Source organism: Carcharodon carcharias, chromosome 3 (genome assembly GCF_017639515.1).
Source record: "Carcharodon carcharias isolate sCarCar2 chromosome 3, sCarCar2.pri, whole genome shotgun sequence".
NCBI lineage: Eukaryota > Metazoa > Chordata > Chondrichthyes > Lamniformes > Lamnidae > Carcharodon > Carcharodon carcharias.
In genome coordinates this window covers 133,158,494-133,302,672 of record NC_054469.1, presented here as the reverse complement: position 1 = coordinate 133,302,672, position 144,179 = coordinate 133,158,494, and the positions used below count along the sequence as shown (strand labels likewise).

At 43.9% G+C, this 144,179-nt stretch overlaps 1 protein-coding gene across 1 annotated transcript; it reads right to left on the bottom strand.

The window, feature by feature from the left end:
- Positions 1-38,680: 38,680 nt before the first annotated feature.
- Positions 38,681-141,573, bottom strand: LOC121276042 (ATP-dependent translocase ABCB1-like). Its single transcript, XM_041183988.1, is given in 26 exon segments — positions 38,681-38,880; positions 45,546-45,671; positions 46,909-46,957; positions 48,396-48,602; positions 49,903-50,100; positions 51,925-52,057; positions 56,606-56,706; positions 60,414-60,576; positions 62,343-62,419; positions 63,099-63,302; positions 67,435-67,518; positions 70,434-70,511; positions 70,690-70,795; positions 71,351-71,496; positions 76,780-76,843; positions 82,452-82,528; positions 84,295-84,466; positions 89,274-89,441; positions 92,500-92,561; positions 92,709-92,882; positions 94,643-94,804; positions 120,902-121,105; positions 131,815-131,952; positions 139,216-139,393; positions 140,864-140,949; positions 141,421-141,573. Coding segments are annotated over 26 exon segments (3,510 nt in total).
- Positions 141,574-144,179: the final 2,606 nt, after the last annotated feature.

Below are 144,179 nucleotides of genomic sequence, written 5' to 3'. Positions count from 1 at the left end.
ACAATTCCTCACACCTCGCTTCCTGTAAGGACTCCATCCCATTCTCTCAGTTCCTTCACCTCCGTCGCATCTGTTCTGATGATGCCACTTTCAAAAACAGTTTCTCTAACATGTCTTCCTTCTTCCTTAACTGAGATTTTCCACCCACGGTGATTGACAGAGCACTCAACCGTGTCCGGCACATCTCTCGCGCATCCGGCCTCACACCTTCCTCTCCCTCCCAAAACCATGGTAGGGTCCCCCTTGTCCTCACTTATCACTCCACCAGCCTCCGCATTCAAAGGATCAGCCTCTGCCATTTCTGCCAACTCCAGCATGATTCCACCACCAAACACACCTTCCCTTCACCCCCCGGCGGCATTTCGCAGGGATCATTCCCTCCGGGACTCCCTGGGCCACTCCTCCATCACCCCCTACACCTCTATCCCCTCCCATGGCACCTTCCCATGCAACCGCAGAAGGTGCAACACCCTCCCCTTTACTTCCCCTGTCCTCACTGTCCAAGGGCCCAAACACTCCTTTCAAGTGAAGAAGCATTTCACTTGCACTTCCCTCAATTTAGCCTACTGCATTCGTTGCTCCCAACGCGGTTTCCTCTACATTAGAGAGACCAAACGCAGACTGGGTGACCGCTTTGCAGAACACCTTCGGTCTGTCCGCAAGCATGACCCAGACCTCCCTGTTGCTTGCCATTTCAACAATCCACCCTGCTCTCATGCCCACATGTCCGTCTTTGGCCTGCTGCATTGTGAAGCTCAACGAAAACTGGAAGAACAGCACCTTATCTTCTGACTAGGGCACTTTACAGCCTTCCGGACTGAATATTGAATTCAACAACTTTAGATCATGAACTCTCTCATCCATCCCCACCCCCTTTCTGATCCCCTTTTTTTTTCCAATAATTTATATAGATTTTTCTTTTCCCATCTATTTCCATTATTTTTAAATGTATTTCCATCCATTGTTTTATCTCTACCTTTTAGCCTATTTTGATGCCTTCCCTTCAGCCCACCCCACACCCACTAGGGCTATCTGTACTTTGCTTGTCCTGCTTTCTACCCTTAATTTTCACATTCCTTAGACAATGTCACCACCTTCAACACCTCTTTGTCCTTTTGTCTATGACATCTTTTGGCTATCTCCACCTATCACTGGCCCTCTATCCAGCTCTACCTGTCCCACCACCCCACCCCCCCTCCCCCCCTTAAACCAGCTTATATTTCATCTCTTTTCTATTTTTACCTAGTTCTGTTGAAGAGTCAGCCACCCAGCGCAGAAAAAGGATTAATGATCTCACTCATGCTGCCAGGGTAAGGCAACCACCTCATCACTCTAAACTCAAACACATACAAAGCCATTACATGTTCACTGGCATCTCACTCACTGTCAGCTCAAGGGACATCACCACTAACTCTGTCACACACATCTCCATCTGCATCTGGCCTCATCTCCTCTGGAGACTGCCCCCGCAGCCCTCGCCATCTTCAGGCTACTTGCACAGATCAACTTGTGCCCCCACGCACACCCTGGGATACCCCGCTTCCCCAGTACAGCCCTCACCCTGCAGCCTCTTCCCTTGCCTGAAGCCACCTCTCCCCCCTCCCCAAGCAAGCCAAAGCAAAGCTACCTCTGCCTTACAGCTGGTTTGGAGGGTAGATACCTGCCATTGGGCCCCTGTAAAAGTGATTTGGTGCTGCTGGCGAAGCCTGGTGCTGATGATCATGAATGTTTCCCAAAGCAAGGTAGGCAAACAAGCCTCGAAGTCCTGAGCGCAGCACAGCTCATAGGTGCATGTCGCTTATGTTCTGTTGTGAAACATTTTGGTGCGCAATCACGTCGACGTGCCTGGATGATCCAATGTGGGGGGATGGTTCCGGCGAGCACGGCTTATATTGAGATGCTAAACATTAGGGATGAAATTTTCTGTTTGGCGGGTGGGCGGAGCAGGAGCAAACCCGGGTGGGCACAGACCTGATCACCACCCGCGATTGGAGCCGTGCTGCCATTTTGCTCAGGTGGCCAATTAAGGCCTGCCCAGCTCATTTCCGACTCCCGTGGAGAGCGGGAGTGTGAAGACGCCCACCGGGTCCAATGGTGACCCGGCAATCTGCTTAAAAGAAGGCCTGGCAGCCTCCTGTAGGCTGCTCGCTATGGCCAGCTGCAATGGGGTCTGCTCAGCAGGTCAATCTGGAGGGAAGGGCAGAGGAGCGGGGCAGGCTGCAGGGTCTGTCCCAGGAGTAGAGCAGGCTGCAGGGTAGGCCAACAGGGGGGTGGGGGGCAATGTGCCCCTCACTTTTCTGATGACTGCCTTGCTGCCCTTCTTGAGGAGGTGGCAGCATGGCGAGAGGTGCTGGTTCCCCAGGATGGGAGGAGGAGGCCCCCCCCCACATGACCAAACGTGCCTGGGAGGAGGTGGCGGAGGTGGTGAGCTCCCGTGACGTGGTGCAACACACCTGGATCCAGTGCCGTAAGTGCTTTAATGATTTGTTGTGCTCTTTAAGGGTAAGTACCATGCTGGTGTTGGGCATTTAACCCAGCAGGTAGCCTTAGCCTTTGAGGATCCCCCCCCGCCCAACCAAGTCTTACTGTTGTGACTGCACCGAATCATATTGGGCATTTCTCATACCCTGGGTGGGCAAGCAGATAGTGCCCATGCTTACATCACCCTGAGTGGTTCATGAGGAGATGAGTTCTACTCTGCACCATGTGTTTCTCTTAGTCGCACATGACTAGTCTGGGGACAACCTGCAGGAGATGCAGCTAGGTGTATACTCAGAACTCCAACACATGTCCTATTCATGGTGGTGAGATTGTGGAAGGGGAGCCCCAAGGTCTCATGGCCAAGAGCCATCTGCTGCCCTCAACACTGCATGTAGCACCTCCTTGCTATGGGAGCTAAGACCATGTGTTTCTTAAAGTGATGGATGCAGAATGTGTCCAAGGTGGCCGTTGGGGGGTGGGGTTGGGAGCAGTCGTAGTATATTTTTGTGACTGATCAGCAGTAGTAGGGAAAGGAAGCACTGGAGGCCTGGGATGGGCCACTGTGGTTGGGGTGCGGCGTGCACATGCAGAGTACATGAGCGATTAGCCACAACGAATGGTCTTCTGTTTTTCAGGAGAAAAGTGCTCACAAAGCCGCTTCGAGGAGGAGGCCCTGGAGCTTGAGAGGCGCCATGCGCCCAGGTCCACAGATGTCAGTGAGGCTGTGGTGGAACGGCCAGGTATTTGAGATCAACAGTGACATCCGCTCTGTCCTCCCACCATCCATAGAACTAATGATTGTTTGATTCGTTATTGTTGCAACATTGCTCATTCACAGCCTGATAGAATCAGAGGTGTGGGTCATAGACAAAGGTCCCTCGGCCCTTTGAAGATGCAAGTGTCAAGCACCCTCCAAAGTCGCCTTATCGCATTTCTGACCACTATCCCCATGGCCATGTATGCCATGGCATCGCAACTGCACATCCAGGTACTTATTACGTGTTATGAGGGTTTCTGCATCCACCACACGTTCAGGCAGTGTGTCCCACATTACTGTGTGCAAAAGTTCCTCATCACCTCACCTGTCAACCTCATAACCCTTACCTTAAATCAATGCCTCCAGGTTACTCATCTCTCCGCCAAGCGGAAAAGTTCCTTTTTGTCAACCCTATCTATGCCCCTCATAATGTTATGAAGCTCAATAATGTCACCCCTCAATCTCCTCTGCTCCAGGGCAAATATCCCCAGTCTATGCTATGTCTCCTCATAACTCTGACTCTCCGGCCCAGAATGCATCCTGCTCACTGACCTCTGCACTCTCTCCACCCAATCACGTCCCTCCCAAGAAGCACATTTCACTACTGAACGCAGCACTATAGCTGTGGCCTCGGCAGCATTTTCTGCACTTGCAACATGACTTCCCTGTTCCTACGTTCTATTCCTCAGCTAATAAAGGCAAATATGGCATTTACCTTCTTAAACGCCTTATGTACGTGTCCCACTACCTTAACGAGCCTGTCGACATGCCCAGCAAGGTCCCTCTGATCATCGTTACTTTCCACGGTCCAACCAGTTCTCATGTATTCCTGTACCTTGTTTCTCCTGCCCAAGTGCATCACCTCACACTTATCCACATAACATTCAATTTGGCATTCCTTAGGCCATCTGACCAGCCCGTCTGTATCTGCCTGTAATGTTTGGGTTTCCCCCTGACTATTTGCCACCCCACCAATATTCGTCTCCATAGGTTCTGGAAGGCTGGGCGTATAATGAGCCAGGGGGAAAGGGATGAAGTGTGTCACTGTGTGGACGCTAACTGATCCAGGGTCCTTGTTGTTATTTTCAGCATCAGTGGAGGCTGACAACAGGGATCGATTGCAGATGCCCCTTCTCACACCTGAGGGCCCTGAACTGTCACCTGCTCCACACCATCTCTGCGAGGCAGACACCAGCGCAGATACTAACACATTGGTGGTAATTGCAACATCCCAGGGCACAGTGGAGAGGGCACTTCACAATCGCTGGAGGAGCTGGCAAAGACAGAGAGTGCTGATGGCGTCAGCAGCCGGAGGACTGCAGGGGACCTGGCACATGCTGAGTTGGGCCGTGATGATGTGCCCCTGGAGTTGTCCATGATGCAGCAGCTGCAGGAAATGCAGGCAGGTGTGCGGGAGCATCTGGGAGTGTTGAATGAGACTATGCTTCACTTGGTGTCTGTGGTGAAGGAGTCCATATGGAGCATCAGTGATGCAATGGGCCTCATGTCAGAACATCATGCTTCCTCCATGGAGACAGTGGCGACTCTCATGGAGAGGGGCTTCCAGGAGAACAAGCAGGTTCTCCTGGAGTTACGCTCGGACCTGCAAGCCCTCAAATTGCCAGTGCCCACAGCTGGTCACTGCCAATGTGGGAGATGGTGTGGGCTTCAAGCTTCCCAGCTTGTTGCCCATCCATCGACGGCAAGCAGGGAGGTCCAGGGCGACCTCACATCAGCGGAGCAGCTGCCTATCGTATCTGCGGGCTCCTCTCAGGGTGCTCCGGATGAGGGCAACAGTTGCTCCGCCCCTCTCCCAGTGACTGCTTCATCGGGTGAGACTGCGAAGACTGGGGAGGTGCCAGCTGTGGACCTGGCAGATCCCTCCCAGGCGGGGCCAGCACAGGCTCCATGGGCCAGAGGGCGGCCTCCAAGGTCATCAAGGCCAACAGGACAGCAGAGTCAGCAGGCTGTCTCACAAGCCACTCCAAGTGATGGGGCGGCATCAAGACGTAGCACCCGCAAACGTAAGCATAAGGCACCTTAGGCACACTGTGGGTGTTGGCGCTTTTGTGTTGGCTCTGGATTAGGGAATTGTTATTTCTGGCTGTTGTAAAAACGTTTTGCTTTCATTTTGTTGGACCATATGACGGATAAAATTAAATCCAATTTTGTTACCATGGCTGAGGGTGTCTCGTTTGGGCTGCATTTGTATGTTTTACATACATGTCATGAGTGTTTGAGTGGACTTTGAGGTTTATGTCCAAACCCCTTAGTTGCAGCTGATGAAGTGCAGATTTGGCACTTAAGTGTCGTGTATGGAAACACCAGGCAAGGCTGGTCCTCCTGATTCATTTGTGTGGAGCTAGCTGAAGGCTCATTGAATTAAACTCTTCCAGGTGTCCCTGCCTCCTTGGTGTACTGCCGGATCAGCGTCCAGCCGATCATCATTTCTCTGTGCTTCCTCATCCTCCAAACCATTGCTGGACTCATCATGTGCAGCCACTGTGTCAATGTCTTCATCGTCCACTGTGTCCCCCCTTTCCAGTGCAAGATTGTGGAGAGTGCAGCATGCTATCACTATCACCAAGACACAATCTGGTGGGGTACTGGAGTGCGGTCCCTGAGCATCCAGGCATCGGAAACGCACTTGAGAAGACCGATGGCTCTCCCCACCACAGCCCTTGTGGAGGTGTGGCTCCTATTGTAGCACTCCTCAGCTTCCGTTCTTGGATGGCACCTTCTGAGGAGATAGCCCTTGTCACCCAGCAGTCATCCATCAAGCCGAGCCAGAGCACTGAAGAGCCCCGGCACCTGGAAGTGTCTGAGGATGTAGGCATCATGGGAGCTGCCTGGGTACCTTGCACAGACTTGTAGAATCAGCATCCTGTGATCACACACTATCTGCACTTTCATGGAGTGGAAGCCCTTCCTGTTGACGAAGGCACCGGGCTCACCTGTTGGCACCTTGATGGCCACATGTGTACAGTCTATTGCACCCTGGATGCAGGGGAAGCCACCAATCACCACAAAGCCTCTGGCTCGTTGTGTCTGGCTTGCCTGGTCCCAGCGGTAGTGAATAAAGGTCAATACACACCTTAACAGAGCATCTGTAACTTGGTTGACACAAGTGGAACACCGCAAAGATCACCAACTGAGCCTTGGAAGGAGCCAGAGGCATAGAGGTTGAGGGCAGCTGTGACCTTCAGAGCCGCTGGCATGAGGTGTCTGCCCACACAGTTAGGAGAGATCTCAGGGCCAATCATCTGACAGATATAGTTTACTGTCTCCCTTGACAGTCAGAGCCTTCTTCAGCACTGCACCTCAGTCATATTGAGGTAGCTGCTTCTCTGCCTGTATACCCTGGCAGCAGGATAGTGGCATCTTCTGTGGCCCCTTCCACCTTGGACTACCTCTTGATTCAGCGCTCCTTGTGCTTGTGCCTGGCCTCCCAAAGGTGGCTCCCCTGGAGGCTGATTGTGCACTCCTAGCCTCCTCCTTATTCTCCTCCCTTCCTCCTCAGAGGAGCTGCCTCCAGTGGGGATGTCAGATCCCATACCCAGGGTAAAGAGAGGTTTCCGGAAAGCTGCAGGCCCGATAAAGATTACTGACTGAAGAGTACTGAGCTGAAGCTTCAAAGTACACAGGAAGCTGCTGGAATTTGTTCTGAACTTCTACAGATCACGCAGGCAAGTTGCTTACCCGCCTACCCATTGCGCCCATGCGCCGAGCCTTAGATCGCACGGGCGTCTGAAAATCGGCGTTGATTGCCGATTTAAGGGCCTTAACTAGTCCGTTAATTAATGGCGGGCACGCATCGCACTTCATCAATCGTCCACCCAATGAAATATTGCAATGGCACGCGGTGACTCTGGGACACTCGCCCGACGTCATTGCGCGTCACTTTACACACTGACATGTGGGGCCCACTCCCCGCACATCACCCAGAAAATTCTGCCCTAGTTTTCCGATGGGTGGAGCAGGCAATCGCAAGCTGGATTCATGATGGTGTGAAACCAATTTTTGCCCGTCTCACCATATTGCACTCCCCCACCCCCACCATGACGCCTGACACCAATGTGGCCAGAAAATTTCAGCCATAGACGTTGTAACTCTTGCTGCTGACTGAAAAAGCATCAGAAACGGCTGCACATGTGCACTCATTCCACATTGCAATGCATAACAGATCCTGATGTTTTTCCAGTGTTACACAAATCCCGATCAATGTAGAGTATGACTTGTTCATTTCATAGTTAATTGGAGCACTTTACCTTAGAGGTATTGTGTCAATCCCCAAATCAGGCGATGGTTTCTTTAATATTTTTTATCTATTTTATTTTAAAATTTTTCATTCAAAACACTGAAAAATGTGGTGAATAAAGGCCCTGGTTGAAGGTGTAAGAATTATAAAGAGTGAACAGAGGCTTCCTGAGAGAGCCCATCTACCAAATCACAGAATCACAGTGCAGAAGAGGCCCTTCGGCCCATCGAGTCTGCACTGACATGTGAGAAACACCTGACCTACCCATATTCATTTTTAGAAAAGTCTTTTTGATAGCACCTGCAAAAAGACCTATTAAAAAACAACATCCCAATGCATTTCTGATGAGAATTTTAATAATGACTTGCAAAATGTTCACTTTGGGGAACAGTTAATTCTAACATGATTCTGTTTTAATCTACTCCCTGATATCGGCTGGAAAAGACAGTGAAAACTGGGAAATAAGAGTACTGGTCTGAACTGGTTTTGTATGCCTTAAAATGGATGCCAGTTTGGATCAGTACTCTTATTTCCCAGTTTTCACTGTTTTTTGTTCAGCCATACTTAAAAGCATCTCTCTGTTTCTACAACTGACACTGCCCCTGCACGTGTGCAGGAAGTACTACCCTTTGTGTTGTGGTACAGATAAATGCATCCTAACAAATAAATTGCATCCACCAGCTCCTTTCTACCTACACTGCTAGCCACATTCTCAAAACATTCTATTAGATTTGGCAAACACAATTTCCCTTTGATAAAACCAGGCTGATTGTGCACAATCATATTATGGTATTGTGAGTGTTTTGTTACCGCTTCTATAATAATGGATTTGAGCATTTTCCTGATGACTAACTGGCCTGTACTTCCCTATTTTCTCACTCCTATTCATGAATAGTGGTTGTTACCTTCCAGTCCAATAGGACCATTCCAGAAACGAGGGAATTTTGGAAAATCACAACTAGTGCATCCATTATCTCTTTTAGAACTTGAGGATCTAAGCCATTAAGTCTGAGGGATGTGTCGGCTTTCAATTCATTTAATTTTTGTGCATGTAATAAGGTAATACTATAATCATGAGGGATTTCAATCTACATATAGACTGGGTAACCTTATTAGTGCTAATGTTACGGTGTACAAATTCTTGGCAGGTATGCAGGATGGTTTTCTAGAGCAGTAAATTGAGGAACCACCTAGGGAATAGGCTATTTAAGATCTAGCATTATGCAAAGAAAAAGAGCTAATTAATAATCTTGTTGTAAAGGAGTCTTTAGGAAAGATCAGTAACCATAATAAGACGTAATTTTACATTCAGTTTGAAAGTGACGTAGTTCCATCAGAAACTCGGGTCTTAAAATTTAAGAAAGGAAATTGTGAAGGTATTAGAGGCAAATTGGCTATGATGGATTGGGAAACTACATTAAAAGGTATGACAGTAGGCAGCTAACATTTAAAGAACTAATACATAGTTTACAACAAAAATACATTCCTTTAATGCGCAAAAACCCAGCAAGGAAAGTGTTCCAACCGTAGCTAAGGAAAAAGTTCAAGGATTGTATTAGATCAAAGGAAGATGCATGTAAGGTTGCCAAAAAAATGATAAGCCTGAGGATTGGGGGCATTTTAGAATTCTGCAAAGGAGGACCAAGAGAAAGATTAAGAAATGACAAATAGATTATAGAGTAAACTAGTGAGAAAGATAAAAATGGACTGTAAAAGCTTCTATAAGTATATAAGAGGGAAAAGATTAGCAAAAACAAATGTCGGTCCATTACATGTGGAATCAGGAGAATCTATAATAGGGAATATGGAAATGGCAGAGAAACCGAACAAATACTTCATGTCTGTCTTCACGGAGGAAAATACTAAAATCCTCCCAGAGATAATGGAGAATCAGGGGATTAGTGCAAAAGAATAACAAGAGCAGGCCATTTAGGACTGAGATGAGGATGAATTTCTTTAATCGGATGGCGGTGAATCTTTGGAATCCTCACAGCTGTGAACCACTGATGGCTGTGGCTCTGGTGTGGGGGTAAGTGTAGGAGGCCTGACAGGCTCTCCCAGCCAGCCACCAGAAGGCTGCCTCTGGGGATCTGTGAGGCATGGCCCTCAGTAGGGGCCCCTCCATCGCTGGGAAGAACCCAATCAGCCCATAAATTGGCAGTTAGCTGTGCAGATTGGTTACTTATCACTGCTGGGCAGGGAGCCTCTGCGGATGATGATGTACCTCCGGGAAGATCTCCCCAAGGGGGCAATGCACTAACCCACTGACCCAATGCCAAGTTTTGTGAACTTCTTAAGTTCTACCCTCACAGGACCAGGAAGATTTTACCCAAAATATTTGGTTAACATTGCTGCCACTTCCTTAGTTCCATTATAATTTCTCCTGTCTCAGTCTTGAAGGGACCCATGTTCATTTTACACTACTCTTATGCTGTATCTGTGGTTTCAGAAAAAGGGCTTGGTGTTGTATATGCAAATATGTAGTTTATTGAATAGGTTTTACAGAGAAGTTGAAATTGCATTATCTAGAACATGGTATGAAAACCTACAGTATATTACTTATTCTGGATTAGATACAAAACTGACTAGTATTGGTCTTTGTTTATCTCTGCTCTTAAATATCAGCTGAATAAGCTATTTGAACTTAATCTTCAGCATACAATTAAGTTGGCTTAGAACAGTGGTCTGTGGTATTTGATCATCTTCAGATTGATTATATCACCTCTACAACTTAATGTACTTAATGTAGTACTTAAATGTACTACATTGTAGAACAGTTTATTTGCCCATTTTTCTCCCATCCTGACCATATTAATTCCTTGTTGTGCTTGCTCCACAGGTATCCATTGTCCTCTAAAATAATGTTCAAGTGGTCCCAAAGCAGTGTAAGACTGGTTATTTGACAGAGGGAATATCATGGCTGAGCCCAGTTCTATCCTGAGTCAACATCTACCCAGTCCAAAATTAAGTTGAAGAACTCTGGCTGTTTTCCCTCCCAAAACAAGGAGCACAAAGGCCAGTTGTAGTTTCTACTGCAACACTGGCAACTTGGCACAGATCAAGTGGGGAGGCTGCTATGCCTTTGTGGCTCAATATTTATTGGTAACCTTGCAGAATCATTGCGTTTCAAATGTTTCCCAATTTTACATATAGTCATTTGATTGTACAGAATTTGAGTATCACTGAAAAAAGACATTTTGTCAAAGCTTTTCATCTTCCACTCATCAGGACAATCACAAGAATACCAATGTCAGGGGAAGCAATACCTTTTTACTGCATGAGAAGAGACCACTGATTGGTTGACAAGTGGACTCTGGTTGGTAGAGGCATTGCCATGGAGAATGCACCAGTTAATGGTGACTGACAGTTCACTGTCAAGCGTTGGTTGAAATTTAAACCAGGCAGCTTGACTCTGATTGATCAAGGCACTGCCCTGAGGACCCTACCTGAAACTTTTAACATCATTTTTGCTTTTGAGTGTGCTCAATGCTCTCAACTACAATTTGATATCAAAAGCTCAAATTTGGAATGACTTTGACATAGAATTTGATAGCGCACTCAAAGCTATACAGTATGCTCAAAGCAATCAAATGCACTCAGAAATCTGCATTGAAAAATACAAAATTACTTAAATATCTGAATTTATTTCATTTTTTGTTTTGTCCTAAAAAAGTCATTCCGTTCTACAGTGCATACTTGAGATCACTACCTGATTCCCAGCAGTTCTTCATTCATTATAATCTCAGGATCTAATCTCTCCTGCCACCCCCCCCACCACACCCCCCAACCCCCTCCCCCCTCCCATCCACTCCACCTCCAATATCAGGGTCCAAACTCTCCCATCTCTCTTCCCTTCTTTCCAGTATAGAATCTCGCCCTCTAGCCTCTGAACTCTCCCCCTCCCTCCAACCTCCAACCTCATCCCTCCCTCCAACCTCCAAACTCTTCCCCACTCTCCAGCCTCCAAACCCACCCCCTCCCTTCAGTGGAAGGGAGGAAGAGGGAAGGGGGGAAGAAGGGGAGAAGGAAAGAGGTGAGGAGGAAAGAGAGGGATGGAAGAAGGGTAAGGTGGAAGAGGGGAAGAGGGGAGGGGGAAAGAGGGGAGGGGAAGGGGAGAGGTGAGGGGAAGGAGGGAATGGGAGTTGAAAAGTGGAGGAGGAAGGATGGGAGGGGACGGAGAAAGAGGAGAGAGGAGAGCAGGGGTAGAGAGGGGAGGGGGAAGGAGGAGTGGGAGGGGGAAGAAGGGAGGGAGAATGAAGGAGGAGGAGGAAAGAAGGGAGGGGAGAAGGGGAGGGGAATAAGGGGGGATTGATGAGGGGATTAAGGGGAGTGGTGGGAGGAAGTGGGGGAGAGGAGGGAGAGAGAGGTTGGGTGGAAGTGTGGGGTTGGGGGGTACTGTGACCCTATAATCTGCATACATAATCAGCTGAGACTTAGGAAAATCTTGGTTGTATATAGAGGGCAGAATATTCCCCATCGGGAGGGGAGGAAATGTTCATGAGCAGGCGCGTGCAGGCGTGCCTCCGATTGGCGCCCCAGATTAGGGCACACCACCATTTTATGTGGGAGGGCCAATTAAGGCCCGCCCAGCGTGATGTCCGTTAGGAAGCGCTATGCACTCCCTGTGCAGGCGGTGGGGGGGGGGGGGGGCGGGGAGGGGGTTGCGGATTCCCTAAGCCGGGCGTGTGCTCTTTCGCGCATGAACACAAAGGAGTGCACAGATCTCCCTGAGACTAAGTGCTGCCTCAGGGAGATCGGCGCCAAATTCAAAAATGTTAAAAATAGAAAAATAAAATTTCCCTGACGTGTCCCCTCATGTGACACTGTCACATGAGTGGAGACATGGCCATCATTTTTAATTAAACTTTTATTAAAGTTTTAAAAGCCTACGTGAAACCTAATCCTGCCCATGGATGATGTTTCATGCTTTCTCTTAAGCCTGCCAGGGTTCCTGGTCTGCCCACCAACCTTAAGGTTGGACGGGCAGGTCCTTTAACAACTGCCATTGACAGGTCGGCGGGCGCACAGCTGATTCGACCGCGCCCCCGCCAACCTGAAAATTGAAATGATGCGGAGTGACGTCAGGAGTTCCGCCCGACATCATCCCGCATTACTTTATGCGTCAGTGTGCGGGTCCCGCCTCCGCACGCCGACCGGGAAATCCTGCTCGTAGTCGCGCTTTGTTGTGATCACTGCAGGACAGCAATTGATGACAATGCTGTCAGTTGATAGTTATTATTTGACGTTACAAGTATGGTTCTGAGTGAAAATGATAGCTAAACTGTCAGTTCTGAGCGATACTGAAATAGAATGATAGCCAGATGATTGCTTGAGTGCACCTTAAAACAAATGATGACAAAATGATTGCATTTGCGAACAATTGATGTCAAATGATGGCAAACGATTGCAATTGAGTGCAGTTGATGTTAAATTATTACTGTTGAAAGCAAGTGATGTCAAACGATATGAAAAATTTCAGGTAGGGGAATGATCCAGCGAATGGCTATCACCTATTTTGTTTAGCTGAAAGAGGTGCAATGTGTGTACATGTTCTTTCTGTCTGCTAACAACAGGGCCCTGGGTATTAATACATTTAGCTTCCAGTGCACATAAATGCACCAAGTTGCAAGCCCCACTGACAATCTTATATTGGCTGTTTGTATAATTTTTAGCACACCTAACTCCCGACATCATTCTGCATCATTTCAATTTTCAGGTCGGTGGGGGCGTGGCCGAATCAGCTGTGCGCCCGCCGACCTGTCAATGGCAGGGAAATTTTTATTTAGCAAATGTTGACCAAACATGGAATCACATCTAATTTTGGGCACTGTGTTTTGAGTTTTGCAAGCATGGGCTGATTGGGTACGGTCTGTACCTTGCTAGTTACGAGCAGCAGAAGGGACATGCTGTTTTTTTTATTATTCATTCATGGAATGTGGGCTTCGCTGGCTGGGCCAGCATTTATTGCCCATCTCTAGCTGCCCTTGAGAAGATGGTGATGAGCTGCCTTCTTGAACCGCTGCAGTCTATGTGGTGTAAGTACACCCACAGTGCTGTTAGGAAAGGAGTTTCAGGATTTTGACCCAGCGATAATGAAGGAACAGTGATACATACCAAGTCAGGATGGTGAGTCACTTGGAGGGGAACTTCCAGGTGGTGGTGTTCCCATGTATCTGCTGCCCTTGTCCTTCTAGATGGTAGTGGCCATGGGTTTGGAAGGTGCTGTCGAAGGAGCCTTGGTGAGTTCCTGCAGTCTATCTTGTAGATGGTAGACACTGCTGCTACTGTGCGTCAGTGGTGGAGGGAGTTTGTGGATGTGGCACCAATCAAGTGGGCTGTTTTGTCCTAGACGGTGTCAAGCTCCTTGAGTTGTGGGATCTGCACTCATCCAGGCAAGTGGGGAGTATTCCATTACACTCCTAGCTTGTGCCTTCTAGATGGTGGACAGGCTTTGGGGAGTCAGGAGGTGAGTTATTTGTCACACAATTCCTAGCCTCTGACCTGCTCTTTTAGCCTCAGTATTTATAAGGATATTCCAGTTCAGTTTCTGATCAATGGTAACCCCCAGGATGTTGATAGTGGAGGATTCAGTGATGGTAATGCCATTGAAAATCAAGGGGCAATGATTGGATTCTCTCTTGTTGAAGATGGTCATTGCCTGGCACTTGTGTGACACGAATGTTACTTGCCACTTGGCAGCCCAAGCTTGGATATTGTCCAGGTCTTGCTGCATTTGGACATGGACTGCTTCAGTATCTGAGGAGTTGCAAATGCTGCTGAAATTGTGCAATCATCGGCGAACATCCACACTTCTGAAATTATGATGGAAGGAAGGTGATTGATGAAGCAGCTGGAGATGGTTGGGCCCAGAACATTACCCTGAGGAACTCCTGCAGTGATGTCCTGGAGCTCAAATGACTGACCACCAACAGCCACAACCATTTTCCTTTGTGCTATTTAGCACCTTATGTTTCAATTTTCCTTTCTTCCTCTAACTTTTCACTGGTTCGATTCTGTTTAATGTCACAACAATCATTTAACTTTCTTGTTGTCTTGACAATCATTTATAATCCCATTAATTAGGTCCTTATATTTCTTAAATGTTTTCTTTGTACTTAATTTTATAAAATCTTCTATAAATTTTTCTCTCTTATGACTTTTAAAATTTATACTTCATTTTGCACTATTTCAAAAGAAAAATAAAACAATACACCAAAAAAAACTGCAGTGCAGTGAATGAAACCTTTATCTTCTAACGCATAAGAACCCACATCCTGCCAGAGGGTGCTAATCTGTAATGTTAGAGGCTGCAATCTTTGGCTGTAAACCAGAAATGAGTGCCCTGGAAGCTGGAGTCAAACACGTACAAGTTGAAGGTTAATTAAGGGTTATATGAATTTATTTAGATAACTCCTGATGATGGTTTGCTGCAGATCGCATTTGACAATAATTGAACTCAACTTTCCAGATCTCCACTTGCTGCACCACCTTCTAAACTTGTATAACAATCTTGGCATTTTTATATCCTCTTCAACTGTACTAAGCCATTGCATAACTTTTACACACCCTGTACTAGTTTAGCTCTATCAACAAGTTCCAGATTCTCTAAACATATCTGAAGTCTATGGTCTCAGAGGCTAGCAGAAACTGCTGGTGTTTGGGGTTTAGTGAGTGATAGAATGCATTCCTAGCAATGCTACAAATGAATTGGTCTCTAAATATCTTATCAGTTGTGAGAAACTGTGGAAATAAATATAATCAATGCCTTGTTTCACCCCAAGATCAGTCTGTTTGTGGCCTCTGTGAAGATTGCACTGACAAGAAAGTTTACAGGTTTTTAACTTATGGGTTTAACACAAAATGGATTTCTTACTTACAAAACAGATTCTTTACTAGCTATTGATTGATCCCCTAACAGTTTCCTCCCAACATTAAATCTACAATATTACTGCTTCAGACATTTCTACAAAGGTTGATTCACTGATTAGATACCTTGAGTGAGAGGCAAGGGTTTCAAGTCAGGATATTGGAGTCCACGCCATCAGATTTCCTGTTCATTTAAGTTAAAAGATAGAAAATCACAGGAGTCGATTTTAACCACTGGGCTGATGGGCAGTTATAAATGGAGAGGATCTCTTCTCTGTTCATATCTTGACACTTTCTTGGGCTAAAGAACATAAGAACATAAGAAAGAGGAACAAGAGTAGACCATTCGGCCCCTTGAGCCTGCTTCAGCATTCAATGGCTATCTTCTTGTATTTCGATTTCCACATTCCCATCTAACCCCGATAACCTTTGATTACCTTGCCTAACAAGAATCTATGTACCTGTGCCTGTAAAATATTCAGTGACTTCACCTTCACCGCCTTCTCAGGCAGAGAGTTCCAAAGTCACACAACACTGTGAGAGAAAAAAATTCTCCTCATCCCTGTCCTAAAAGGGAGACCCGCAGTTTTAAAACATTGCCCTCAAGTTCTGGACTCGCCCACAAAAGGAAATATCTTTTTTGACATCCACCTTGTTTAGCCCGTTCAGGGTCTTGTAAGCTTCAATCAAATCGCCTCTCACTCTTCTAAACTCCAATGAAAAAAGCCCAGTCTGTCCAATCTTTCCTCATAAGACAATCCACTCATTCCAGGTATCAGTCTAGTAAACCCCTTCTGAACCGCCTCCAATGGCATTTACATCCTTCCTTAAATGAGTAGACCAAAACTGCACACGGTGTTCAACATGCAGTCTTACCAATGCCCTGTATAACTGAAGCTTAACATCCTTACAATTCAATCACTCTCATAATAAACAATAGCATCCCATGAGCCTTCTTAATTGCTTGCTGTACCTGCATACTAACTTTTTGTGACTTATGGGGTAGAATCTTCCAGTCGGCGAGCAGTGGGCGGTAAAGTGGCAAATGGATTTTAACATAGAGAAGTGTGAGGTCATACATGTAGGGAGGTCAAACAGTTATAGGGATTGCACATTAAATGGAAATATACTAAAAGGGGTAGATGAAGTGTGAGATCTTGGCGTACAAGTACACAGGTCCTGAAGGCAGCAGTTCAAGTAGACAAGGTTGTAAAGAAGGCATATGGAATGCTGTCCTTCAATGGCAGAGGTATAGAATATAAAAGTAAAGATATAATGTTGAAATTGTATAAAACACTGGTGAGACCACAACTGGAGTATTGTGTACAGTTCTGGTCAGCACATTACAGGAAGGACGTAATTGCTCTGGAGAGAGTGCAGAGGAGGTTTACAAGAATGTGGCCAGGATTAGAAGAGTGTAGCTACGAGGAGAGAATAGATAGGTTGCGATTATTTTCCTTAGAACAAAGAAGGCTGAGAGGTGACCTGATTGAGGTGTACAAAATTATGAGGGGAATAGATAGAGTGGACAGGATAAAATGATGCGGGATGACGTTGAATGGAACTCCCGACGTCACCCTGCATCATTTTCATTTTGAGGTTGGCGGGGGTGCAGCCAAATCAGCTGACCTGTCAACGCCTATTGAGGCCATTGAAAAAGTAATTAACATCATTAATGAACCTGCCCATCCAACCTTAAGATTGGCACAGGCCAGGAGCCCTGGCGGGCTTCAGAAAAAGCATGAAACCTAATGCACAGGCAGGATGAGGTTTCATGAGGGTATTTAAAGTTTTAATAAAGGTTTCAGTAAAAGTTATGGACATGTCCCAACTCATGTGACAGTGTCACATAACAGGACATAGAACCATAGAAAAGTTACAGCATAGAAGGAGGCCATTTGGCCCATGCCAGCCCGAGAACACCCAGGTGCCCTTTCTAATCCCACCTTCCTGCACCTGGCCCATAGCCCTGCAGCTTACAGCACTTAAGGTGCAGATCCAGGTACTTTTTAAAAGAGTTTAGAGTTTCTGTCTCTACCACCAACTTGGACAGCGAATTCCAGACACCCACTACCCTCTGCATACAAACGTTCTTCCTCATGTCCCCCCTATACCTTCTGCCACTTATCTTGAATCTATGTCCGCTGGTTCTAGAATTCTCCACCAAGGGAAACAATTTTATCCTCTCCACTCTATCTATTCCCCTCATAATTTTGTACACCTCAATCAAGTCACCCCTCAGCCTTCTTTGTTCTAAGGAAAATAATCCCAACCTATCTATTCTCTCCTCGTAGCTACACTTTTCCAACCCTGGCCACATTCTTGTAAATCTCCTCTGCACTCTCTCCAGAGCAATTACATCCTTCCTGGTAACATGGTGACCAGAACTGCACACAATACTCCAGTTGTGGCCTCACCAGTGTTTTATACAATTTCAACATTATATCTTCACTTTTATATTCTATACCTCTGCCAATGAAGGAGAGCATTCCATATGCCTTCTTGACAACCTTGCCTACTTGAACTGCTGCCTTCAGGATCTGTGTACTTGTACGCCAAGATCTCTCACTTCATCTACTCCTCTTAGTATATTTCCATTTAATGTGCAATCCCTGTGACTGTTTGACCTCCCTAAATGTATGACCTCACATTTCTCTATGTTAAAATCCATCTGCCACTTTACCGCCCACTCCACCAACACATCTATATCGTTTTGGAAATTATGACTATCCTCTACACTATCCACTACTCGGCCAATCTTTGTGTCATCTGCAAGTTTCCCAATCGTGCATCCAAATTGTTATTATATAATACTAACAGCAAGGGTCCTAACACCGAGCCCTGTGGAACACCACTTGAGACAACTTTCCATTTGCAAGGGCATCCATCGACCATTACCCTTTGTTTCCTGTTACAAAGCCAACATTTTATCCAGTTTGCCACATTACCCTGAATCCCATGGGCTTTTACTTTCCTGACCAATCTGCCATGTGGGATGTTGTCAAATGCCTTGCTAAAATCCATGTACACAACATCCATTGCACTACCTTCATCAACCCTTCTTGTCACTTCCTCAAAGAATTCAATCAAATTTGTGAGGCAAGGCCTTCCTTTAACAAATCCATGCTGACCATCTCTGACTAGTCCATGCCTTTCCACATGACAGTTAATCCTATCTCTCAGGATTGATTCTACTAATTTGCTCACCACTGATGTAAGACTAACTGGCCTATAATTGTTTGGCATTTCCTTTGATCCCTTTTTAAACAATGGAACTACGTTTGCATTTCCTCCAGTACCTCCTCTGTAAGTGGTGAAGATTGGAAAATCATCCTCAGGGCATCTGCTATCTCCTCCCTGACTTCCTTCAGCAGCCTCAGAAACAATCCATCTGGCCCTAGTGACTTATCAACTTTTAAGAATTTCAACCCTTCAAGTACTTCCCTTCTCTTCATGAATATCCTGTCCAATATCTCGCAGTGTTCCTCCTGGACTAATATATCTATATCCTCCCTTTCCTTTGTAAACATGGAGACAAAATATTCATTCAAAACCCTTCCCACAGCCTTTGCATCTACACACAAGATTCCATCTTCATCTCTGATAGGTCCCACTTTTTCCTTAACTAACCTTTTAGCATTAATGTATTGGTAAAACATCTTTGGGTTATCTTTAACTTTACTTGACATGTCAGAGAAATCTTTCTATCATTTGTTTAGCAATTTTTAATTTGGAGCCGATCTCCCTGCAACAGCAATTAGTCTCAGGGAGACTAAAGGAATCCCACCACCACCCCACCCCCACCCCCCCGCGCCCCCCCCCAACCCCACCCCACCCCACCTGCACAGGGAGCGCATAGCACTTCCTGGTGGATGTCACGCTGGGCAGGCCTTGACTGGCCCATCCACGGAAAGTGGCCGGGACCCCCCCACACCCACTCCCGCACTTACCCCCAACAGGGGGAAAATTTTTCCCATGTACTAGAACATCTAGATCCCTCTGCACCTCTGAATTATGCAGCTGTTCTCGTTTAAGTAATGCTCTGCTTCTTTGTTCTTCCTGCCAAAGTGAACAACTTCACATTTTCCCACATTAAACTCCATTTGCCAGATCTTTGCCCAGTCACTCAACCAATCTACATCCATCTGCAATCTCCTCATGTCCTCTTCACAACACACTTTCTTACCTATCTTTGTGTCATCTGCAAATTTAGCTGCCATGTCTTCACTTCCCTCACCTATGTGATTGATGTAAATCATAAAAAGCTGAAGCTCCAGCACAGGCCCCTATAGGATTCCACTTGTCACCTCCTACTAATCCGAAAAAGACCTATTTATGCATACCATCTGCTTTCTGCCAGCCAGCCAATCTTGCATCCATGCTAATACATTACCCCCTACACCATGCACTTTTATTTTCTGCAATAACCTTTGATGTGGCACCTTATCAAATGCCTACTGAAAATCCAACTACAGTATGTCTAAAATCAACTGTGTTTCTGCAATTTTTTAACCAGAACTGTCTGTTAATGTTATCCAGTCATGGAATCAGCCCTATCATCCCATTGAAGGTAGATGCTGTTGTATCAATTTTTAATCATGTCAGTATAACAGCAGCAGGAGGATTGCTCATACATGCGTTCATCTATTTCATAATGTTGGCTGGAATGATGGTCTTTCATTTTTCACTGCCCTTTCTATGTCAGCTGGTTGGAAGCACTTTTCCAGCTAGCAGTAGGTTCCTAGATTTTGCTGATCTCTAGACTTCACTGATATAGGTCTGAATACCAACCACAGTTTCAGTTTGAAACTATGATCACAGACAAACTGTTGTGTTCATTCTTCCAGATTCATTTTCATTAAATAATGCCTATTTGTAAAATGACATGGATATAGAACTAATGTTAAACACAAATTATTTACTGAATTTTCTAAGACATTTTTACTGTTTTGTTAATAGTTCTGAATGACCCCCACTACTCTGCAGTGTAATGTGCATATGCTTGTGTCCTGGCATCTAACAGGAGAATCTAGGTGCGGGTCTGCTGGTGGATGAGCTGCTGGGAAATAGCATCCATGTCATTTTTACAGTTCAGGGATTGTGCATCAGCTGGTGTTAATATTGAACTGAATGAGAAAGTGTTGGGCTTTCTGGAAAAACTGAATTTGGGCGCGCACGATTAATTTATATTTAATCACATCTCTGAAACATTGTTAAAATCTAATCATATTTCAGGCTTCTGCTAACGTTGATTGAAAGTAAATTCCAATACTTGATAAAAACTGTTGCATTACGATGCAGATTACCTTTGACCAATCAGATTATTTATTAGGCAATATTCTAACGTAATAATTACTTCTAAGGTATCTGTTGTGTTTTACATATATTCATGCAATTAATAACTTTCACTTGCATCGATTGGATTTGACCGAATACAAAAATTGATGTTAGAATTGATGTTGTGCTAACAAGGATTACGTTTACAGTTTGAAAAGCTTTTTAAACAGTTTTTTTATTTTCATACGCGCTCTTTATAAGAAGCCTTGTTGTGAAAAAAGTTTAATTTAAAAAAATCTCCTTTGTGTTTTCTTAAAGGATCTCCTTCCATTGATGCCAGGTGCAGTTGCAAGGCAGCTAAATACAGAACTATCCAAACTCTCTGAACTAGTGTAAGGTGCCTACAAGGTATAGTGCTTTTTATTGTCCCTTTACGATGTTTCTATATTCATAGTTCAGTAATCCAATGAACGATTAAACATGTCATCTGTCACATTCAGAGGCAGGGGTTGATGCAGCTAAAGAAACAGTTATTCTTTGTTGTTGTCTGATTCAAAAAGAGAATAATTTTAACCATTTCTAACAAAATTTTCAATCAGTGAAGATGACATTATCTTCAGCAAAAAATTACTTGCAAACTATTTCTTGATTTTGTTAATGGCTATTTACACCCACGTAAAATTTATAAAATGTGTTAAAATTTCATTTTGTTATAAAAATTACACTTCAACATCTCTAAGTAGTTGTGAATACTCAATAGTCTAGTCCTTACTCCAACTCCAGCATGATGCCACTACCAAACACATCTTCCCTTCACCCCCACTGTCGGCATTCCATAGGGATCGTTCCCTCAGGGACACCCTGGTCCACTCCTCCATCACCCCCTACTCCCCAACCCCCACCTATGGCACCACCCCATGCCCACGCAAAAGATGTAACACCTGCCCCTTCACTTCCTCTCTCCTCACCGTCCAAGGGCCCAAACACTCCTTTCAAGTGAAGCAACATTTCACTTGCATTTCCCCCAACTTAGTCTACTGCATTCGTTGCTCCCAATGCGGTCTCCTCTACATTGGAGAGACCAAACGTAAACTGGGCGACCGCTTTGCAGAACACCTGCGGTCTGTCCGCAAGAATGACCCAAACCTCCCTGTCGCTTGCCATTTTAACACTCCACCCTGCTCTCTTGCCCACATGTCTGTCTTTGGCTTGCTGCATTGTTCCAGTGAAGCCCAACGCAAACTGGAGGAACAACACCTCATCTTCCGACTAGGCACTTTACAGCCTTCCGGACTGAATATTGAATTCAACAACTTTAGGTCTTGACCTCCCTCCTCCATCCCCACCACCCACACACCCCCACCCCCCCCAACCCCCCACCCCTCTGTTTCTTCCCCTTTCCTTTTGTTTTTTTCCAATAAATTACATAGATTTTTCTTTTTCCCTCCTATTTCCATTATTTTTAAATATTTTTAAATCTTTTATGCTCCCCCCACCCCCACTAGAGCTATACCTTGAGTGCCCTACCATCCATTCTTAATTAGCACATTCGTTTAGATAATATCACCAACTTCGACACCTATGTGTTCTTTTGTTCTGCTGTCTGTGACATCTTTTGATGATCTTCTTCTATCACTGCTTTTGCCTACAACCACACCACCCCCCTCCACTTCTCTCCCCCCCGCACCACCCACCCCCCCACCAACCACCACCCCCCCCAACCTTAAACCAGCTTATATTTCAACCCTTCCTGGGATTCACCTAGTTCTGTCGAAGGGTCATGAGGACTCGAAACGTCAACTCTTTTCTTCACCGCCGATGCTGCCAGACCTGCTGAGTTTTTCCAGGTAATTCTGTTTTAGTCTAGTCCTTACACCTATGCTATTTTTGTGATGTTGATGATCACTGTGACAAAGTATTACAGTAATAGCAAAGAACATTGATAAAGTTGTCATGGATCAAAGTTCAGGTACATGTGGTGTTTGCTAACTCAGATTGAAATAAGCACTGTATCAAAACCGAGACTTGCTTTTACGCTGATGTCAAAAACTGGATGAAGCATGATTGGGTTGATCTGACTGTATTTGAAGAGTAACAGCATATTCAAATAAAAAGGCACTGATTATAATAAAATCCAATTACTCTGTATTCAGAATTATCAAAGTATTTTACTCCTTTTCCCATGTACATAAAATTTTAATTTATCTTCTGTAGTCTTTATCACTGAGCATGTTCATTTTTTGGAATGTGTGTCAAGTTGACAAAATTAGTTACTGTACAAAGGAGTTAACCTCTGTCTCAGTTGCTTCATTAATTCATTGAATTTAGTGACTATTTTTGACAACTTTCAGGGTAGAGAGTTGTTGGATAAGCTAATGCTTTTTTTTCCCTTCTAACCACAATATTTTAATAAGGTGTGCTGCTCCTCTTGGATGAATAGATTTTTAAAGTATTTTGATCTGTCACCTGAACTGCTGGAGTTGGAAAATTTGTGAATTGAGTTTGGCTAATTTATTTTGAGATTTTTACAAGATACACACTAAGGACAAAATGTAATTTTATGATTGTTAGCAGTACAAAGTGAATATTTGTACACATCCTGATTATTTGACCATGTAGTTGGAAAATCGGGATCTGGCAGCTCAGGTTTCTGGCCCTGATATTTACAGGGAGGGAGCAGGGGCACGTGTTTATGGGTGAGAGAAAAACCAGAAATGCTGGGATCATGGACCCCATTATCATGTATTTACTCCTTTTCTTCACCCAGCAGCTGGCCAGATTGACTGGCTATGGGAGGGAAGGCTGGTGGTAGAAGGTCGTAACCAGGAATCACTGGAGATCAGAGGTAGTCCCAGAACCATTGTGTATTGGTGGGAGGGTGGAAGTTGGATGGGCAATCAGAGATTGCAGGAGGGGACCAGGCTGATCGCAGCAGAAGACTTGCTTGAGGGAGAACAGGAAAGCGCGCCTGCTCCTCGTGGCCAACAAGTTGTGCTTTAAATAGCATTTAAATTTTGCATCCATCTGCTCTGATATCCTGAGCCCTGGAAACCCCAGCTGGCCAATGTTAAACTCAAATGACTACTAACATCTGAGATATGGACCATCACTAACATATTATAATGACAGACCTGCCTCTCTGGAGTGGGTTATTCAGATGCCACAATATCAGCGGTATTTAAACCAGATGTATGTGTGTTTACAGCATATTAGGGTCAGGTTTCAGTTCAACACGCAGCCCATAGGCTGGGGGCAGAGGTTATGGGTGTCATATTTCCCCCAATAAGAAAACCAGGCACAATATAAATTGGCGGAGAAGAAAAGAGTTGACGTTTCGAGTCCTCATGACCCTTCGACAGAACTTGCGTTCGAGTCCAAGAAAGAGTTGAAATATAAGCTGGTTTAAGGTTTAAAGTTAAGGTTTACAGCCTTCCGGACTGAATATTGAATTCAACAACTTTAGGTCGTAAGCTCCCTCCCCCATCCCCACCCCCTTTCTGTTTCCCCCTTCCCCCTTTTTTTTCCAATAAATTATAAAGATTTTCCTTTTCCCACCTATTTCCATTATATAAAAAAAAACCCCACTAGAGCTATACCTTGAGTGCCCTACCATCCATTCTTAATTAGCACATTCGTTTAGATAATATCACCAACTTTAACTTTAACACCTATGTGTTCTATTGTACTATTGTCATTGACATCTTTTGATGATCTGCTTCTATCACTGCTTGTTTGTCCCTACAACCACACCACTCCCCCTCCACCTCTCTGTCTCTCTATCTCTCCGCCCCCCACACACACCTTAAACCAGCTTATATTTCAACTCTTTCTTGGACTCGAACGCAAGTTCTGTCGAAGGGTCATGAGGACTCGAAACGTCAACTCTTTTCTTCTCCGCCGATGCTGCCAGACCTGCTGAGTTTTTCCAGGTAATTCTGTTTTTGTTTTGGATTTCCAGCATCCGCAGTTTTTTGTTTTTATTTTTGTTTTTAACAATATAAATTGGGCTGCTGATTTGTTACTGCCTATTTCTGTGTTGTGACACAGACCAATTTCTCTCGCTTTGTCACCTAAAGACACTGATTCTTGTTGGGTACAGCAGATCTACAGGATCTTTCTTGTCCTCCCCTGTACCTTGCACAAGAGGCCATTCTTCATTTTAGATCCAGACTTGTTTTGAATTTGGCTACTTTGTACAAGGATTTTTTTGCCATAATTATGTCATTATAATTATCACCGGGCAGGATTTCTGACTGCCCAGTATTATTCTCTGGTGTATAGTCAGGTCATGGTGACCTATAAATGCTGGCAGTTAAATAATCACCTTTTTATTTGGAAAGAGAAGAGGAAGCATTTAGTTGTCCCAGTAAACCATTCCAGTACAATATAACCCTGAGGACGGTTCCCTGACCACAGGAAAGACTTGGTTGTAGTTCCAGTGGTGAGTGTAATCCCAAAGTCTCTGGATTCCATGGGACTGGGTCATTCACATATTTAATATATGCTCACTGTATATTTTCCACACCTGAAGGACATTTGATTTTGTTGGGCCTTCCACCAGTTCTCATTTGGTAATGATCTGAAATTTGTGCCCAATCATTATCTACATAGTGGTATCATTTTCAACATGTGCATCAGATCTCCTTTTAACTTTCCCTTTTGTAATTACAAGAGGTTAGTTCATGCTGTACCTCTATGCTTTCAACTGTCTTGAATGATAGGTGGAATGGGACAATCATTGAAAATTCTAACCCTACGTCTCTATATAAAATCAGTGAATCTGCGAATACATTTGAAGGATCATTATCTAATTTTCTATTTTTGAACATTTTTGTGTGCAATTCATTGTCCTATTTATCAAGACAACTATGACTTCCCTTGAAAAGTAATTCATTGGTTACAAAGTACTTAATGATGTTTTGGGAAGGTAATAAGGCACAATATAAATGCAGGATCTTTTTTTCCATCTGATTGGGCAACTGAGAAAATATATCCTTCCTGCGTAATTTACAATGTAGAATTGTTTAACAAATATGATCATACAAATTTCAGCTAGAATCATGAAGTAGAATGAACTTCTCTAAGAAATGGGAAGAATAATTGCTGCTGGTATTTTTTAAAAGCTCAATCCGCTGATACCAAATTCCTCTCTGCATTATTTTAACACAGCTTTTGATCCATTTGTTTTAAACAACTGCATTTTAACAGTGCCAAGATTAATTTGTGTAAATGCATTAAAGAATAATGCAAGAACAATGCCCTTCCTAATGTTTATTTTGAGATCAGGAGAAGTATCACTTTCTGAATGGGAAGACATGGGAGTCGAAATCCAATCGTTGAGTGTAAGACGGGGACAATGATGACAAACTTACCAGTGAGACAGGCTGTACCAGATTTGTTCAATTCAGCAAGGATTTTTTTTGTCAGGTCATCCTGGTGCCCATCTGATATGAGGATCCTACTCCCATTACTCCTCCCATTCTGGAAATCGTTGGAAAGTAGTCAAAGTTTGCATTTCCATAGGCTCCAACTACTTTTTCCAGCTTTACAGACACCTAACCATTTCCGACCTTGGAAACAGCCTGCGGGTAAGTTATTTTTAGCAAGTACAGTTGTAGCTGGAAGCTGTGCTTACCCAACCACATCCCTGCAAATTGCCTCCCATCCCTGGATATGGCTGTGTAGCTCAGCCAGATCCAGGCAGGCTAAATTATGATTGAACCCACAACTTATCATAGTCATATGGTGCTGAGGCCTGAGGACAAATTTAGGATGGCCCTTGGTCCTCTCCGTTCTTGTATGGTTCAAATGCAGGTGGAACAGGTCACGCCCGGTTTGGGTCCCATTGATTTTTTTATTTTCGCCACACCTGAGATTATTATATCCCATCAATTATTCACCTATTTTTAACAGAATATTTTATTAAAATTTGACAGCAAATAATGCTGCTTCCTCTATATTTTTTGTGTATACACACAAATTCTTTATTTACATTACGTGCCGATACCATTGTGACAATGGGTACTGGGAATATAATGCGTAAAATTCTGACAAACTTTGATGTGCATGAATCTGATATTTAGCTAAACTGGAGAATTATTGGTTTTGTCAAAATGCCAAATGAGACTCCACACCCCTTGTTATAATATGGGTTATTCAGATGTCTCAATGATGAGATTTTGATACTTGTATATCTAAACATGAACCCTTTATTGTTAACTTTCAACTATTTACAGATCCCAGGCTACTGTCATGCATGGTGCTGTTACCTCCATGCAGGCTGGTTCCAGTGTGTTCCCTCTAGACTGTTCTCTCAGTCTATTACCATGTGATTCTATACATCATAATGTGGGCAGTACTATTCTCCAATCCCACATTAACCTTTGCTCTGCCAAGCGCCTTTACATTACAGTGGCATGCAAGCACGTTATACAACACCGCACCCCCCTCCCCCACAAGTTGTTGAAAAGTCAGTGGAATTTCAGAAAAAAGACACTTCTTTCTCTCCTTCATAAAGTGAGTCTTTGAGTCATAGAATAATGCAGCCCATTGTGCCTCTTTGGAATGGCTATTCAATTAGTTCCACATAGGCCTGAAAAGTTTTCCTATTTAAGCATTTATCCAATTCTCTTTTGAAGATTGCTATTGAATCTGCTCCCATCATCCACTCAGGCAGTGCATTCCAGATAATAACAACTCGTGTAAAAATGTTTTATTTTTTCATGCTTCCTTCGGTTCTTTTGCCAGTTACCTTAAATCTGTGACTTCAGCTTACTGATTTTTCTGCCATTGGAAACAATTTCTCATTATTTAATCCATCAAAACTTCATGATTTTGAACACTCGAATCAAATTAACCTTCTCTCCTCCAAGGAGAACAACCTGTTTCTCCCGCCTCTCCACATAACTGAAGTCCCTCATCCCTTATGCCATTCACGTAGATCTCTTCTTCACTCTTTCTAAGGCCTTGCCATTTTTCCAAAAGTGTGGTGCCCATAGTTGCACACTAAATTCCAAATGGGGTCTATTCAATGCTTCATAAAAGCTTAGCATTTTATTCTTCGCTTTTATATTCCATGCCTCCATCAAGGCCAATTAAGTAAAATATGTTTTTTAAACATAATTCTTATCTTGTTCTGCCATCTTTGAAGATTTGTGTACATATCTGCTGCACTCTCTCTGATAATGCATCCACTTAACAATTGTACCATTCAGTTTGTATTGTCTCTCTTCATTTATCAAAATGAACTGTGTTAAAATTTATCTGTCAAGTGTCTGACAATACAATAATGTGAGAGTCTGGTGAAGCTATAACACAGGACTGCATGCATGCCAACAGCAGAAGCAGCATGCTGTGGTCAGAGCTAACTGATCCCACATCCAACAGATTAGATCAAAGCTCTGAAGTACTAGTGCAGCCAGAATGGTGGTGGACAATTAAATAGCTAATGCAGGGGAGGGAGGTTCCATGAATAGCTCCATCCTCAGCAATGCAGACCCCAGCGCATGAGTGCAAAAGACAAGGCTGAAGTTCTTGCATCCACCTTCAGCAAAATGTGCTGATTGAATGATCCATTTCAGCTTCCTCCTGAGGTATCCATCATCACAAATGCCAATATTCATCCAAATTGATTCAATACATGTTCCATTAAAAATAGTTGAGTGAACTGGATGCAACAAAGGCTATGGACACTGACAAGATCCCAGGTGTAATCCTGAAGACTCATGTTCCAGAACTAGTCATGCATCTAGTTTCAATACAGCTACACCATTGGCACCCACCTGACAAATTGGAAAATTACCCAGATACGTCCTCTCCACAAATGCAGGACAGTTCTGCTGTAAAGCATACAGTGTCCTGGGCTTTCTTAATAGGGGCAAAGTGTACAAGACCAAGGAGGTTATTTTGAATTTGTATAAGTCACTAGTTTGGCCTCAGCTAGAGTATTGCATCCCATTCTGTTTGCCCGACTTAGGAAGGATGTGAAGGCATTAGAGAGGATACAGAAAAAATTCACAAGAATGGTTCTAAGGGTGAGCAATTTCAGTTATGAAGATAGATTGGAGAAGGTAGGGCTGTTTTCCATGGAAAAAGAATGCTGAGAGGAGATTTGGTAGAGGTATTCAAATCATGAGGGGTCTGGACAGAGTAGGTAGGGAGAAACAGTGCCCACTCATGAAAGGATTGAGAACGAGAGGGTACGGGTTTAAAGCAATTAGTAAGGGAAGCAAAAGTGGTAGGAGTAGAAACTTTTTTATGCAGCATGTGTTTGGGGCTCGGAATGCATTCCCTGAGAATGCGATGGAGACAGGTTCAATTGGAGCGTTCAAAAGTGAATTAGATTATCTGAAAGCGAAGAATGTGTAGGGTTATGAGGAGAAGGTGGGGGAATAGTACTAGGTGAGTTGCTCATTCGGAGAGCCAGTGCAGGCATAATGGGCCAAATGGCCTCCTTCTGCACCATAAAAATTCTGTTATTCTTCGATCAATCTACTCTCAATCAATAGCAGAGCGACAATGGGTTCCATCAACAGTGCTATCAAGAGGCGCTTACTCACTTACCTGCTCACTGATGTTCAGTTTGGGCTCCACCAGGACAGATGGCTCCAGACCTTATTACAACCTAGGTCCAAATTTTGACAAAAGAGCAGAATTCCTGAGTTGAAATGAGAGTGACTGCCCTTGACATCAAGACTGAATTTGACCAGGACCCTGAATAAAACTGAAGTAAATCTAAATCAATAAAAAAAACTCTACTGATTGGTGTCATATCTAGCTCAAAGGAGGATGATTGTGGATTGTGGATGATTTTTGAAGCCTATCATCTCAGTCCCGAGACATTGGTGCAGGAGTCCCTCAGGGTAGTGACCAAGTCACAACCAACTTCAGCTCCTTCTCTCCACATCAGAAGTACGATGTTCACTGATTAGTACACAGTGTTCAGTTGCTTAGATACTGAAGCAGCTCATGCACACATGGAGCAAAACCTGGCTAAGATTCAGATTGGACTGATAAGTGGCAAGTAAAATTCAAGTCACACAAGTGCTAGACAATGATCATCTCCAACAAGAGAGAATCTGAGCTTCTGTCCTTGACATTCAACAGTATTACAATCACTGAACCCCCACCATCAACATCTTGTGAGAGTGAATGATTGAAATTTAACTGGTTCAGCCACATAAATACTGTGGCTGCAAGAACAGGTTTGAGTCTGGATATTTTGCAATGAGTAACTCACCTCCTGACTCCTGAAAGTTTTTGTACCATGTAGAAGGCACAAGTGTGAAGTGTGTTGGAATGCTCTCCGCTTGCCTAGATGAGTGCAGCTCCAGCAATACTCAAGAAGCTCGACATCATCCAAGACATAGCAGCCTGCTTGGCTGGTACCCCATCTACCATCTTCAACATTCATTCCCTGCCCCACTGATGCACAGTGGCAGCAGTATGTACCTTTTAAAAGATGCACAACAGCAACTCACCAAGGGTCCTCCGACATGACCTTCCAAACCCGTGACCTCTACCACCTAGAAGGACAAGGGTTACAGATGCATGGGAACACCACCACCTGCAAGTTCCCTTCAAGTCACTCGCCATCCTGACTTGGAACTATATCGCCACTCCTTCACTGTCGCTGGGTCAAAGTGCTGGAACTCCCTCCCTAACAGGGCTGTGGGTGTACTGACACCAATTGGACTGCAGTAGTTTAAGAAGGCAGCTCACCACCAACTTCTCAAAGGCAATTTTGGGTTGGCAATAAATGCTAGCCTAGCCAGTGATACCCACATCCTGTGAAAAAAATAAAAAAATCTCCTGCAAGCTGCACCTCTCTGCTGATCCTGTGTCCTGTGAAACTGCAGATCTGTGAGCAGCAGGTACTCGTGCTTTTGCTGCTTTTCATCTTGTTCCTCATATGACATCCAATCAAACCTTGCATAATCAGCGTCCATGCTGATCTAATAAATCGGGCCTCTAAAATGGAGATGACATCTCCAAATTGGAGCTGACACCTCCAAACTGTGTGTAAACTTCAAGTGTGTAAAGTAACCTCTCAGGAACACATACGGTCCCACACCAGATAAGTGGTTGTGAGAATGGAATAATAATTGGCATTTTCCATGTCATATTTTCAGTCCTCTCAATTGCCATTGTTTTCCATGAACCCAATATTGCAAGCCAACATCAATATCAGTGTGATTAAGCGATTATCATGTCAATTGACAACCCACCCCTGAAAGAGTTGCCCCCATGCAGTCTAACACACTGGAATGGAAAGCAGAAGTCTAAAAGTTGGAGTTGGCTTCCTGATATGTTCACATTTTTCAAGGATTTCGTTTCTTCCCTTCACCCGGCCTCTTGTGCTCAACCAGGTTACATTTTCCCCAAATAACATGTGTAGAATAAAGGGTTAATGGTTATGTTAATGAGACAATGATGTTAATGATGATGTAAGCATGACATCAGGGTCAGATGACCAAGAGGCTCCAAGAGAGCAAGACACAGAATAGTCTGTGTTCAGAGAACTATATGCTTACCGTGAAGTCTTCATAAATTGTTCTTAATAGTTTCAAGAAAAACTATATATCAATTATCTAAAATCTTTCATAGAGTAAGCAAAACCTCACCAAAACATGGTTTCAGCTCAAAACAACATCCACCAATACCACCCATACCGGAGTCAAAATGGAGATATGATCACAATTGGCGATCTTTTCTAATTGAGTGCCTAAATTTATAGCAGTTTTACATAAACAAAATTAGCTAGTCTTAAAAATATTGGGGAAATCATGATGTCCATGATCCACCACCAGCTCCTCCATTGTTTTTATCTATGTTAAGTCAAATGTATTTAAAGTGATTTCTGGTATTACAGGGAAACTCTGAATAATCAGTCTATGGCAGTAGACAGTGCTGTGATGTGGTAGATGATATGTGTCTGGTGGACCAAATCCACAAGGGAAACTTGACCATGTTATTCCATTGGTTTTGCAATTTGTGTACTGAATCCAGAAGTACTTAGCCTACTAACAACCTTAGAGATTTTAAACATTAAATTAAACATTTATTAACAAAAGAAAATTAATTCAAACACAAGCATAAGATTACAATTACTTGATATAAAAAACAAATCTCAAAATTCCTAATTAACCTGACCCTCAACTACACACCACCTTTTAGGCAATAGTCCAAAGTAGATTTTTAATTTAAATAAGTAACCCAGCAAGGTTACCATGGTACCCACTCGACAGTGGAATTCCAAAGGCTGTTAACACAACTTTAGTTACTGGACACAGCAGACCTCTGCAAAAGTGGCTAGAGGCTTTTCCCTGAGGCTGCTTTACATGGTGTCCTTTTCAAGATGTTACACAGCCACCTCTACACAACCTTCCATCCTTCTTTATATATGCTTCCCTCTCTTTAATGTGTAAAATCCCATTGTTATACATGTCTACTGTGCCCCTGTCTCCATTGCTTTTTGGTGCTTCCTAACAGTAATCTGATGACGAGCTATTGGTTTTGTAAAGTGCATGAATTACATTGTCACTTACTAACGGAAGTGGATCATGAGATACTTGATGCATTGGTTTTAATTTTCCAATTAGATTGGAAAATAGTGAATGTAACTTCTTTATTCAAAATGGGGGCTTCGGTGAGGTTGGGGGAGACAGAAAGCAGGAAATTATAGGCCAGTTAATTTAACATCTGTCATATTGAAAATGTTAGAAGTGATTATTAAAGACATTATAGTGGGGCACTTGGAAAAATTCAAAGTAATCAGGCAGCGTCAGCATGGTTTTGTGAAAGAAAAATCATGTTTAACCAATTTATTGGAGATCTTTGAAGAAGTAACATGTGCTGTGGATAAAGGGGAACCTGTGGATGTACTGTACTTAGATTTCCAGAAGGCATTTGGTAAGATGCCTCATCAGAAGTTATTGTGGAAAATAAAAGCTCATGCTGTAGGGGTAACATATTGGCATGGATAGAAGATTTGCTAGCTACCAGGAAACATAAGGAGAGCAGGCATAAATGGGTCATTTTCTGGTTGGCAAGATGTAATGAATGGTGTGCCACAGGGATCAGTGCTGGAGCCTCAACTTTTACAATTTATATAAATGACTTAGATGAAGGGATCAAAGGTATGGTCGCTAATTTTGCTGATGACACAATGATAGGTAGAAAAGTAAGTTGTGAAGAGGACATAAGGAGGCTACAAAGGGGCATGGATACATTAGTGAATGGGCAAAAGTCTGGCAAATGGAGTATAATGTGGGAAAATGTGAAATTGCTCATTTTGGCAAGAGGAATAAAAAAGAAGCATATTATCTAAGTGGTGAGAGATTGCAGAGCTCTGAGATTCAGAGGGATCTGGGTGTCCTCATGCTTGAATCACATAAGGTTAGTATGCAGGTACAGCAAGTAATGAGGAAAGCTAATAGAATGTTATTGTTTATTGCAGGGGGAATTGAATGCAAAAATAGGGAGGTTATACATTGCTGAGACCACATCTGCAGCACTGTGAACAGTATTGGCCTCCCTACAATAAGGAAGGATGTAAATGTGTTGGAAGCAGTTTAGAGAAAGTTTACCAGACTGATACCAGGAATGGGAAAGGCTGGACAGGCTAAGCTTGTATCTACTGGAGTTTAGAAGAGTAACATGATTGAAACATAAGATCCCGAGGGTTCTTGACAGGGTGGATGTGGAAAGAATGTTTCCCCTTGTGGGAGAATCTACAACTAGGAGTCACTATTTGAAAATAATGGGTCGCCCATTTGAGCCAGGGTTGAGGAGAAATTCTTTTCTCTCAGAGGGTCGCAAGTCTTTGAAACTCTTTTGCTCAAAAGGTGGTGGAAGCAGAGTCTTTGAATGGTTTTAAGGCAGAGCTAGGTAGATTCTTGATAAGCAAGGGGGTGAAAGTTTATCGCGGGTAGGCAAGAATGTGGAGTTAAGGTTACAATTGGATCAGCCATGATCTTACTGAATGGTGGAGCAGGCTCGAGGGGCCAAGTGGCCCACTCCTGCTCCTAGTATGTATGTTCTGATAAAAGCACATGAAGAACAAGTTCCTGCTTTCTGCATTGCAACCTGTGTCCTGACCCTGTCCCACACTTTTTCTTCAACTGATTTAATCTCACCTTTATCTTTCACCTCTACTGCTAACTCAATTCTACTCATCTATACTGTTTCCCAGATCTTTCCAAACAATATATCCTCAACTCACCATAAGGAATTCCAGAGGAGATTTCCGAGTCCAGTTACAAAAAGTTATTTAAAATTTCATAATCTTGAAGAAAAATATGTGCATACTTATATTAGGACACTGAGATCAAAACAATATTTAACCGATTCATCTCTAAACAAACACCATTGGGAATTCAGAGAGGTAAAATGTTGAGAAGAGGAGCACTGGGACTGATTGGTTGGTCTGACTGCAGTGGTTTTTTTCCAGTACTGTATGGTTTGATGTGATTCATTCACTTATTAAGAATATTTACCTGGGATAGTCTGCTGAAATTAATCAACTGAGGAGACTCACATACACAAAACACAAAGATAACACTGAAATTAAAATTCAAAATTGTCTCAAGTTTGATTAAAATTGGGTAAATCGCTCATTTCAACTTTCGCCTGGACAAGCAATTGCTACAATCATTGGACAGAAGAGAAATTTTAATTGGAAGAGAAAGGTTATGCAGTTCTGATGAAGAGAAACCATTGAAAGTCCCAATTTTGATTTAACAGCTCTATCTACTTTGATGAAGAGTCATATGGACTCGAAACATTAACTGTATTCTTGTCCGCAGATGCTGTCAGACCTGCTGAGTTTTTCCAGCTATTTTTGTTTTTGTTTCAGATTTCCAGCATCTGCAGTATTTTGCTTTTATCTATATACTTTGAAACTGGTTATCTTTAATCACTCGATTTCCTTAGGATACATTCAAACCTGTAGACAGCTGATGATTAGCTCAAGCTTCATTTAATTCAATTTTCATAGTTATACTTTTGTAATTATAATTTCCACATTTCATAGAATCAGGCCATTTAGTCCAATGGATCTATGTGATATTTTGGCTCTACTAAGTTTCCTCTGATCATGTACCATTTAATCCTATCTGCATATTGATTCCTTTTTCCCTCATGTATATATCTAGCTTCCCCTTAAATACAGTTATGCTGTTCCTAACAACCACTGTTATGTGGTAACAAGTTGCACATTCCCACCACTCTTTGAGTAAACAAGTTCTTCCTGAATTCCTTATTGGATTTATCAGTGACTATCTTGTATATAGATCTTGTGATGCGTTGTGTAGTATCCCTGAGTTCCATCCCAGGGCTTGCTGGCCAAGGAAGAAGCACTCAAAGTATTCAAACAGGCTGAGAATCAACCTCCAAGTCTTTCCCACACACTAATGGCAGGCAGTAAGATTAGGAGAGATTCCTGATCAGCCATGTGATGGAAAGAAAGTTGGCACCTCTACCATCACTCTGTGTAGCTTCAGACTACAACACACATGTATAAGTCATGTTGCCACAGCAACTCAGACTCCCTGAATGAAATATAACACACCACCTTGTATTTATGGCCCCGAAGTTTGGACTACCTCACAACTGCATACATACTCTTTATATTTATGCCATCAAACTCTACCACAATTTTAAGGACTTCTTTAAGATCACAACTCAGCCTTCTGTTTTCTACAGAAAAGAGCCCCTGCTTGTTCAGTCTTTCCCAGTAGTTGTACCTTCTTGGTTATGGTATCATCCTTAAATTTCCTTCTGTTTTCAAGACCAAACATTTCACACACACAAATAATCACAGTCATACACTATATAAAACATTGACTGTGTAAGACAGAAACATCTGTGGATCCTCTCTGAAAGGGACAGAAGTACTGCAGTGCATAGTTGGTGCATTAAGCTTCACATCCTGGGTTTAGTACTCAGGTCAGTCGTGGTACAACACTGATCCTTGATTACCATTCTCTTCTAATCTGTTGGTTTCTTCCCCTAAACCCACAACAGAAGCCATGTCCTATGGAGGGAAAACCTCACGATGTAGGCCCACCAAGGACAAATTGGATGGAATTTCAAACATAAACCAGAAATGGTCCCAGACATGGCCTCAAAGTTCTCCTAAGAAGTAACTACCCCACCAAATTCAAGGTATTTTTTTTTTTTGCAAAAATATACGTTATTCATAAATCTTCAACAACATTTCAAACCATTTCAAACTCACCATCACAAAAATACAATCAGGTTCAACTTTTACAACATGAATCACAAGGTGTATCAGTACAAACAATGAATATTACAATCATTGGCAGACATACATTTTAATCTGTACAGCCTGAGGGGCTCTTTACAGTTCCCAGCCTCTCAGTGCCCTATGGCAGAAAGGTCTTAGGCAGCGACCCTTCCCCATTGCGCCTTTGCGGCGGCTGCCCCAAGCTTTAGTGCGTCCCTCAGAACGTAGTCCTGAACCTTGGAATGTGCCAGTCTGCAACACTCGGTCAGGGACAACTCTTTGTGCTGGAAGACCAACAAGTTACGGGCAGACCAAAGAGCGTCTTTTACCGAGTTGATGATCCTCCAGCTGCAGTTGATGTTTGTCTTGGTGTGTCCCTGGGAACAGCCCGTAGAGCACAGAGTCCCGTGTCACAGAACTGCTCGGGACGAACCTCGACAGAAACCACTGCATCTCTCTCCAGACTTTCTTTGCAAAGGCACAATCTACAAGGAGGTGAACAACGGTCTCTTCCCCACCACAGCCACCTCGAGGGCAACATGCCGAGGGGGTGAGATTCCTGGCGTGTAGGAAGGATCTGACGGGGAGGGCCTTTCTCACCACCAGCCAAGCTACGTCTTGGTGCTTGTTGGAAAGTTCTGGCGATGAGGCATCCTGCCAAATAACTTTGACAGCCTGCTCGGGGAACCATCCCACCGGGTCCACCCTCTCCTTTTCCCTCAGGGCCTTTAAGACGTTACGTGCCGACCACTGCCTGATGGACTTGTGGTCAAAGGTGTTTCTCTGCATAAATTTTTCCATGAGGGACAGGTAGTACGGCACGGTCCAACTACTTGGAGCGTTCCACGGCAGCGTGACGAGACCCATCCTTCGCAACACTGGGGACAGGTAGAACCTCAGCACGTAGTGACACTTGGTGTTTGCATACTGAGGGTCTACGCACTGCTTGATGCAGCCACACACAAAGGTGGCCATCAGTATGAGGGCAATGTTGGGCACGTTTTTTCCCCTTTTATCTAGAGGCTTGTACATTGTGTCTCTGCGGACACGATCCATTTTCGACCTCCAGATAAAGCGGAAGATGGCTCGGGTGATCGCCACCATGCAGGAGTGTGGAATGGGCCAGACCTGCGCCACGTACAGCAACAGCGAGAGTGCCTCATACCTGATGACCAGGTTCTTACTCGCAATGGAGAGGGAGCGTCGCTCCCACATGCCCAGTTTCCTTTTCACCATAGACACTCACTCCTTCCAGTTTCTTACGCATGACCTGGTTCCTCCGAACCATATCCCCAGCACCTTCAGGCCGTCAGCCCTGACAGTGAAGGGGACAAAGGATTGGTCAGCCCAGTTCCCAAAGAACATTGCTTTGCTCTTCCCACGATTTACCTTGGCTCCCGAGGCCAGTTCGAACTGGTCGCAGATGTAGATCAGTCTGCACACCAACAGCGAATCCGAGCAGAAGATGGCGACATCATCCATGTACAGGGAGGCTTTGATCTGAGTGCCTCCACTGCCTGGGATCATCACTCCTCTTATGCCCGGATCCTTCCTGATGGACTCAGCAAAGGGTTCTATGCAACACACAAACAGGACAGAGGAGAGAGGGCAGCCCTGCCTGACTTCAGATTTAATCGGAAAGCTATCTGATTCCCACCCATCGATTGAGACTGTGCTACTGATGTTAGTGTAGAGCAGTTGGATCCAATTGCCAATTCCCTCCCCAAACCCCATTTTGGAGAGCACATCAACCATGTAGGTGTGCGATATTCTGTCAAAGGCCTTCTCCTGATCCAGGCTGATGAGGCAGATATCCACACCCCTGTCCTGTACATAGGCAATCATATCCCTGAGCAGCACGAGGCTGTCAGAGATCTTCCTGCCCGGCACAGTGCAGGTCTGGTCAGGGTGGATCACCAATTCCAGAGCAGATTTGACCCGATTGGCGGTGACCTTGGACAGAATCTTATAGTCCACATTCAACAGTGAAATGGGTCGCCAATTTCTAATTTCCTCCCTTTCCCCCTTGTGCTTGTAGATGAGGGTGATAATGCCTTTCCTCAAGGATTCTGACATACTGCCAGCCAGGAGCATACTCTCGTACACTTCTAGCAGGTCTGGGCCGATCCAGTCCCACAGAGCCGAATACAACTCTGCTGGCAAGCCTTCGCTTCCGGGAGTTTTACTCTTCTCGAAGGACTCAAGGGCCTTAGTCAGTTCGTCAGGAGTTAGCGCTTTGTCCAGGATCTCCCGTGTACTGTCATCTAAGACCTCCGTGATAGAGGACAGGAAGGACTGGGAGGCAGTGCTGTCTGTGGGCTTCACGTCAGAGGTTGGAAACCTGATGGGTCTAGGTTCTACCCTTAGTAGCATACTCAACTTTCTCCTAAATGGAATTTGTACCATTCACATTACGGTAATGAATAAAGAAGCAAAAATATGTTGGACATTTTTAACTGATAATTCAAAAAATAGAATTGTAAGTTCCACCCTAGGCATTAACAAACTGTTGTTTGAACATCTGAGAGAAAATATGAGAAATTGTCAATAAAAATATTCAAAATATAATTTTTTAAGAGGAATTCATCAAACTGCACCACTACATTTGTAATCTTGAAACATGAATGCTCATGAGTATGGCAGCATCCTCTGACAAAATATTTCAAATTTATCATGTACAAAACACAGAAGAGTTGAATTTTCTTGGGACTTCTGTGAGAGAGAGTTACAACAGTAGAGACACTGGAGAAATTCACTTCAATGCCATTATAAATCAATCTGTTTAACATTCACATTAATTTTGAACCTGAGCATGGACAAGTGCATAATAGGCCCCCTCTTCTTCCATGAGCTGGCTGTGAGTTCCCTTTTCCACAACTCTACCATTCTGTATCACAGCAATAATGTCAGCATTTTGGATTGTTGACAACCGGTGGACAATGATTATGCAAGTTCGACCCTGCTTAGCTTTATCCAAGGCCTCCTGGACAATCTCTGAAAAGGTAGAGAAAATAAATGTTAGGTTTAATATTAATAGCGTGAATACAATTGTAGCAAATGTGTTCACCTGATAGAAGTTAATCAGACCTAACTTGCTAGCTTTTTAAAAGCACTATCATATAGTCCAAAGTGAATAGTCCACAGTAAGGTGAGAAACTCAAGAGATACTTAAACATGAAAGATAAGCTAAGCCCAAACCAGCATAGTGGGTTATATAGGTGAGCTTCGTAGTATTTAATGCTATATAGTTTATTTATGTTATAAATGTGCTAACAAACATTAATCACTTTCATTATGTGTGTTAGAACAATGTCCTTATCCCTTCAAACATTCATTAGAATCTAGCCCAGACTGATGAAATGAAAGTCTGTTCACTCTGCTGGTTGTTTCCATTCCGGACTCTCTGAAAATATAGACCCGCATGCCGATGCGTAAAATAACATGTGGTGAAGTCAGGAGAGCATCCTGACATCACCGCACGATATTTCGGTGGGCGGGTATGCGATGATCTCTGATGCACGCCCGCCGTTAATTTACAGGCCACTTAAGGCTCTTGAGGTACCAATTGATGGCAATTTTTTGGGGCCTGTGCAATCTTCAGGTCGTCGCACAGGTGCAACAGGCAGGACACATTTGTATAAACTTCATCTGCGGGATATGAGGGCTCAGTGGGGTCGCGAGTGTGCTCTGTCAAATACTTAATTTGGAAAATAACTTGGGTTACTTGCCTGTATGAGCTGAAATACTTCAGAACGCATACCAACTGCTTGGACTGGACTCACAGCCTTCAGGTCAGCACTCTGTAATGAAGAATCATTTTGGGGCCTGTATATTTCAGGAAGCCTTCCCTTAGCCTGGGATGGGAGTTGAATTCTCCACTGGAGGCACCTCCTCTGAGGAGGAAGGGAGGACTGGAAGGGGGAGGAGGCCAGGAGTGCACGTTCAGCCTCCAGGGGAGCCACCTTTGGGAGGGGTGCAGGGCCAAGAGGTAGTCCAAGGCGGAAGGGGCCACAGAAGATGCCACTACCCTGCGTAAAGAGGCGGCGAAGCAGCTACCTCAATATATTTCAGGTGCAGTGCCAAAGGAGACTCCATCTCTCAAGGGGGACAGTCAACTATATCTGTCAGATGATTGGGCCTGAGATCTCCACTAACTGTATGGGTGGACACCCCATGCCAGTGGCTCTGAAGCTCACAGCTGCCCTCAACTTCTATGCCTCTGGCTTCTTCCAGGGCTTGGTGGGTGATCTTTGCGGTGTCTCCCAATCAGCTGTACACACTTGTGTCAAGCAGGTTACAGATACTCTGTTCAGGCATGCAATGACCTTCATCCACTACTATTGGGACCAGGCAAGTCAGACAGAACGAGCCACAGGCTTTGTGGCCATTGCTGGCTTCCCCCGTGTCCAGGGTGAAATAGACTGTACACACGTGGCCATTAAGGCACCAGCAGGTGAGCCTGGTGCCTTCATCAACAGGAAGGGCTTCCACTCCATGAACGTGCAGATAATGTGTGTGATCACAGGATGCAGATTCTGCAAGTCTGTGCAAGGTACCCTGGCAACTCCCATGATGCCTACACCCTCAGACACTCCCTGGTGTCGAGACTCTTCAGTGCTCCAGCCCGGCTTGATGGGTGGCTGCTGGGTGACAAGGGCTATCCCCTCAGAAGGTGGCTCATGTCGCCTCTCCACCATCCAAGAACAGAAGCTGAGCAGCAGTAAAATAGGAGGTACACCTCCACAAGGGCTGTGGTGGAGAGAGCCATCGGTCTTCTCAAAATGTGCTTCCGATGCCTGGACCGCTCATGGGGGGCACTCCAGTACCCCCCAGATCATGTATCAGTGTTGTTGGTTGCATGCTGTGCTCTCCACAATCTTTTGCTGGAAAGGGGCAACACAGCAGACGAAAAAGATGCAGATGCAGTGACTGTGGTTGCGTATGATGAATCCCAGCAGTGAGTCTGAGGATGAGCAACACAGCGAAATGCTGAGGGGGTAGACACTGACCTGGGCATACTCCAGGAAGGGAGAGAAACCCGAGAGACTTTAATCCAACGAACCTTCAGCTATTACACCACATATGGACCTCCAGCACAAGCCTGGGCTGTAGGCTCCATACTTGTTCCTGAGCGCTAAATCTGCCTGGATAGGAACGTTAACTAAGGGCCTTGTCCACAAAGCTGAATGTCACATAAATCACTCATAAAATTATTGGTAACCATCCAACTGCAGAAGAAAAGAGGCACCCTCAGCCATGGTGACATGTCTGAATTTAATGGTATAACAAAAGGAACTTAAGAAAACAAAATGACGAAGGTGTTAAACATCACAGCAACTCATAAGTACCTAATTGCGGGTCAACACAAAAGCACAAGTGATAAACCCGTGGTGTGCCTAAGGTGCCTTATGTTTGTGCTTTCGGGTGCTACGTCTTGGTATTGCCCCCTCGCTGGGACTGGCATCTGAGAGAGCCTGTCCACTCTGCTGTCCTGTTGGCCTTGATGACCTTAGCGGTCATCCTCTGGCCTGTGGAGCCTGGGAGGGAGTGGCAAGTTCCACAGCTGGCACCTCCCCAGTCATCACAGCCTCATTGGATGCAATGGTCACTGGGAGAGGGGCGGAGGAGCTGCTGCCCTCATCTGGACAGCCCTGAGAGGAGCCCGCAGAGACGACAGACAGCTGTTGCGGTGACGTGAGGTCGGTTTGGACCTCCCTGCTCACTGTGGATGAATGGACACCGAGCTGGGAAACTTGGTGCCCAGACCATCTCCCACAATTGCACTGACCAGCTGAGGTCAATGCCGATGTGAGGGCTTGCTGGTCTGAGCGCAACCGCAGGAAGCCATGAGAGGTCTCTTGGAGGAGCCTCTCCATGACCACACTTGGAGTATTGTGTGCAGTTTTTGTCTCCTTACGTAAGAAAGGGTATACTTGCCATAGAGTGAGTGCAGTGAACACTCACTAAACTGATTCCTGGGTTGGCAGGTTTGTCGTACAAGGAGAGACTGGGCCGACTAGGCCTGTATTCACTGGAGTTTAGAAGAATGACAGGGGATCTCATAGAAACATAGAATTCTGACAGGGTGGGACAGACTGGATGCATGGAGGATATTTCCTCTAGTTGGGGGGTTTAGAACAAGGGGTCACAATCTCAGGATACAGGGTAGACCATTTAGGACTGGGATGAGGAGAAACTTATTCACTCAGAAGGTGGTGAACCTGTGGAATTCTCTACCACAGAAGGCTGTGGAGGCTAAGTCACTGAATATATTTAAGAAGGAAATAGATAGATTTCTGGGCTTGAAAGGCATCAAGGGATGTGGGGAGAGAGCGGGAGTATGGCGTTGAGCTACAGGATCAGCCATGATCATATTGAATGGTGGAGCAAACTCAAATGGCTGAATGGCCTACTCCTGCTCCAATTTTCTATGTTTCTATGACTTTGGGTCCTCTGCTGAGGTGTGCAGGCACTCTACAATCCATTCAGTGCTAGGCTGCACACCACATAGAACTGAACAAGCACCACCACATTTGTGTGTTGCCTGCATCATTTCGATCAGTATGGGATAATTGCACATGGCAATGCCGGCACCCAATTTTGTGAGCAATTGAATTTTTAGCCCAAAAGTTTGTCTAACCTCATAAATTAGATGATGATACTAGAGATCAGACTTACAACCATTCTCTGAACTACCTCCAATGGTCACCTACCTGTGGCACATTAAACAAAGCCCCCACGAGTTTCACAGCGGGAGCAACACCTATACATAATGGGTGCAGGTTGCCCCACTACCAACTTGATATGCTTTACTCCTTAAAAATAGTCACAATGCGAACCAGTTTCTGCACCTTGAGTCAGTTTACAAATGGGTTGTAAAAATTCTTTGGATGTTTCAACCATCTCTGTGACTAACAATGCAAATTTTAATGCTAGATTTGGGAGCCATTATGTCCTGTGAATAACTATTTTTTTTCACATTACTATGGTGCATAGCTAGACCATATCTAATTTTTTTAAATTAAAATTTGGGGCTAATGGACATGGGATGATTATGCAGTGGAGAATAATAACTAACAGCTATGAAACCAACAGGAAATATTAAACATATTATAGTGTGTCAATCATATTTTTTGAAATGGAACTTTCATATATGACAACCACATTAATGTTAAATTCATATGAATAATCTGGTCATTAACAAAGCCTGTGTCCAACTCAATTCAACATTCCTCTACCTGCTTCTCATTTCAAATATTATTTATGACTTAAATTTAGCTAAATCTGGATTTCTTCAGAAGACATAGATGTATGAAGAGGCACTGATTTCCAAAAAAAAGTTGTTAAACCAGGACTGTGTGCTGACAGTGAACTGTGTGTATGTGTAGTTTGGCCTGTCAATAGTTCTGGGTAGGCTATCAACTTTTATCTCCTTGAGCTGAACTGGAGTGGTTAATAGCACAGATTTTGAGGTGGTAGTAATGGTGAAACTGTCAGCTTTTGTCCTCATTTTTCCACTGAAACTGACAGCAACTTTGAGAGTTTGCACAAATAGAAAAACTTTGAAGCACAGAAGTTACTGTCAGTGGCTCTACACTCCTCCAGAGGGTGCATTTTTGAAGCACTCCCAGACTGCAATCAATGGGAAATCTATGAACAGATAATAACTTCTCTCTTACACTGTTAATCTCGCAGTAGAAATCCTTGCAAAAGTTACACCTTGTTGAATGAGGTGTGACTGGATTTTTAACAATACACTAACTTCATAATTTGAGTACTGCTAAAAACACGTTTAGTCGAATCTTTTCATCTTGCACTCATCAGGACAATCGCAAGAATACCAATTACAAGGGAACCATCAACTTTATACTTATGAAAAGAGAGTGTTGATTGGTTGGCAAGTGGACTGCTATTGATAGAGACATTGCCATGGAAAATGCACTAGTTAATGGTGATTGACAGTCAACTGCCAAGCATTGTTTGAACCAGGCAGCTTGACTCTGATTAGTCAAGACATTGCCCTGAGGAATGAGCCAGCGAATGACTGTCGCTTATTTTGTTTAACTGAAACACACACAATGTGCAGTGCATACATGTTCTTTCTGTCTGTAAAGAACAGGGCCCTGTATATGAATATATGTACCTTCCAATACATGCAGATGCACCACACTGTGAGCCCGACTGACAATCTTAAATTGGTTGCCAACGTGATTCTTGGCACATTGAGGATTATTGCGCAAATGTTGGCCAATCGCAGAATCACATTTAATGTTGGACACTGTGTTTTGAGTTTTGCAAGCATGGGCTGGTTGAGTATGGTCTGTACTTTGCCCATTGCAAACACCGGAAGGGACCTGCTGTTTGATACGATCCACCAGTCTTTGGGACGTATGGCCTACATTCAAGAGCATTACACTGGCATTGAAATTCATATACCACATTTATTCATTTGTGAGAAAGGCAGAACATCTTTTTGGCTTGACAGCAGGATCCTGTTAGTGGTGAATACCACTTGTGTTGCTACTGCATAGTAGCAGCGCATAACAGCTAGCTTCACCTGTTGCGCAAATTTTTGAGATGCTTGCCATTCTAGGGTAATCTGAGGTAAACTAGGCACTTTTCAGGGCTGAAAGTGATGGCTTCAGTTCCTGAGTTTCTGTGATATACAGCACAAAGTGATCTGATCAGGGTAGCCATTATCCCGCAGGATGTCTTTGATACGCCCAATTTCAGAATCAAACTTGTATGGTGAACAAATGTCTTTGGCCCTATTTATGAGGTTGCCAATAAGGCCAATCTCATAGTGTGTGGAACTGTAAGAATCCCAATGCGTATATTGACAAATGGAGGTAGGCTTGCAGTAGACCCTTGTAGAAAACGCCCTGGCAGATTTCTCAACTAGTACGTCAAGGAAAAGGAGTTCATTTGACTGCTCCATTTCAAAGGTGAAGCTGAGCGCGGGATGGAGCCCATTAAGACATGCAAGGAAATTACTACATGCTGCTACGTATTTAAATGTAGTAAATGTATCATCCACATATCAAAAGTATGCAATTGGAAAGAGGTTAGGTGTCATTCCATTGAAGATATCTTTCTCATGGAACCCACTAAAGATGTTTTTGAGAGCTGGGCCAAGAGAACATCCCATGGCAACACCATCTATTTAGATATACATGGTATCATTAAAGTTGAAGTTAACAGTGCGAGTTGCCGAGTTCAGATGCTCAATGAATACTGATTCACACAATGGTGGCGGGTCTAAATCACAATGATGTAATGCCGCAATGCAAATATCCATGGTGTCCTTAAGTGGAGCATTAGTGAATTGGCTAGCAATGTCAAATGAGCACACAGACACAGCATTGCTGTCGAAATGCAAGTCATGTATGGCCTTCGTAAATGTGAAGGAATCCTTCACAATGTATCTGGAAATCTTGTTCAAAACTGGTTATAACAATTCACCCAACCATTTGGCCAATTCAGGCTGTGCAGAACTCATCAGTGATAAGATAGGGCATAAAGGGACATCATTTCTGTGTGTCTTGGGCAGCCCATGCATACACGGACGCAGGGAACTGTGAGGATGAATCCTCTCATATATATCATGTGGAAGTTCATTGCTCTTACACAAGTCCAGCAAGCACTTTTGTTTAGCTTACTTTTGATCAAGGCTGTCCGGTAATGTTGAGTAGCAGGTCCAATGTATACGAACTTGGACCTGTCATTAAGAATGGTGTGCATCTTGGTGATATGGTCACACTTGTTAAGGATGACTATTCCCGTCCCTTTACCAGGATGTGTATGTCCTGGTTGATCTTAAGACTTCGCAATGCTGTAAGACAGTTGCATTGCATGTGAAAATCAGACAGGTCATTCAGAATCCCACAATATGCAGCGCTAGATCAGCTGGGCGTGCTTTCAAGGAATCAGCATCTTCAGTGGTCGCTGGCTTGTGGCGGGATAGTTGGGAGTAAGGGAGTTCAAATTCAGCAAATATCTCTTCCCGTTTGATTTGGGATGAAGACACACCAAAATTGAGAACAGACTGTTTGCTTTCCGAGAGTACATGGTCAGAGAGATTTATTACATGTTTAGTGATGTCATTAATTGCATTGCCAAACTGCATCCACTTAAGTGAATTTATGGTCTGAATGTGTTTCAAACATGTACTGTTTATGGTGCAGTCTTCTACTGATCCAAATAGCAGCATAAACGGATCAAATCAAAAAAGAAAGAAATTTGTGCACCTCAGACCATGTGCAGTGTAGGGTACAGTGTAAATTAATAACCTTATTACCAATCTTTTCATTCCTCATGGTAATGCTTTGGCCAATCAAAGTCAAGCTGCCTGCTTTAAATTTCAAACAATGCTTGGCAGTTATTTGTCAGTCACCATTAACTGGTGCATTTTCCATGGCAATGCCTCTACTAATCAGGGTCTACTTGCCAATCAATTTGCACTCTCTTCGCATGCAGTATAAAGTTGTTGCTTTCCCTGACATTGGTATTCTTGTGATTGTCCTGATATGTTCAAGATGAAAAGTTTTGACAAAATGTCTTTTTTCAGCGATACTCAAATTCTGTACCACCAAACGACTGTTTATATTACTTCATAATTACTGCTAAACACCCTCATTCGTTCTGAGAAGCTAATTTTATACTTGTGGAATGTTAAATTCCTCCATAATAATTTTTTAAAGTTCCACATATTTTTAAAATAATGTTTTTTAAAAAGTTTTTCTTTTTTTGAACTTCTAGCTTAATCTACTCACAATTATTTATTTTGCTAATTGAAAATTTAATTAAAATAAGGATATTAAATGCTTATAATGGTGCTTGGCTCTCTGTGAATATTTCATATGATTGCCTGCTTATCTGCTTGCTGACATCACTGCTGCTGCATATCAAGACATGGTACCATATATAAACCACTGTTGGGAAAACCATGCCACAGAGGTCACTCCATCTTTGTTAGCAGCTTTCTTTGAGGTCAGTGGTGAGTGTTGTTGCTTCACCACTGACCTGCAAACCCGTCCATTTGATTCTCCATCAGGGAAGCTTCCCCGAATTTCTGGTGTGTGACAAAAAACAAATAAAAAGTTGCTGCTACAGAGTGAATGGAAAGTGCAGGTAATGCCTGAATTATAATTTAAATGAGCTAAACCTCCAACTGCATAAGTTAGCAGTGTCCCTACCACAGATTTTTTTTTCTTTATTCTTTATTCTTTCATGGGGTATGGCCAGCATTTGTTGCCCATCCTGCTAGACCATTGCAGTGGACAGTTAAGGGTCAACCATATTGTTGTGCATCTGGATTCATGTATAGGCCAGACCAGGTAAGGATGACAGGTTTCCTTCCCTAAAAGGCATGAGTGGACCAGTGATTTTTTTTTCTTAACAGCAATCAATAATGGTTATTATGGTAACCATTACTGAGACTAGCTTTATACTCCAGATGTATTAATTGAATTTAATGTCTACCAGCTGCCATAGTGAGATTTGAACCCTTGCCCCCAGAGAATTAGCCTGGGCCTCTGGATTACTAACTCTAGTGACATTAGCACTATGCCACTGTCTCTGCTGATTATTTGCAGAATATTGACAGGTAATGATTAAAATATTTGTGTAATTGGTTAACAGATAAATAGAATGACACATAGATGTGCATTAAAAAAAGTTACAGATAGAGATGTGGAGTTTTGCCATGTCTCCATTGAATACTGTGTTGATTTCTTTTCACAGATGCACTTTGAAATGATTAATTTGAAAGCTATTTTGTCCTTAAAACAAGAAGGACTTAATTTTATATAATTCATATTTTATGACCACAGAAGGTCCCAGTGTTTTCCAGGCAATGGAGTACTTTTGAAGTATAGTCACTGTTGTAATGTAGGAAATGTAGCAGCCAACGTGTGCACAGATAGCTCCCACAAAAAGCAAAGTAATATTAACCAGATAATCTGTTATTTCTGATGATTGAGACATAAATATTGGCCAGGACAACAGAGAACTTTTACGTGCACCTGAGAGGGCAGACAAAGCCATGATTTAATGTATTGTCCAAAAAACATACCTACAACAGGGCATCAACCGCTCAGTACAGCATTGAAGGGTCAGTCTAGGTTAACATGCTCAACTCCTGAAGTAGAATTTGAACCTACAACATTCAGACTAAAAGGTGTGATTGCTACCAGCTGAGATGCAGCTGACAGCTATTGCAATTGAATTGAATAAACAATCAAAGCTTCACCAGTCAGCTTTCAGGGAAGAGTTGGAACAATGTTTCTGTATTAAAGGTCTTTGACTGTTGTTTTAATTATAAACAGGCCGATTAGTGACATTGCATGACATCATTTCAACTCTTTAGTGTTCAATTTCTTAAAAATGTTCATGTGTTTGCATTTATTAGTGTGCAAACTTCTAAATTGTTAAACGTGTAAATACCTTAAAATATTAATAGAATAGTGCATGCACCATTAATTAAAGAGCAAAGAAAGATGTGGATTTACATGAGGTAGACTTGTTATGAAATTGTGAATATTCGCTGCTTTTGCTGCTTCTTCAATCTCTTGTTGAGTTACAGCTTTGCTGTTGTCACCTTATGCTATATTTTCAGCAATGCTACAGTCAAAGAGCATAGGCTCCTGGGATATGGTTCCCATCTGTTGCCTGAACCACGACAAGTGGAGACGTCTTATATCTTTCCCATCTGCCAACTGGAAAAGATAACAGGATGCAGTGAATGCCAACAGTAATCATATATGCTGAAGAAATACATGAAATGCCTTGTATGCTATACATAAAATTAAAGTAATTTTTCTATGAAGAGTAGTATTGTTAATGTAGTATGTCCTTCAATATAATTTGATATCACGTAATGGAGTGATATAAAACACTACCGTTGGTAGAAACAATGAATAAAGTGCTCTGATATGGATCTGTTCTATTATACACACACGCGCGCACACATACACATGCACATACACACGATCATCATCTCACAAGCTACTTGATTACAGGGGACAGAGACTGATCCTGTTTTCATCCAATATACTGAAGTACACACTTTCTGATATGAGTTACTGCACAATGAATGAAATTGGAAATGCTGACTGAATCTCACTTTCTTAGTCCAGGGGCACTGAACCAATTATAGAAGCTAATCACTATCCCAGATAAGATCAGCTAATTCAGCATAGACAAGGAATGAAGCCCGGGATCTTTTATGTTTGAATACGTCCCAACCAAGCCATTTCAGAAAGGGAAGAATTTCCCATTTTCCTTTGTAAAAGGTTAGGGCATTTTTAATGTGTGTTGATTGTCACTTCACAATATTATTTTTTCTTACATTTATGATCTTTCTCATATTTTACTTAAATTGTTGACCAAATTAAAATATGTTTTGCTTTGAAGAAGAAAATGTAGATAAATGGAAAAGTTTGTATATCTTGGTGAATATCTGAGGATGGGAGCTATGAAAAAGACATTGAAAGAAGGATTGGAATTACACTGCTATTTTTAGAAGAATAAGCAGGATTTGGAAGGGCAACAATATTTCTGTAAAAACAGAGTTGATGAAGCAGTGGTTGTACGCTTATTCTTACACAGATCGGAGAACTGGTGCATGAGAAAAATTGATAGCAAAAGTGATTGACAGCAGAGATGAGTTGTTTGATAAGCACTGAGAGTATGCATGAAGCAGCAAATGATATTCTAAGCAGTGACTTGGACAAGGATCAACATTTCTGAAGAAGATTCAAGAATAATGATTGCAATGATTTCAAAAATGGCAACAGCCAGAATACCTTTTGTTGATCTACATATAGAGATACATGGAACAAGAAGTAAAGGAACAAAGACCGAGGAAGCACCGAATAGATAATGTCAAGAATGCCTCATCACAGAAAGGGGAAAAATGACTACAATAGTGGAGTGAATGCCTTCAGCTCCCATTGTTACTGCTGAGATGATCGATGGGAATTTAAATTAAAGTAAGTTTTATGAATTGACTCTTACCACTTGTCCATCAATAGCATCATAAAATCTCTCAAGTAACCGAACCAATGTGCTCTTTCCACACCCACTGCTTCCAACAAGAGCCAAGGTTTGCCCTTTATTAACTTTTACATTCAGATCCTTTAGGACCTGCAAGTCTGGCCATGTAGGGTATGCAAATTTCACATTGTAGAACTCGATGTTCCCTTCAAAGTTACTCTAAAAAGACAAAGGTTGAAATAGTCATGAGAGTGAAATATAGAAGGTATGCTGAAATAGACCAGTCATGACACTGCTGATATTATTCAGTATGCCATATGTGAACAATGCTGCTTAGATCCTTCAATAGTAAACTGCATCTCTAATTTTTCATTTGCATAAGACACAGATTTTAGTTACAAAAGCAAAATAATGCCGATGCTGGAAATCTGGAATAAAATCAGACAATGCTGGAAATTCTCAACATGTGTGGAGAGAAAAATGTTAATGTTTCAGGTCTATGACCTTTCATCAGAACTGAGAAAAGTTAGAAATGTAATAGGTTCTGAGCAAGTACAAGGGAAGGCTCAGAAGAAGAACAAAAGGTCTGTGTTAGGGTGGAGGACAGGAGAGATTGAAAGGACAAAAAGTTTCATGGTAGAAAAATAACCAAAGAGAATTGTGATTGATGGGCTAAATAAAGAAACAAAAGATGTGTCTAGATGAGGTGTGAATGACAGGATTACAGTCATCTGAATACAAAGTCGAGGAATTAAGAAAGAAGCAAATCCAAAGTAGCAAAAAAACAAGAAACAAAATGGGGGCATAGGGTATGATCTAAAATTGTTGAACACAATGTTGAGTCCAGAAGGCTCTAAAGTTCCCAGTTGAAAGATGTGGGGCTGTTCCTTGACCAGTATTCAATTCATAATACTGAATTCTAATTGATGTTAGAATTTGATTAACTTCTGACTGAAGGTAGAATTGAATTCTAGCTTCAATTAGAATACCACAGCTGGCCAAGGGCAGAAAGGTCAGAGTGGGAACAATGTAGAGAATTGAAATGACAAACGACAGGAAGCTCAGGGTTATACTGTGACTGAATAGAGGTGTTCTGCAAAGCAGTCATCCAGACTGTGTTTGGCCTCCCCAGTGCAGCGACCACGACATTGTGAATAGAGTAAACTAAATTGAGATAAATACAAGTATACGGGCAGATGGTGGTATAGTGATAATGCCACTGGACTAAACCCAAGCTAATATGCTGGGACATGGGCTCAGATCTCATCATGGCAGCCTGTGGAATTTGAATTTTGTTAATAAATCTGGAATATAAAGCTAGTCTCAGTAAAGGCGACCAGGAAAATATCATCGATTGTCATTAAAACCTCATCTGGTTCAATAATGCCCTTTAGAGAAGAAAATCTGCCATTCTTAACTAGTCTGGCACAAATACATATAATTCCAGACCAGGAAAGGGAGGCGGTATGGGGTGAGGGGGTGAGAATAGAGAGACAGGTTGTCAGAGATCCCTTTGGAATGCTGAGAGGGGGGAGGGCAGGTGGCAGAAATAGGGAGGATAATCTGTTGAAATTGAAGGCTGGTGGGGTGGAAAGGGAGGTCAATGTGATCCATTTCATGGTTCTGGGAGGTGGAGAAGGAATGGGAGCAGAAGTTCAGGAAATAGATTGGATATGGTCAAGGGCCTTGACAATAATGATGGAGGGAATTCTTGGTTAAGGGAAAAGGAAGACACATTAGAAGCACTAGTATGGAAGGTAGCATTGTCTAAATAGATGCAATGGAGACGAGAAACTGGGAGAATGGAGAGTCCTTACAGGAAGTGGGATGTGAGGAAGTGTGGTCAAGTTAGCTGTGGGTGTCCATGGGCTTATAGTGATTATTAATTGATAGTTGATACCCAAATTTCAGTTAGTTGTGATGAAAAAATTCCAAGAATGCATCATGAACTCATGTGAATTAATTAGCATTCATTGTACGCACAGTTAATGCAATGTTGTGTATATAAATAAACTCAGATATATACAATCACTTGCTACTTACCAGTTTTTCTCCCTCTTCACTGTAACTGTCAGTTAGTAGCTTCCTTTGTAGAAGTTGTATTATTTTTTGTGCAGATATTTTAGCCATCGTTTGATCTTTATTCCAAGCAGCCATTCCTGTAAATGCTGAGGTCCTTCGAATATGTGAGACACCTGGGAGTGACTCAGGATTTATGAGCCATGGAAAATCCCAGGGTACAAACATGCATGATATGCTTCAGATGATCGCACACCAGCTGAACATTGATGGAAAGGAACCCTTCCTGGTTGATAAACATGAGGGGCTGATGCCATGGAGCCCTCAAAACTACATGGGTGCAGTCAATTGCACCCTGCACTCTAGGGAAGGCTGCGATAGTTGCAAAGGCATTGAAACTAGTAGTGTGCTCCTCCCACAGTGCCTCTGACCCTTCCCATGCAGATTTGTTTCTGGTTTTGATTTCAAACTGTGCCATTACTTTATGTGTTCAAGACCAGCTTTGACTCTGTGATTCTGTGTGAAGTGACAAGCTGTGTACAGGAGAACTTTTTAGGTCAAGATGTAGAGGGCCCAACAAGGGACAGTGCATTGCTGGACCTAATTCTGGTGAATGAAGCTGGACAGGTGACTGAGGTGGTGGTGGGTTTAGCAATAGCAGCCACAACATGGTACAGTTTAAGTTTGTTATGGACAAAGAAATCGACAAGTTGCAAAAAATGTTTTGGATTGGGGGAGAGTGGATTTTAGTAAAATAAGGCAGGATCTGGCCAATGTAGACTGGGCACAGTTACTCGTGGGGAAATCTACAGAGGAACAGTGGGGGGTGTTCAAAAATGAAATGGGGAGGGTACAGGCTCAACATGTTTCCTCTAGGATGATAGGAAGGAGTAACAAGCCCAGAAAACCATGTGTGGCCAGAGATATTCAGGGTACAATGAGAAGGAAAAGAGAGGCTTTTAGCAGGTACAATGGAAGCAAATCAGCAGAGGTGTTAGTGGAGCATAGACAGTGCAGGGTGGAGCTTAAGAAAGCAATTAGGAGAGAAAAGAAGGGATATGACAAAGCTCTGGCTGGTAAAAGTAGGGAAAATCCCAAGATATCAATGGGAAGAGGATAACCAGGGAAAGAGTAGGGCCCATAAGGGACCAAGGGGGCAATCTATGGGTGGAGCCAGAGGACATCGCTAGAGTGTTGAATGAATACTTCACATCTGTCTTCACCCAAGAGAATGAGGATGAAGGTATGGAACTCGGGGAGAGAGACTGCGAGGTTCTTAAGCAAATTGATATAGGGAGTGACAAGGTATTGGAGGTGTTGGCAGGCTTAAATGTGGACAATCTCCAGGTCTGGAAGATTTGTGTCCCAGACTGCTGCGGGAGGCAAGGGAGGAGATCGCAGGGGCTCTGACCCAAATTTTTAATTCCTCTCTGGCCATGGGGGAGGTGCCAGAGGACTGGAGAACAGCTAATGTGGTTCTGCTATTTAAGAAGGGTTGTAGAGATAAGCCAGTGAACTACAGGCCAGTGAGACTCATGTCAGTGGTAGGGAAGCTATTGGAGAAATTTCTGAAGGATAGTATCTATCTCCACTCGGAGAGGCAAGGTTTGATCAGGGATAGTCAGCATGGCTTTGTCAGAGGGAGGTCATGACTAACAAATTTGATTGAATTTTTTGAGGAGGTGACCAGGTGTGTAGATGAGGGTAGTGCAGTTGATGTAGTTTATATGGATTTCAGCAAAGCCTTTGACAAGGTCCCACATGGGAGACTTATAAAGAAGGCAAAGGCACATGGGATACAGGATAATTTGATAAGATGGAGTCAAAATTGGCTTAGTTGTAGGAGACAGAGAGTGATGACAGAAGGATGCTTTAGTGACTGGAAGCCAGTGTCCAGTGGCGTACCACAGGGATCTGTGCTCGGTCCCCTATTATTTGTCATTTATATAAACAACATAGATGACTTTGTGGGTAGTAGGATTAGTAAGTTTGCGGATGACACAAAGATTGGCCGGGTGGTTAACAGTGAGGTTGAGTGTCTTGGGCTACAGGAAGATATAGACTGGATTGTCAAATGGGCAGATAAGTGGCAGATGGAATTTAACCCTGGAAAGTGTGAAGTGAATCACTTTAGAAGGAGTAATTTGACAAGGAAGTATTCAATGAATGGCATGACACTAGGAAGTTCTGAGGAACAGAGGGACCTTGGTGTGTGTGTCCATCGATCTCTGAAGGCAGAGGGGCATGTTAGTGGGGTGGTGAGAAAGGCATATGGGACACTTGCCTTTTTCAATCGAGGCATAGATTACAAAAGTAGGGAGGTCATGTTGGAATTGTATAGAACCTTGGTAAGGCCGCAGCTGGAGTACTGTGTGCAGTTCTAGTTGCCACATTATAGGAAGGATGTGATTGCACAGGAGGGGTGCAGAGGAGATTCACCAGGATGTTGCCTGGGATGAAACATTTAAGTTATGAAGAGAGGTTGGATAGACTTGCATTTTTTCTGTTGGAGCAAAGAAGACTGAGGGGCAATCTGATTGAGGTGTACAAGATTATGAGGGGCATGGACAGGGTGGATAGGGAACAGTTGTTCTGCTTAGTTGAAGGGTCAGTCACAAGGGGGCATAAGTTCAAGGTGAGGGGCAAGAGGTTTAGGGGGGATGTGAGGAAAAACTTTTTTACCCAGAGGGTGGTGACGGTCTGGAATGCACTGCCTGGGAGGGTGGTGGAGGCAGGTTGCCTCACATCCTTTAAAAAGTACCTGGATGAGCACTTGGCACGTCATAACATTCAAAGCCATGGGCCAAGTGCTGGTAAATGGGATTAGATAGGTAGGTTAGATGTTTCTCACGTGTCAGTGCAGACTCGATGGGCTGAAGGGCCTCTTCTGCACTGTGATTCTGTGACCCTCCCCTGTCAGTGTTTGGGTCCCTCCAATATACTTGGAACCTCATGTTGTGCAAATAGAGTTCCCTCCTATTATTCTCCAGCCTCCCCAGTAATACTAGATCCCATTGTTGTTATGGTCAATTTTCCAACCCTGCCCCCATATCCTCACTGTTGACATGCCTATGCCCTACGTGTTCCTCATCCTTCCCCATGTAAAGGCTATGTTCACGTTCACATACATGGGGGAGCCCCACCCAGAGAGCTTTGTATAGCCCCCTCCCTGCCTATATTATGTTTTCCCCATCCACAGGCTGCAGTTGCCTCCCCTAACCAAGACCATCATATCTGCAGCCCAATACAGAGCCAGAAAAGCCCATAGACATCAATTGTGAAAACACCCTGAACACCAAGCTGCGCCTTATCCCAATGATCACACAGACGTAGCCCCTCCCTGGAGTGGGAGTACAACATGCATGCCTTGCATAGCCCTGTAGATTGACCTGCTGCATCCCAGGACTGTCTCCATTCTCTCACTCCTGACTGTGAGGACCACAGAACTCCAGGACTGTCTCTACTCACTCACTCCTGACTGTGAACCCCACGAGTGACTCTACTCCCTTAGTCCTACCTGTTGGCCCCAGACCAAGGACTTTGACTTTCAAAGAATTCCCCAGCACCCTCATAACTGATCACAACACTAACTCCCTTCTCCAATCCCTTTTTATGAGTCTCTGTGCAACCTAACCTTCTTGTGTCACACCAACACACACCACCCCCCACCACCTTCCTATTCTGGAATCTGCGTATACCCCCTTACATTCATACATGTGTAATCCCATCAATTCCCTAGCGTGCCTGCATTTCAGTTTTCCTTCTTGGGCTCCAGCTTCCCACCCCTCAATCTCCCCTCTGACTGCCATCGTTCCCCTGCCCCCACACCCCCTTCCAACTCCCTCCTGCCCCTTTGCCCCCCCTCGTGCATCCGTCAATCCCCCTATCCCCTTCCAAAGCCTTCCTGCCCCTTTGCCCTCACCCATGTGCCTGTCATCCTTCAGCCCCTCCCAACCACCCCCACCTCGGTCGCGATGCCGGTCTGTGTTTGAATGTACAACCCTGCCTGAGTGCCACTGCACAGTTGTGTCCTTCAGGATTATGGAGGCACTAATTGAGAGCAGACCAAACCTACACCCGCCATGTTCCACTGACACTGCAACAAGACCGGTGCAGCACAGTTGCAGGTAGGCTATGAACGTTGCATTCACCTCAAAGTCACAAGCAAAGTAAGCTCTGACAGCTGCACACAACTCTTTTTCAAATGTGATTCAGACCAGTGTGATTTTTCACTGGCAAGATTGAGTGGGGTCACGTAATTCCGGCGAGAAGCATATTTAATGAGCATTCATGAGATAATAATGAATGCAAATGGCGTTCACGTCACTAGTCAGCGAGGTACTCCTCCACCATCAACCCGCCATTTCACTGATTTAACGGCGGCAGGAATCCAATTTCTTGCCTCTCTCCAGATTCTCCACTCCCATGCCATGGGCAGGGTGGGAAAACTTCACCCATTATAAATAACATCAGCCTGCAGACTGGTGACCTGATTGAAAGTTGCCCAAGTGTATCCCGTGAGGGTAGACAAGCTTATTTACCAACAATCTAAGCTAATATTCTAAACCAAAGACTGTCTGGGAACTTTCAATCTTTTACAATAAGAACTACTAAAATATTGCTATAGATCATAATGTTTTCAAATGTTGACTCAGTATACAATACCCTTGTGACACAAAATCAGCAAATTGAAAGAACGATGCACCTGTAGGATGTAGCTACATGTTCCAAGTATCTTTTATAAAAAGTATCTTCTCTTGTTAAAGATGCAACTATTCTTTTGTTCTTTGCAGCTTCTGCTGAAATCTGAGTGGAAGTGAAACAGAGGATCACAAAGATTGCTATTTAATACAATGACTGTGTCAGACATAAACAGAACAACAGGAAACAACCGATGAAATATAATGCCTGCATTTAGATAATGAAAAATACTATTTAATTTCTAAAGCAGAGGGGCTCGATTACATCTGGAGCCATTCTGGAGAAGTCTATCTGATATCCACATTATTTATGCTTCATAACGGGGAAGTGTATTCACAAATTACTTAAACAATATTCAGTTTAGTGATAAAAATACAAAATAAGAATCAATTTAGCATACTTCTAAAGACTTGGAATTCAAAAATTTAAAAAATCTGTTGGGAAATTAAGCCTCTCAAAGGATTATTATGTGTCTGACTCTCCCGTGCATTGGAAGCTTAGATTAAAACACAGGTCTGCTATTTGCACATTCCTAATATAAAGTGCAGTGATGATCTGATGAATTGTGCAGTAGTAAGAGTTGTCATTAATGGTATTTAAAATGGTCCAATGTATTAGTATCCTGACATGTACTGTAAAGGCTTATCTTTCTCATTTCTGACTGTAAGTTGTCTATCTTAGTTAGACAGGGCATTGAGCAGCTGGAAAGTACATCTCAGAAGACAAGAAAAGAGTAAATGTGAGAGACCAGATGCCATGTTAATCCCTTTCTTGCATCCCTTACTGGTCACTGTATGTGCAGCAATGTAGATGCAGACAATACTATGAGCTTCCTGCAACTCCTGTAGCCTATTATAAACAATGCAACATTATTTAGCTACAGAGACACGGTAGTAATGACAGCGTTTCATTGTTATATCTGTAGGACATTCAAGATGTAGATTTGTTGTGTTGTTACCAATTGAAAAGAATATTCGTGTGCAGGTGTAAAGGCCAACAAGTAGATTTCTGTATATTCTGATTTACAATAAGTAATGAAATTAAACGGATGGTTTCCATGCACAGGGCCACACCCATCAAGAGTACACGTTAGGAGTTGCAACCCATGATTTTCTATTTTTAATTTTAATGGACAGGAAATATTAGGGAATGTGGTTTTAATTTCCTATTATACACTCTATGTTCTATAACAGGATGTGCATTTGGAAAGTCAACTCTTATATATCGGCATGAATGAAAAGCAATACCAAATCACTAACAGTGGAAAACAGATTGCCTATGTGCTGTATGTGTACTGACATCATAAACCTTTTCTTTACAAAGATGCTTAGAATTTTATTATTGGTAAATTTTCTATCTGCCCTCGTGACAGATGAGAAACATTGGGGGTAATTTTGACTTTAGGCAATAGTGTAAAATGGATTATACTGTCTCGGCTGCCTGTTAAACAATTCTCCCAATTTTGTTTTTGCAATAAGATTAGTATACTGAACAGGATTCTTACTTGAAACAGATAACTTTATCACAGAGCTCTTGAAGAAGCTACACGCTTGACCCAGGACCATGACTGGAAAGTTCCATCCCTAAGATTATCTGCGCTTAAGGCTGATTCATCAGTACAATCACATGGCCCCTAAGTGCAGTAGGAAAGGTTTTACCAGCAATCACTACACTTCCTCCCCTTTAGTTTTTTTACATTTCTTATTTACAAAGAATATCTTAATATACATATATAAACAGGTCATGCAATTAAAGATTAAGGGCAGAATATTGCCATTGGCATGCGGGAGTGGGCCCAACGTACTGATGTGTAAAATGATGCATAATGATGTCAGGCATGCGTCCCGATGTCATCACATGTCATTTTGATATTTCGATAGGGCCATTTCCAAAATTCGGCATGAAAACTGTATCTCCCCAGTAAACTTTCTAGCTTTGCTATGAATATCATGATTCAATTTCTGACTAATCTGGTTCTTCTCTACCTTCGCTTTTAAGTTTGGAAACACCAAAGTTAACCTTGTACGAAGGTGGAATTTCATCAGTAACTCAGAAGGTGTTGAACCCTTAGTTGCATGAGGAGTCATACAATAATTTAGAAGAAAACGTGAAATTAAAGCTTCTAAAGTACCTTCAGACAACTTCTTCATTCCTGATTTAAAAGTTTGCGCTTCTCTTTCTGCTAAAGGGATGAAATGGTGCTGTTGCGGTTTTAATATGTTTAATTCCATTTAAACTCATGAATCTCTGAAATTCCATACTAGCGAAGGCAGTACCGTTATCCGAAACAATGACTTCCAGTAGGCCATGTATATTGAAACATTGGCGCAAGCTTTTCAATAGTTGCACACGATGTCGGTGATTAAACTTCATATACATCCATCCATTTAGAAAGCACATTGATGATCAATAAAAACATGATAGCTAAAAAATGGGCCTGCATCGTCTATATGTGTCTAACCCAAAGCTGGCCAGGCCACTCCCACAGATGCAGTGGAGCTGAAACAGGCAACTTCTCTTGTTGCTGACACTGGCGACAATGCTTGAGCACTCTTTCAATGTCACTGTCTATGCCTGGCCACCAGACATAGCTTCATGCAAGCATCTTCATCTTCGAAATGTCTGGATGTGCACTGTGAAGCTCCGTCAAGAAAAGCTCTCTTCCTTCCAAAGGGACGACAACTCTTGATCCCCACAACAAGGTTCCATCTTGACAACTTAACTCAGTTTTACAAGCATGGGATGGTCTTATCTCTTTAGGCACTGGTGAGTTCGACCATCCTTGCAATACCTGGTCTGGGACTTTTGACAAAATTGGATTTCGGTTTGTCAAATTCTTTATTTGCTTCACACAGACTGGTGAGGAGTCCAAGAATTTCAACACTGGAGCACTGGAGCATGTACAATGCTATCTGATAACGGAAGATGACTGAATACGTCTGCATTTGCAATATGTACATCAGGATGGTGCATAAAGTTGTACTTATATGCCAATAAAATCAAAGCCCAATGTTGAATTCCAGCTGAGGTTATCAGTGGAATGGCTTTATTTTATCACTAAACTATCATGGTCTGATACTATGGTGAAATGTCGAACACGCAGATACTGATGGAATTTCTTCACTTCAAATATCACTGATAAACGTTCCTTTTCAAGTTGTGAATAACCCTTCTCAGCTGCAGAGAGGGTTCTGGAGACATAGCCAATTGGCCTTTCGGAACCATCTTCCATCCTGTGTGACAACACAGCTCCCACACCGTAAGAAGACACATCACAGGTTAATATTATTTCTTTTGATGGGTCATAATGTACTAGTAAACATGATGAGTGTGATAGATTCTTGACTTTTACGAAGGCTTCTTCTTGTTGTGAATTCCATGACCAACAATGGCTCTTTATCAATAGTAAATGTAAAGGTGCTGTAATAATTTATAATACGCAAAAAAGACTTGAGTTCAGTGACACTGGGAGGAGAGGGCGACCCTTTGAGTGTCCTCACTTTCTCCTCTACTGGATGCAATGCCTGGGCGTCCACTCGGTGGCCCAAATAAGTGACTTCAGTTGCTTGGAAAATACTTTCTTTCTTCAATCATACACCAGCTTCCAAAAATCTTCTTAAAACCTCTTCTAGGTTGGCCAAATATTCAGCTTCAGATGATCCTGTGATCAGGACATCATCCAGGTATACTACTACTAGGGGAAGTCCTTGCAGTAGGCTTTCCATGGTACTTTGGAAGATTGCACAGGCAGATGATACACCAAAGGCTAGGTGTGTATATTGGAACAGGTCCTTGTGCATGTTGATGTTTACATATCTCCTAGATGTGCTGTCCAGCTTTAGCTGTTGGTATGCATGGCTCATGTCCGGTTTGGTGTAAGACTTTCTTCCAGCTAGCTTAGCGTTCAAATCTTCAATCCTTGGGATAGGATATTTATCTAGCTTACCAGCCTTGTTCACAATTAATTTGTAGTCTCTGCAAATGCAAATATTTTGATCTGGTTTCATCACAGGGACTATAGGTGGTGATCATTCCGAACATTGGATTGGTTGGATTATGCCTAGCTTCTCTAAGTGGCACAATTTTGCATCCACCTTCTCCTTTAGGGAAAAGGCACAGGTCTGGCCTTAAAGCATCAGGGTGTCGCCTCCAAATCTACATATATTTTTGTATGTAAGCCTTTTATCTTTCCCAATTCATCACAAAATACACTGTTGTACTTTCTTAACAGCTCAGGAATTCCTTCTGTTCTCACATTTCTGACCATTTGACCTTAATATTTTGTGACCAATCACAGCCCAGCAGACTAGGGGCAGGATTTTCGGATTGTCGGGCAGGAGCAGTGGGCGGGCCTGGCAGCACGATCATTCCCTGACTGTGATTTCATGCTGGCTGGCCAACTAACGGCCAGCCAGTGTGAAACACACACTGATAAGATCAGCGCTGCTGAGGTCGGGTTGGGAGGAGGGCGAGTGCTGAAGTCAGCACAGGCATGGGAGAGCACGCAATGAAAGCTCCCTGAAGGCAGAGAGCTGCTTCAGGGAGCTGAAGAATTTTAAAAACAAAAATAAAGATTATGAAATGAAGAAAAAAATTGTCCCTATATAAGAGCCACTCACCTGAACATATAGATAATAAAAATTTTGTCAAAACATTTTTATTTTTTTAGTTAATCTCAGAAACCTCCCTGCCCGTGGATGAGGTTTCCTCAAAAATCCAAAGGCCACCTGTCCGACTCGCACACCCACCCAACCATAAGGTTGGATGGGCAACAGAAAATCACTCTCAATTAATACATTAATGGCCTTAATAGGCCTCTTAATTGTTGGCAGAAAGCTGCTGACTCTCGCATGCCTGCCAATTGAAATATCGCGCGAGTGTGTGACGACGTCAGGGCGGTCACCCAACATCATTGCGCATTATTTTACATCTAATCGGGTCAGGCATGTGCCCACCCACGGGACATAACATTCTGCCCTTGGTCCTTTACCTGTTACAATGATAACTGGTAGCTGGGCTGTCTGTTGCCTATAGGACACAGGTACTGTAGCGATGCCTTTCACTTGTATTGCCTCTCCTGTGTATGCCTTCAGCTGAGCCATGGTTTGCTCTAGATTCAGTGGCTGAGTACCTTCATTTAGGTATTTAAATGCGTGTTCTCCCACCATTGTGGTTGAGGCTCTCGTGTCTACCTCCAAGACGAGAGGCTTCCCATTCATTTGAAGGGTGATAGTTATTGACTCAGTTTTTACTCTTTTGACATTGGATGGGGAAAAGATATCAGTATCAGCAGCTTCTGGTTCTGTTGTACTGTGCAGTTCAATCCCCTTGTTCTGCTGTCTGATTGGCTGTCTCGATTTTGCCCTACATTGCTTTATTACGTGCCCTTTTTGTGGCAGAAATGGCATTCTGCCTCTTTAAATGTGTAGGTTTCCGGTACATGGTTACCCCCCACATCGGTAATAGATTAATTTCTGAATCGCTGCTGAGATGCTTCCATTACGCCCTTCCAATTTTCAAGCAGCAGTGACTGTTTCCCTCTTCACTGCTGTCTCTCTGGTTTTCGCGCCACGCCTGGCTTGCCCCAACTGAAGAACGGCGCCATGTTGCACACCCTGTAAAGCCTGTGAGACCCTCTCAGCACTCTCCTTTGCTCGCGCTATTTCCATGATGCGCTTCAAATACTAACTTCTACAAGTAAACAGCGCTGAATGGCATTGTCATGTACGCCACAAACCAACTGATCCTCCAACGTGTCATTGAGTGTATCTCCGAAGTGTGTATCTCCAAAGTCGCAGTACTCAGTCAACTGTTTCAACTTCACAAAATGAGTTCACGAGATCTACCAGTTCATTAAAAGAGATAGAATTGTGTGCATTTGGACCGTCAGACTGCAGGTGAGGTTATTTGTCTTGCTACCACAGACATTTAAAACAATTGCATTCTGCTTCTTCTCCGCTGTTATTTCATTCAGCACCAAATAAAATCCTAGGCACTCTATGTACTGGCTCCAGTCTTCCTTGGATAACTCATAAGGGTTGATTCTGCCAAAAAGTGGCATGACTGGTAAGTATACTTTTCTTCTTTTCCTTAAAAATTGATGTACTCATATTCACAAGGCGAGGTGCAGCATCGGAGCAATTTATGCTGGTCGCCAATTGTAACAAACTTGATGTACTGGGCAGGTTTCTTACTTGAAACAGATAACTTTATTACAGAGCTCTTGTAGAAGCTACATGCTCGAACCAAGACCATGGCTAGAAAGCTCTGCCCTTAAGATTACCCGCGCTTAGGACTGATTTATCAGTACAATCACATGACCCCTTAAAGACAGTAGGAAAGATTTTACCTACAATCACTACAGTTTCCATTGACTGAGCCAATATTACACATTTTACGTTACTGTCTGAAGTTGTTGCCTGCAATCAGAAAAGTTACCTCATGGGGCATTGAGGAAATCAAGTAAGAAAATCTAGTTAACACTAGTAAGTTCTCACCTTTCCAGATGCTTCGAGAGATTTATTGTCCTTAAATGCATACCCTAATATTGATTTCATAGCAATAACTTTGGCGCCAATAAGAAATGGGATACAGATCAGGACAACAAAAGTTAACTGCCAGCCAAAAATGAATGAGAGGACAATAGTAGCTCCCAAGGTGCAAACATTCATTGCCATCAAACCTAGTCGTGTTCAAGTGGCCTGGAGGGGAAAAAACAATCATTGATTAAACACAACATTTAAGAGATAACTTCTGTCTTTTAAATCGAGCAGCAAATAAGCTGTTGAACTAATTCACAGAAAAAATAAATAATCAAATATGCATGTTGCTTCTTGGGCTCATTAAAAAGCAAGGGTTTTGAGTGCAATACAGCTGGTTGGCTAAGTTGGCTGATGTGGACCAGATTGGTGCCAATAGCATGCCATTCGATCTCTGTTCCAGATGGGGATGATTTGGGAGCTGTCTCCTTGCCCTATCAGGGGCAGAGGTCGTGGTACTGTGGTCAGAACTGATTTTGGGCAGAGAACTGAAGAAGAAGAATATAGAAGTTGTTGTTTGGCACAGCTTGGGAGTTAATATTACATGAAAGAGTTAACATTACATTCCTGTTCACCCAGTGGGGAAATACATTTGTAAAGAATGCAGGTAAGGGACAGGGCTACAAAACTCTAGTCCCAGTAACCAAACCTGCATTTTTTTAACGGAATCTCCCCACTGAGGCAAAAGGATCACTGAATTTATCTTATGTTTGTGCTCAACAGAACTTTGTCAATGGAAAAACTCAGCAGGTCTGGCAGCATCGGCGGAGAAGAAAAGAGTTGACGTTTCGAGTCCTCATGACCCTTCGACAGAACTTGAGTTCGAGTCCAAAAAAGAGTTGAAATATAAGCTTATATTTCAACTCTTTCTTGGACTCGAACTCAAGTTCTGTCGAAGGGTCATGAGGACTCGAAACGTCAACTCTTTTCTTCTCTGCCGATGCTGCCAGACCTGCTGAGTTTTTCCAGGTAATTCTGTTTTTGTTTTGGATTTCCAGCATCCGCAGTTTTTTTGTTTTTATATTTAGAACTTTGTCAATAATTGGCTGGATTTTCATTTGAATAGTGGGTTGATATCGGGGCTGGACTTCAGGCTGTTAACTGATGTAAGTCTCCTGAAGTATCTGTCAATGGTAGGGATAGGTTCACAGGGAAGAATCCAATGCCCATTGGTTTACCATCAGCGAGCTGAAATGACCTGTTGGTTTGTATTGTGTTTAAACCACAGCAGTGGATTAAGTGGAAGCTTATTTTTGCAGGGAGCAGCAGAACAGTGCAAAATGAATCAGGAAGAGGCAGCCTCTGGCACGGGTGGGGCTGAGGGGGTGGAATCAACCACAGAATGGGTTTCCAGATTTGTTTACAGCTCAGTTAATAGTCCATTTGTAGAAATAAAGTGAAGAGAGGAACTCCTGGTGACAGTGAATAAGATGTTCCTTCGGAAGGTATTTCAAACATTATGCAGGGAAATAGCAGGGGCAGTGGGTTGAAATTCCAACACCTCCTGAACTACCACACAGTGCAGGATAAAATTCATTGGTCACCCAAGCTAAGTGAAGTATGTTCTACATGCACATCCTGTAAGAGTGATAAAGATAAGATCTTCAGGGGATTTGCATTGCAGTGTAGAATTATGTTGATTCCCCAGGGGTAGGCAGCGCAGCAAGCCACTACCTGCATTGCCTGCGGGGCATTTCTCATTGATATCATTGAAGAGCATTGAATGCTTGGCACAGGTAGAGGCGCACAGTGCTGTCTGCCCCAGGGGAATTGGTAATTCTGTCTAGTGCCACTTGAAGCCACGCTATGTGAACAAGTTTCTCTCTCTCTTCGCTCTCTTGTCATTACCTGAGTGGCAGGAAAGTGACCTAATCAATAAACAATAATGCATCATGTTAATTCCAAACCTGTGTGAGAATTTATAAGGCCTGTAACAATGTATATACCTGGGTGAAAAGAAGTGTAATTCTGTTTTCACCAGAGTCATCACGGTGTTCACTTCACACAAAGGAAAACATCTTGCACACATTCAGGGACAAAAAAGAGGATTTGGAGAAAGAAGAGGATCATCCACTTTCTACAGTTTGAATGTGAAGAAAGCTTTGCAACTCATGGTGGTTGGTGGTGCGGTGGTGAGAGGACAGCAGGCAGGATGGAGGGCACACTGGCTTCTGAGGGGGATGAAGAAATAGAAAATAAAGTGGTAACAGCAGTTTGGTAACATCAGGGCAATTGGAGAACATCACTTCAACATCATGTGGAGCGTTAAAGTATTTAACTTGTTAGCGAATCAGCTACTATCTCATCAAAAATGTATATGTTTTTCCACAGAGATAAAGATGTTTCTGAGTTTTTCTCATCATAGGGGGTGTGTTGGATGAAGAGGAAAACATGCCAGTACAGCAGCTTGGTGCTTGAAACAGCGCAACTCCTGCCCCATCTACACCAACTCTGTCATGACCTCTAACATGTTTCAGCACCAGACCAGAGACACTCACTCATGAGGAAATATTTTGTGAGTTAAAGAATTATTAAAGGTTGAAATACTGAGCACTAGTGAACTTGAGGACCTGCGAGTGAAAGGGGATAGGAATGTTGTTCTTCCACAAAGGTGAAGAATTGACCAGCCTCAGGTGATAAACCTAGGGACTCAGGTTGCAGGGGCCAGTCTTCAAAAGAACAATGATTTGGGAGAAACAGAAAATGCTGGAAAAACTCAGCAGGTCTGACATCATCTGTGGAGGGAGAAAAACAAAGTTAATGTTTTGAGTCCGTATGACCCGTCTTCAGAGCTGAAGAGAAGTGGAAATGTGATAAAATTTATACTGTTTAAGGGGGTGGGGCAGGTGGAGCTGGATAGAAGGCCAGCGATAGGTGGGGACAAAGGAGGGATTGAAAAAGATTTCATGAACTAAAGGACAAAAGGATTGTTAATGGTAGTGGTTAGTGCAAAAAAAGGTGCTAATAGTGGTATAAAGGTAAGAAAGCAGAATGTGATAATAGCAGAACAAGGGTAACATTGTATGAAAGAACAACATGGAACAAGTGACAGATGGCCCTTTAGGGGATGGGGTGGGGGAGGGGGCAGTGGTGAGGAAAAAAAGGATAAAAAATGGGATAAAAAAGGGGATAAAACTATGGATAAATGAATAAAAATAAAAATAAAATAAGTGGATAAAAAGTAAAAATGAATGTAGAAGAAAGGGGATTAATTGATTTGGGAGTTTTGATCTCATGTGCAGGTACTGGTAGCAGGATCAATACAATGTGGTTGGGATGATGGAGACATTGGTACTAGTGTTTTCATAATCTCAGGACATACCAAAACATTCTTACTGCCAATGAAATACTCCTGAAGTGTAGTCACTATTGTAATACAGGAAGTAGAGCAGCCAAATTGCGCACTGCAAACTCCCACAAATAACAATTTGATAATGATTTGATAATCTGCTTTTAGGCTTTTAGAGAAGGACAAATATTGGCCAGGAGAAGTGGCAGAATTTATTACATGTATCTGCAAGATGTTGCAGGAAGTCTGACATATCTTACAGAACATTCTGAAAAGCGGATCAATCAAGGAGATGCTTCAAGGTTCCAGGAGGAGACATTAAAGCTGTAAGTGGTGACTGCTATTTTAATAGATACTTTGAGGGTCACCCTGAATTTAATATTGTTACAGGATTTCTTAGACTTGGTTGGGACTATCTGAATTATTCTCACACCTGCAAGTAGCACCTTGGGGTATGTGGCTATCACTGGTGCTACAAGATGTCTTAATAAATGTTGCATTGCAACAGCAACCATGAGTTTATTTGTGAGTGGAAATGGTGACTGGCAGGTTTTCTCAAGAAGAATTCTAATGAATATTTTTGCTTGGAGGATTGTGGCACAAAAGCCTATTTGGTCCTACAAAACTGTCCATCAAAGAGCAGTTTCGAAATCTAACCCATTATGCTTACATTTACAATTACTCCAAAGGAACTGCTTTAAAAGATTAAGGTATAGGATGTCCCTCTAGGGGTCACAACTGATTCCTTGCTGTAACTTTGACAGAGACCCCAGAGAAATGCTATAAACATCTCTTGCTGTCAGTTCTTTGGAGTGCCACTGATATTACAGAGAAGTTATAATCTTTTCTTTTCTTTTACAATGAAAAATGCATTAGATTATGGAAATTTACTGTTAAAGAATATGTACTGCTCTCTTCAGCATCTTGTACAGTAACATGGCACCACAGGTTGTAACTGGACGCATTGCTTCCATGAACGAAATAGGAATGTTACAGTGCACTTACCCCTTTAACCTGTGTTGCATCTGTAGCCAGACCAGTTATTAATACACCAACAGCATTCTTGTGATCATCAAACCAACCGATCTCCTAGTGTCAAAATAAATATACTGGCAATCAGATTCAAACCACTAAACAATATGACATAATAAAACGTTGTGGTATTAGGGACCCTGCTATTCCAGTCTGGGACCAGGGTAGAGAACAAGCTGATTGTTTGCGTACAGTTAGAATTTGGGGTTCCACTGTAATTCCAGTTTCTAACCTCCATTCATTTTTTAGCGGGCAGATCTTCTGTACGTACCCTATGCCAAGGGAACATGCCTGAAGCGAGTTGGCAAGCTATCCCAGGAATTCTGTCTATTCCAACTTAGAAGCCCTCAGGGGAACTGCTTCCAACTCAGAAAGTCATAAGCCATTACATGGGAAAGGTAATCGAGTCCATTGACGATTAATCACCTTTCCCAATAGTCTTGCTTGCTCCAATGGGACAAGATGATTTTTTTTAAAAAGACCCGTTTTTTGGGGGGCTCTTTTAGGGAGTTTGCTTTTAGGGCATGGCTTGTCTCCGACTTTTTGTCCTGCAGTTCAGGGTAAGCATTGTTTAAAGCATCTTTAATAGTTAGTACACATGTGGGTCTGCCTGAGGTTCAGGGTTGTTTATTCTTTCTGTAAATCGATCCTGTGCCTTATGTGTTAATCGTATCAAGTGAGGTTAAGTACATACAGGTGGAGGCCATTGATTATATGTACTGAAGTAACCTTCCAAAAAGACATTTACTGACACAGGGTTAGAGTGAAGTCAGGAAAGATGTTTCACTCTGTGAATAAATTTATTCAAAGTAATGACTGGCTCTGGTTTCCTCTTTCTTTGGCTGTCAGGAGTATAACATTATGTGCCGATGCTTAATATCCACTTATGTGGAAGAGTAACCCAGGTGTATAGCAATGTGTGCTCCTTGACATATAAAATGGCCATTCTATTTATTACACATGCCCTCATCTGTGCTTCACAAAACAACAGTAAGTTCAGTAGGTCGAAGCCAGAAAGAAACATCAAAGTGTTTAATTTCTCAGACAGCAAGTGAACATACAGAGCAACAGTTGAGATTAGGCACACTCCATTGAATCAGTACAACTTGGTTAACTTTCAGAGTCTGAGTAAAATCCTACCCTTGGGGCTTTCTGTTTATAAACCTGTTTTCTTCATCCTCACTTTCAACGACCAATACAAGGAGCTGTGGATTTCTTTGTCATTAAGATCGAGACCAGCCAATTCAGCTGCCTCTGGCACTTCCTTCCCTTCCTCTAGCCCATCAGTCAAAACTTCCTCTAAGATTCCCCTGCTCTAGACCTGAATTTGCATCTTTCTCTAGTTTCTCTCTTATTTCTCCTCATGCCCTCTCTGAGCTCATCTTTTCCATGAGACCCACCTCCTGCTCCCTCGACTTTACTGCTGACCTAAACTGCTGATCACCCAACTCCAAATGCTGGCCCCTGTGTTAGCTGATGTCACTAAGGGTTCTCTCTCCCAATCTGCCATCATCACTCCCTCCTCAAAAAATCAAACCTTGACCCCTCTATCCTTGTAAACTGCCACTCCATCTCAAAATTACTTTTCTACTTGCACATGCTGCCACCTCACAAACGTCTGTCATCTTTCCTGGAACCCCATGTTTGAATGTCTCCAATCAGGTTTCTGCCCCGCTGCAGTACGGAAAATGACATTCTATGTGACTGTGACCATGGTACACTATCCCTCATCACCCTTCTCAAGCAGCCTTTAACATGGTTGACCACACGATCCTTCTCCATCACCTCTCCACTGTCATCCAGCTGTGTGTGACTGCACTCATCTGGTCCCATTCTTATCTATGCAGTGATAGTCAGAGAATCTCCTGTAATAGCTGGTCTTCCCACTCCTGCACCATTAACTCTGATATTCCCTAGGATCTATCCTTGGCTCCCTCCTGTTTCTCATCCACATTCTGCCCCTTGGCGATCTCATCCACAAACACAATATCAGGTTTCCCATGTGTGCTGACAACATCCAGCTATACTCCATCATTACTTCTTTTAACCCTTCACCATCTCCAAATTGTCAGACTGCATTATAGACACCCATTGTTGGGTGTGCAGAAATTTCCTCCAACTAAATATTGGGAAGACCAAAAGTCCAAGCAACAAAATCTATTCCCTAACTACTGACTTCACCCGTCTCCCTGCCGACTGTCTGTGACTGAACCAGATTGTTTTTAACCTTTGTATTACACCAGGCCCTTAGTTGAGCTTCCAACAACATATTTGTGCAATCGCTAACACTGCCTACTCCCATCTCTGTAATGTCACCTGACTCCAACTATGCATCAGTTGATCTGCTACTGAAACCCTCTCCATGCCTTTGTTACCTCCAGGCTATTCCAACACAATTCTGACCAGTCTCCCATGTTTTAGCCTTCATTAATTTGAGGTCTTCTAAAACTCTGCTGCCTATTTCCTAACTCACACAAAGTCTTGTTCATCCTTCAACCCCATGCTTGGTGACCTGCACTGGCTCCCAGTTGAGGAACACCTCCTGGTTTTCAAATCCATCCATGTCCTCATGTCTCCGTATCTCTGTTACCTCCTCCAGCCCTACAATACTCCAAGATATCTGTGCTCTACAAATTCTGGCTTCTTGCTCATTCCCAATTTTAATCTCTCCACCAATGGTGGCTCAGCCTTTGGCTGCATCGTCCCCAAGTTCCAGAATTCCCTCCCTACATTGGCTCAATTGAGTCCGTTAAAATCAGGAGCCCTCAGCTCCTAGCAGTTCCAGGGCAGATAAATAACCTGGGACGTTTGAATTTTCCTCCCGCCAGTTTCAGATAAGGATAAAATCTGTTTTCCGCCCTCTGACTGAGATGGTCATAGAAGTGTAATTCACAGAATTGCACTTCTCATTGCACAAGGCACTTCAGTCCTGACAGCTGATATTCTCACAGCAACTTAGAAAAGTGACCCACTTGACACAGTGTGGCTTTAAAAGATAATCCACGTAACCTCATAGTAAGGGTTTCCCCAGACTTTCCGAACATGCATCCCTTGAGGATTTGAAAAGAAAAACTGATTATTAAATTAATGTATCAGATTAACATGAGTGTTTTTTGATCATGATTCCCTAAAAAGTTAACCTAGCATTCAAAGTAAAAGTTCAATCTGTTAATGTTTTTATAATTTTATTTTGGTGGGTAGGGGATTCAGCTCTTCCTAACCACTTACCTGTAGACTGTAACTCACAAAGTAAACAGCACCTAGAGCCAGGAAAGTCAATCAAAGATTAGCAGTCCTCTTTTGTTTTAATTCAGGGTCTATGGTCGCAAAAACCGATCTGAAATGAAAAAGAAAGACGTACATCTATAAAAAAACTTTCATGACATCAGGACATCCCAAAGCACTTTGCAGCTAGTTAAATATTTTTCTGTAGCATGGTCACTGTTATAAATCAGGCAGTCGATTTTCACACAGATAGATCCCAGAGACGGCAATCTGATAACAACCAAAACATTTTTTTTTTGGTTTTGGTAGTGGGGTCAACATTTGGCAGGGAGAACACCTCTGTTCTCCATTAAAATAATACAATGGAATAATTTACATCCACCTGAGCAGATAGGCAGTGCCTCAGTTTAAAGTCTCATTTCACAGAAGGCACCTTCAACTGTGCAGCACCGAAGAGTCAGCTCAGATGTAAGTTCATGTCTCTGGAGTGGGATTTAAACCCGCAGCCTTCAGACTCAGAGGCAAGAGTGCCACCATTGGGCCAAGGCTGACACTTAAACAGAATGAGTAATTGTCATTTCCCAATGTAAATTGTAACAATATATAGATTAGACTTATGATTTTAAATTTCTGTATTTAACCAATGAGATAAAAATAACTCACTCCAATAATCCTGGAAAAGACCATAGCAAATACTGGTATGACAGCACCAGCTACAATGGCAGCGACTGTTCCTATGACAATGTACGGCCACTCTGGCTTGTTCAAAGCAAGAAGCTGCAAAAATGAAACTTCTGGAAAGCGTTCCTTCTTTAAAATTTGAAAAGAGAAACAAATTATTAAACCCAACTCCAGTCAAGCATCCTATCTATTTCACGCTAAAGCCCAAAATAAGGTTATCTAGTCTAAACCCTGCTGATCCATAAAATGTCCATCATTTGATGAAGCATGTACTGTACTACAGAACATGGCTGGCCTGAATCCTTAGACAAATAACATGTTTTAAGCCACAAATCAGCTTTTCTGTCACTGGGCAGTGTAGATGCCTGTTTTGGGGAATAAATTGTAATCATGGCACTTTAGGAAAGCACAATAATGTTTAAAATTGTTGGCCACATCCTGCTGAAGTAAGGGCATCAGAATAGGCAGCACTGACATTAGATTTTGACCCTGTAGAAGTAGGCAGGGCAAAGATGAAGTCAACTGATTCACATGGCAACAGTGAGTAGCCTTGCCATGTTTGTGCATCTTGGACTATGCCTGCAGGAAACAGGATATGTGTCCCAGGCTTGTGGGCTGATGGTTGGGTCACTCCATGTACTAGAGGTTTTTCCCTCACCACTGTTTAAGATGGCCTATCTAACCAAACTTATAAATTGTCAGGGCATTGATGTTAAGACTCTTGTTGAGGCCCCAATGCATCCCTTGATATTGTCAGGCAGCTATAAGCCAAGGATCAAAAATTCCTAACTTGGGAATTCCTTCCCCTTAGCTTTGCTTTCTCTTCTGTCTCTGGGCAAGGTTTGGGGCAGAAGAAGGTGCCACCTACTCCAAGTTCCTGCTCCAGTTCGAAGAAGCAGTCATTTCGTTAGAAAGCCTCCATTTCTGCCACTTGCCATGCCTCTTGCATGCACTACCATGAAGGATCCACCAACAGCATAGAGGATTTCTGGCTCTTTCAACTTAAACAGATCGATCACCTCATTGTATTAATTTAGATCAAATAAACAAATCAATTGACCAATGTTATAAAGCTGTATATTAAAAGCTACAGAACTGGAAACCTCAAGGAGTTCTCACCTGAACTGAACTGAATATATATACACACATATTTTATATACATTAAGATTATAAATTAATCATAATTAACTTTCTTAAAGAACAGGTTCAATTTTTTGATTATTACATATTCTAACATATGACAATTGCAGAGGTTATGCAGAGAGTACCTAGGAAGGAGTAAGTTTTCAAAAGAACATATGAACCAGGAGCAGGCACATGCCATTCAGCCCCTTGAGCCTGCTCCGTCATTTAATAAGACCATGGCTGATCTGATAGTAAACTGAAATCTACATCCCACCTACCCCCGATAAACTACTAAGAATCTATCCGCCTCTGCCTTAAAAATATTCAAAGAAGCTGCTTCCACCACCTTTTCAGGAAGAGAGTTCCAAAGATTCATGACCCTTTAAGTGAAAAAATTTCACCTTATTTCCGATTTAAATGGACGACCCTTATTTCTAAACCGTAATACCTGGGGGAGAACTTTCCCCCATCGGGGGGGTTGTGCGGGGGCAGGCGGGGGTGAGTGCAGGCCCCATCAGCACCCCCGATTGGGTCTGTGCCGCCATTTTATGTGGGCGGGCCAATTAAGGCCCACCGAGCGTAACGTGCTCCCGGAAGCACTGAATGCTCTCTGTGCGGGCAGGGGGATGGGGTTCCCTGAGTTGGGGTCTGTGCTCTTTCGTGCACCTCGGGGAGATTAGTTTAAGTTCCCAAAATTTTAATAAAGAAAAGAAAAAATTTTAAGTAATGTCCCCTCATGTGACAGTGTCACATAAGTTGGTACACGTCAATGAACATTAATGAAAACATTTATTTAATTTCTAAACTCTTCATGAAACCTCATCCTGCCCATGGATGAGGTTCCATGAAAAATGCGAAGGCTGCCTGGGCTCTTCACCTGCCTGCCAACCTTAAGGTTGGATGGGCAGCTCAATTTATTAGTTTGATTGATAGTTAAATGGCCTTAATAGGCCTTTGACAGTTCAGCGGGAGTGCAGCTGGCTTGGCTGCATGCCTGCCGAACTGAAAATCTAAATGACGCATGGTGATGTTGGGACATCCGTCTGGTAAATCTTCTCTGAACTGCTTCCAACGTATTTACATCCTTCTTTAAATAAGGTGACTAATACTGTACATAGTACTCCAAACATGGTCTCACTAATACCCTGTACAACTGAAGCATAATATCCCTACTGTTGTATTCAATTCCCCTCGCAATAAATGATAACATTCTATTAGCTTTCCTAATTACTTGCTGTACTTGCATTCTAATCTTTTGTGATTCATGCACCCAGATCCCTCTGTACCTCAGAGCTTGGCTATCTCTCAGTATTTAGATAATATGCTTCTTTTTTATTCTTCCTTCCAAAATGGACAATTTCACATTTTCCCCTACTGGAAATCTAAGTACAGTACATCCACCGGTTCCCCTTTATGCACAGCACATGTTACTTCCTCAAAGATTGGGGAATTGGTTAAGTATGATTTCCCTTTCACAAAACCATGTTGGCTCTGCCTGATGACCTTGAGCTTATCTAAGTGCCCTGCTATAGCTTCTTTAAAATAGCTTCTAACATTTTCCCTATGCCAGATGTTAAGCTAACTGGCCTGTAGGTTCTCACTTTCTTCCCCCCTATCTTTTTGAACAATTGAGTTATGTTTACTATCTTCCAATCTAATGGGACCTTCCCCAAATCTAGGGAGTTTATGGAAAATTAAAACCAATGCATCAACTATTTCACTAGACACTTCTTTTAAGACCCTTGCAAGAAGTCCATCAGGACCAGTGCTCTTGTCAGCCCACAACAATTTACTCAGTACCACTTCTCTAGTGACTGTAATTTCCCTGACTTTCTTTCCTAATACCATTTCCTGGCTTATTGCTGCTTCTGGGATGTTACTTGTATCCTCTATAGTGAAAACTGATGCAAAATACTGGTTTAATTCAACTGCCATCTCCTTGTCTTCCATTATCAATTCTCCAGACTCACTTTTTATAAGTCCAACACTCACTTTGTTAACTCTTCTCCTTTTAAAATATTTACAAAAACTCTTACTACCTGTTTTTATATTTCTGGCTAGCTTTCTCTCATCCTCTAATTTTTCCTTCCGTATTAGTCTTTTAGTCATTCTTTGCTGTTCCTTATATTCTGTCCAATCTTCTAACCTGCCACCTGTCTTTGCACAATTATATGCTTTTTCTATAGATTTGTTGCTACCTTTAATTTTTCTAGTTAACCACAGATGGTGTGTCTGTCCATTGGACTTTTTCTTACTCAATGGGATGTAACTATTCTGTGAATTCTGAAATATCCCCTTAAATATTAGCTCTGCATATCTATTGGCCTATCCCTTAACCTAATTTACCAATTCACTTTAGCCTGCTCAGCATTCATGCCCTCATAATTGCCCTTATTTAAGTTTAAAAACTTAGTCTCAGACCCACTCCTCTCTCCCTCAAGCTGAACGTAAAATTCAATCATAGTATGGTCACTGCTACCTAGGGGTACTTTCACTATGAGATCATTAATTACTCCCATCTCATTGCACAATACCAGGTGTCCAACTTAGAAATTTAGCCAACTGAATGTTAATTTCCTCGTCCACAAGTGTCACTGTCAAATAAACACACACTTGAAGTGAACCATCCTAGCATCGCAGTGCCAAATTCCTGCCCCTAACAATGAGGAGAAAGATAATGGCTAGAATTTGAAATAAAAATGCTCTCCACAGATGTTGTCAGATCTGCTGAGTTTTTCCAGCATTTTCTGTTTTTGTTTCAGATTTCCTGCATCTGCAGTATTTTGCTTTTATTTTATTGGCCAGAACTTGTTGTGCAGAAACCACTTGGATTTTTTCTGCCCGTTCACTCAAAAATTGCTGAAAGTGTGAGCTGATAATTGCAATATGAGGGCAATGGGGCATTTCGGCCATTCGTAAATGACAGGGCCAGCAGTCTCTCTCCTTAACCAATGAGCTTTAAGGACTGAGACAGAAAGTGTGGAAAGAAGGAGAAGGAAATAGTGTGATTAAAGTTAAATCAGGTAGAAAAAGAGAAATAAAGAGGTGGAAAGAAAAATTGGATTAAGAGAAAGCGAAAAAGAGAAAGAAAATGTTAGGAAATAGAAATATTTCAATTAAGTTTAGACTAGAAAGTGGGGCGGGGGTTGGGGGGGGGAGGGAAGGGTAAAACTCCAAGAAGTATGACTAATGAGAAACAAAGCAGCAGGTTAGCATGTCAGGGGGTGGATTAAACTTCATGGAAAATTATGAAAAAACTGAAAATAAAGGAGAGCCCAGGAGACAGAGTGTTTGAAAAGGGCTAGGAATCTAACTTCAAGCACATCAGATAAAAGGATGACAATGAGGAGGGGTAAGGGAAATACAGGACTGAAGGTGTTGTATCTGAATGCATGCAGAATATGAAATAAGGTAAATGAGCTTGTGGTGCAGATTGAAATTGGCAGGTATGATGTGGTGGGCATCACGGAGACATGGCTGCAAGGGGATCAGGACTGGGAGCTAAATATCCATGGATATACATCCTATCGAAAAGATAGGCAGGTTGGCAGAGGGGGTGGGGTTGCTTTGTTAGTGAGAAATGAAATTAAATCAATAGCAAAAAACGACGTTGGGTCAGATGATGTAGAATCTGTGTGGTTAGAGTTGAGGAACCGCAAAGGTAAAAAAACCATAATGTGAGTTATGTACAGTCCTCCGAATAGTAGTCAGGATGGGGGGCACAAGTTACACCAGGAGATAGAAAAGGCTTGTAAGAAAGGCAAGGTTACAGTGATCATGGGGGATTTCAATATGCAGGTAGACTGGGAAAATCAGGTTGGTAGTGGATCCCAAGAAAAGGAATTTGTGGAATGTCTACGAGATGGCTTTTTGGAGCAGCTTGTGGTGGAGCCCACTAGGGAACAGGCAATTCTAGATTTAGTGATGTGTAGTGAGGCAGATTTGATAAGGGAGCTTAAGGTGAAGGAACACTTAGGAGGAAGTGACCATAACATGATAGAATTTACCCTGCAATTTGAGAGGAAAAAGCTGAAATCAGATGTAACGGTATTACAGTTGAATAAAGGCAGCTACAGTGACATGAGGGATGAACTGGCCAGAATTGACTGGGAGATGAACCTAGCAGGAAAGACAGTTGAACAGCAATGGCAGGAGTTTCTGGGAGTGATTTGGGAGACACAGCAAAAATTCATCCCTAGGAAGGAGAAGCTTAGTAAAGGGAGGATGAGGCAACCATGGCTGACAAGGGAAGTCAGGGACAGCATAAAAGCTAAAGAGAAAGCATACAATGCGGCAAAGAGCAATGGGAAACCAGGGCATTGGGAAGCCCGCAAAGACCAACAGAGGACAACTAAAAAAGAAATAAGGAGGGAGAAGATTAAATATGAGGGTAAACTAGCCAGTAATATAAAAGAAGATTGCAAGAGTTTTTTTAGATATATAAAGGGTAAGAGAGACGCAAAAGTGGACATTGGGCCACTAGAAAATGACGCTGGAGAAGTAGTAGTGGGGGACAATGAAATGGCAGAGGAACTAAATAGGTACTTTGCATCAGTCTTCACGGTGGAAGACACGAGTAACATCCCCAAAGTTCAAGAGAGTCGGGGGGCAGAGGTGAGTATGGTGGCCATTACCATGGAGAAGGTGCTAGGAAAACTGGAAGGTCTGAAGATGGAAAAATCACCTGGACCAGATGGATTACACCCCAGAGTTCTGAAGGAGATAGCTGAAGAGATAGTGGAGGCGTTAGTGGTGATCTTTCAGGAATCACTGGAGTCAGGGAGGGTCCCAGAGGACTGGAAAATCGCTAATGTAACCGCCCTGTTTAAGAAGGGAGTGAGGCAAAATACAGGAAATTACAGGCCAATTAGCCTGACCTCGGTCGTTGGTAAGATTTTAGAGTCCATTATTAAGGATTAGATTTCAGAATACTTGGAAGTGCATGGTAAATTAGGGCAAAGTCAGCATGGTTTCATCAAGGGGAGGTCATGCCTGATAAATCTGTTAGAATTCTTTAAGGAGGTAACGAGTAGGTTAGACAAAGGAGAGCCAATGGATGTTATCTACTTGGACTTCCAGAAGGCCTCTGACAAGGTGCCGCACAGGAGGCTGCTCAGCAAGATAAGAGCCCATGGTGTTAGAGGCAAGGTACTAGCATGGATAGAAGATTGGCTGTCTGGCAGGAGACAGAGAGTGGGGATAAGGGGGTCCTTCTCAGGATGGCGGCCAGTGACTAGTGGAGTTCCACAGGGGTCAGTGTTGGGACCACAGCTTTTCACTTTATACATTAATGATCTAGATGAAGGAACTGAGGGCATTCTGGCTAAGTTTGCAGATGATACAAAGATAGGTGGAGGGACAGGTAGTATTGAGGAGGCGGGGAGGCTGCAGAAGGATTTAGACAGGTTAGGAGAATGGGCAAAGAAGTGGCAGATGGAATACAACATGGGGAAGTGTGAGGTCATGCAATTTGGTTGGAAGAATAGAGGCATAGACTATTTTCTAAATGGGGAGAGAATTCAGAAATCTGGAGTGCAAAGGGAGTTGGGAGCCCTAGTCCAGGATTCTCTTAAGGTTAACTTGCAGGTTGAGTCGGTAGTTAGGAAGGCAAATGCAATGTTGGCATTTATTTCAAGAGGACTAGAATATTAACCCAGGGTTGTGCTGCTGAGGCTTTATAAAGCTCTGGTCAGACCATAATTAGAATATTGTAAGCCATTTTGGGTCCCGTATCTCAGGAAGGATGTGCTGGCCCTGGAGAGGGTCCAGAGGAAGTTCACGAGAATGACCCCAGGAATGTAAGGCTTAACATATGAGGAACGTTTGAGGTCTATACTTGATGGAGTTTAGAAGGATGAGGGGGGATCTGTTTGAAACTTGCAAAATGCTGTAAGGCCTGGATAGAGTGGACATGGGGAAGATGTTTTCAATAGTAGGAGAGACTAGGACCCGAGGGCACAGCCTCAGAGTAAAGGAAAGACCTTTTAGAACAGAATTGAGGAGAAACTTCTTTAGCCAGAGAGTGGTGAATCTATGGAATTCATTGCCACAGAAGGTTGTGGAGGCCAGGTCATTGAGTGTATTTAAGACTGAGATAGATAGGTTCTTGATTGGTAAGGGGATCAAAGGTTTCAGGGAGAAAGCGGGAGAATGGGGTTGAGAAACCTATCAGCCATGATTGAATGGCAGAGCAGCCTTGATGGGCCGAATGGCCTAATTTCTGCTCCTATGTCTTATGGTCTTAAGTTATATTTGTGTTTGGAATAAGGTATATCTTTAAGTTTAAGTTCAATTTATATATTTTTTTGTTTGCTGGTTAAAAGGTGAAATCTGGGATCGAGTATCATTTTTGATTGGAGATAGCAGGTCTAAAGCACTGTTTGTATAGTTGCACTCCTAATAGGTTTTATGGCCCTTGAAATGGAGAGCTGTGTTTTCAAGTGGGGGGGTAGCGTTTTAGGAAAGTTAAAACAAGGTTAGTAAAACTGTGCCGTTGCTTAGCAACTGGAGGCCCCACAGAGATAGAAGGGTAGTTTGAGTTCAGTTGAAAGCAGTTTGAGCTCAGTTGGAAGCAGTTGCAGCCTAGAAGGGACAGATAGCCACACATAGGCCAGTTTTTAACATCTGTCATTGGGAAAATGTTAGAGTCTATTATAAAGGATGTAATAGCAGAGCATTTAGAAATGCATAATCTAATCAAGCATAGTCAGCATGGCTTCATGAAGGCCTGACAAATTTATTAGAATTCTTTGAGGAGGTAACATGCAGGATAGATAAAGGGGAACCAGTAGATGTAATATATTTGAATTTCCAAAAGGCATTCGATAAGGTACCGTACATAAAGCTACTTAATAAGTTAAGAGCCCATAGTTATGGGGGTATTATATTAGCATGGATAGAGGATTGTATAACTAATAGAAGATTAAGAGTTGGAATAAGGGGGGCATTTTCAGCATGGCAACCTGTAAGTAGTGGAGGGCCACAGGGGTCAGTGCTGGGCCACAGCTGTTTACAATATATATTAATGACGTAGATGAGGGAAGTGAACGTACTGTTGCCAAATTTGCGGGTGATACAAAAATAGCTGGGAAGGCAAGTGGTGAGGATGAAACAAGGAGTCAATCTGGCAGATGGAATACAACATTGGAAAGTGTGAGGTTATGCACTTTGGCAGGAAGAATAGAGGAGCTGAATATTATTTAAATGGAGAAAGACTGCAACAGAGAGGGATTTGAGAGTCTTTGTGCATTAAGCCCAAAAAGCTAACATGAAGTTCAACAGGTAATAGGGAAGGCAAATGGAATAAAAGCAAAAAACTGTGGATACTGCACTCCAAAACAAAAATACCTGGAAAAGCTTAGCTGGTCCGGCAGCATCTGCGGAGAGGAACACAGTTAACATTCCGAGTCCAAATGACTCTTCAACAGAAAGGCAAATGGAATGTTGGAGCTTATTTCAAAGAGAATGGAATATAATAAAAGGGACATCTTCCACTAGTTAGATCACTCTTAGGGCAAAATATTCCCCCTGCCGGGGGGATGTGTGGCAGATGATGTGGACGTGGGCGGGCTGGTTCCCGATCGGAGCCCCTGGTCAGGGCCGCGCTGCCGTTTTACATGGGCGGGCCAATTAAAACATCTGCTCAGATGCGGTGTGCTCCCTGTGCGGGCTGGGGGGGTGGTTGGATTCCCTAAGCTGGGACTGTGCTCTTTCACGCACACATGCGTGCCGCCTCTGGGAGATCGCTGGCAGTTTCAAAAATTTTTAGAAATGCGAAAAAAAAATTCACGGTGACATGAATTGGGAATGTCCATAACTTTTATTTTAAAATATTCTGAAATTTTAAAATCCTTCGTGAAACCTCATCCCGCCCGTGGATGCGGTTTCATGTTTTTTCAGAAGCCCACCAGGGCTCCCGGCTTGCCTGCCAACCTTAAGGTTAGACAGGCAGGTCCATTCATTACCTCAATTACTTTATTAATGGCCTTAAGTGGCCGTTGACAGGTCCGAAGGCGCCCAGCTGACTCGGCTCCGTGTCCGCCGACCTGAAAATGTAAATGATACAGGACGCCTGCCTGATGTCACCCCACGTCATTTTACACATCAGCGAGTGGGCCTCGCTCCCCCACCTCCTCGCTGGCCAGAAGATGCAGCCCTTGAGCCAAAACTTTCTGTTTGGCAGGCGGGTAGAGCAGGAGCGGCTGCGGACCCGATCGGCGCCACCCCGCCATTTTGCGCGGGAGGGCCAATTAAGGCTGCCCAGCGCATTTCCGACTCCTGTGAATAGCAGGAGTGTGCGGGCTGCAGTGGGCAGGCACAGACAGTGGGGTCCAATGGTGACCCAGCGGTCTGTTTAAAGTAAGGCCTGGCAGCCTCCTGTATGCTGCTCACAATGGCCACGTCAAGATCACACTGCAGGGCATCTGCTGAGCAGGGCACGCCGGAGGGAAGGGCAGAGGAGCATGGCAGGCTGCAAGGTCTCCCACAGGAGCAGGGCAGTCTGCAGGATAGACCAGCAGGGGGCTTATGTGCTCCTCGCTTTTCTGATGACTGCCTTGCTGCCCTCCTTGAGGAGGTGGCAGCACAACAGGAGGTGTTGGTCCCCCAGGATGGGAGGAGGAGGCCCCTCCACATGACAAAACGTTCCTGGGAGGAGGTGGCGGAGGTGGTGAGCTCCCGTGACGTGGAGCGGCAAACCTGGATCCAGTACCGTAAGCACTTCAATGATTTGTTGCGCTCTGGCAGGGTGAGTACCATGTTGGCATTGGGCATTTAACCCAGCAGGTAGCCTTAAACTTTGAGGCCCCCACCACCCCCCCCACTCCCCCAACCACCCCCCAAGTCTTACTGTCGTGACTGCATTGAATCATGTTGGGCATTTCTCATACACTGGGTGGGCAAGCAGATAGTGCCCATGCTTACATCAGCCTGAATGGTTCATGAGGAGATAAGTTCTCCCCTGCACCACGTGTCGTTCTTAGTCGCACATGACTAATCTGGAGGAAACCTGCAGGAGATGCAGCTAGGCGCAAACTCAGAACTCCAACACATGTCTTATTCACGATGATGAGATTGTGGAAGGGGGGCCTCAAGGTCTCGTGGCCAAGAGCCATCTGCTGCCCTCGACACTGCAACTAGTTGCGCCTCCTTGCAATGGGAGCTAAGACCATGTGTTTCCTAAAGTTTTGAATGCAGAATCTGTCCAAGGTGGCCATTGGGCAGGATTGGGAGCAGGGCGTACTATCTTTGTGTGACTGATCAGCAGTAGCGGGGAGAGGAGGCACTAGTGGCCTGAGATAGGCCACTGTGCTTGGCGTGTGGCGTGCGCATGCAGAGTACATGTGCGATTAGCCGCAATGAATGGTCTTCTCTGTTTTTCAGGAGAAGAATGCTCATAATGCATGTGAGCGTTCGAGGACTTGAGGTGGCCAGGCCCAGCGCAGGAGGCCCAGGAGCTTGAAAGGCACCATGCATCCAGGTCCATTGGTATCGGTGAGGCTGGGGTGGAACGGCCGGGTATTTGAGGTCCACGGTGACATCTGCCCTGTCTTCCCACCATCCATAGCACTAATGATTGTTTGATTTGTTACTGTTGCAACATTGCTCATTCACAGACTGAAAGAGTCAGAGGTGTGGGTCATAGACAAAGGTCCCTCGGCCCTTCGAAGATGCGAGTGTCAAGCACCTTCCAAAGTTGCCTTATCCCATGGATAGCTCAGTTAATTATTTTAATTGGTGTTTAAATGGCCTTAAAATGGCCTTTGACAGTTCAGCAGGCGCGCACCGGAGTTGGCTGTTGCCTGCCGAAAGGAAGACCTGAATAACGCATGGTGATGTTGGGACGCACGCCCAATGTCACTGCCCATCATTTTACACATTGGCAAGTGGGGCCCGACCCCGCTCGCCAACCCGAAGATTCTGGCCCCTGTGATTCTCCTCAGTTGCCACTCTCCACATACCTAAACAAAAAACGAGAGTTAGGGTCTATCATGTTGGGTTTCACCCTTGGATTTGGTTTGTCCAGTAGTAACATCAGCTGAAATCATAACAAAAGGAAAAGTAAGAAAATTACTTAAAATTTAAAGAACTTCTCAAAACAATTTGCTGTCATTGAAAAGGAGAGTCATTGTTTAATTGTTCTTTTTCTGGAACGAAAAGATGGAGAGACATTGCAGGAATATAAATCTCATTAAAAAGGTACTTACATTGTTAAGTACCAACCTTAACTTTCTGTGGGCTGTTTAACAGGTAATTAATGTGTCACTGTGGCAATTTCTTGAAAATCACTGGGAGGTTTTGGGAAAGCTGCCGTTTTCACAAGGTTAACAGTAGAATGTCACAATTTCCCAACATCTTGTGACAATTGACAATTCAAGGAGTTTATCTTCCTAGCCACCAGATGCTGGATCATTTACAAATTAATATTGGGGTGTGCAATAAGCTTCTCACTATTTTGCGAACAAATTACAGTCCAATATGTTGGAGGGGCACTTGAGAAATATTCTTGTTGTAGTAAATCGTAACTTAGATTCATGTGAGGTACTGTTTGTAGAACTTTAACATTGTTTATGCTGTGAACACATTCCTAGGGAGTTCTGAGCCCTTGGTGAGCAGGTGTGTAGATTTTGAATATAAAGAGCAAGGTTTAACTTAAGTGATTTAAAATAAAACATTTTCAGAATAGTGGTGTATTGACTGGAAACCAGGAGGAGTTAAGTGCCCTTTTGACGCTGGTTCAGTTCAGTGTGTCGGGCCAGGACACGTGTTTTGGATTTTAGTTTGCATGATTAAAATGTTCTTTTTTCATGTCATTCATTATTTTACAATGAGTTTATAGTAATGATGCATGGATTTAATGGGGTTCTCTTTCAATTTTAAAAAAAAAACTTGAAAGAGATGGAAGCAGAAGTTGCATTCACTGGATTTTTGATTGAAACCAATATTGGCTGAGATTAAAATTTTTAATCATGACATTAATTGTAATTGCTTTTTCCAATTGCTTCACATTCCATCACATATCAATGTGTTCACAGAAATATATACTTAACATACATATATTTTTACAGAAAACATTCGCCGATATTAGTTCAATTTAATTCTAACCGGTTCTTTTTCTTGTTGGTTGTCCTTTATTGTTTATGATAGTTCAGAGGAATTAAATTGGTGAATTTTCCTCTTTGATTTTCTTTAGAAATTTCTCCTGTTGATCGCATTCACACTTTTGTGTTCATCATTTTCTGGTTGCTTCACTTCCTCCAAAGCATCACCTGTTTTTTCATCACTGTCACTCACCCCATAAGAACTCTAAAACATAAGCACAGTGGAAACTGGGATTTTGCACCTAACATTATCCATTATTTTAGTGTTAGAATTGCTGACACTAAAAGGGTAGTTTGTATGGTAGAAGGATCTGGACCTAAAGGGTTAATATGGGACTGAATACAACACTACACACACAGTGGTGTAAGAAGGTACATGGCCTAGAACTAAGGGAAGTCTAGAGATAGGTAGCAACATATAAGGACCTAGTATGGGACCCTCTCCATACCTTTACCCTCCACTGTAAATATATACATAGTACAGTAGTGTTAATAAAAACTTCCTTGTAGATTCAACAAGACTGCTTCACGGTGTCCAAGCAGCACACATCGTGGGTATCAATAACAAAACATCCTGGTGGCAGCAGGGGATAAAAATCCATATCCTTTCTAAAAGACTGAAGAACTCGCAAGAAAAGGACACCAGCAATGATTCTGCACTGATATAACATAACCCAAGAAGCAAAGTGATGAGCAAACTCACCTGAGAAGCTCTATAGACACAAAAGCCTGGCAGCAGAAAAAAGGCACAAGTTAAGCTCAAGCAAAAGTCTCCACTGATTCCCTGTGGAAGATCAGCTTCAACAATGCAGAGCCAGCAACCTGCAGCCTGCAGGATGAAATAAGATCCCTTTAAAGTTTCACGCAAGCCAGTCCTGTGACCAATTAAAAAAAAATCCAGTCAGGCAGTAACTCCATTGTGCATTTCGTCACTAGCCCGAACTCCAACTTGGTGCCCTCCCCCTGTAGCACCCTGAGTCCAGAACATCACAAAAAAACCAAAGAGATCGAACATGCGGGATTTAAAAAAAAGACAAATTGGGTGCCTTACGATTCTTCGGACTCCCAATCAGTGAAATTCTATCCTCCTGACCAGCTGCACACCATAGATTCATAGAAAGGTTATGACATAGAAAGAGGCCATTCAGTCCTTTGTGTCTGTACTTGTTGAAAATGAAAAAAAAAACTGGCTGCCCATTCTAATTCCAGCACTTGGTCCATAGCCTTCCAGGCAACAGTACTTCAGGTGCAGATCCAGATGCCTTTTAAATGAGTTAAGGGCTTCGGCCTCCACCATCAAACGAGACAGCAAATTCCAGACACCCAACACCCTCTGGGCGAAGAAGTTTTTCCATGTTTCCCCTCTAATCCTCTTATCAATCACCTTAAATCTGTGCCTCCTGATAAATAATTTCTCGGCTAGGGGAAACAGGTCCTTCCTGTCTATTCTATCTAGGCCCATCATTATCTTGTTCACCTCCATTAAGTCACCCTTCAGCATCCTCTAAGGAAAACAACCCTAGCCTATCCAATCTTTCTCCATAGCTGCAATTTTCAAGCCCTGGCAACATTCTTGTAAGTCTCCTCTGTACCCTCTCCAGAGCAATTATGTCCTCCCTGTAATGTGACCAAAACTGTACACAATATTTCAGCTGTGGCCAAATCAGCATTTTATACAGTTCCAGCCTTACATCCCTGCTTTTGTATTCACTACCTCGCCCAATAAAGGAAAGCTTTCCATATGTTTTCTTTACCACCTTATCCACATATCCTGCTGCCTTCCAGGACCTGTGGACATGCACTCCAAGGTCACCCACATCCTTTACCCCTCTCAAGATCCTCCCTTTTATTGAGTATTATTTGAGTATTGAGAACATAAGAAATAGTAGTAGGGGTAGGCTATTTGTCCATTCAAGCCTGCCCCGCCATTCAATAAGATCATAGCTGACCTTCCCCAGGCCTCAACTCCTCTTTCGTGCCAGCACCTCATAGCCCTCAACTCACCAATATTTCATAAATCAATCTACCTCCTCTTTGAATACTTGTAATGATCTAGCCTCCACAGCTCTCTGGGGTAGAGAATTCTAGACATTCACTGCCCTCTGATAGAAGAAATTTATTTGCATTTCAGTTTTAAATGAGTGTCCCCTTATTCTGCAACAACGTTCCCTAGTTTGAGATTCCCCCACTAGTAGAAACATCTTCTCAACATCTAGTCTGACAAGCCCCATCAGAATCTTGTATGTTTCAATAAATCACCCCTTATTCTCCTAAACTCTAATGAATAAAAGCCTAACCTGTTTAGCCGTTCTTGATAAGTCAACCCCTTCATCCCAAGAATCAGCCTAGTGAATCTCTTTTGAACTGCCTCCAATGCCAGTATATCTTTTCTTAAATACGGGGACCAAAACTGTACACAGTACTCCAGGTGCAGCCGCACCAACACCCTGTACAGTTGTAACAAAACTTCCCTATTTTTAAACTCCTACCTCCTAGCAATACAAGCCAAAATTCCATTTGACTTCTTAATTACTTGCTGCACCTGCATGCTAACTTTTTGTGTTTCATGCACAAGAACACCCAGATCCCTCTGCTGCACTTTTTTGGAGTCGCTCTTCATTTAAATAATAGTCTGCCTTTTGATTCTTCCTATCTAAGCACATGACCTCACACTTTCCTACATTAAACTCCATCTGCCAAGTTTTTGCCCACTCGCTCAGCCTATCTATATCCCCTTGCAGATTCCTTATGTTCTCATCACAATATGCCCTCCCACCTATTTTTGTATCATCTGCAAATTTGGATACATTACACTCTGCCCCCTCCTCCAAGTCATTAATATAGATAGTAAATAATTGAGGCCCTAGGACCGATCCTTGTGGCAATCCACTGGTTACATCTTTCCAACCTGAAAAAGAGCCATTAATCCCGATTCTCTGTCTTCTGTGTGTTAACCAATCCTCAATCCATGTTAATACATTATCCCCAATACCGTGAGCTCCTATCTTGTGCAATGACCTTTTGTGTGCTACCTTATCGAATGCCTTCTGGAAATCCATATACACTACATCAACTTTATCAACTCTGCTTGTTATATCCCCAAAGAACTCTAGCAAATTTGTTAAACATGATTTCGCTTTCACATATTGACTCTGTTTGATTGTGTTAAGCTTTTCTAAATGTTCTGCTATTTCTTCCTTAATAATGAACATCAGCATTTTCCCAATGACACATGTTGGGCTGTCTGGCCTATAGTTTCCTGCTTTTTGTCTCCCTCCCTTCTTGAACAGGGTGGTTTTCAAATCCACTGGGACACTCCTAGAATGCAGTGAGTTCTGGAATATTTTGACCAATGCCTCCACTATCTCTGCAGCCACTACCTTTAAAACCCTTGGATGCAGGCCATCAGGTCCTGGTGACTTGTCTGCCTTTAGTCCCATTAGTTTGTCAAATACATTGTCCCTCGTGATAGAGACTGGCACAAGATCTTTCCTCCCATTAGCTCCTTGCTTATCTGATATCTTTGGGATGTTTATAGTGGCCTGCACCGTGAAGACCGATGTGAAATATTGGTTTAATTTATCTGCCATTTACCTGTTCCCCATTATCAATTCTCCAGTCACATCCTCCAAGAGTCCTACGCTCATTTTAGCCACTCTCTTTCTTTTAGTATACCTGTAGAAGCTCTTGTTTGGTTTTACATTTCTTGCCAATTTATTTTCATAATCAATTTTATCCCATTTTATTAGTTTTTTAGTCATCCACTGCTGGTTCCGAAAAAGATTTCCAATCCCCTGGCCTAACACTAGTTTTTGCTGCTTTGTATTCCTTACCCTTTGATTGGATACCCTCCTTGACCACCTTTGTTTACCACAGGTGGTTCATCCTTCTCATCAAGCCCCCTTTTTTGATCAGGATAAATTTTTGCTGGGCGTTATGAAATATCTGCTTAAATGTCTTCCACTGCTCATCCACTGGTCTTCCCTTTAGTTTATTTTCCCAGCCTACTTTAGACAACTCCTTCTTCATACCTCTATAATTTCCCTTATTTAAGTTGAGGACACTGGCTTAAGATTCGAGTTACTCTTCCTCAAACTGAATTTGAAATTCTACCATGTTGTGATCGCTAACCCCTACAGGATCCTTAACTATGATATCTCTAATTAATCCCACCTCATTACACATTACTAGATCTAAAATAGTCTGTTCCTGGGTGGATTCTGTAATGTATTGCTCTAAGAAACAATGCCTGACGCACTCTACAAATTCATCTTCCATGTTACCCTGCCAATCTGATTTATCCAATCAATATACAGATTAAAATCACCCGTGACAATTGTAGCACCCTTCTTACATGCCTCCATTATTTCCTATTTTTTACTTTGTCCTACAGTGCGGCAACTCTTCCGGGGCCTATAAGACAACTCCCACCCATGACTTCTTCCCCTTGCTATTCCTTATTTCCACCCAAACTGATTTCACATCACGATCTATTGCACCATTGCACTGTTACCTTCCTTTATTAACAAAGCTACCACACCTCCTTTTCCTTTTTGCCTATTTCTCCAGAACATCGAATACCCTTGAATATTGAATTTCCAGTCTTGGTCATCCTGCAACCATGTCTCTGTAATAGCTAGCAAGTCATATTCATTTGTTTCTATTTGTGCCATCAACTCATCCATCATGTTACCAAAAACTGTGCGCATTCAGGTATAGAGCCGTGAGCTTTGACTTTTTACCATTATTGCTCATTCTGGTTCTGATTTCTGCTGCACTCTTCTGCTTATATTTTCTGCCCTTTCTGTCACACTTTGATTATCGTTCGCCTCTTCACTGCCCTGCACCTCTGCTCTCTCATTTCTTTTTGATTTTTTAAACTTTCCTTCAATTGAACTCTCTCCCCCCCACACTAATTAATTTAAAGTCCTATCTACAACGCTAGTTACACTATTTGCCAGGACATTGGTCCCAGCATGGTTCAAATAAAGCCCGTCCCAACAGAACAGCTCTCTCCCTCCCCAGTACTGGTCCCTGTTCCCCATCAATCAAAACTCATTTCTCTCACACTATTCTTTGAGCCACGCATTTACCTCTCTAATCTTATTTACCCTTCGTCAATTTGCACCTGGCTCAGATAGTAATCCAGAGATTATTACCTTTGTGTTTCTGCTTTTTAATTTTTTCTAGTCCTACCTATCTCATTTGTCCCTACGTGGACCACAACAACTGGATCCTTCCCCTTCCACTCCAAGTTCCTCTCCAGCCCAGAAGAAACGTCCTTAACTTTGGCACCAGCTAGGCAACACAACATTTAGGACTTTTTGTCTTTGCTACAGAGAACAGTATCTATTCCTCTAACTATCCTATCCCCTATTACTACTACATTTCTCTTTTCTCCCCGCACTTGAATGGCGCTCTGTACCGCGGTGCTGTGGTCAATTTGCTCATCCTCCGTGAATCTGTGTCCTCGTCCCCTCGTCCACATCGGGAGCAAGAACCTCATACCTATTAGACAAGGGCACTGACTGAGGCTCCACCAAAGCTAAATTCTGGATCCCCACACCTGCCTCACTCGCGATCACACCCTCCTGTCTCTGATCATAGTCCAAATTTGATGTAATTAATCTAAGAGTTATGACTGTCTCCTGAAACACAGTGTCCAGGTAACTCTTTCCCAACCTGATGTGTTGTAGTGGCCACAGCTCAGGCTCCAGCTTATCAATTCTGAGCTGAAAATTCTCGAGCAGCCAACACTTGCTGCAGATGTGGTCAGCGTGGATCGCACCGGTGTCCACCAGGTTCCACATAGTACAGCTGCAACAGGTCACCTGCCCAGCCATCTCAATTCTATTTATTAATTAATTTGGATGTTAAATATTTTAAAAGTGAATTCCTTAACTGTACTCTTCAGCTGTAATAATGTCTCCTTATTTAAACCACTTGGCCGATCATAAGAGACATGGAAGTGATACCCACCACCACCTACCTGTTTTCCTTTGACATCACACTTCAGCTCTGACAGGTAAAAGCAGATCCTCCTCCCGCACTCGCCTCAAGGTGTTGCTAACTGCCTGTCCCAGCATCCTCTTATTGCACTCTACACTAGTTGCTGCTGACTGCCTGTCCCAGGGTCTTCCTCTCGCACTCGCCTCAGCTATTCCCTTGCTTTGTTTGCCCTCTCCAAATGCATTACCTCACACTTCTCTGAAGTGAATTCCATTTGCCATTTTTCCAACCACTCAACCAAATCATCCTGAAAACAACAGCTATCTTTTTCACTATCAACTAAAAGGCCAACTTTTGTGTCATCTGCAAATTTCCCAATTATGCCTTCTACCTTTATATCCAAATCATTAATGTATACAACAAAATCCAAGGGACCCAACACTGAGCCATAGGATCATAGAGTAATAGAGTTATACAGCACGGAAACAGGCCCTTCAGCCCATTGTGTCTGTGCCAGCTATCAAGTACCTATCTATTTTGATCCCACTTTCCAGCATTTGGCGCATAGCCCTGTATGCTATGGCATTTCAAGTGCTTACCTAAACACATCTTAAATGTCGTGAGGTTTCCTGTCTCTATCACCCTCTCAGGCAGTGTGTTCCAGATTCCAACCAACCTCTGGGTGAAAATATTTTTCCTCAAATCCCCTCTAAACATCCTGCCCATTACCTTAAACTTGTGCCCCCTGGTTATTGATACCTCCTCTAAGGGGAAACGTTTCTTCTTAACTACCCCATCTATGCCCCTCATAATTTTGTGCCTCTGTCAGGTACCCCCTCAGCCTTCTCTGCTCTAAGGAAAACAACCCCGGCCTATCCAGTCTCGCTTCAAAACAGAAATGCTCCAGCCCAGGCAACATCCTGGTGAATCTTCTCTGCACCCTCTCCAGTGCAATCACATCCTTCCTATAGTGTGGTGACCAGGACTGCACATAATAATCCAGCTGTGGCCTAACTAGGGTTTTATACAGCTCCCTGATCTTATATTCTATGCCTCGGCTAATAAAGACGAGTATCCCATATGCCTTCTTAACAACCTTTTCTACATGTGCTACTGCCTTCAGGGATCTATGAGCATGAACACCAAAGTCCCTCTGATCCTCTGTACTTCCTAGGATCCTACCATTCATTGTGTATTCCCTTGCCGTGTTAGTCCTCCCAAAATGTATGACCTCATACTTCTCAGGATTAAATTCCATTTGTCACTGCTCTTCCCATCTTATCAGCTCATCTATATCATTCTGTAATCTAAGGTGTTCCTCCTCACTATTTATGGTACCACCAATTTTCTTGTCATCTGCAAACTTACTGATCATACCTCCTATATTCACGTCCAAATCATTAATGTACACTACAAACAGCAAGGGTCCCAGCACTGATCCCTGCGTCCCACCACTCATCACAGGCTTCCAATCAGAAAAACAACCTTTGACCATCACCCTCTGCCTCCTGCCACGAAACCAATTTTGGATCCAATTCACCAAATTGCCCTTGATCCCATGGGCTCTTACCCTCCTGACCATTCTCCCATGTGGGACCTTGTCAAAAGCCTTACTGAGCTCCATGTAGACTACATCAACTGCACTACCCTCATCTACACAGCTAGTCACCTTCTCGAAAAATTCAATCAAATTTGCTAGACCTGATCTCCCCCTGACAAAGCCTTGCTGACTATCCCTGATTAATTTTGCTTTACTCCTGTCTTGTCATGTTGAAATCGACCTTCCGCAAATTCAGGACCTTTATTTCCAGTCTGTTTTTGTCCTTTTCCATAACTACCTTAAATCTTAGAGTTATGGTCACTATCCCCGAAATGCTGACACTTCTAACACTTGCCCGGCTTCATTCCCTAAGATTAGGTCCAGTATCGCCCCTTGACATGTAGGACTTTCTTCGTGCTGGCTGAAAAAGCTCTCCTGGATGCACTTTAAGAATTCCGTCCCCTCTAGACCTTTCACACTAAGACTATCCCAGTTAATATTGGAGAAGTTGAAATCCCCTAGTATTATTACCTTATTATTTTTACACTTCTCTGAGATTTGCCAGATATCTGCTCCTCTATCTCCCCCTGACTGTTTAGAGGCCTATAGTACACTCCCAGCAAAGTGAATGCCCCCTTTTTTGTTTTTAAATTCTACCTATATGGCCTCATTTGAGGAACCTTCTAAGATGCCATACCTCCTCACTGCCATAATTGACTCCTTGATCAATAGTGCAATGCCACCTCCTCTTTTACAAACCCGCACCCCCCCCCAACCCCCCGCACCCCCCCTCCCCCACCCCCCCCACCACCACCACCCCTCAACCTTGTCAGACCTGAAGGTTCTATACCCTGGAACATTGAGCTGTCAGTCCTGCCCTTCCTTCAACCAAGTCTTTGCCAATATCATATTCCCATGTATTACTCAAAGTCCTCAATTCATCTGCCTTACTTGTAAGACTCCTCGCGTTAAAATATATGCAATCCAGCCTTGCATTATTCCCTTGTGCTGTGTAGAACACCACTAGAAACTGCTTTCCATTCACAAAAACATCTGCTGACCATTAATCTGTGTTTCCTGTCACTGAGCCAATTTTGGATCCAACTCACCTCCTTCCTCTGTATCCCATGGGCTTTTATGTTTCTGACCAGTCTGCTTTGCTTTTTAGTCTGCCGTTGCGACTAGAATGACCCTCAGCAGCAACCCAACCCTCAGCCACTTTGAGGCTTCTTCTTCCCAGCAGACCGCTGCCGACATTTTGAATTTTGATCCAAAACCATGAAGTATGCGAAAATCCTATCTTTATCAAAACTGGCGATGCCATCTTGAAATCACCCTCACTCTTAAAGGAACACCCACACATTAAAATATTTCAAAGATGGAACAGAATTCTTCACTATCACAGCCAATGGGCCTCACCTATGGCCTTGGCCAATCTCACAAGTAGAGTTATTGGAAGAAAAGTTCCCTGGCCTATAGTACTGCAAAATTAAATAAAAAGTCAGAAGCAGAACAAGTTAGCACATAACTTTATTCCATTGGGCCAATTTCAGGTGATATCATTGCCATGCAGGGAAGCCATAGATGAATCATCTGCTAAATTTGACGATGTTTTAAAATCTTTCAACCTTTCCTTCAACCTGAGATCCAACAAGATCTTGGAATGCATCAAATTTAACAGGAGAGCCCAGAAGCCTGGAGAGCCTTGGCACCTGCGACGATTGCAGGATGTATGCATCATGGAAGCTGCTTGGACACCTGGCGCAGACCTTCAATATCTGAGTCTTGCGGTCACAAACAAGCTGGACATTCAGGGAGTGTGACCGTTTTCTATTGATGAGCACCCCGGCTTACCCACTGGCACCTTTATGGCCACATGCGCGCAATCTATGGCCCCCTGATTGTGGGGAATACAGCAAATGCAACAAAGCCTCTGCCTCACTCAGCCTGGCTGACTTTGTCAGCCCGGAAATGAAGGAAGTTCATCACCTGTCTGAACAGAGAGTCAGTGACTAGCTTGACACAGCTGCGGGCAGCAAATTGGGAAACACTGCATAGATCCCCCACTGACTCTTAGAAAGAACTGGAGGTGAAAACGTTCAGGGCCACTGTAACCTTAAGAGCCACTAGCATTGGGTGACCACTGACACAGTTTGAGGCGATCTGTGGGCCAATCACCTGGCAAATGGAGGTCACGCTGTTCCTAGAGAGGTGGATCCTCCTTCGGCACTGGACCTCAGGCATGTCCAGGTAACTAGAATGCTGTCTGTAAACTCTGGCTCCAGGATAATGGTGTTTTCTGCAATTCCTTCTGCCTTGCACTTCCTGCTAGCCCTGCACTCCCTCTGTCTGCTCTTCTCTTTTCCACAGATCGCACACTGGGACGCTGCCTGCGGGCATCTGGCCCCCTCTCCCTTCTGGTCCTCTCCTCCTCTTCTGAGAAGGTCCATCCAACAGAGTAGACAATCGCCTTTTGTAGGAATGCAGATTGCACAGGATAGTGCACCAAAGAGGGCTCTCGACAGAAAGCCTCTGAAAATGAGTCCTCCAGAACACAGAGAAAATGCAATGAACTGTCTGAAGACCACCTTCAATCAACTCACAGCCAAACTTCTACCTACTCGATTTGCCAAAATCCTGTTCACCTTTTATCCTGCCCTGGATTAAGTTTAATTAAAAACGCAATGGCCGCTTGGCCAAGTGACTAGTGCGCTGACTGATCTGTGCACCAAGCATGAAATCGCGGGAACCATGTAAAATCCTGGTGAATGTATTTTTTAATCGGTCTGGTTGCCCCTTTAGTTGTCAGCGGACGTGCTTCCGAGATCTGCATGTGCCTGCCGACCGTAATATCACCTTACTCTACCCGCCACCTCTCATTCCCAATTTTTGGCAAAATAGAGAGACAGACATGAACTTGGGCCTCTCGGAGAATCAGGATGGAAAAAAACTCTCACCCAGCAGAGATGTTGTCAATAAAATCCTCCCTCTGATAAAACCAGATATAAAGATATGGCTCAACATCCACCATCTGCTACCTTATGGAATGAAAATTTTTATGGCCTCAGCTTCTTTGCACAAGGTCCTTCCAGACATTCATGGAATACATTTGTGTCTCCAGCCAGTTTGGCTTGAACCATTGCATAAAACAAGGGACATATGCTCCTTGTAATTGGCATTATTAATTCAGGTTAGCAGGAAGGAAAATCCATCAATGTATCAACACCAAGACAAGGAACTTAACTTTTTAAAAACACAAGAACATTTGATGTGAGAATATAAATTCTTCTATAAAAAGGTGGCACTCCTGAAATAGAAAGTAATCTCTCTGGACTTTCCTTCCTCTTTATGCATTATATGATTAAGACTTTGTTTCTCTGACATTAATTTTTTCAGTACTTTACCTCAATGAAGAAAGAATTTGCAAGCAAAATTAGAAAGTTGTATCGGTTGCAGTGAAACAGAATAATTAAGGCTGATTTTGTTATGTTCTGATCAGGCCATAAAAATTTTCATTCCATAAGGTAGCAGATAGTGGATGTCGAAGATTCTTCCAGCTTACCTGCTGCATTACCAGGGAATAGTAGACACCCTTTCTGTTCATGAGCTCGCTCTGTGTTCCCTGTTCAGTGACCACTCCTTTGTCAAAAGCAGCAATGACATCAGAAGTGCGGATTGTTGAGAGGCGATGGGCAATCACAATGGTAGTGCAACCTGCTCTTGCCTGCAGTGAAACAGAGTGATTAGAAAAGGTGTTACCAGACCTTGCTCAAATGGTTTGAAAACTTAAAATATTCATCTATAAATCTCAAAAATTATTTTAATTACACATTAATGAGCTGCTTTGTATCACAGGCTCTCTAATTAAGCTGTCTGAATACTACCATATGAAATTCTTTGTCTATCATTTCAACACTTATTTGAAAATAATTATCGTCTCCATTAAAAGTGCAGTCAAAGGAATTTCAGAGGAATGTGCATATTATGCATTAATCCATTAATATTCAACAGCATAATTCTGAAGCCTTCTTTAAATAAGGCAAAGTGTCATAGAGTCATCTGGAGCTTTTCTAAAGAATTATCACCGTGTACAATATTACTTGGAGCTGACAGATCTGAAACAAAAGCAGAAAACCCTTGCGATGCGCAGTAGGTCAGCCATAATCTCTGAAAGAAAGGACAGGCCAAATTTTTGGGTACAGCCATAATTCTGAATTAAGTGGATTCTCTAGTCTGCTATAAACCACAAATTTGTCCCACACTATATCTCTGAATTCAGACATATGCTACGGGCAGCATTTTAACTGCCACAGGGAGGTGTGGGGGTGTTTTGGATTCAGGTGTGAATGGGTGGTTAAATGGCTGAAAAGTGTCATGGAGTCGGAAACCTTGCTGACGTAATCCTTTCCACTTCCGGCTTTACCCGGAGTACATTTCAAGCCCAGCAGGAAACCCCCGCAATGGTATCAAGTTCGTGATTTCAATGTTCAAACAAGCAACTAATGCTGCCTTTAAACAGGATTCTGGGGCAGAACTTTCCATTCCGTGGCTGGGCACGTGCCCGACCCGAACCGGAATGAAATAGTGTGTGATGACATCAGGTGAATGTCCCAACATCATCGAACACTCCCACGATCTTTCAGTTGTGGGCACGCGCGAGAGGCAGCAGCGCACCCGCCGACAAATATGAGGCTTTTTGAGGCCCTTAAACAATTAATTAAATTGAAATTTTCACTGCCCGTCCAACTGTTCAGTTGGCGGGCAGGCAAATAGGCCAGGCGGCCTTTGCATTTTTAACGAAACATCATCAAAGGGCGGGATGAGGTTTTGAACAGTGACTAAAAAACCAATTATAAGTTTTAAAACTCATATTTCACATGTACATATGGCAGAGGCACATGTGGGGACATGTTTTCCTTCTTAAAAAATCTTTATGTTTAATATTAAAAATCTTCAGTTCCCCGAGGCAGCTCTGTGTCTTCAGGGAGCTTTCAATGAGCACATCCCCATGCATGTGCACACTTCAGTGCTCGCGCTCCTCCCGCCCCCACCCTGGCAGCGCCAAGGTTATCAGCACGGGTTTCACACTGGCTGGCCGTTAATTGGCCAGCCAGTGTGAAAATGCGGTCAGGGTCTGATCGCGGACGGCAGACCATTGCGCAGTGGCTCCCTGGCCCGCCCGATGAGGGGAAAATCCTCCCCCTGGTTTTCACAGTCAGATCATGCATTTCCCAAACTGTCTGCAGCTCGCAAGGTCAACAAGACGAGAGTACAGCACAGAGAAAATGAATGTGAAATGAAACTGACAGTCTGGAAAGCCTTTAAACAGTGAAACTGCATATTTGCTTCTAAAATTAAAACAGAAAATGCTGGAAAAACTCAGCAGGTCTGACAGCATCTGTAGAGAGAGAAACAGAGTTAACATTTCGAGTCCGTAAGACTCTTCTTCAGAGCATATTTGCTTCCTTTCCTGAAGTCTACAGTTCAAGGTGAATTTGAGATGTAAAAAAATAGAGGCCTAGAGAATGGGAGTTCAAAGAAGGTGTTACATTTATTGAAATAAGCATTAACAGAATGCCATTAACATGGCTATACACACCCAAGAGAATACCCCTGTGTAACTAATAAGTCTTCCTCATCTATTACTCTTACTATTGTTCTTGTGTGGTGCAATCCCTGTGGTTTCAGCAGGACTGCAGGCAGATTGATTATTCTCGTTTTGACAACTGAGATGCCCGTGGTGGACATTCTCTGTATTTTGGAGCCTATGAGAGCCCTGCAGAAGAGTCCTCCACTTGCACCTGTGCAGTAACAGACTCTGTCATTGGGGGAGAAGGCAGCATGTAAGGCGCTGAGTGGGATGGGGGAGCGGGGGCAGGGGTGGTGGTCGTCAAGGGATGAGATTTGGAGCGCCTTGAGAAGCATCCAACTGACATGTGCTCTTTCTCCTTCTTACCTCCCATGGCCTACCTGCATTTTCTGATAGCTAAGAGTTGGACAGCATTGACTACATTGCTGAACCCAGGGCAAGGCTACACTCCAATCTGTGTAAAGTGGCAGCCAGAATGTGCAGGTGTTGATCAGGTCCAGCATGCACTCGCTGGCCTGCAATGTCTGATTTTCCCTGTAGGTGGCCATCTTTACATGGAGATCAACATCAGTATAATTGCCTGAGATGTCATGGCACTCATGGCAGAGATGAACTCCTCCAATATCTCTCCAAAGATTTTCACTGTCTCTGGAAATGCTGACTGAAGCACCCACATTTCCTGTTGCTGCTCCACAAGTTCCCCAGTTGTGGATGACCCCCTGAGTCTCAGCATCTATGTCCAGCTGAAGAGAGTTTGCAGTGCACCCTCCGACAGCGACTCACTGCTGTTCCCATCTCCAGCACCTGATACTGCCCACTTGTGATGTGCCCCTCACCAAGCGACAACCTAATTATCTCTGCTGGAGCCCCCAAGGATGTGTGTGTGTATCTGTCCTGGTGGTTGGTGTGCATGAGTCAAGTGTCACTGCATTCTTGTGGCCAAATTTTTGCTCCCGAGTGGGTGCTCAGAGTTTGGTAAATTCCCAACACTACAAACCTGCCTCTAGAGAAAACTTGCCAAATGGTCTAATTTTCATTCCGGGGTGGTTGCGGGGGTGGGGGGGTGGTGGTGGCAGGAGTGCTAACTGGAGTCATGCCCACCGTCCCTGGAAAGTGTTCAGAGGCAACCACAAGGACTGCCAAGTTCCGAGGTGGGCTGTTTAAAAGGCCAAGCTCAGTACACTGGGACTTTGTTCCAGTTGTAATAAAAACAATAAAACAAAAATCGGCCCTCTAGCCCTCACTTCTCACACCCCATCATTCCCCACAAACTGTCCATGCCCCACACATGCAACTCATGCCACCTCATCCCCTGCCCAACCTTCATACCCTTTATACCAAACTATGCCCCTCTATTCACTCCCCATGGCCCCTCATACCTTCCATGCTAACCTATGCTCCCCATTCATCCCCATGGTTCTTTATAGCCCTTTTCCCACCTTAGTACCAATCCATGCTCCCACTCACCACACTTTGCCCTTACAACTCACACAGTATCAACCATGGGCAGACCTCAGGAGCCATGCTGAGATGAAATGAAATAAAGTTCTAAATATCTATTACAGACTTCATGATATATATATATATATATATTTATTTAAAATTTCATCGGTAAAAACACATTCAGTACATTTAAATCCCTTCAAATAGTTAATCCACTATGAAAACAAACAATTGTATGCCTAGCAAATTGAAAGACATCTAATCTCTTCCACCCACTGTCGTTGACAGGGCCTTCAACTGTGTCCGGCCCATCTCCCGCGCATCCGCCCTCATGCCTTCTCCTCCCTCCCAGAAACATGATAGGGTCCCCCTTGTCCTCACTTATCACCCCACCAGCCTCCGCATTCAAAGGATCATCCTCCGCCATTTCCGCCAACTCCAGCATGATGCCACCACCAAACACATTTTCCCTTCACCCCCCCTATCGGCATTCCGTAGGGATCACTCCCGCCGGGACAGCCTGGTCCACTCCTCCATCACCCCCTACTCCTCAACCCCCTCCTATGGCACCACCCCATGCCCACGCAAAAGATGCAATACCTGCCCCTTCACTTCCTCTCTCCTCAACGTCCAAGGACCCAAACACTCCTTTCAAGTGAAGCAGCATTTCACTTGCATTTCCCCCAACTTAGTCTACTGTATTCGTTGCTCCCAATCTGGTCTCCTCTACATTGGAGAGACCAAACGTAAACTGGGCGACCACTTTGCAGAACACCTGCGGTCTGTCCGCAAGAATGACCCAAACCTCCCTGTCGCTTGCCATTTTAACACTCCACCCTGCTCTCTTGCCCACATGTCTGTCCTTGGCTTACTGCATTGTTCCAGTGAAGCCCAACGCAAACTGGAGGAACAACACCTCATCTTCCGACTAGGCACTTTACAGCCATCCGGACTGAATATTGAATTCAACAACTTTAGGTCGTGAGCTCCGTCCCCCATCCCCACCTCCTTTCTGTTTCCCCCTTCCTTTTCTTTTTTTTCCAATAAATTATATAGATTTTCCTTTTCCCACCTATTTCCATTATAAAAAGAGAAAAGAAATTTATTTATTTATTTATTTATTTATTTTTTACATCTTTTATGCTCTCCCCACCCCCACTAGAGCTATACCTTGAGTGCCCTACCATCCATTCTTAATTAGCACATTCGTTTAGATAATATCACCAACTTTAACTTTAACACCTATGTGTTCTTTTGTATTATTGTTGTTGACATCTTTTGATGATCTGCTTCTATCACTTCTTGTTTGTCCCTACAACCACACCCCCACTCCACCTCTCTCTCTCTCTCTCTCTGCCCCCCACACACACACCTTAAACCAGCTTATATTTCAACTCTTTCTTGGACTCGAACTCAAGTTCTGTCGAAGGGTCATGAGGACTCGAAACGTCAACTCTTTTCTTCTCCGCCGATGCTGCCAGACCTGCTGAGTTTTTCCAGGTAATTCTGTTTTTGTTTTTGTTTTGGATTTCCAGCATCCGCAGTTTTTTTGTTTTTAATCTCTTCCCAACCAATCGGAGCTGTCAATCCAACTGTGAATTTGCAGACCTCCCACTGTGATAATTATAGATTGTGGAAGCAGTCAAGCAGAAATAATACTATATATTTTTAATTCATTTATGGGATGTGGGCATTGCTGTCTAGGCCAGCATTTGTTGGCCATCCCTAATTGCCCTTGAGAAGGTGGTGGTGAGTTGCTTTCTTGAACTGCTGCAGCCCAAGAAGGAAGTTCACCAGCAAGAAGGCATCAGAGTTTATGAGCTAGAGGCTGAACTAAATACATTTGATGCATCTCTGCTCTTTGATTTACCATGTCTTCCCAAATTTGATCCCTTGACCCCATTATGTGTTCAAAACCCAATCTACTTCCCTAGTTATGCAGTTTGCATGAACATCAATCCCAGCATTGGTACCTACATGGACCACAATGGCTGAGTCCTCCCCCTCTCACTGCAAGTTCCTCTCCAGCCCTGAGCATACGTCCTGAACCCTGGCACCAGGCAGGCAACACAGCAATCTGGACTCACGTTCTTTGCTACAGAGAATGGTGTCAATCTCTCTGACTATCCCCTATTACCACTAAATTCCTTTTTGCCCCCATCCCACTTGAATGGCTTCCTGGGGGAGGGGGAGGACTCAGTCGTTGTAGTCCGTTTAGGTACCAACGGCATGGGCTGAAGGAGGAGGATGAGGGAGGAGGTTCTGCATAGTCAATATCCTGGGGGAGGGGGAAAGTTACCTGGATTCTTTGTACAAGGAGGAAGTCACAGCTCTTAGGACAGGGTCTTCTGATTTGGTCAGTGGTCAGGGACAGGACAGTGTGACTGCGAGTGAAGCAGGTAAGGGGACTCGGGGGCAGGAGTGCAGGAGTGTGAGCCTCTGCAATTGTACAACAGGTGTGAGGTTTTTTCAGCTTGTTTGGATGAGAGTGGGGGCTGTAGGGTGGATGAGCTAACTGGCCATGGCACCGTAGTACAGGAAGCCATTCAAGTGGGGGAAGTTACGAGGAATGTAATGGTAGTAGGGGATAGTATAGTCAGAGGGATTGACATCGTTCTCTGCAACAATGAATGTGAGTCCAGACGGCTGTGTTGCCTGCCCGGTGCCAAGGTTCAGGACATATGCTCGGGGCTGGAGAGGAACTTGCAGTGAGAGGAGGAGGACTCAGTCATTGTGGTCCATGTAGGTACCAATAACATGGACAGGATGAAGGAGGAGGTTCTGCATAGTCAATATGAGAACCTGGGCACCAAATTAAGAAGCAAAACCTCAAAGGTCATAATCTCTGGGCTATTACCTGAGCCACATGCAAATTGCACAGGACAAATCAGATTAGGGAGATGAATGTGTGGCTCAAAGACTGGTAATGAGGGAAGAGGGTTCCAGTTCATGGGTGTTCTTGCAAGCCACATATCTAGGGAAGTAGAGAGGGCTTTAAACACATAGTGGGGGCAAGGGTTCAAATTTGGGAAGATGCGGTAAATCAAAGAGCAAAAGACAAAAGAAAAAGGAATTATTGTGGGAAATGAAAAACAGACTGTGACAGGAAGGGATATAGTGTACAAATATAACAGTAAATCAATAGATGAAGCTAGAAGCTCTGCATCTGAATGCACGTAGCATTCAAAACAAAACAGATGAACTGAGAGTGCACATAGAAATAAATAATTATGATTTGATAGCCATTACTGAGACATGGCTGCAGGAGGACATGGATTGGGATCTGAATATTGAAGGATACAGGATACTTAGGAAGGACAGGAAGAGAGGAAAAGGTGGACAGATGGCTCTGTAAATAATTATGGCATTAGCAAAATGGAGAGGGATGACCTAAGTTCAGGAAACCAGGATGTGGAAATGGTTTGGGTATAAATGAGAAATAGTAAAATCAAGAAGTCACTTGTGGGAGTTGTGTACAGGCCCCCTAACAGTAACCACATGGTAGGGTTGATCATAAAGGAATAAATAATTGTAGCTGACCAAAAAGGCCAGGTAACCATGGGAGATTTTAATTTACAAATAGACTGGAAAAGTCAGATGGGAACAGATAGCCTAGATGAGGAGTACATTGAATGTTTTTGGGATAGTTTCTTAGAACAGCATGTTCTGGAGCCAACTAGAGAGCAGGCTATAGTAGACCTGGTATTGTGCAATGAGATTGGACAAATTAATGACCTCATAGTGAAGACACCGCTAGGTAGCATCAACCATAATATGATTGAATTTTACATTCAGTTTGAGGAAGAGAGTAGTGGGGCTGGGTCTAAGTTTTTAAACTTAAATAAGGGCAATATTGAGGGCATGAATGCTGAGCTGGCTAAAATGAATTGGCAAATTAGATTAAGGGATAGGTTAATAGAGATGCAGTGACTAATATTTAAGGGGATATTTCAGAATGCACAGAATAGATACATTCCAATGAATAAGAAACAGTCCAAGGGATGGACACACCTTACATGATTAACTAGAAAGGTTAAAGATAGTATCAAACTTAAAGAAAAAGCATGTCATTTTGCAAAGATAGGTAGAGGGTCAGAAGCTTGGACAGAATGTAAGGAACAGCAAAGAATGACTAAAAGACTAATAAGGTGGGAAAAATTAAAATATAAGAGAAAGCTAGCCAGGAATATAAAAACCAATGGTAAAAGATTTTATAAACATTTAAAGAAGAAAAGAGATCACAAAGTGAGCATTGGTCTTTTAGAAAGTGAGTCTCGCGAATTGATCATGGAAAACAGGGAGATGGCAGATGAATTGAACAGGTATTTTGCATCAGTTTTCACTATAGAGGAGACATGTAACAACCAAAAGCAGCAATAAACCAGGAAATGGTACTGGGGTGGGAGTTAGGAAAATTATAGTCACTAGAGAAGTGGTAGTGAGTAAATTGTTGTGGGCTAACAAGAGCACAGGTCCTGGTGGACTTCATCCTAGGGTCTTAAAAGAAGTATCTAGTGTGATAGTTGATGCATTGGTTTTAATTTTCCAAAATTCCCTAGATTCGCAGAAGGTCCCATTAGATTGGAAGATAGCAAATGTAACTCTATAATTCAAAAAGGGAGGGGGGTAGAAAGTGGGAAACTAGAGGCCAGTTAGCTTAACATCTGTGGTAGGGGAAATGTTAGAAGCTGTTATTAAAGAAGTTATAGCAGGGCACTCAGATAACCTCAAGATCATCAGGCAGAGTAAACATGGTTTTGTGAAAGGGAAATTGTGTTTAACCAACTTATTGGAGTTTGTTGAGGAAGTAACATGTGCTGTGCATAAAGGGGAACAGGTGGATGTACTGTACTTAGATTTTCAGAAAGCATTTGATAAAGTTATTGTAGAAAATAAAAACTCACAGTAAAGGGAGTAACAGGTTGGCATGGATAGAAGATTGGCTGACTAACAATAAGCAGAAAGTAGGCATAAATGCGTAGTTTTCAGGTTGGCAAGATGGAACAAGTGGCGTGCCACAGGGATCATTGCTGGGACCTCAACTGTTTACAATTGATATAAATTTCTTGGATGAAGGGATTGAAGGGATGGTTGCAAAATTTGCTTATGACACAAAGGTAGGTAGGAAAAGTAAGTTGTGAAAAGGACATAAGGAGGCTAAAAACAGAAAATTATTGGCTAAGTGAGTGGGCAAAGATCTGGCAGATGGAGTATAACGTGGGAAAATGTGAAATTGTCCATTTTGGCAGGAAGAATAAAAAAGAAGCATATTATCTAAATGGTGAGATATTGCAGAGCTCTGAGGTGCAAAGGAATCTGGGTTTCCTAGTGCATGAATCACAAAAAACTAGTATGCAGGTATAGCAAGTAATTAGGAAAGGTAATAGAATGTTATCATTTATTGTGAGGGGAATTGAATACAAAAGTAGGAAGGCTATGCTTCAGTTGTACAGGGCACTGGTGAGGCCACATTTGGAATACTGTGTACAGTATTGGCTACCTTACTGAAGGAAGGATGTAAATGCGTTGTAAGTAGTTCAGAGAAGGTTTTCTAGACTAATACCTGGAATGGGTGGGTTGTCTTATGAGGAAAGGTTGGGCAGACTAGGCTTGTATTGATTGGAGTGTAGAAGAGTAAGAGGTGACTTGACTGAAATATATAAGATCCTGAGGGGTCTTGACAGGGTGCATGTGGAGAGGACGTTTCCTCTTGTGGGAGAATCTAGAACTAGGGGTCACAGTTTAAAAATAAGGGGTCACCCATTGAAAACAGAGACATGGAGATTTTTTTTTCACTCAGAGGGTTGTGAGTCTTTGGATCTCTCTTCATGAAAAGGGAGTGGAAGCAGAGTCTTTGAATATTTTTAAGGCAGAGGTGGATAGATTCTTCGTAAGCAAGGGGGTGACAGGTTATCGGTGGTAAGTGGAATGCAGATTTCACATTACTATCAGATCAGCCATGATCTTATTAAATAGTAGAGAAGGCTTGAGGGGCTGAATGGCCTACTCCTGCTCTTTGCTCGTACATATATTTTCCCTTTCCTATTTTCTCATCTTTTGCTTAGGTCAAATATTATGTTTGCTATTCTCATGTCCTTTGATACTTTACAATATTTAGTTCTTTAAAGGTTATTTCTTTTGCTTATCAAGAAAATTGTTTACTTCATCTAATACCCATTCCACTAGGAAATGTTTCTTTGTTTGTTTTCTTCCTCCCCACCCCCTTTTTCTGATTATTGACATGTTTTTCATTGACTATGTTCCCTCTTCAACCACTCACGGGCCTACTGTGGGTTTCCAGTTTTTCCTGCTTTTCACTGTATTTGGTTTGATAGATGAATAGAAGCAGTACAGATACAGTATTAAAACACCAAAATAGAATGCACTAAAATTAGCAAACGTTTGAAATTCAAGAAACAAAATGTGTTTGGAATGCTTTACTTAGAAGAAAGCCAAGTTCTCACAGGGAAAAAAGTTCTAAGAAAAAACTGTCAAAATGCAAACTTACTGAGTTTACTGTATTAGTTCAGTAAAAAGTCTAATTGAGAAGCAGGACTTACCTAAGTTCATTGGCTAAGAATGCAGGTCGGGAATTAGAGCATGGGGATCAGCACACTTCACAGGATTTTTTATTTCATCATTATAAATTAAAGAATGGAAAACTCCAAAATGTACATTGAGCTCAGTGTTCAAATGGCTGTTTATATCTGGAATGCACATCTCTGTGCCATTCATCAAATTTACTCTAAAACCTTTGAGGATGTGAACACATAATTAAAGCTAATGCTCTCAGAGTACTGGGAGAATGTTGTACCAAAAAGGTCAAATGTCATTCATCATGTGGATGTTTATGGCATGTTGCTTCACACAAACTGGAAGCCACAATTGTCGGCATAAAGCAGTACCTGCACATTAAACATCTATGTAAGTGAATTGGTTTGAAATAATTCTAGGAGACATAATAAGGCAATTTGTTTCCTTTAAAACTATCTGCAGCTTGGCTTACTCAGGAGTAATACTGGCAAAAGCAGAAAAAGAAACTGAGAAAGCTTTGACATTTCCCATATACTGAAATGTTCAATAGTTTAAATAACCTGTATGTTCTTTCTCAATGGCTGCAGTTTTCCGTGCCAGCTGGCAGCGGGCATGATAAGTGGCCTGCACAGACAACATGACGCAATCGGTTTCACAATGGCAGGAAGTCAGTTCGCGATTGTCCGCTCAGCCCACCAATGGCGGGCCGTATATTCCACCAATGGTCGTCGGGGAGCTAATCGTAATATATTGGCATATCACTAAAAGGCCATCCCGCCAAGCTCTTGGAACCCTGTTGACTGTCCAACCATGTCGGCAGGAAAGCACGTCGACATGTTTCACAACAGCACGCAGGTGACGTGCACTTGATGGCCTTCACTCTGTGGGAACTGGAGGTGAGTGAACAGCATCATTCTGCAGAGCTCGCCAGGGTCGCCTGTTGCTTTGCAGGCTTCAGTGGCGCCAGGGGGCAGGGCTGGGGTGAAGCACCACCCTACCAGGGAGGCGGCTATTGTCGGTGGGGGGGATCTGGAGACAACTGCTGTCCAGCCTTGGAGGCGACTATTGCCGGGGGATGGTATCCAAAGGCAACTGTTGCCCAGCCTCAGAAGTGACAGTTATCGGGGGAGTGTCCGGGGACACCTACTGCCTAGCCTTGGAGGTGACTGTTGTCGGGGGTGGAGGTGTCCAGGGGGACAAGCCCTGGCTTTGGATCCCACGCACGGGAAATCAAGGTGGGGGGCAGAGTCAGCAAGGGAATTGGCCTTGCAATAGGGACGCCTCTACAAACTGACCATTCCTCTACAACTGAAACAGGTCAGGCGCAGCTGCAGTGATATGATTGGGGTCGGGCTCCTCGCTTGCCCGCCCACACAAGCAACACGGAGGAACCAAAGGGCCACTAAATGCTCCATACCTTACCCCCACTCCCACCCCACCCCTCTCCGGCATAGACTGTAAGTCTGTGACCACTTTACTGGATCATGGAGCAGTTGGACTGCACACCTTGTACAATCCCCTCGCCAACGCTGACCATGTAGCAGTCACTGCTGGAGGTGCTCACAGCCCCTTGCAATCTCAGCATCCAGGTTTGGACCAGTCTCCCCCATGTCACGGGCTGACAGGGAAGCCATGCAATGCACTCATCTGTGGTCATCTGAAGGGTGGCCAGCACTGTCTGGGAAGCATTAAGGGGCGGTCACACAGGGCCAGGAATGGTGCTAAGCACAGCCATGGTAACCCCTTCTCTCTTTCTTTCATGCTGCAGGAGGACTACATCAGGAGCATGGAGCCTGGTAACCTAGCTAGTTGTCTACAGAGAGCAGAGAGGACGGAGGGAAAAGCAGCTGAAGCTCCTGGCCGCGTGAAGGCAGGAGCAGCAACCTCATGAAGAAGGGATTGCTGGAGCTCCCACACACGCTGCCCAGGAGCGACAGCGAGCCGTGGCTGGTCGGCGCCCAGTGACACCCAGGGTCTATCAACGCCACCTGCTGCGGATGACCGAGAACCTGTGTCACCAGTGACTGCACATGTCTAGGGACCTGGTCGCTCACATCTGCCACTTGCTGCAGGACATTGTCCAAGAGGACATGGAGGGCATCCACTGCCAGTGGCTGCTTTCAGGGCTCCACAGGTGACATCTGTGGGATTTCAAAATCCACCACCCACAAATGCATTCATAAGGTCACAAATGCCATCTTCTAGAGGGCACACAACTTTGTGCATTTTGCCCAGAACTAGGACAGCCAGGATGCAAGGGCTATTGGATTCTCCTGGATCTCAGGATTCCCACAGGTGCAGGATGAGATTGACTGCACCCATGTGGCACTCAGCTCTCCATGGTAACACATGGTGGGCTACATCAACCACAAGGGCTTCCATTCACTGAATGCACAGCTGGTATGCAACCACCAGAAACACATCCTGCAGGTTTGCACATGATTTGCAGGGACTGTGCATGACACAATCGGTCACAGATTCCTAAAGCCTTCCAGGGTCCACAGAAGCTGCAGGGATGGCTCCTCAGGGACAAGGTCTACCTGCAGAGGCTGTGGCTGATGACACCCGTGTGGTGGTCTCAGACTGCAGCAGAGCGACGCTATAATGAGGCTCTGGCAGCCGCTTGCACCTTGATGAAGCAAACCATCGGGATGCTGAAGATGCAATTCTGGTGCCTGGACTGGTCTGGAGGAGCCCTGAAATACAGGCCGCAGAGGGTGTCATGCATCGTTGTCATCTGCTGTGCCCTTTACAACCTGGTGCTACAATGGGAAGATGAGTTGGCTGAGGAGGAGATGGAGGAGCTGGAGGTCCCCTTGGATGAAGAGGATGCTGATGGGGATAAGGCTGAGGAGGTCCTCGGTGGCGATGATGATGGGGGTGAGGCTCTTGCACAGGTTAGATGAGGCAGGCATGCTTGGGAGGCCCTCGTAGCTGCTAGATTTGTGGAGGATGATGACAAATGCAGTGAGGTGACCCCATAGATCCTCACATCGCAATTGTGAACGTTTGACTCCCAGGGCTACTCTAAGCTAATTCCCACTGAGGTGTGTGTTTCTGCGCTGGTAGAGGGTGTGGGTGAGCACTGTGACAGGACTTCAAGGAGGGTGCCTCCAGATTCCTCTCCAGAGCTTTCTTCAATGCTTGAATGGAGCCCCTGGGTCATGGACCCTGTTTGGCAGATGTATCTACAAAAGTAAGGGGAGATAATTAGTGCATGGCAGTGGCCTGTGAAACAGGACACATCACTCACAGTATGGTTGTCTGATGGATGTTGCACTGCTGGAATCTCACTTGGTAGAGAAGCGCCAACCTCACCACCAGCACAGGAATGTTCCAGATCATGGCTGGCCAGCTGGATGGCTCTGTTATCAATGCCTGTGAGGACCTTGATTTCAGGCATTCCTCCATCATTCTGCAACATCTCTCTCTTGTTGTGTGCCAGCTTATCCTGCATGGATAGAGATGCAGAAAGAGCAATCAAGACACCTGCCTGGCCAGGTGATAAGTATGCCTGGCCTGTGTGGGTGGTGTGTGGTGCCATGGATGGGATGAGGACAATGCAGGTGTGTGTGAAAGAGTGAATGGCGATGTCCCTTGCACTGGCAGTGAATGAGAGCCCTGTGGATGTGTGCTGGGTTTGTGAGTGCGTGAGTTGGGAGTGATGAGAAGAGTGACTTATCCTGGCGGAACAGAAGAGATCCTTCATCCTCTTGCGGCACTGGGCAGCTGTCCTCTTCTGAAGGACATTGGCACTGATCACCACTGCCACTGCATGGTGGCTGGGGATCCCACACACGTCACCAGAGAGCCACAGTGAGCCATCGCTGGTCGACACTTAGCTAGACCCAGAGTCTATAGATGCAGCCTTTCATCCCTGCAGATGACCAAGAACCAGTGACGTTGAAGACTGCACATGTTTAAGGAACTGGTCAGTCACATCTGCCAGCTACTGCAGGATTTGGCGCCACAGGGACATGGAGGGCACCCGTTTCCAGCAGCTGAGAAAGTGACCATGGTGCTCAATTTCTACATCAGTGACTCTTTTCAGGGCTCCACGGGTGACCTCTGTGGGATCTCACAAGCCTCCAACCACAAATGCATCCATGAAGTCAATGATGTCATCTTCACAAGGGCACACATCTTTGTGCATTTCGCCCAGGACCAGGAAAGCCAGGATGCAACAGTGATGGGATTTGCCCAGATCTTGGGTTTCCCACAGATGCAGGGTGCCATCGACGCTCAGGTGCCGCTCAGGTCTCCGTCACAACACGTGGTCAACCATGTCAACTGTAAGGGCTTCCATTCACTAAATGTGCAGCTGGTGTGTGACCACCACAAACACATCCTGCGGGTCTGCACACGGTTTCCAGAGAGTGTCGACGACTCCTACGTCCTCAATCGGTCACAGGTCCCTGACATCTTCCAGGGTCCACAGAAGCTGCAGGAATGGCTCCTTGGGGACAAGGGCTATTTGCAGAGGCCATGGTTGGCCACAGAATCACAGGTTTGTTATGGTGCAGAAGGATGCCATTCAGCCCATCATGTCTGCATTGGCTCTCTGAGCATTTAAACTTAATGCCAATCTCCTGTCATTTCCCCATAACCCTGCATGTTGTTTCTATTTAAATAATCATCCAATGCCCTCCTAAATGCCTCAATTGAACCAGCCTCCACCACACTTCCAGGCAGTATATTCCAAACCCTAACTACTCACTGTGTGAAAACGTTTTTTCTCACCTCGCATTTGCTTTTTTTGTAAAACACTTTAAAACTGTGCCCTCTGGTTCTCAGTCCATTTACAAGCGGGAACAGTTTCTCCCTATCTACTCTGTCCAAAATTCCACATTATTAATTGAAATTCAATTCCATCAGCCACAATGGTGGGATTTAAACCCTTGTCCCCAGTGCATTAGCCTGCACCTTACTCAGTGATATTTCCACTACACCACTGTCTTCATCTGATGACACCTGTGGGGCGGCCTCAGACAGCAGCAGAGCGAAGGTATAACAAGGTTCATGCTGCAACTCACAGCTTGGCAGAGCAAACCATTGGGATACTGAAAATGAGATTTCCGGCACCTGGACTAGCCTGGTGGAGCCCTACAATATAGTCCACAGAGGGTGCCCCACATTGTCATCTTCTGCTGCACTCTTTACAACCTGGCACCGCAACAGGGAGAGGACCTGGCAAAGGAGGAGATGGAGGAGCTACACATCTCCTCCAGTGAGAAGGATGCTGATGCTGATGAGGGTGAAGAGATCCTTGAAGTTGACAATGACGTGCATGAGGCCTATGCACTGACCGTTTGAGGCAGGCGCACTCGGGTTGCCCTCATAGCTGCTAGATTTGTGGAGGATGATGACGACATGCAGTGAAGAGACACCATGAGATCCTCACATTGCATCTATGAATGTTTGACTTTAGTCTGGCTTATGACAATGCATATAACTTCTGTGAGAATGCTCCTGTCATGGAGACACAGTGGAGTCCCTAATAGTCACTCAATCGCAGGAGAGTGATGATGATAGGCAGTGAGGACACTCCATAGATTTTCACATGGTCTCTGAGAATGTCTGACTCCTGTCTGGCTGAGGGCAGCTCACTTGCACTCTAAGATCAGAGTCATGTGAAAGAGATGCAGCCTTGAAACTTTGAATGCATCTGATCCTTTGTCTGCTTTCAGCACTTGAACCCTTCAGGAGCAGAGCATCACTGGTCATAGAAGCTGGGAGATGGGAAACAGCACCATCTTAAAGGTGCTGAGAGCATACAGAGAGAATGAGAGAACTCTTTGAAGCCTGCCCACTACATTCTGGCAGCAATGACAGGCACCATTGAGGCACAAGCATCAGTAAGGTGTCCAGGGAGTGTGAGGCTGGACCATCAATTTGGTCTGAAGGGAAGAAGCCCTGGACTGAAACACCTGCCTTTTATCTTCTGCAGAAAGGTTTCACATCTGAGTGACATGAACCCTGCTCATCAGAACAAGGAACCATAGTCAGGTGGGCATTCTTGGGAGTTTATTGACAATAGTGAGCAGTATGTACAAGTGATTAACACCCATGCCCAGGCTGTGCAGCTACATCTCCTTAACATTCCTAACCCTGTCGCTATGTCTTGGTGCTCCCCGGACATCCACAGCAGAGGTGGAGACAGCCTGCTGACTGCTGCACCATGTCTGTGATGACCTTGGCAGGCGTCCTCTGGAGAGCCAAGACCTGGAGAACTTGGCCTGCTTTTGGGGTCCTGCTGTGTGGCAGTGGCATCCTCCTCGGACTGTGGAGCTGGAGCTTCTGAGGTCACAGGAAGAGGGGACACAGATGTGCTGGACACTCCCAGAGTCACCTGGATGGATGGCTTCAAGGGGTGCACTTGCTGATTCTCCTCCCTATGGGTACCCAAGGGCCCCTGGCTGACTCCTTGAGAAGAGGTAGCTGAAGTGGGATTGTGTTGTGCTGCACCCATCTTGCGTACACACTGTTGGAGGCCAACTATGGCATCAGCGATGGAGTTGATCCCGCACAGCAGTGCAGGAGTGACGTCCTGGACTAAGGTCTCTATGGCAGCCGCCATCCTACCTGTGTTGATCTTGGTGCATTGGTATGTCGGTGCTATCATCTCAGTCTGAAGGTGGATGGACTTCTCCATCATGCCCTGCAATCTTAGAAGAGCAGCAGACATCCCTTCCTCATGTTCCCGAGCTTGCCTTTGCAGCTCCAGCAACTGAGGTGTGATCGAGTCCAGAGGTTCATCATCTGACCTGGACTCAGCAAATTTCTGTCCTCCAGTAATCCACTGAGCATCAGACAACTGGGAAGACCCTGCCGCTACCTGCAGTGGATCAGACAGTGCGATGTGCTCACCAGATTGTGATCCCGGGGCTACTCTAAAGCTTGGTCCAACTGAGGTGTGTGTCTCTGCGCTGGAGGAGGCTGTGGGTGAGCGCTGTGACTGTACTTCAGGGAGGATGCTTTCAGATGCCTCTAGAGGTTTCTTCCAGACTTGATTGGAGGCCCTGGGTTGTGGACTCTGTCGGCTGTTTCCCAGATGTGCTTGCGGAAGAAAGGGTAGGTAATTAGTGCATGGCAGTGACCTGTGAAGGAGGGCACAACACTCATGGCATGGTTGTCTGATGGATGTTGCACTGCTGGATCCTCACTTTGTATAGCAGCACCGACCTCACCATCAGCACAGGACCAATCCAGACCGTGGCCAGCCAGCTGGATGGCTCAGTTTTCAAAGCCCTCAAAGTCTGTGAGGACCTTGATTTCAGGCATTACCCCACCAGTCTGTGACCTCTCTGTCTAGTTGTGTGCAAGCTTGTCCTGCATGAATAGAAATAGAGAGAGTGTAAGCAGGATGCCTGCCAGGCCAGATGATTAGCATGGTGAGAGAATGAATGGTGATGTCCCTTCAACCGACAGTGAGTGCGGGCCCTGTGGATGTGTGATGGGTTTGTGCGTGATAGCTGAACTTTATGAGAAGAGTGACTTACCCTGGCAGAACAGAGGAGATCATCAATCCTCTTGCAGTTCTGGGTGACTATCCTCTTTCGAAGTGCATTGGCACTGACCACCATTGCCACCACCTCCCAAGCCAGATTAGTAAGGTTACTAATATATATATATATATATATATATATATAAATATATATATAAAAACAAAAAAACTGCGGATGCTGGAAATCCAAAACAAAAACAGAATTACCTGGAAAAACTCAGCAGGTCTGGCAGCATCGGCGGAGAAGAAAAGAGTTGACGTTTCGAGTCCTCATGACCCTTCGACAGAACTTCGACAGAACAGTAAGGTTACTGCCCATCCTGCAGCCAGAGTGGGGGTTGAGGATATCACAGCGGGCCTCCACTGCATCCATATAGGTGCTCGATGGATGCGTCATTAAACTTGGGGACTGCAGTCATTTTGCCTTTCGGGGACATGTCTTCTTTCCAGCAGCCCTGGGCTCAAAACACTGAGAGGTATGCACATAGCTGCACTTTCAACATGGCGCCTGGCATGCTGAAGCGGTGCAGTGGTTGTGTTGAGGGCGAATTTCCACCTTGGAAACAGTGTGTTCCCCAGGAATGCATAACTAATGAGAGGCGGGTATGGGATGAAAAGCCGCCATTGTGGCCGGCAGGTAAGATGTTGTTTTACCCGCCTGCTACTGTGCTTTGTGCAAATCTGGGACAAAGTCACCCAATATCACAACATCAACTCCCCATTCAAATATATTGGTGGTGGGAAGCTCTTGTACTTACCTCATAGATCCAGACTGAGGATGGGATTTTCCCCTCCTTGTACTAGTGCGGTAGCAAGCAGGATAAGCAGTGTTTCACTTGCCAGCCACAATGGTGGATTTCCGTGCCGCATTGTCCACTTCCCACCTCATTAAATATGTATCAGCAGGAAATACATCATATCGTGCCTCTCTTGCCTCTGATTCACATGCCCTGCCGTGACCTCAGCGGATCATCATTCTGGGTGCGATAATTAAACCGCACCCACGCACAGCTTTCTCAATATCTGCAGCCCAGGACTGCTCCAGGTGAGAAATGGCCCCAAAGGCAAAAAAACATCCTGTACCCAAGTTTAGTGACACCTGGCTGGGCCGCCTTCTGGACACTGTGGAGGACCATCGCAAGGTGCTCTGCCCCTGTGATGGCTGGAGAAGGTCCACAAAACTTTCAATTGCAGCTTGGGAGGTGGTGTCCATGGTAGTGAGTGCCGACACGGCACAGAAGTGGTCTGTCAGCCAGTGCAGAAAGAGGATGAATGATCTCATCCATTCCGCCAGGATAAGTCAACCAGATCATCACTCCCAACCCACACACTCACAAATCCATCAGATTTTCGCAGGATGATACTCCACATGAATCTCACACACTGCCAGCACAAGGGACATCACCACTCATTCTCTCACACACATCTTCACATCTCCATCTGGGCTCACGTCGTGTGTTGTTCACAACCTCATCCTGTGCACAGCTCCATTCACCGCCACACAAGATAGCATCCTTATCCTCCACCTTGGTATGTGTCCTGCTCACACTGTCTCCATCTGCCTTTCTGCAGGACAAGCTCGCCCACGATAGGAGAGAGAGGTCCCAGACCAGTGGAGGTGTGGTCGTAATAAAGTACTTCATTCCCTTTGAGGAGTGGGTTATTGAGCTGGCTGGAGAGGACTAGGACTATTCATGTGGCGATGGCACGGTTGACAGTGCACACCCAAGTGAGGATCCTGCACCAGTTCATCACTCAGACAATGATTCTATGAGTCCATTGACCTGTTTTGAGTCACCTGCCATGCACTAATTTTCTCTACTCTCTTTCATAGGCATTTCTGGGAAGTGCCCCAATGACAGCACGAGCCAGTGCTTCATCTCCAGCCCCATGGATACATTGGATGAGGATGCTGAAGAAACACGCGCAGAATAACCGTCACGGCACTCACCCACATCCTGCACCAACACAGAGGCACATACCTCAGTAGGACCTAGTTCTATTGCAGGTTCGGGGTCACAAACTGGTGAGCATAGCAAACAATCTGGTCCACAGCACGTGGAGGCAGAGACATCCAAGATCGCCAGCACTCGGAGTACAGATGGAGGCCAGGATTCTGCTGAGTCTAAGTCAGATGACGTGCCTCCGGATTTGGTCCCAGCTCAGTTGGTGAAGTTGCAGCAACAGTCAGGGGAATGTTAGGAAGTGTTGTCAGCTGCATTCCATAGATTACAAAGTATGGTGGAGAAGCCATTGTCTGTTCAGTCTGAGGTTATAGCGTCTACATGCCAGTGAACCGAGTTCAACACTGGTACGATGGGAGCCACTATGGAGACCTTGGTCCAGGACATAGCGCATTTGCTGTTGCCGCAGTTCCATTGCTGTAGGCATTGGTGACATCCGGCAGTGGCTACTTGAGAGGGGGCCAGGGCACCTCAATCTCACTCTAGCTGCCCCTTCTCCTCAAAGAATCAGCCAGGGTCCCTCGGGGACTCATAGGGATGAGGACCAGGAGCTGGATACTCCATTGCCTTCCACCCAGGTGAATCTGGGAGTGTCCAACTGATCCCAATCTCCTCCATCTGTGGCCTCATCACCTCCAGCTCCACAGGCCGAGGAGGGTGCACTAACCCCACAGCAGGAGATCCAAAGAGGGGTGGGCCCTCCAGATCTTGGCCCTCCAGAATATGCCTGACAAAGTCATCACCTTCAACAGGGCATAGCAATCAGCAGGCTGTGGATCTCGAGGATACACCAAAATGTAGTGGTAGGGTTAAAAAGGTCAAGTAATATTAGCAGCACAATGGTGGCATGGGTGTTCACCACACGTATATACTTCTCACCATTGTAAATAGGAAGACATACATTTCACATCTCCTCTTGTGTAAGCCTTCTCTTTATGCTGAGCTGCGTTATATTGAATCAGGAGTAACATCATGGTCTCTCCTTCTATTTATCGCAGATATCACTATCATGTGCCTTTGTTCGATGTGTGTATCCATCTCACCGCAGTGTGTCCGTTCTCAAGTCATTTCCAGCATCAGTGATGCCTCACCATCAATATAACATGTTCTTGTGGAAGGCACCTCTTTTTTCATTTTTTTCTTCCTGTCTATTATCTCTCTGTCTCTTTCTTTATCAAATCTTTCCTTCCCTCTCTTTATTTCATTTTGTATACCTAAATTGACAATGAATTTAATACTCTAACTGACACTAGTTCAGACACTGTGAGGCTTATTAATGATTCTCCAATCTGAATGGCTTGGGTTATACACTGTTGGTTGCCTTGTTTACACAGGTCCCAGAGGGCATTGCACTATTTGGATTTCTAGCTGTGTCATGAAGCTATTAATGTTTATAATATTATTTGAAAATATTTTTCTTTTAAAATAGAGATTTAGTCAGTGTGTGTCTTAACTGGGTTAAAGCCAGCTGGTCTGGATGCTTTGATGTGTACTAGTTTTGATATATAAGAAAGATAGAGTGTATTTGCGTTTTTTGAATAGAGCATTCAAGGCGTGGGGTGAAAACTACCAACCAGCTAGCAGATACCAAGCAATATATTTATATTACTAATAAAATTGGTACTATGAAAGGGGTTTTATTGTTAAATGGTGGAGTTCAAAGAGGTTGGTGATACAATGAGAATTTACATTCAATGAGTGGTGCAAGATATAACTTCAGCAGTTTTGTGTGTGTAGAGCAGAAGCAACTTGACAGCAAAAGCAACTGTAAGTCTCCAACTGTCTCCATAGGAACCAAAGTGAAAAGAACCTCATTTTGAATTCGTAAGGTGAAAATGCTTTCCCTGGTTTCTGGTTAAGTCTATGGGTTGCTGTTGCCTTAATGGAGATTAGTTTGGGAATTTGTTAAAAGTTATGATTGTAGTATTTTGTATATATTTAACTTGTGTAAATTAATGAAATGTTTTATTTAGCTTAATTTAAAACCTCTCAAGAACTGGTGGTATGATTCCTACATTTAGAGTTGCATCTCAAACATAACAATTAAAATTATTGGATATGGCAGTTGTTTAAAGTTTCCCTCTGGGATTTCTAAAAATAATTCAGCTTTACCAACTGCTCGGTCATAACAATTGGGGGCTCTTGCCGGGATAAATTATATTCCTAATTCGTTGAGTGGTCAGGAATTGGTGATTCTTAAGTTTACGAGTATGAGAGGCACTTTGAATTCAGGAGTTGGTGACGTATTTTAGAAGTAGTGAGACTGCAAGGTGGCTTTGGCAATGGCTAAGACTTGTCTGGGCATAGAAACGATAACTCTGATTGGGTTGGAGAAAGTAACCAAAAGTAAGTTAACAGAGTTGGCAGATAAGTAAAAATTGGGGTTACCTGCGGGGGTTAGGAAATCAGATATAGTTAAAAGTATAGCACAGCATCTACAGTTGGAAGTTAAACCTGACACTAGTGAGTCACAGCAGCTGGAGGTCGTGAAACTTCAGTGGTAAATGAAAAAGCTTGAATTAGAAGCAAAGGACAGAAAATGTTTTTTAAAAGACAATTAGAAATTGCAAAGATGGAGAAAGAGGTAAAAGGAAGAGAGAGAGAGAAAGTTCCAACTAAAAATTTTGGTGGTTAGAAAAAAGCTGTCAGTAGGTGACGAAGGATTTATCTCTAGAGTAGAACCCAGTGGTGATATGTTTAAACTTGTACAAACTCTTCCAAAATTTGAGGAGAAAGATATTGAAGCATTCTTTATTTCATTTGAGAAGCTAACTAAACAGATGGAATTGTCATAGGATAACTGGACGTTATTATTACAGTCTAAGTTGATAGGTAGGGTGCTTGAGGCATATGCTTTGCTTTCAGAAGAAATGTCATTGAATTATGATGTGGTGAGAAAAGCTATTTTGAGCGCAAATGAGTTGGTTCCTGAAGCATACAGGCAGGAATTTAGGAATATGAGAAAACAGCCTAGGCAAATTTATGTCTCAATTTCTGGTGATAGACTGTCCACCAATATTCATTACAAGCTCACCGACTCCCACACCTACTTCAACTACAACTCCTCACACCCTGCTTCCTGTAAGGACTCCTTCCCATTCTCTCAGTTCCTTCGCCTCTGTTGCATCTGTTCTGATGATGCCATTTCCAAAACAGTGCTTCAGACATGTCTTCCTTCTTCCTTAACCGAGGTTTCCCACCCACAGTTGTTGACAGGGCCCTCAATCGTGTCTGACCCATCTCCCACATCTCTGCCCTCACACCTTTCTCTCCCTCCCAGAACCATGATAGGCTGCCCCTTGCCCTCACTTTTCCCCCTCCAGCCCCCACATTCAAAGGATCATCCTCCACCATTTCCGCCAACTCCAGCATGATGTCACCACCAAACACATCTTCCCTTCACCCCCTCTGTCAGCATTCCATAGGGACCGTTCCCTCTGGGACACCCTGGTCCACTCCTCCATCACCCCCTACACCTCAACCCCCTCCCGGTACCTTCCCATGCAATCGCAGAAGGTACAACACCTGCCCCTTTACTTCTCCCCTCCTCACCGCCCAAGGGCCCAAACAGTTTTTTCAAGTGAATGCACTTCCCTTAATTTGGTCTACTGCATTCCAATGCGGTCTCCTCTACATTGCAGAGACCAAACGCAGGCTGGGTGACCACTTTGTGGAACACCTACCGTCTGTCCGCAAGCGTGACCCAGACGTTCCTGTCATTTGCCATTTCAACACACCACCCTGCTCTCATGCGCACATATCCATTCTTGGCATGCTGCAATGTTCCAGTGAAGCGCAACGCATACTGGAGGAACAGCACCTCATCTTCTGACTAGGCACTTTACAGCCTTCCGGACTTAACATTGAGTTCAACAACTTTAGATCATGAGCTCTCTCCTCCATCCTCACCCCTTTTTGATCCCCTTTTTGCAAATATTTATTTTTGAATTTATATTTTTTTCCCACCTATTTCTATCATTAGTTTAAAAATTTATTTCCATTCATCTTTGTTTTATCCCCACCTTTTAGCCTATTTTGATATTTTCTCCCTCACCGTCCCCTTCACCCATCCCACCCCCCACTAGGGCCATCTGTCACTTGCTCATCCTGCTTTCTACTTTTAATGTCACCATTAGCACCTGCTTTAGCCAGTATCACCACCATCAACACCCCCTCAGTTGTTTGTTTATGACACCTTTTGCAATTTCTCCTTTGCCTCCACCTATCACTGGCTTCCTATCCAGCATCACCTGTCCCATTCTCCTTAAACAGTATATATTTCACCACATTTCTACTTCTCTTTAGTTCTGAAGAAGAATAATACAGACTTGAAATATTAATTCTGTCTTTCTCTCCACAGATGCTCTCAGACCTGCTGAGGTTTTCCAGCAATTTTTGTTTTTGTTAGGCAAATTTATATTGAAAGAGTAAAACAAAGTAAATTTTGACTGGTGGATATGTGCATAGCACTATTTGGATCTCTAGCTGTGTCATGAAGCTATTAATGTATATCATATTATTGGAAAATATTTTTACTTTAAAATAGAGGTTTGGTCTGTGTGTGTGTCTTAATTGGATTAAAGCAGCTAGCCTGGGTGCTTTGATGTGTACTAATTTTGATATATAAGAGAGATAGAGTGTATTTGCATTTTTTGAATAGAGCATTCAAGAAGTGGAGAAGTGGGGTGTAAACTACCACCTAGCTAACAGATACCAAGCCATATGTTTATATCACTAATAAAATTGGTACTATGAAAGTAGTTTTATTGTTAAAAGGTGGAGTTCAAAGAGGCTGGTGATACAATGAGAATTTACATTCAATGAGTGATGCTGGGTATAACTTCAGCAGTGTTGTGTGTGTAGAGCAGAGGCAATGTGAGATCAAAAGCAACTGTAAGTCTTCAACTATCTCCACAGGAACCAAACTGAAGAGAACCTCATTTTGAATTCATAAGGTGAAAATGCTTTGCCTGGTGTCTGCAATTGCCTTAATGGAGATTAGTTTGGGAATTTGTTAAACATTATGATTGTATTATTTTGTAGCCATGCATATATATTTAACTTGAGTAAATTAATAAAATGTTTCATTTAGCTTAATATAAAACCTTTCTAGAACTGGTAGTCTGATTCCTGAATTTAGAGTTGCATCTCAAACATAACACTTAAAATTTTAGATTGTGGTAGTTGTTTAAAGTTTCCTTCTGGGATTTTTAAAAATAACTCAGCTTTATCAACTGCTCGGTCATAACAAGCTGACAGTATCCTGCAAAACCCCATGAAAAGTCTATGGACAAGTGCAGGTGTGCTAAACAGCTGGTGTTCCTTGTTTGCCATTCACAACAAAATCTGTCCCTTGACAATTAAACGACCAATGAACACTGTCCAATGTGAGTTTGGCTGCGTTGAAGCAAAATTAAATATTTCCAGTAATTTCTATATTCTGTTTAAAACACTGAAATATACTAATTTGCGTGAAATTGTAGAACTGTAGTAGATCTGCACTTCTCAAGTAACTGAGCAGCACCTTAACGGAAGCCACTACGAGTCATTTTAGCAGCTACTAAAGATACATGGGCTTTACAATAATTACAGCGAGACACTGATTTTTATGCAAACCAACATTCTTCTTTATAGGATAAGTGAGAAGTTACTTAGTGAGTATGGCTAAATCAGGATTTCAACCATTTATATTAATAGTGCTACTTCTTTCAGCCAGCTCAGCCTTTTAACTACAGTGTAATAGTTTTTCACCCAATAAGAATAAAAACTGCAGCTAGCATTTATATACTACCTTTAACAGAAAAAAAATTCCAAGGTACTTCAAAAGAGCATTAACAATAAAAAGATATTTGACATTATCAGGACAGATGTCCAAAAGTTTGGTCAAAGAGTTAGGTTTTAAAGAACATCTTAAAAATAGAGAGAAGTAGAGAAGCAGAAAGGTTCAGGGAAGGAATTCCAAATCAGGCCAAGGCAGCTGAAAACACAATAATGGAGTGGTTAAAACAGATAATGGGATAATGCCATAGCTGAGTATGTCCAGCGGGCAGTGGGTTTTAAAATTGTTTCATTCATATTGATCAGACTACATCAATGTCTGTATTGTCACAAAACTATTGTGATAATAGTGAATTATTACAACGGTGCACTATATATCATTATCAAGTATATCATTTAGGATAATATGAAATATGAAGCACCACTAATTTATTAATCATTTAATGCATACACCATTTAGATCTTCCAATGTTATTGTGAGAGAGATTTTTTTGAACATATCTGATCAACTTAAAGGAACGCCTCCCCTCTTCGCAAATAAATGTTCACAAGTCTCCAGAGTTCACTTTCATCTGCAGTGCTTCAATGGTAAGCTGGCAGAATGGATTTCCTGCCCATTATAAAGCCTGAAAAGTTTCATTTCCATCAAAGGTCAATGTGAAAATTACCCCCTCTACATTACGGGTGGCTCACTATCCACCAATTATAGATTTAACAATCTGGTCTGGCTGGCATGAGAATATGCCAAGGAGAGGGTAAATGTTTCTCTACAGGGGAGGAGGTTAACTTTCAGCCAAAGGCATACAAGACATCTCCTTTGCACCTGGTGGCTGGATAGCACTGGTGGGAACTGTGTCCAGGCCACTTTTCTAACTCATAAGAATGGATGTAGCTTAGACCGGGGAGGGATAGAACATAAAAAACATTTTCTAAAGAGACTTTCTCACTCCAAAACAGAAACAAGGTAAGCAGAGTTTGTGGTTTTATCAAATTCAAAGTGTTACTTACATCAGGAAACGTTGCTATAAAGTCATAAGCATTCGCTTCCCATGCTGCTTGCTCAATCTCTCCATCAGTCACATCCTCTCGGCCACAGCATATGTTTTCAGCAATTGTTGTGGAAAATAGTACTGGTTCCTGGTTAACAAAGCCAATGTGTTGTCTCAGCCACTTCACGTTCGGATTACGGATATCATGCCCATCGACAATAATCTAAATGTGCAGATGAAGACATTTATAAGTTGACATTTTCTATGCAGCTAATTCAGCAGTTGCCAATATAATTAGCTTCCATTATGCATTTAACTTATTTCAATACATTTTACTTGCCTGATATCAAAAAATTAGTCAGTTGCTGACTAATTAATAAACTACTAATTTATTTGTTTTACATCCTTTTCCTGGCTTTTAGTAGTTAATTGTTTTTCTCTGGGTTAGAACTTGTCAGTTTGAGCCTAGGGAAGAGGATCAGAGTGAAGGTGTAAAGATTATGGGTGAAGACTTGGAGAAAACAAGTAGTATCAAGTACCCGGGATCAGTGGTGTCAGGAGATGGGAACATAGAAATGGAAATTAACCAACAGGTTAGCTCTAGGTGGAGTAATAGGAAGAAGTGAAGTGGAGTATCATGTAATAAAAAAGTATTACTGAAACTGAAAGGAATGGCGGAATTGTCCCAGATTTGCACTGTGCGGTAGCAGGCAGATAAAACGACGTTTTACTCACTGGCTGCAATGGTGGCTTTGCACTCCATATCATCCCAAACCTGACACATTCCTGGGATACATGCCATTTTCAATGGTGGGCAGGATCCAATTGGCCTGCCACGCCGCTTCATCACGCCAGGCACCACATTTAAAGTACAGCCGTGCTCAGTGCTTCCAGCTCAGGACTGCATGGCCCCAAAAGGCAAGAGGATTGCAGCCTTCGAGTATCTTTTGGACACCATGGAGGCCCGCTGTGATGTCCTCTACGCAAGCTCTGGCTTGGTGATGGCAGTGGTGATCAGTACCAATGTTGAATAGAAGAGGTTCAACATCCAATACAGATAGAGGATAAATGATCTCATCCATGCAGCCAGGCTATGGCATCCATCTAATCACTCTAGACTCATGCGCTCAAGCCCATCACACATTCAATGGTATCTCACTCACTACCAGCTCAAGGGACATCACCACCCATTTTCACACACATACCCTCACATGTCCATCTGGCCTCATCATCTCTGGATTACCTCTGAATTCAGTGCACACATGTCGTAATAAATACAAATTGCAAAACCGTTGTGATAGCAAGACCAAGTTTCCCTCATGGATTTGGTCTGCCTGGCACACATCATCTACCATGTCACAACACAGCCTTCTGTAATTTTGACCCCTAATGACTTTTCTTTTTATTCTGGTATCAATATTAAATGGGAGGTGAGGAGGGAACAGGGGGTGCTGTTTTTCAGTAGATTCAGGTCCTGCCAAAATTGATGTCAACACCTGATTGCATTAGTTGTTTCTGGTTGCCAGCCACAGTCAGACAGGTTGAGTCCTGGGATGGCTGTTGGGTGGGAAGTCCACAACCATTGAGTAAAGAGAAAGAAGGGAGGCATCATGAGTCAGTGGCCATGGATTGATCATAGAGTCAGGCACAATTGGGTTTGGAGACAAATCAAAGGAACTGAAAACTGATCAATGTTGGGGCTAGGGTGGGGTGGGGGGAACAGTGGAGACAATCAGTGGAACCAGGGGCAGATCAGAAACAAAACTTTAAAATGGAGATTAAATCTGAGGCATACCACCTCACTATAATCTTTAAATGGTTAACCTACTCCTGAGGGTGGATTGCCTCAGCTAAATACAGAAGTGGATGGGTTGGAAGCAGGTTGGGGTCATGTCTGGTGCTTTTTAATTTTTTATATCCCACTCAAACCAAACCCCTCCATTTTGTGGGTTAAAAATCCCAATGCCAACTCACTCAACATCTTCATATTTCCCTGATCACAACAAATCACTGCTGGGTTAAATTTCCTCTGTTGCTTATTTTTAACACAATTGTGTTGTGTTTTCATATGTCCCTGTTACTTCTATTATTAGAACCATATCTACAAGGACTATATTGTCTTTTAAAATTTGGAAGGACATTGCTTTATTTGGACACTTAGGAGCTGACTTGGATTTTTTTTTTAAAAGGTCACGAGTTGATCTTGGACTGTTGCAAGCTTGCCTTTTCCAAGAAATCACATGACATCAGCTAAATGACCAACATGGCAATTGTGGAGGCGAGCTATTTGTTTATTTGAAATGCAATCACTTTAATTGGTGGAAAAAAGAACTGTTATAAAGGCAAAGGCCTGGTGATTTACTGGAAATCACCTCATGGAAGAGCTTTATGTTTTGCATTTGTAGTTTTGAACTCAGCTGGCAATGAACTGAGAAGGGGAGATGTTACCCAGTTCACACTCCCATTGCTTCTCTTGAAATTCAATATCCAGCTAAGAATCTTAATCCCAGTGGAACGTGTCTGAGGCTGAAACAAGAAGGATTGATCTGGCTCTATTTTCATCCATGCTGAGAATGTCCAGACATCTACTGGGACGAGCGCCTATCCTCGCACAAGGGAGCATCAGATCAACAGCATCAAAATCCTGTGAACCTTATCCTTTTTATAAGATTTTATTCTTCAACTGCTTATCTCTGCAGAGACCCTTTTTTTTGGTCCTTTGTATATATATATATATATATAAATATATATATGTGTGTGTGTGTGCGCGCACGTGTGTGTACATGTGTATGTGTATATGCACGCGTGCATGCTGGGGAATTTTAAAAGAGATAGATAGTTATAGTTCCAGATTATAAATTGTATGTTAACTAGTTCTTGCAACTTGTTTTAAAAAATAAGTTTTGTTTTATAATAAATCAATCATCCTGAGTTTATTGAAAGAAGCTTGGTTAAAGTCCCTTTTATTCTGGTTCTAACAGTCACAAAGGTAAATTGGCCATTTTGGTAAGTGAATTAAGCATTTAAACTAATGGTTCAACCTGTGGACTAGTGAGGTTACATAAGCTGCGCACTCCTCCCATCCTGGCCGTAACACTATTTTAAGGTAGTCAGATTCATAACTGTGTTAAAATAATATTGTCAATAATAGTGCTCAGAGGTAATTAAGCCCAGATATGAGAAAACAATGCCCATTTTTAAAAAATCATTCTTGGGATGTGGGCATCGCTGGCTAAGCCAGCATTTATTGCCCATCCCTAATTGCCCTTGTTTAGAGTGCAGTTAAGATTCAATCACATTGCTGTAGGTCTGCAGTCACAGGTAGGCCAGTCCGGGTAAGGACAGCAAATATCCTTCCCTAAAGGATGTTGTACTATTTTCTATTGAAATTGATTCTTCCTGTCATTTGGCCCCACTGAGATACTTTCAAGTCAACATGTAATAAATAAAAGTTATTAAATTCATGTAATAGAAATATATTATTCAATGAGTGATGTCATTTTTAAAATTATTTGAGCTGGGTGCTGTAATAATAATTGACGCCAAACGTACATATGATCATATCAAGAATAAGGAATATTATGCATGTAATGTAATTACATTTATTTTATTGTGTGATCAGATGATATTAATGTTTTATGCTTTGCCATATACTCCCATTCTTGTTGTGTATAAAGGTACATAGAAATGACATGAACATTGATCGTGTCTCTATCGGCCCCTTTGTATGTCAACAGATTATGAATGGATAGTGATAGAATTCTGTTTTTTGAGTTGTTTCACTGTAAATTATTATCTTGTATAAGCACTATCAATATTCTGGGTGGTAATTTCCTACTTGTGCCTTGTTTCCTGATGAGTTTCAGTAGATATAGCTAAATTTGGCTACACCTCAGCACGCAGGTGACATGCACTTGGCAGCCTTCACTTTGGGGGAACTGAGGTGAGTAAGCAGCAGCGTTCTCCACAGCTCGCCCATTGTTTACAGGCCTCAGGGGGGGAGCAGGAGCAACTGATGTCTGGCCCTGGAGGCAACTGCTGAGGGTGGGGGTGGTGTGGGGCGGGGGGGGGGGGGGGGGGGGGGGGGGTCCAGCAAGTGCTGGCCAGACTCGGAGGCGACTGCTGAGGGAGGGTGGGGCTGTGTTTGGGGACAAGTCCTGGCTAGTCTTGGAGGCGACTGTTTTCAGTGGGGTGTTGTTTGGGGAGGGGATGGGTCAAGTGCTCCCCGGTGCTGCATCCCACGCACAGGCAATCGAGGAGGGGGGCAGGGTAAGTGAGGGAAGTGGCCATGCATTAGGGACACCTGTATAAACTGACCATGTCTCTGCAACTGAGACAGATCAGGCGCAGCCACAGTGATATGATTGGGTTCAGGCTCCTTGACTGCCCGCCCATGCAAGCAACACAGAGTCACCAAAGTGCCACCAAGTGCTCCATACATTACACCGCCCAGACCACCACCACCCCAGCACTGTCTTCGGGTCCGCCACTGCTTTATTGGGCCGCAGAGCAGTTGGGCTGCACATGTTGTACAATCTTCTCGCCAACGCTGGCCATGTAGCAGTCACGGCTGGAGGCGCTCACAGCCCCTTGCAATCTCATCATCCCCGTTTGCACCAGTGTCCCCCATGTCACAGGTTGACAGGGCAGCCATGCAGCGCACTCATCTCTGGCCATCCGAGGGGTGACCAACTCTCTCCGGGAAACGTTAAAGGGTGGTCACACAGGGCCAGGAAAGATGTTAAGTACAGCCATGGTAACCACGTCTCTCTCTCTCTTTCATGCTGCAGGAGGACCACATGAGGATCATTGATCCTGGTGACCTAGCTGATGGTATACCTGATGGCCTACAGAGACCGTAGAAGATGGAGGAGAGAGTGACGGAGGCTCCTGGCTGTGCAAAGGCAGGAGCAGAAACCTCATGAAGAAGGGGCAGCAGGGGTTCCTGCACATGCTGCCCAGGAGCGACAGCGAGCCATGGCTGGTCGGCACCTAGTGACACCCAATGTCTATAGACGCTGCCTGCCATTCCTGTAACTGACTGAGAACCAGTGTCGCCGATACTGTGCATGTCTAGGGACCTGGTGGCTCACATCTGCCAGTTATTGCAGGACCTGGTGCCAAGGGGACATGGAGGGCATCCTCTGCCACTAGCTGTGAAAGTGACCATGACGCTCAATTTCTATGCCAGTGGCTCCTTTCAGGGCTCCACAGGTGACCTCTGTGGGATTTCACAATCCGCCACCTGCAAATGCATCCATGAGGTCACAGATGCCATCTTCTCCATGGCACACAACTTTGTGCATTTCGTCCAGGACTGGGACAGCCAGAATGAAAAGGCCATTGGATTCTCCCAGATCTCGGGATTTCCACAGGTGTAGGGTGCAACTGACTGCACTCATGTGGTGCTCAGGTCTCCTTCGCTACACTCAGTGGATTTCATCAACCACAAGAGCTTCCACTTACTGAATGTGCAGCTGGTATGCATCCACCAGAAACGCATCCTGCAGGTGTATGCACAGTTTCCAGGGACCGTGCACGACGCTGACATCCTCAGTCACTCACAGATCCCTGCAGTCTTCCAGGGTCCACAGAGGCTGCAGGGTTGGCTCCTTGGGGACAAGGGCTACCCGCAGAGGCTGTGGCTGATGACACCCATGCAGCGGCCTCAGACTGCAGCAAAACGATACTATAATGAGGCTTATGCAGCAGATCCCAACTTGGTGGAGCAGGCCATCGGGATGCTGAAGATGTGGTTCCGGTGCATGGTCCAGTCTCATGGAGCCTTGCAATACAGTCCGCAGAGGGTTTCACGCATAGTTGTCATCTGTTGCACCCTTTATAACCTGGCGCTGCAATGGGGAGAGGAACTGGCTGAGGAGGGGATGGGGGAGTTGGAAGACTCCTCGGATGAGGAGGACGCTGATGAGGATGAGAATGAGGGGGTCCTCGGTGGTAACAATGATGGGGATGAGGCTCTTGCACTGGCTAGACAAGGCAGGTGTGCTCGGGAGGCCCTCATAGCTGCCAGATTTGTGGTGAATGATAATGACATGCAGTGAGGTGACCCCACAGTTCCTCACATTGCATCTGTGAATGTTTGACTCCACTCTGGCTTATGGCAGTGCAAATACCCTCTGTTATAATGCTCATGTCATGGAGATGCAGTGGAGGCCCTAATAGTCACTCGATTGCAGAAGGGTGATGACAACACACAATGAGGACACTCCAGAGATCTTCACATGGCCTCTGAGAATGTCTGACTCCTGTCTGGCCGAGGGCAGCTCACTTGCGCTCCATGATCAGGGCCATCTCAAAGACATAGCCATGAAACTTTAGGCACATCTGATGCTGTATCCACCTTCAGCACCTCAGCCCTTCAGGAGCTGGTGACAGCATCATTGGTCGCAGGTGCTGGTTTGATAGGGGCCAGCCCTACCTTAAAGATGCTAAGAGCACACAGAGAGTAAGAGAGAACTCTGTGGCGCCTGCTCACTACTTTCTGGCAGCAATGACCAGCACCTCCGAGGTGCAGGCATCAGTAATATTTCCAGGGAGTGTGACGCTGGACCATCACTTTGGTCTGAGGCTGCAGGGAGCACAGGGAAGAGGACCTTGACTGAGACACCTGCCTTTTATCTTGTGCAGAAAGGTTCTACATTTGAGTGACAAGAGCACTGCTCATCAGAACAAGAGACCAAAGGCAGGCAGACATTCTTAAGAGTTTATTGACAATAGTGAACAGTATGTACAAGTGATCCACACCTGTGCCCTGGCTGTGCAATTACTTTTACCTAACTTTCCTAACCCTGCCACTATGTCTTGGTGCTCCCCTGACATCCATAGCAGAGGTAGAGGCAGACTGCTGTCTGTGATGAAGGACCATGACTTGGAGAACCCCGGCCTGCTTTCAGGGTCCTGCTGTGTGGCAGTGGCACCCACCTCGGCCTGTAAAGCTGGAGTTGCAGAGGTCATAGGGAGAAGGGATTGGGATGGGCCGGTCACTCCAAGAGTCATCCAGGTGGACAGCCCCTGAGTGTGCATCTGCTGATCCTCCGCCCTATGAGTGCCTGGAGTCCCTGGCTGGCTCCGTGAATGAAGGGGGTAGCTGGAGAGAGATTGTGCTGCCCAGCACCCCTCTCACACTGTTGGAGGCCATCTATGGCATCAGCAATGGAGTCAAGCCCACACAGCAGTGCAGGACTGACATCCTGGACCAAGGTCTCCATGACAGCTGCCATCCTACCAGTGTTGACCTCGGTGCATTACAATGTTGGCGCTATCAAATCAGCCTGAAGACAGACAAACCTCTCCGTTGTGTCTTGCAATCTGAGGAGTGCAGCAGATATCCTTTCCTGATGTTCCCGAGCTTGCCTTTGCAGCTCCAGCAACTGAGACATGACTGAATCCAGAGGCTCGACATCTAACTCATACTCAGTAACTTTCTGGCTCCCAGCAGTCCTTTGAGTGCTAGGGACCTAGGAAGTCCCTGCCTCCACCTGCTGTGTATCAGGAAAAGCAATGGGCTCACCAGGTTATGATCCCCAGGCTACTCTAAAGTTAGGTCCCACCGAGGTATGTGTCTCTGCGCTGGTGGAGGGTGTGGGTGAGCGCTGTGACTGGACTTCAGGGACGGTGCCTTCAGATTCCTCTTCAGAGGTTTCTTCAGGGCTTGATTGAAGGCCTTGGGTCATGGATTCTGTTGGCTGTTTGGCAGATGTGCCTGCGAAAGCAAGGAGAGATAATTAGTGCATGGCAGTGGCCTGTGAAAGAGGACACATCACTCACGGCATGGTTGTCTGATGGATGTTGTACTGCTGGATCCTCAATTGGTAGAGAAGCGCTGACCTCACCATCAGCACAGGACCAGTCCTGGTCTCAGCCAGCTGGATGGCTCTGTTTTCAAATGGTTGTCAGAACTTTGATCTCCGGCATCCCTCCACCTGTCTAGGACCTTTCCCTCCTGTTGTGCGCCAATTTGTCCTGTATGGATAGAGATAAGAAGACTGTATCAAGATACCTGCTGGGCCAGATGATAAGTATGCCTGGCCTGTGTGGGTGGTGAGTGTTCCCATGGACGGGATGAGGGCAATGACGGTGAGTGTGAGAGAATGAATGCTGATGTCCCTTGCACTGGCAGTGAGTGAGGGCCCTGTGGGTGTGTGATGGGTTTGTGAGTGAGAGTTGGGAGTGATGAAAAGAGCGACTGACCCTGGCGGAATGGAGGAGATCATTTATCCTTTTACGGTACTGGATGGCTGTCCTACTCTGCAGGGTATTTGCACTGACCACTGCTGTTACTGCCTCCCAAGCCGGGTTGGTGAATTTGCTGCCCATCCTGCGACCAGAGCAGGGGGGAGCAAATCCTGTCAGGCCTCCATGGCATCCAGCAGTCGCTCGAGGGACTCGTCGTTGAAGCAGAGGGCTGCGGTCTTTTTTCCTTTGCTGGCCAGGTCTCCTGGGCAGCGGTGGTGAGCGTTGAGCGCAGTGCTGGTGGCTGGCTTTTAAAGATGGCGGCCAGCATGATGAGGTTATGGTGAGTAGGCAAATGGGAGCCCGTGTGCCATCGAAAATGTATGTTTCCTGGGAAAGAATACATAATGAGGCGGGTTCTGGAAGATATGGCGTGAAAACCTGCCATTTTCATTGACAGGTAAGGCTCCATTTCACTCGCCCGCTACCGCACTTAGTGCAATTCTGGGAAAATACCGCCCATGTGAACAAAATGCACACTGTTCTTAATGGCGGGTCCAAATTCCTATCCATTGGACCTGCTGCTAAGCATAACCATACAGGTCTGCTCAAAAGCAAGTTACAAAAATACCTCCTGGGCTTTTATAAAGGTAACGAGCTGCCAGATGGTGCATATGATAAGAATTGCCCTCATGGTTCACTGTGTCCCTGTTTGTCTGGGCTGCCCAAGGCACACAAAAATATGCCCTTTCTTATCTTTGACTGGTTCTGCACAACATGGAATGGTCCAAAGGTTGAGCAAGTTTTCCACATACACTCTGATGGATTTCTTCACCTTTGCGAAACTATACAGGGCTTACATATCGAAAGTAATCCTGTGTCAGTGTGGTTATTTGACTTTGCTAGTCTGTTAATTAATGTTCTGCTCAAAAAAGCCATAAACATTTGCACTGCATCTCCATATCATAGTGATCTAGATGCCCCACTATTTTCTGAATCAGTAATCATTGAACTTAGGAAATCAGCATATCACACAGTTGAGTTCAGTTTTAATGATTCCATGTGTGCCCAAATAGATGAGGTTGCCATGGGATCCCCTCTAGGCTCAGCTCTCACAAACATCATTGTCAATTTCTGTGAGAAATGTGCCTTTGATGGAATGACCCCCTAAATTCCTACCACTTGCATATTTCCAATACATAGATGATATGTTTTTTAAACTTGAAGCTGCAGTTGCATGTAATAATTTCCTTACACACCTCAATGGACTCTATCCTTTGCAGAAATTCAAATGAGCTCCCTTTCTTCAACATGCTGATTGAGAAATCTGAAAATGAGTTCTCTACTACTGTCTTCCACAAGCCCACCTTCACTAGTCAATATACACACTGGGACTCAATAGTTCCATGTGCCATAAGATTAGCTTTACTAGCAATTTCATAAATAGGGCCCGAGCCATTTGCTCACTGTTCAAGCTTGTTGCCGAAACAGGGCACATCAAAGCTATCCTGTGGGATAATAGTTACACCGATCAGATCATTTCTTGCTATATATTGCACAAACTTATGAATGAGCCTAAGGCCACCACCCCCCAGCCTGAAAAGTGTCCAAATCAACCTCGGATTACCCTGGAAGGGTAAAGTATCTCAAAAATTTGAGCAATAGGTAAAGCTAGCTGTTTAATACTGCTACTATGCAGCAAAACATGAGTAGTATTCTCCACCAACAGGGTTTTGCTGTCAAGCCAGAAAAACATTATGTCTGTCACACAAATGAGAAATATGGTATATGAATTTCAGTGCTGGTGTGATGCCAGGTACGTAGGTCATGCATCCCAACGACTGATGGATTCTATCAAATAACACATCCTTATGGCTGTTCGTTACAGGCAAAGGCCACTCATACTCAACCAGCCCATGCTTGCAAAAATCAGAATATATTGTCCAATATTAGATATGATTTCATGATTGAACAGTGCTTACTAAACAACCCCAATTGTCCTAAGAATTACACTAACAACCAATTTAAAGTTATCAGTTGAGCTTATAGTGTGGCTCACTTATGCATACTAGAAGCTACATTTATTCACACAGAGGGCCATGTCCTTTGTAAACAGAAAATGTCCATGCATTGCACTTTTTTCAACAAAACAAAAGCTTGGGGAGAGCCATTCCCTGATTAACCATGGCAATGCCTTGGCAAATCTCTTGTGTGAATTTAAACGAAAAGTTTGGTAGTTAACTGTTCCCTGGTACATTCTCCACAGCGACACCTCTCTAATCAGAGTCAACTTGCAACCAATCAGCACCCTCTTCTCATGCAGTATAAATTGTTGTTCCCTTTGAAATTTGGTATTCTTGTGAATCTGTCCAGAGTGCAAGGCAAAAAGTTTTGACAACATCTCTTTTTTTAGCAACACTATTTGTTTATTATTATGCTGTAAGAGAACTTCTAAGAAAAATCATTTAAGAACTTTACATTTAATAGCTGGCATTTTTAAATTATTACTATATTATGTTAAAATAGCATTGCCCACCACTAGCCACCCACCCTCCCCCCACCCCCCACCATTGTTGGCCAATGTTGATCTTGGATGTGATGCAATTTGTAGTTTATGGGTAAAGTTTAAATACCAGGTTTCCATCCTGTGATGTGGAATCTGGATATAGTTCCTTCAGCACTGGGCATAAGTTAGAACCAATATATGAAATTATATAACCTATAGAGCTCCCAGTAAACACAATAAAATCTTTGCTCTCCTGCTTCTGGAGTAGAACCTCTGGAGCAGCTGAATGTTGTACTTTTACCACAGCCACTGTCTCCAAAAAGTGCAACGGTCTTTCCACTCAAAACCTTCATGTTCAAACCCTTAAGAATCTAAAGTTAAAAAGAAACTGAGATTTACAAGCATGGAAAAAAGTATTATGGAAAAAGGTGCAATTTGGAAATTATGGTCAAACCATAATAAGAAATTATTGCAAACACACATCACAAGCACTATTAATTCCTCGCTTGTTATCTTCTTGTCCATGTCAACATTTGAAACTTGCATTCAGAAGGAAGATGGAAATGCCGAATAACAAAATATAACAGGTTTGCAATATTTTTGTTGATTTATAAAAACTATGAGTTATGGGCTATCCTGTATTTCATCCATTCTGCTAAAAAATAGCCCACTATTTCTTCTCTTAAAGAACATTCTAGATAACTGCACATCTAATTAGCATATTCGAAAATCATTCCGCTCAGACAGATAGATTTTAATAAAAGTAAGGTAAATGCAGGCTGGAACATGAAACACATCTACATGAAAATTCATTATCAAATGTGTATAGCTCCTCAACACAGAAGGGATATGTCAAAAAAAATCAACAAAACTAATTAATGGGCAATCAACAGATTAGGCTTGTTAATGTAAAGCCACTTTTTACTTCGGGGAGAAAATGAAGAATTTACTAATTCAAATTAAGCAAAAGAATAGTGTTTTTGCTATTTAAAAAAAATGGAAAGAACTACTTCGAGTTTCACAACTTTGAATTAAGTGAAGCATTGCTCATTAAAAATGAACTGGCTGAGTATGAGAATACATGTTATAAGGAATGGTGCTGAAAAGTATGATGAAATAATCAATGGAATACAGTGGTTCTCATCTTCCTGGGACATGAAAATGGCATTAATAGAATGCAGCTTGTCATGTTTGAAAATAGTTTTGAAAGATCATGTTGTTTCCTTGAAATTTTACTTAACCATAAAAGCCAACAGTTTTAGGAGCTTTAGACCTGGGTAGTATTAACAGGGCTGCGTAACATATACTGGGGTGGGGGTGGGTGGAGGGGGGCGTGATCTGGAGGGGAAACTCAGAAGCTGGGATCTCTACTCCTTTACAGGTTTCCTAACCGAAGTCAGCCTGATTGTTAGATTTGGCTTCCAGTCAGGCAAGGAGCACTCTGGAGAAGACCAGACCCTAGGTGTGGGGTAGTGGGGTTGACAGACCTATGATCGGGGGTTGGGGAGGATTTGATGGCTAATCATTGACCCTCGGGGCAGGTGGGTATCAAATATAGGGGTATTCGGTCTCCGAATCCAGGCAAATGGTTGAGCCACACCTCTGGCGAGATCCCGAAAGAGGGATCTGATCTCTGAGCTCAGGGAACAGTTCAATCCCTGAGATGCTCAATCCCTGAACTCAGGGGTCTTTAGATGGAGTGGTCTGACGATAGAAGAGCATGGAGGGGTATTGGGGGGAGGGGGGTGGGTGGCGGGTGGGGAGAGGACAGTGAAGCATTCCTGCTCCACCTGGCCCACAAGCAGCACTGTAAAACTACTTCTCTTGCCCCAAATCTGTCCCCGTCTCCTCTGAGCTGCCGCATTTCCCAAGGCCTAAGAGACCTGATAACCTGTCATTAAACCTGTAGAAAAGGTTAACTCAGAGGCTTCCAGCCTTATTAAAATATTTGCATTGCCAATCTGCCTCTTGTGAGCAGATTGGTTATCCACCTGGCCTCGTGTCCATTAAACTAGGAATGTGGGTGGGTTAGAGGTGAGTTGGACTTAATTTTGAGATTTTTAATATTTTAATCTTTAAATTGACCACAACCCACACAGTTTTGGGTGTTAAAATCCAGCAATTAATCTCTGGGAAATATTGTCTCTGGTTAGCCACTTGCACCATGAGATTAATAAGACAGATTTAATAGATAGGACATAGTTATGGCATTGAATTCCATTTCTCTTTCTATATTTTCTGAATGTGACTGTGGGTCCCACATATACTTCTTGGGCAGAATTTTCCCAAATTTGCACTAAGAGCAGTAGAGGGCAGGTAAAATGGCATTCCACCCATTGACGGAGATGGAGGTTTTCACACCGTGTTGTCCCAAGCCCACCACATTACTTATACATTCCTGGGAAATGCACCGTTTCCACGGCAGGCGGGCTCTCATTCACCCATCCACCATCACACCGGCCACCGTATTTAAAAGGCAGCCACCAGCTCACCACCACTGCCAGGGAGACATGGCCAGCAAAGGCAAAAAGACTGCAGCCCCCTCTTCAATGATGGGTCGTTCAAGCGACTGCTGGATGCCATGGAAGCCTGCCGGGATGTTCTGTACTCCTGCTCTGGCCACAGGATGGGCAGCAATGTGACCAATCCAACTTGAAAGTGGTGACAGCAGTGGACATAGTCAATAGCCTTCAAAAGAGGACAACCGCCCATAAGAGGATGAATGATCTCTTCTGTTCCACCAGGGTAAGTCACTCTTCTCATCACTCTCAACTCACACACACATAGACCCAGCAACATCCACAGGGCCCTCACTCACTGCCAGTTCAAAGGACATCACTCTCTCACATTCACCGTCATTGTCCTCATCCCGTCCATGGAACCACTCACCATCCACACCGGCCAGGCATACTTATCATCTGAAACAAAAACAGAATTACCTGGAAAAACTCAGCAGGTCTGGCAGCATCGGCGGAGAAGAAAAGAGTTGACGTTTCGAGTCCTCATGACCCTTCGACAGAACTTGAGTTCGAGTCCAGGAAAGAGCTGAAATATAAGCTGGTTTAAGGTGTGTGTGTGGGGGGCAGAGAGATAGAGAGACAGAGAGGTGGAGGGGGTTGGTGTGGTTGTAGCGACAAACAAGCAGTGATAGAAGCAGATCATCAAAAGATGTCAACAACAATAGTACAATAGAACACATAGGTGTTAAAGTTAAAGTTGGTGATATTATCTAAACGAATGTGCTAATTAAGAATGGATGGTAGGGCACTCAAGGTATAGCTCTAGTGGGGTTTTTTTATATAATGGAAATAGGTGGGAAAAGGAAAATCTTTATAATTTATTGGGAAAAAAAAAGAAGGGGGAAACAGAAAGGGGGTGGGGATGGGGGAGGGGACTCACGACCTAAAGTTGTTGAATTCAATATTCAGTCCGGAAGGCTGTAAAGTCCCTAGTCGGAAGATGAGGTGTTGTTCCTCATCTTCCGACTAGGGACTTTACAGCCTTCCGGACTGAATATTGAATTCAACAACTTTAGGTCGTGAGTCCCCTCCCCCATCCCCACCCCCTTTCTGTTTCCCCCTTCTTTTTTTTTCCCAATAAATTATAAAGATTTTCCTTTTCCCACCTATTTCCATTATATAAAAAAACCCCACTAGAGCTATACCTTGAGTGCCCTACCATCCATTCTTAATTAGCACATTCGTTTAGATAATATCACCAACTTTAACTTTAACACCTATGTGTTCTATTGTACTATTGTTGTTGACATCTTTTGATGATCTGCTTCTATCACTGCTTGTTTGTCGCTACAACCACACCAACCCCCTCCACCTCTCTGTCTCTCTATCTCTCTGCCCCCCACACACACACCTTAAACCAGCTTATATTTCAGCTCTTTCCTGGACTCGAACTCAAGTTCTGTCGAAGGGTCATGAGGACTCGAAACGTCAACTCTTTTCTTCTCCGCCGATGCTGCCAGACCTGCTGAGTTTTTCCAGGTAATTCTGTTTTTGTTTTGGATTTCCAGCATCCGCAGTTTTTTTGTTTTTTTTGTTTTTTTTTTTATACTTATCATCTGGCCTGGCAGGTGTTCTGCTTATGTTTTCTCCATCTTTATCTATGCAGAACAAGATGGCACACAGCAAGAGAGAGAGGTCGCAGGCCGGTGGTGGAATGCTCGAAATCAAGGTCCTCATGGACTTTTAAAACAGAGCTGGCCGGCCATGATCTGGACCAGTCCTGTGCTGACTGTGAGGTTGGCGCTTCTCTACCAAGTGAGGATCCAGCAGTGTAACATAGAAACGTAGAAACTAGGAGCAGGAGTAGGCCATTCAGCCCTTCAAGCCTGCTCCACCATTCAATATGATCATGGCTGATCCTCTATCTCAACGCTATATTCTCGCTTTCTCTCCATACCCCTTGATGCCCCTAACATCCAAATATTTATCAATTTCTTTCTTGAATATACTCAGTGACCCAGCCTCCACAGCCTTCTGTGGTAGAGAATTCCACAGGTTGACCAACCTCTGAGTGAAGAAATTTTGCCTCATCTCAGTCCTAAATGGCCAGTCCCGTACCCTGAGACTGTGGCCCCTGGTTCTAGACTCCCCAACCGGGGGAAACATCCTCCCTGCATCCAGGCTGTCTAGCCCTGTTAGAATTTTATACCTTTCAATCAGATACCCTCTCATTCTTCTAAACTCTAGTGAATACAAGCCCAGTTGAACTATTGTCTCCTCATACGACAGTCCTGCCATCCCCGGTATCAGCTTAGTGAACCTTCTCTGCACTCCCTCTATGGCAAGTATATCCTTTCTTAGGTAGGGAGACCAAAACTGCATACAATACCCCAGGTGTGGTCTCACCAAGGCCCTGTATAACTGCAGTAAGACATCCCTACTTCTGAACTCAAATTGTGAGGGCCTAATCCCTGTTGTCATTGCCTCCAAGGACCTTCTCAGCCTCATCGGAGGGTACGTGCAGCTCCTCCATCTCTTCCTCAGCCAGCTCATCTCCCCATTGGATCACCAGGTTGTAAAGTGCGCAGTAGACAAAAATGATGCATGATACCCTCTCCGGACTATATTGCAGGGCTCCACCAGACCGGCCCAGGCACTGGGACTTCATCTTCAGCATCCCAATGGTTTGCTCCACCAATTGCAAGCTGCAGCACAAGTCTCAGTACACCTTCGCTCTGCTGCATTCTGAGGCCACCACAAGGATGTCCTCAGCCACAGCCTCTGTGGGTAGCCCTTTTCCCTGAGGAGCCATCCCTGCAGCTTCTGTGGACCCTGGAAGACTGCAGGGATCTGTGACCGATTGAGAATGTAGACGTCGTGCACACTCCCTGGAAACCATGCGCACACCTGCAGGATGCGTTTCTGGTGGTCACACACCAGCTGCATTTTCAGGGAGTGGAATCCCTTGCAGTTGATGAAGTCCACCAAGTGTAGCTATGGAGACTTGAGTGCCACACGGGTGCAGTCAATTGTACCCTGCCCCTGTGGGAATCCCGAGATCCGGGAGAATGAGCCTGATCCAGTGAGCCCTTGTATCCTGGCTGTCCCAGTCCTGGGCGAAATGCACAAAGTTGTGTGCCATGGAGAAGATGGCATCCGTGACCTCATGGATGCATTTGTGGGTGGCAGATTGTGAAATCCCACAGAGGTCACCTGTGGAGCCCAGAAAGGAGCCACTGGCATAGAAATTGAGCGTTGCGGTCACTTTCACAGCCACTGACAGTGGATGCCCTCCATGTCCATTTGGCACCAAATCCTGCAGTAAGGGGCAGATGTGAACCACCAGGTCCTTAGACATATGCAGTTGTTGGTGACACTGGTTCTTGGTCAACTGCAGGAATGACATGCGGTGCCTATAGACCCTGGGTGTCACTAGGTGCTGACCAGCCAGGCTTGCTGTCGCTCTTGGGCAGTGTGTGTGGAAGCCCCAACAGCCCCTCCTTCCTAAATTTGCTACTCCTGCCTTTGTGCAGCCAGGACCCTCAGTTGCTCTCGCCTCTGTCTTCTTCGCTCTCTGTTGACCATCAGGCACACAGCAAGGTCACCAGGCTCCATGATCCTGACGTGGTTCTCCTGCAGCATGAAAGAGAGAGAGAGACGTGGTTATCATGGCTATACAGGGCACCTTTCCTGGCCCTGTGTGACTGCCCCTTAATGCTTCCCGGAGAGTGCTGGCCACCCCTCGGATGCCACAGGTGATTGTGATGCAAAGGCTGCCCTTTCAGCCTGCGACATGGGGGAGACTGCTCCTAACCGGGATGATGAGATTGTGACTGCTATGTGTTGGTGAGGAGATTGTACAATGTGTGCAGTCCAACTGCTCTGCAGTCCAGTAAAGTAGTCGCAGACTTGCAGTCTGTGCCAAGGGTGGATGGTGGGGGCTTGGGAGGTGTGGGGGGGGGGAGGTAAGGTCTGGAGCACTTGGTGGCACTTTGGTGCCTCCGCATTGCTTGTGTGGGAAGGCAGTCTAGGAGCCCGACCCCAATCATATCACTGTGGCTGTGCCTGAACTGTCTCAGTTGCAAAGGAATTGTCAGTTTATACAGGTGGCCCTACTGCGTGGCCAATTCCCTCGCCTACCCTGGCCCCTACCTTGAATTCTTGTGTACGGGATCCAACGCCAGGGCCACAGTTGCCCTCTCCCAGCTCTGACTACAGTTGCCTCCAAGGCAGGGCAGCAGGCACCCCCGAACACCCCCCCGACAACATTTGCCTGAGTGGCAGGGCTGCACTTCACTCCGGCCCCCCTGGTGCCCCTGAAGCCTGCAAAGCAACAGGCGATCCTGGCGAGCTCTGTGGAACGATGCTGTTCATTCACCTCCAGTTCCCCCAAAGTGAAGGCCGCCAAGTGCACGTCGCCTGTGTGCTGTTGTGAAACACATTGATGTGCTTTCCCGCCGACGTGGACGGATGATCCGGCGGGGTTCCAAAAGCCTGGTGAGATGGCCTTTTAATGATGTACTGATGTATTACATTGAGCTCTCCGATGACAGCTGGCCGGAAACGTGGCCCGCCGTTGAAGGGCTGAGCGGATGATCGCGACCTGCCTTCCCACTGTCATGAAGCTCATCACGCCATATTATCCATGCACCCTACTTATCATGCCCACCGCTAGCTGGCAGGGAAAATTCCACCATTTATATGGCAAATCTCTCTATGCCAGGCTAATGTACTGAACGCTGGCTGGTAGGTGGAACTGGCTGGATTTCTAGGGGTGGTGAGGTGTGGGGTGGGCATCATTCATGCGACTCCCTTCCTTGAATGACATAAGGACAGAGAGTGGAAAAAATATATGGTCCTTTACTTTTGGAAGTTAGCATCATAGCCATAACACAGAATGATGTTCCACTCCCAATTCCATGCACAGCACTCTCCCACCCCCACTCTCCAACCCCACACCAACTAGATTGCTAAAAACTGGAGGAATTTCAGGGCTTTGATCTTTTCAATTATGCTGGGAGGGGAGTTACTTCCAGCTGGCTTGGCTTCAAGTTCTCTGATGGTTCAGTTATAATTCTGGATTGATCACATATTGCCTTTTTGATTTGATGATCAATTTTTAACATTGGTTATTTAAATATATTCAAGAAAACTACGCAGGTGAATTAAACATACTTTTGTATCTGGTCTAGTTGGATAGATGAAGTGAATATTCTTGAATTCAATGTCTCCTTTGATACTATCTGGCTTATGACCATCCTTGGAGCCACTGTCAATAGGGCGATACCGGAAATAAAGATATACAAAGAGAGAGATTTGCATTGTAATGTTTTGACAAACTTCCAAATCACTCCTATGACAGATGAGCAAGTAATAAACTGTACACAATACTTTTAGATAGTATTCCATTCCAGTGTTTTGCACTTATCTCACCTCCTCTCCTGAAGTTATTGACCTGTATACAGTTCCAAAAGTGCCACCAACCTTTGGTTACCTTAACAATCTGACCAATCCTATTTTGTGTACCTGGATGATGAACGCATATTAGAAATCCAACCAATGAGACGCCTCATCTTGTTTTCAGACAATGTCCGACTGTGAACACTTTCCAGCAGGAAAACCAAACAATGATCAGGAGCAAGAATCTTGGCTGATTTTGTAATCCTTAGTGTTGGGTGCTGGAGTCCCTACTGGTGCCCTGGCTAAAAATTTCAACCAGAGATTTTGTAGGAGAAACATCCTGCACTTTTTCCTGACTGCGCCATAGCACAGCCTGGCAAATGGATCATTGACCTTCTGGGCTGCTGGCTTAAGTACCACATCACTACTAAAGGAATCCATTTTTGTTATGATCCTGAACCAGACACCCAAGTTCTTGGTACTATGTGGTTAGGGGGCCAATAAACTTTTGTTTGAATTGGACAAAGTTTGACATTCAAGATACTTGTGAAGAGAATAAAGCCATGTGATTTTATGGGTTTTGAACAAACAAAAAAAATGACTATACAAGGCCATAAAGATAAAACAATTTGCCTTATCTACTTTATACTCTAACATTGAGGGTTAATATGAGGTACATGTGAATTAACAGGCAAACTGTGGTCAAACACACCACACTGCACACTAAATAGCAAATGAAACCAAGCAACCCATCTCAAAAGCACAACTTCATCTCTTTGGCTGTGCCGGGCAGAATTACAATTACATGGTTTTTCCCATAATCTTTTCATGGTCAACCAAAGGTAGGGAAGAAACATTGAAGTTTTCTTTAGAAACATCTTGACCAGCTTGTATTACCATTTGTACTAAGGGTTTTCAACCTTTCTGTTGTAATTGCAAAGCAGTACTCTGGTTGTCTTCCCCTCTTCACAAATGGATGTATATTAGTCATGCTATGTGATTCAAAAGATTTTTGTATTAGTTTCTCAACATTAGTACAGAAGAACATGGGGTTTTTCTTACACTTCTCCATTAATGGAAACATGCATTCAATGGCTCCTGCAATGACTTGACAGGATGGACAGGTTCCAACAAGAAACAGATAAACTTTATTACAGAGAGCTTTTCGGTGCTACATGATCGATCAGGACTCTCATCAGGAAGCCCCACTCCCCCCCAAATTGCCTGTGCTTAGGGCTTATTGGTTGGAGCCTCCCAGAACCATCACATGACCCCTGATACCACCAATAAGCCTTCCTTTTCCATCTGGGAGTAACCCTTCTCGGCTGTGGAGAGGGTTTTTGAGACATAGCCAATGGGCCTTTCTGATCCATTTTCCAATTCTATATGATAACATGGCTCCTGCACCATAAGGAGAACCCACGTTATTACCAACTCTTTCGATGGGCCATAGTGTACCAATAAAGACAACGAATGCACCAGTTCCTTTAATTTCACAAAGGCTTCTTCCTGTTGTGAATTCCACGACCAAACATGATTATTTTTTAACAACAAGTGTAATGGTGCCAACACAGTTGATAGTTAGGCAAGGAGCAGCTATAGTAGTTGCTCATACCCAAGAAGGACTTGAATTTGGTTATATTAGACAGTAAGGGTGCATCCTTTATTGCCCGAACATTCTCTTCTACCCATAGTGTCCACCCTGTGACCCAGGTAAGTAGCTTCTGGTGCTTGAAATGTGCATTTTTCCTTCTTCAACTGTACACCAGCTACCATGAAACTTCTTAGCGCCTCCTCCAGGTTAGCCAAGTGTTTGGTCTCGGTTGACCCTGTGATCAGAACATCATCTAGGTATACTACCACTCAGAGAAGTCCTTGCAAAAGACTCTCCATTGTTCTCTGGAAAATAGTGTATGCAGTTGATACTCCAATAAGTAGATGAGTATACTGATAAAGACCCTTATGTGTGTTAATAGTCACGTATTGTCTCGACATGCTAGCCAGTTCTAATTGTTGGTAGGCATAGCTCATGTCCAATTTAGTATAGGACTTGCCTCCAGCCAGCTTTGCAAATAAGTCGTGTATCCTTGGAGTGGGGTTCTTGTATAGTTTCGCTGCCTTATTCATGGTCATTTTTATAGACCTCACAAATGCATATGGTTTGGTCAAGCTTAACCACTGGAACTATGGGTGCTGCCCAGCTTTTCTAAATTGCACAGTTCTGCATCCACCTTCTCCTTCAACGCATAGGGCATAGGTCTGGCCTCAAAGAAACATGGTGTTGCCTGAGGATCAATGTATATTTTGGCCTGCAGACCTTTTAACTTCCCTAATTCATCCTGAAATATCATGTTGTATTCCCTTAGCAGCTCAGAAACTCCTCCTGATTTCAGATGAAATATCTCAGACCAGTCAAGCCTAATCTTCTGTAACCAGTTTCGGCCTAAAAGACTGGGTCCCTGACTTTTCACTATTATCACAGGCAGCTGGGCTATCTGTTGACTGTAGGATACTGGAACGGTGGTGAGCCCTTTACCTGAACAGATTCTCCAGTGTATGCCTTTTATTTAGTGGTTGTCCGCTCCAGGTTTACTGGCTTTCCACCTTCGTTAAGATATTTGAAGGTGTACTCTCCTACCAGCGTATTTGAAACACTCATATCCACAACCATTATTAGTGGTTTCTCATTAACTTGGATTGTCACAGTGATAGGTTTGGTTTTTACAGCGGTTACATTATATAGGGGATAAATGTCGGTGTCTGCAGCTTCAGGTTCTGCTGTATTTTTTTATTCAATTATGTTGGTTTGCTGCTTTGCTGCTTTGCAGGCTGTTTCAACTTTGCTTTGCATTGCTTTACTACATGACCTTTCTTATGCATTTGCATTTTGCCTCCTTAAATTTACAAGTGTCCAGTCTGTGGTCACCTCCACATCCATAACAACTCTCTCTTGGAATCACTGCTGAAGTGTTTCTACCAAGCTTTTTCATGTTTCTACCAGCAGACATTGCATCTCGCTTTGATGCTGTGGGTTTGGTTTTCACGCCACACTCCTTTAAGTCTGCCATGGAATGTGTCTGATTGACAACCAGCTTCAAAATTATCTTTCTCAATCATTTCCTCCATGAGGTAATCTGCTGTGTAAAATACCTTTAAGAAGAATGTTATAATGGAAGATCACATGATCTTAATATCCAATAGCAGGTAGCGTGGGCTACCTCAGTAGTCAGCAGTCTATAGTTAGGGTCTGTAATGGAGAGACAGGGTTTGAGTTGAAAGCACACAAGTGTAGCTGCTGAGTTCCTTTGAAAATAAGCAGAATGTGTTCTACCTAAGAACAGTCGACAGATCTACTCTGTCTATGGTACTAACTCAGCCATCCCAAACCAAGCATGCAACCGGGATCCATAAGTCCGACCAAACTAGAGACTAGGATCCAACAAACTGGCAACAAGGAAAAAGCAAGAAAAAAGCAAAAACACAATAAATTGGCTTCGCGAATAAAACAAATTAATAAAGGAAATCAATAGAAACAAAATCAAGCCGTACCTCGCACGGTAATTCTGCCGGGGTCACAGTAGAAAAGGCAAGTGATCTTCTTTATCCACATGTGGAAGTAAGACCTATGGATTGATTCAAAGTTTGCTGGCACCCAGTGTCTCTCGTTCAAAAAGTTTTGATAACTTAGTGAACCTTGTGAAAGGTCATTCCCAGCCAAAGCCCTCGGTAACAATACAATGGTTTAAACTTAACTCAAGAAATAGAGCCCTGGGGCAGACAATTGCTTGTTATGTGGCAAGTCTGAAACAGTTAACAGAACATTGTGAGCTTGGTACATTTATAAATGATATGCTCAGAGATCGTTTGGTGTGCGGTCTAAATGAAGTTATGCTTCAGAAGAGATTACTGTCCGAAACAAATTTGAATTGTAAGAAGGCTCTAGAGATAGCACCGGCCATGGAAAGCGCAGTAAGAGATTTGGAAACTGTACAGGGAGCGTAAAATGATACTGTCCTCCACGTTGGGCGGGAAGCCCCAGTCAAAATGCGCACAAAAATGCAAGGCTTTGCTAAGAAGCAGGAAGCAGCCACCGCTAGCAGCAAAAACATGGAATAATGGTAACAGAGGTGGAAGCAGACAACTTTGTAATTAATGGAAGTTTAAAAAAATCAAATGTTTTTACTGTCATCGAAACGGACATCTCACGAGACATTGCAAGAATAGAACCAGGTGGGCTTTTAAACCAAAAGAGAATACCCCATGAGATCCACAGCGTAGAAGAGCCTGAAGTAAGACATTCAGATATTTATTCATTGTATAATTTGAAGATGGGGAGAACAGAACCAATCTATATAACAGTGAAGTGAATGATAGATTTATTAGAATGGGGATAGACACAGGAGCTTCCACTACGGTAATTGGTGAACATACTTTCGAATACTTGACTTATGGGAAATGTAAAGTAAATTTGGAAGAAACAGGGGCCAAATTGAGAACTTACATGGGAGAAGACATCAAAGCCAAAGGCATTGGCAGAGTTACTATACAGTACGGAAGCTAATCAGTAAAGCTACCCTTTATGGTGGTAGCAGACAAGCAGCCAAGCCTCCTAGGATGAAACTGGCTGAAGGAAATCAACCTTGATTTGTCACAGAGATTCCAAAAGGAAGCTGAAAACATCCCTGTTTTGGAAAAGGAGCCTGTAAAGACCCAACAACCTAAAGAAATGCAAGATATTC